General features: G+C 39.2%; 3 protein-coding genes across 6 annotated transcripts; all 3 read right to left on the minus strand.

Moving 5' to 3' along the window:
- Nucleotides 1-953: 953 nt before the first annotated feature.
- LOC110953120 (myosin-10-like) lies at nucleotides 954-89,647 on the minus strand. 4 transcript variants are annotated; one of them, XM_051941027.1, is made up of 43 exons: nucleotides 89,328-89,647; nucleotides 86,684-87,061; nucleotides 79,565-79,721; nucleotides 50,976-51,003; nucleotides 48,968-49,070; nucleotides 46,749-46,778; nucleotides 42,900-42,992; nucleotides 40,462-40,525; nucleotides 39,258-39,356; nucleotides 38,574-38,717; nucleotides 38,343-38,438; nucleotides 36,915-37,033; nucleotides 36,111-36,263; nucleotides 34,995-35,168; nucleotides 34,741-34,914; nucleotides 32,890-33,004; nucleotides 32,087-32,149; nucleotides 29,578-29,771; nucleotides 29,270-29,391; nucleotides 28,776-28,845; nucleotides 28,454-28,614; nucleotides 28,212-28,320; nucleotides 27,952-28,083; nucleotides 27,647-27,853; nucleotides 27,367-27,504; nucleotides 27,104-27,227; nucleotides 26,799-26,970; nucleotides 24,394-24,606; nucleotides 24,172-24,316; nucleotides 23,879-24,085; nucleotides 22,006-22,110; nucleotides 21,766-21,918; nucleotides 21,439-21,687; nucleotides 20,669-20,881; nucleotides 20,332-20,544; nucleotides 20,065-20,226; nucleotides 19,855-19,983; nucleotides 19,493-19,581; nucleotides 4,063-4,186; nucleotides 3,627-3,835; nucleotides 3,391-3,499; nucleotides 3,117-3,289; nucleotides 954-2,403 (listed from the first exon to the last, which is right to left on the minus strand). In XM_051941027.1, exons 2-43 carry the CDS (start codon nucleotides 87,026-87,028, stop codon nucleotides 2,247-2,249), a joined length of 6,036 nt encoding a protein of 2,011 aa, XP_051796987.1. In that variant the 5' UTR covers nucleotides 87,029-87,061; nucleotides 89,328-89,647; the 3' UTR covers nucleotides 954-2,246. The 4 variants fall into 4 exon arrangements, with proteins under 4 accessions (XP_051796987.1, XP_051796988.1, XP_051796989.1 ...); XM_051941028.1 differs by lacking the exon at nucleotides 46,749-46,778 and having other exon boundaries at nucleotides 89,328-89,646; XM_051941029.1 differs by lacking the exon at nucleotides 32,087-32,149 and having other exon boundaries at nucleotides 89,328-89,646.
- A 2,839-nt stretch (nucleotides 89,648-92,486) lies between these two features.
- ddx47 (DEAD (Asp-Glu-Ala-Asp) box polypeptide 47) lies at nucleotides 92,487-99,418 on the minus strand. The gene is made up of 12 exons (XM_022196970.2): nucleotides 99,254-99,418; nucleotides 98,951-99,044; nucleotides 98,628-98,816; nucleotides 98,468-98,539; nucleotides 97,519-97,637; nucleotides 97,297-97,368; nucleotides 96,966-97,082; nucleotides 95,647-95,793; nucleotides 94,694-94,831; nucleotides 94,523-94,593; nucleotides 93,918-94,047; nucleotides 92,487-92,854 (listed from the first exon to the last, which is right to left on the minus strand). The coding sequence occupies exons 1-12, from the start codon at nucleotides 99,377-99,379 to the stop codon at nucleotides 92,684-92,686; spliced, it is 1,446 nt and encodes a 481-aa protein (XP_022052662.1). The 5' UTR covers nucleotides 99,380-99,418; the 3' UTR covers nucleotides 92,487-92,683.
- Nucleotides 99,419-100,157: 739 nt separating this feature from the next.
- On the minus strand, nucleotides 100,158-106,699 carry LOC110953122 (WW domain-binding protein 11). Its single transcript, XM_022196971.2, has 12 exons — nucleotides 106,510-106,699; nucleotides 105,919-106,005; nucleotides 105,760-105,791; nucleotides 105,566-105,659; nucleotides 105,206-105,402; nucleotides 104,778-104,911; nucleotides 103,660-103,826; nucleotides 103,278-103,511; nucleotides 102,921-103,046; nucleotides 102,530-102,814; nucleotides 101,936-102,121; nucleotides 100,158-101,364 (listed from the first exon to the last, which is right to left on the minus strand). The coding sequence occupies exons 2-12, from the start codon at nucleotides 105,980-105,982 to the stop codon at nucleotides 100,676-100,678; spliced, it is 2,208 nt and encodes a 735-aa protein (XP_022052663.2). The 5' UTR covers nucleotides 105,983-106,005; nucleotides 106,510-106,699; the 3' UTR covers nucleotides 100,158-100,675.
- Between the last annotated feature and the right edge of the window lie 5,256 nt (nucleotides 106,700-111,955).

Raw genomic sequence — 111,955 nt, forward strand, 5'->3', positions numbered from 1 at the left:
TCATTTTCCATATGTTTTCCATGACTGGAAAATGGGGTCAATAACTTTCCTTTTTTTCCATGTTTTTCAGGACGCGTGGGAACCCCGATAGCGGCTCTGGACTCTGAGGGTAATTTGTCTTTCTATAACAAATCAGATGAAACGTTAATGCCATTATCAATTATATGAGTTATATCGCAAATCAAATCCCAGTTAGCTTTATCCCAGAGTCTTTCAGCCCTAAAATTAAAGACTATCAAACAATCTACTTATGCAACTGCTTTTAAGGGAATGTTGGAAGAAAATGAGGGGAAAGTTTAGCTCAAGAATTAAAGACCCATTTCCAGAGAAAACCTACCTGATCCATGCGTTTTCCTGATGGTACTGATGCTTTCATGAGACACATGAAACTGTAGAAACATTCCTGGTTTGACCTCTGTCAAAGGCCTTTGGCAAAAAGCCTAAAATATTAACCCTCATGTCGTCCTGTAGGTCAAAATTGATCCGTTTTAAAGTTTGAAAATGTGGGAAAAAAAGATGCCCACATTCTCAACATTTTTTGGTGGAAAAATAAGAAACATTAAAAATGTTTCTTCAGAACATTCACAAAAAATATTAGAAGTTTTACTGATATATATGTAATCACTCTGGATATTTTTAGGATTTTTTTTGAAGATTTTTACTCATTTTTTGAACATATTTACAAGAATTTTCTTGCCAAATTTGGGGGATTTTTTAAAAAACAAAACTTTTAAGGGAAACGTTTAAAGAAATATTGGAATTTTCTTCCTTGAAGGTTTTGCCAATTTTCAGAAATTTGGGGATTTTTTTTGCAGAATTTTTGGATTTTTTTCAGACAAGGAAACAATATATTTTTGGTGCCCGTAAATGAAGACAGGAGGGTTAAAATTTTAAGAAAATGAATGTGGTCTCTGTCAAAATCTGAAAAAAAAAATCAAAAGACATCACTAATATTACAGACAATTGGAGATAATTGGGCTCCATAGACTTTAATGCATTATATAACTCCTAATGACTCATAAACTGTTTATGTCACGACAATGAGCATAAGTACAGTTGACCAATGTGCAATACTGAGCATTTTTGAAATATGAATGAAGTTTGTATCGTATACAATAGCAGAGATATAAATACAGTTGATGTCTATTGGATTGTTTTTAAATCTTAATAACTCAAAAAGTATAAAAGTTATCCATAAGAAAAGTCATAGCACCCATCTACAAAGAGTCCCGCACGGTCGACATATCAATCATCGTGGCAACACAAAAGCCGCAGGAAGACGTACATTTCAAAGAAAGTCAGATTTCTTGCTAATATTTCATTATATATGGAATTTTATGAAAATACTTTCATGAATGGTTCAATATATGAACAGTATATGTGGCGTAAATGGGTTTTTGAGTTTCAAGTGAGCGATAAAAGGCACAGAAGAAGAAGAAGAAGAAAGCAACAGAACATGAGTGTGATCGCTGCTTTTAGCGCTCACACTAAATAATTACAAGTCAACAGAGACCTACTGTCAAAACATCTGAGAATCCAATACTGGTCAAAGAGCAACGCTTAGTAGCAACAAGGCAGCTTACAGTCACATTTCTATACTCAAATGCAAGCAAACAGTCCCGTCATTGGACTGGAAAAATACTATTCAGTTACAGTTCAACTAACATAACTAAACTGATTCATACGACGGACATATTTTAGATTGAAGATAAAATAAAGTCAGAGGGTTGCTTGCTTTCGTCACGATCTGCTCCGTTCAGATATTGCAGTGCTATCGGTTTTCGCATTTGGAAGCATTTTGAAGAGCTAAATACTGGTCCAGCAGAAGAGATTGTTATCATCCAGACACATGTGCACCCACTGAATAATGAGCAGATCTCAATCAGAAATGGGTTACTGATTTCTAATGTGTGCAGGGGTTAGAGGGAGAGTCCAAACTCATGTCACTTTTATACAGCCCTGCAGCTCGATGTGGAGGGGTAAGGCAGAGTAGTGCTTCTTATAACCTTAAGGAGGGAGAGGGGAGGTAAAGAGAGGGTCCAACTGCTGGTGTCTGCTAAGGTGGAGGGGTATGGGGGTTCCTTGTTTTAATCATGCTGCATGTGAATTATAGAGAACGGTCTACTCAAACAGGAAGTTGTTGGGACATAATTTAAGTGCTGAAGTGGCCAAAGGGAGTCTGGATGTGTCTGTTGTGGCTGAGTGATGTGAAGATGGGAGAGCAAAGGGTTAAGGCTTCTTCTCTTCTACTCGGGCTGGGGAGCTGGCGTCTCATTGGCATTGTTGTCGGTGATCTTGTTTTCCAGCTCGTCGTCAGACAGCAGGTCCAAGGAAGTCGTTCCCTCCACCTGCAGCGGACGTCTGCCGGAGCGACTGGAGGAGAAGCTGATGGGGCCGCCACGCCTGCAGGGGGAAGAGGAGGAAGAGGAGGGAAGGTAAAGGAGGGTACTGACACCAGAGGGAGAGTAAACCTGCTCATTCGTCTAGCATACATACACTAGTATACTACGGTATTCAAGTAGTTCAAGTCCAATGAAGAGGTTGAAATGGTACAAAGATAAGTGATGAACTGCCAGAGGTTAAAAAAGAGGTAAGGTTACCCAAAACTGCAAAAATAATGTGCATTTCAGAATTATACAAGAAAGTGTTTTTTAGGGAATAAGAAATGGGTTAACAACTTAACCCTCGTGTCGTCCTGCGGGCCAAAATTGACCCGTTTTAAAGTTTGAAAATGTGGAAAAAAAATGTGGAAATGTGGAAAAAATCAACCAAAATCCAGCAAAATTCATTTATGTGAATGTTCTTAAAGAAAATATTAGAAGTTTTACTGATAGATATGTAATTACTTTAGATATTTTTAGGATTTTTTGGGGGAAGATTTTTACTCATTTTTTAGAAAAATATTTCTTGCTAAATTTGGGAGATTTTCTAAAAATAAAACTTTTAAGAGAAACTTTTCAGGAATTATTGGAATTTTCTTCCTGAAGATTTAGCAAATTTTCCAAAATTTTGGGAATTTTTTGCAGAATTTTTGGATTTTTTTTTAGACAAAATAGAGAAATCTTGCAATTTCATAAATCAAAATGGTGAATGTCTGCCAGTGGATGCTTCTGTACCTGAGGCGATTCTTGAGTGTGTGGACCTCACGGCTGAGACCCTCGCTGGCCTCGGTGGCATCGTCCAGCTCCCTCTGGAGTTTCCTGCGAGATGCGTTAGCCCTCGTCGCCTCCTCCTCAGCCTCCTCCAGCTGACGCTTCAGCTGCTTCATACGAGAGTTGCCTTTTTCCACCTTCAAACATCACAAATAATGTTGTTTAGGTAATGAAGCTCATAACAGCTCGTTTGTGAGAATGTCTGATCACTTATTAATGCCAGAAGTGACACACATACTTGCTCTTTGAACTGGTCGGCGTGGCGACGCTCGTCCTCCACCTGCATGCAGATTTCTTTTAGCTTCTTCTCGGTCCTCCTCACGATCTTGTTGGCTGCACCTCGCTCTCTTTAGATTAGAACATTTGAGGTTTGATCAAAATTTTATAATGAAAACTTTCTAAACTGGTCTTAAATGTGATCTTCTAGGAACATTTATTAGTTTAGGTGAAGAGAACTGTGCCATGGATTCTTACTTGGCCTCCTGCTCCAGCTGTTCCTCCAGCTGTGCTATCTTGGCCTCCAGGGCAGTGATGGAGGCCTTGAATCTGCTCTTCACAGAACCCTCCAGCTCACCCAGCTTGGCCCGGAGCTCCTTGTTTTGACGCTCCAATTGCTGACGAGCGTTTTCGCTTTTCTGGCCCGTGCTGCGCTCTGCACTCAGTTCTGTAGTCAGAGTGTCCACCTAATGGAGAGAGGAGAGAGAAAGTGGAGGACGTAACCGAAGGAGGGGATGGTGGGACTTAAACTCGAGATAACTGCATTTATTTTGTATAAGAAGAAAATCTAGTTGTGCAGGACCAGTACTATGTAGCAAATCACATGTTAATTAAAAATTCTGCACATACAGACACTACTAGAGATATTTTTAGTCCAATGGAAATAGAGAAGAATAAAAATGATCCGCCATACCTGCATGGTTGACTTTCTGAAGCGGTCATTGAGCAGCTCCATGTTGCCCTGCTCCTCCTCCAGCTCCTCCTCCAGCTGGGCAATACGAGCCTCCAGCCTCCTCTTCTCATCCATCAGAGCAGACCTGACACAAAAAGAAAAACAATTTTACACATAAACTAATACTGAAGTCGAAATGGAATCTGGGGTGCCAATGAAATCACAATTTGAGGATAACCTCCTCAAACAGTGTTCATTTTTGACAGTTTGGTCAATATTTGTCTCTCACTGAAATAGGAAATGCTCTTCTAAGATGCATTTAACATTTCATTTGGCACAAAGTTACTTTTCTAATGTTGAATATAATCTTTATAAATTTTCCCCTTATGGTTATTGTCTTGTATTTGCTGACAAAGATGCAGAAAACTGTTAGCCTCACTGCCTGTCAGAACAATGTCTAACTAGGACAGCACTCAGACGACTGCAGTTGATTCTTGTCTGTTTGTGGTCATTGACTCTCTCGTTGTCGTTTTGTGTCTGATTGTTGTTATTTTGTGCCACTTTGTAGGTGGTGTGGGTCTATTTTTTGTAATTGTGCTTGAAATTGCAGTCATATTGTGTCTGATTTTAGTTGCTTTGAATTTCATTGTAGTTGTTTTGTGTCTATTTTTGGACGACATACTAAACTATGACTTTTTTGTCCATTTTCGGACGAAAAATTACTTTTTCGTTTTTTGTCCAAAAATGGACAACAAAAGTCATTTTTTGTCCGACAATGGACGAAATAGTCATTCTTGTCCAAAAAAGTCATAATTGTTGTCCAAAAATGGACAAAAAAGTCATTTTCGTCTGACAATGGACAACAAAAGTAATTTTTTGTCTGAAAATGGCCAAATAAGTCATTTGCAGTCCAAAAACGGACAAGAAAATAATTTTTGTACAAAATAGATGAAATAGTCATTTTTGTACGAAAATGGAAAAAGCAAGTGATTTGCTGTCCGAAAATTTAACTTTTTTTGACTTTTTGGTCCATTTTCGGACAAAAAATTACTTTTTTTGTCCATTTTTGGACAACATTCTGAACTATGACTGTTTTTGTCCATTGTCAGATGAAAAATGACTTTTTTCCCATTTTCGGATGACATAATAAACTATGATGTTTGTTGACCATTTTTGGACGACATGCTAAACTATGACGGTTTTGTCCATTTTGGGAGCAAAAATGAGGTTTTTTGACCATTTTCGGACGACATCCTAAACTATGACGTTATTGTCCATTTTCGGAAGACATCCTAAACTATGACGTTATTGTCCATTTTTGGACCAAAAATGATGTGTTTTTTTTTTTACCATTTTCGGATGACATACTAAATTCTGATATTTTTTGACCATTTTCGGACGACATTCTACAATTCTACAATTTCATTTAGCAGACGCTTTTGTCCAAAGCGACGTACAACACAAGCAAGAATTCAGACATAAGGAAAAACCTGTAGTAAGTGCAAAAAGTGCTTCAAGTGCGATTGGTCAAAGGTGTTGCCATCAAGTTGCAGAAGAATTGCCAACCACCCCCCCCCCTTTTTTTTTTGTTTTTTTTGCTTTTAAAACTAAACTATGACGTTATTTTGTCCATTTTCAGACCATATACTAAACTATGACATTTTTGCCCATTTTCGAACCAAAAATGATGGTTTATGACCATTTTCGGACGACATACTAACCTATGATGTTTTTTGTCCATTTTCGGACGACATACTAACCTATGACATTTATGTCATATTTTGGAAGACATGCTAAACTATGACGTTTTTGTCATATTTTGTTCGACATACTAAACTATGACGTTTTTGTGATATTTTGGACGACATATGAAACAATGACGTTTTTGTCACATTTTCGGACGACATACTAAACTATGACGTTTTTGGTCATATTTTGTTCGACATACTAAACTATGACGTTTTTCTCATATTTTGGACGACATATGAAACAATGACATTTTTTGTCGTTTTTGTCACATTTTGTACGACTTCCGAAACTAAGATGGTTTTGTTATATTTTGGACAACATACGAAACTATGACGTTTTTGTGAAATTTTGGACGGCATACTAAACTTTAATGGTTTTTGTCATATTTTGGACGACATATTAAACTAAAACGTTTTTGGTCATATTTTGTTCGACATACTAAACTATGACTTTATGAAGGAAATACTCGTCCTTAAAGTTTCAGGGAAGTACCCTGAGGTGGAGTCAAACCACTGTCTCTCACAGAGTCCTAATTAGAAATCACCCTCTCAGCCAGTTGAGCTATAGAGGAACCTTGTTGACATTGATGGACGACATACTAAACTATGACGTTTTTGGTCATATTTTGTTCGACATACTAAACTATGACGTTTTTGTCATATTTTGGACGACATACGAAACAATGACGTTTTTGTCCATTTTCGGACGACATACTAAACTATGACGTTTTTGTCATATTTTGTTCGACATACTAAACTATGACGTTTTTGTCACATTTTGTACGACTTCCGTAACTAAGACGTTTTTCTTATATTTTGGACGACATACTAAACTATGACGTTTTTGTGAAATTTTGGACGGCATACTAAACTTTGACGGTTTTTGTCATATTTTGGACAACATACTAAACTATGACGTTTTTGGTCATATTTTGTTCGACATACTAAACTATGACGTTTTTGTCACATTTTGTACGACTTCCGAAACTAAGACGTTTTTGTTATATTTTGGACAACATACGAAACTATGACGTTTTTGTGATATTTTGGACGACATACGAAACAATGACGTTTTTGTCCATTTTTGGACGACATACTAAACTATGACGTTTTTGTCATATTTTGGACCACATATTAAACTATGACGTTTTTGGTCATATTTTGTTCGACATACTAAAATATGACGTTTTTGGTCATATTTTGGATGACATACTAAACTATGACGTTTTTGTGATATTTTGGACGACATACTAAACGATGACGTTTTTGGTCATATTTTGGACAACACATTAAACTGTAACGTTTTTGGTCGACATACTAAACTATGACTTCATGAAGGACATACTCATCTTTAAAGTTTCAGGGAAGTACCCTGAGGTGGAATCAAACCGCTGTCTCTCACAGAGTCCTAATTCAGAATCACCTTCTCAGCCAGTTGAGCTATAGAGGAACTTTGGTGACCGTTGAGGACGACATACGAAACTATGACGTTTTTGTGAAATTTTGGACGACATACTAAACTATGACGTTTTTGGTCATATTTTGGACGACATATGAAACAATGACATTTTTTGTCCATTTTCGGACGACATACTAAACTCAGACGTTTTTGTCACATTTTGTACGACTTCCGAAACTAAGCCGTTTTTGTTATATTTTGGACAACATACGAAACTATGACGTTTTAGTGATATTTTGGACGACATACTAAACTATGACGTTTTTGTCATATTTTGGACCACATATTAAACTATGACGTTTTTGGTCATATTTTGTTCGACATACTAAACTATGACGTTTTTGTCATATTTTGGACGACATACGAAACAATGACGTTTTTGTCCATTTTCGGACGACATACTAAACTATGACGTTTCTGTCCATTTTCGGACGACAAACTAAACTATGACATTTTTTTCACATTTTGGACGACATATGAAACAATGACGTTTTTTATTCCATTTTCGGAAGACATTTGACTTCATGAAGAAAATACTCATCTTTAAAGTTTCAGGGAAGGACCCTGAGGTGGAATCAAACCGCTGTCTCTCACAGAGTCCTAATTAAGAAACACCCTCTCAGCCAGTTGAGCTATGGAGGAACCTTGCTGATCATTGATGGACGACATACGAAACTATGACGTTTTTGTGAAATTTTGGATGACATACTAAACTATGACGTTTTTGTGATATTTTGGACCACATACGAAACAATGACGTTTTTGTCCATTTTCGGACGACATACTAAACTATGACGTTTTTGTCCATTTTCAGACGACATACTAAACTATGACATTTTTTTCATATTTTCGACGACATATGAAACAATGACATTTTTGTCCATTTTTGGACGACATACAAAGCTATGACATTTTTGTCACATTTTGGACGGCATACTAAACTATGACATTGTTGTCACATTTTGGACGGCATACTAAACTATGACATTGTTGTCATATTTTGGACCACATATTAAACTATGACGTTTTTGGTCATATTTTGTTCGACATACTGAAATATGACGTTTTTGTCATATTTTGGACGACATATTAAACGATGACGTCATTGTCATATTTTGGACGACATATGAAACAATGACATTTTTTGTCGTTTTTGTCATATTTTGGACGACATATGAAACAATGACATTTTTTGTCCATTTTCGGACGACATACTAAACAATGACGTTTTTGTCACATTTTGTACGACTTCCGAAACTTAAGACGTTTTTGTTATATTTTGGACGACATACTAAACTATGACGTTTTTGTGAAATTTTGGACGACATACGAAACAATGACGTTTTTGTCCATTTTCGGACGACATACTAAACTATGACGTTTTTGTGAAATTTTGGACGGCATACTAAACAATGACGTTTTGGTCCATTTTCGGACGACATATTAAACTTTAAGGTTTTTGTCATATTTTGGACAACATACTAAACTATGACGTTTTTGTCATATTTTGGACGACATATGAAACAATGACATTTTTTGTCCATTTTCGGACGACATACTAAACTATGATGTTTTTGTCACATTTTGTACGACTTCCGAAACTAAGACGTTTTTGTGAAATTTTGGACCACACACTAAACTATGACGTTTTTTGTCATATTTTGGACCACATATTAAACTATGACGTTTTTGGTCATATTTTGTTCGACATACTAAACTCAGACGTTTTAGTCACATTTTGTACGACTTCCGAAACTAAGACGTTTTTGTTATATTTTGGACAACATACGAAACGATGACGTTTTTGTGATATTTTGGACGACAGACTAAACTATGACGTTTTTGTCCATTTTCGGACGACATACTAAACGATGACGTTTTTGGTCATATTTTGGTCGACATACTAAACTATGACGTTTTTGTCACATTTTGTACGACTTCCGAAACTAGGACGTTTTTGTTATATATTCTGGACGACATACTAAACTTTGACGGTTTTTGTCATAGTTTGGACGACATATTAAACTGTAACGTTTTTGGTTGACATACTAAACTATGACTTCATGAAGGACATACTCGTCTTTAAAGTTTCAGGGAAGTACCCTGAGGTGGAATCGAACAGCTGTCTCTCACAGAGTCCTAATTCAGAATCACCCTCTCAGCCAGTTGAGCTATAGATGAACCTTGTTGACCGTTGATGGACGACATACGAAACTATGATGTTTTTGTGATATTTTGGACCACATATTAAACTATGACGTTTTTGGTCATATTTTGTTCAACATACTAAAATATGACGTTTTTGGTCATATTTTGGACGACATACTAAACTATGACGTTTTTGTGATATTTTGGACGACATATTAAACTATGATGTTTTTGGTCATATTTTGTTCGACATACTAAAATATGACGTTTTTGGTCATATTTTGTTCGACATACTAAAATATGACGGTTTTGTCATATTTTGGACGACATATGAAACAATGACGTTTTTGTCCATTTTCGGACGACATGCTAAACTATGACGTTTTTGTCATATTTTGGACCACATATTAAACTATGACGTTTTTGGTCATATTTTGTTCGACATACTAAAATATGACGTTTTTGGTCATATTTTGGACGACATACTAAACTATGACGTTTTTGTGATATTTTGGACGACATACTAAACTATGACGTTTTTGTCATATTTTGGACGACATACGAAACAATGACGTTTTTGTCCATTTTCGGACGACATACTAAACTATGACGTTTTTGTCATATTTTGGACCACATATTAAACTATGACGTTTTTGGTCATATTTTGTTTGACATACTAAAATATGACGTTTTTGGTCATATTTTGGACGACATACTAAACTATGACGTTTTTGTGATATTTTGGACGACATACGAAACAATGACGTTTTTGTCCATTTTCGGACGACAAACTGAACTATGACATTTTTTCATATTTTGGACGACATTTAAAACAAAGACGTTTTTTTTTCCATTTTCGGACGACATACTAAACTATGACTTTTTTTTGTCATATTTTGAACCACATATTAAACTATGACGTTTTTGGTCATATTTTGTTCGACATACTAAACTATGACGTTTTTGTCATATTTTCGACGACATACGAAACAATGACGTTTTTGTCCATTTTCGGACGACAAACTAAACTATGACATTTTTTTCATATTTTGGACGACATATGAAACAATGACGTTTTTTTCCATTTTTGGAAGACATATGACTTAATGAAGAAAATACTCATCTTTAAAGTTTCAGGGAAGGACCCTGAGGTGGAATCGAACGGCCGTCTCTCACAGAGTCCTAATTAGGAATCACCCTCTCAGCCAGTTGAGCTATCGAGGAACCTTGTTGAGTATTGATGGATGACATACTAAACTATGACGTTTTTGGTCATATTTTGGACGGCATACAAAACAATGACGTTTTTGTCCATTTTCGGACGACATACTAAACTATGACGTTTTTGGTCATATTTTGTTCGACATACTAAAATATGACGTTTTTGGTCATATTTTGGACGACATACTAAACTATGACGTTTTTGGTCATATTTTGTTCGACATACTAAAATATGACGTTTTTGTCACATTTTGGACGACATATGAAACAATGACGTTTTGGTCCATTTTCGGACGACATATTAAACTATGATGTTTTTGGTCATATTTTGTTCGACATACTAAAATATGACGTTTTTGTCACATTTTGGACGACATACGAAACAATGACGTTTTTGTCCATTTTCGGACGACAACCTGAACTATGACATTTTTTTCATATTTTGGACGACATATGAAACAATGACATTTTTTTTCCATTTTCAGACGACATACTAAACTATGACTTCATGAAGGACATACTCATCTTTAAAGTTTCAGGGAAGGACCCTGAGGTGGAATCGAACCACTGTCTCTCACAGAGTCCTAATTAAGAATCACCCTCTCAGCCAGTTGAGCTATAGAGGAACCTTGTTGACCGTTGATGGACGACATACGAAACTATGACGTTTCTTTGAAATTTTGGACGACATACTAAACTATGACGTTTTTGGTCATATTTTGGACGACATATGAAACAATGACTTTTTTTGTCCATTTTCGGACGACATACTAAACTATGACATTGTTGTCATATTTTGGACGGCATACTAAACTATGACATTTTTTGTCATATTTTGGACCACATATTAAACTATGACGTTTTTGTCATTTTCGGACGACAAACTAAACTATGACATTTTTTTCATATTTTGGATGACATATGAAACAATGACGTTTTTTTCCATTTTTGGAAGACATATGACTCCATGAAGAAAATACTCATCTTTAAAGTTTCAGGGAAGGACCCTGAGGTGGAATTGAACCGCCGTCTCTCACAGAGTCCTAATGAGGAATCACCCTCTCAGCCAGTTGAGCTATGGAGGAACCTTGTTGAGCATTGATGGACGACATACTAAACTTTGACGGTTTTTGTCATATTTTGGACTACATATTAAACTAAAACGTTTTTGGTCATATTTTCTTCGACATACTAAACTATGACTTCATGAAGGAAATACTCGTCCTTAAAGTTTCAGGGAAGTACCCTGAGGTGGAGTCAAACCACTGTCTCTCACAGAGTCCGAATTTGAAATCACCCTCTCAGCCAGTTGAGCGACAGAGGAACCTTGTTGACCATTGATGGACGACATACTAAACTATGCCGTTTTTGGTCATATTTTTTTCGACATACTAAACTATGACGTTTTTGTCATATTTTGGACGACATACGAAACAATGACGTTTTTGTCCATTTTCGGACGACATACTAAACTATGACGTTTTTGTCACATTTTGTACGACTTCCGAAACTAAGACGTTTTTGTTATATTTTGGACAACATTCGAAACTATGACGTTTTTGTGAAATTTTGGACGACATACTAAACTATGACGTTTTTGGTCATATTTTGGACCACATATTAAACTATGACGTTTTTGGTCATATTTTGTTCGACATACTAAACTATGACGTTTTTGTCATATTTTGGACGACATACGAAACAATGACGTTTTTGTCCATTTTTGGAAGACATATGACTTCATTAAGGAAATACTCGTCCTTAAAGTTTCAGGGAAGTACCCTGAGGTGGAGTCAAACCACTGTCTCTCACAGAGTCCAAATTTGAAATCACCCTCTCAGCCAGTTGAGCTACAGAGGAACCTTGTTGACCATTGATGGACGACATACTAAACTATGCCGTTTTTGGTCATATTTTTTTCGACATACTAAACTATGACGTTTTTGTCATATTTTGGACGACATACGAAACAATGACGTTTTTGTCCATTTTCGGACGACATACTAAACTATGACGTTTTTGTCACATTTTGTACGACTTCCGAAACTAAGACGTTTTTGTTATATTTTGGACAACATTCGAAACTATGACGTTTTTGTGAAATTTTGGACGACATACTAAACTATGACGTTTTTGGTCATATTTTGGACCACATATTAAACTATGACGTTTTTGGTCATATTTTGTTCGACATACTAAACTATGACGTTTTTGTCATATTTTGGACGACATACGAAACAATGACGTTTTTGTCCATTTTTGGAAGACATATGACTTCATGAAGAAAATACTCATCTTTAAAGTTTCAGGGAAGGACCCTGAGGTGGAATCAAACCGCCGTCTCTCACAGAGTCCTAATTAGGAATCACCCTCTCAGCCAGTTGAGCTATCGAGGAACCTTGTTGAGCATTGATGGACGACATACTAAACTATGACGTTTTTGGTCATATTTTGGACGGCATACAAAACTTTGACGGTTTTTGTCATATTTTGGACGACATACGAAACAATGACGTTTTTGTCCATTTTCGGACGACATACTAAACTATGACGTTTTTGGTCATATTTTGTTCGACATACTAAAATATGACGTTTTTGGTCATATTTTGGACGACATACTAAACTATGACGTTTTTGGTCATATTTTGTTCGACATACTAAAATATGACGTTTTTGTCATATTTTGGACGACATACTAAACTATGACGTTTTTGTCATATTTTGGACGACATACGAAACAATGACGTTTTGGTCCATTTTCGGACGACATATTAAACTATGATGTTTTTGGTCATATTTTGTTCGACATACTAAAATATGACGGTTTTGTCATATTTTGGACGACATACTAAACTATGACGTTTTTGTCATATTTTGGACGACATACGAAACAATGACGTTTTTGTCCATTTTCGGACGACAACCTGAACTATGACATTTTTTTCATATTTTGGACGACATATGAAACAATGACGTTTTTTTTCCATTTTCAGACGACATACTAAACTGTGACTTCATGAAGGAAATACTCATCTTTAAAGTTTCAGGGAAGGACCCTGAGGTGGAATCGAACCACTGTCTCTCACAGAGTCCTAATTAAGAATCACCCTCTCAGCCAGTTGAGCTATAGAGGAACCTTGTTGACCGTTGATGGACGACATACGAAACCATGACGTTTCTTTGAAATTTTGGACGACATACTAAACGATGACGTTTTTGGTCATATTTTGTTCGACATACTAAACTCAGACGTTTTAGTCACATTTTGTACGACTTCCGAAACTAAGACGTTTTTGTTATATTTTGGACAACATACGAAACGATGACGTTTTTGTGATATTTTGGACGACAGACTAAACTATGACGTTTTTGTCCATTTTCGGACGACATACTAAACGATGACGTTTTTGGTCATATTTTGGTCGACATACTAAACTATGACGTTTTTGTCACATTTTGTACGACTTCCGAAACTAGGACGTTTTTGTTATATTCTGGACGACATACTAAACTTTGACGGTTTTTGTCATAGTTTGGACGACATATTAAACTGTAACGTTTTTGGTTGACATACTAAACTATGACTTCATGAAGGACATACTCGTCTTTAAAGTTTCAGGGAAGTACCCTGAGGTGGAATCGAACAGCTGTCTCTCACAGAGTCCTAATTCAGAATCACCCTCTCAGCCAGTTGAGCTATAGATGAACCTTGTTGACCGTTGATGGACGACATACGAAACTATGATGTTTTTGTGATATTTTGGACCACATATTAAACTATGACGTTTTTGGTCATATTTTGTTCAACATACTAAAATATGACGTTTTTGGTCATATTTTGGACGACATACTAAACTATGACGTTTTTGTGATATTTTGGACGACATATTAAACTATGATGTTTTTGGTCATATTTTGTTCGACATACTAAAATATGACGTTTTTGGTCATATTTTGTTCGACATACTAAAATATGACGGTTTTGTCATATTTTGGACGACATATGAAACAATGACGTTTTTGTCCATTTTCGGACGACATGCTAAACTATGACGTTTTTGTCATATTTTGGACCACATATTAAACTATGACGTTTTTGGTCATATTTTGTTCGACATACTAAAATATGACGTTTTTGTCATATTTTGGACCACATATTAAACTATGACGTTTTTGGTCATATTTTGTTTGACATACTAAAATATGACGTTTTTGGTCATATTTGGACGACATACTAAACTATGACGTTTTTGTGATATTTTGGACGACATACAAAACAATGACGTTTTTGTCCATTTTCGGACGACAAACTGAACTATGACATTTTTTTCATATTTTGGACGACATTTAAAACAAAGACGTTTTTTTTTCCATTTTCGGACGACATACTAAACTATGACTTTTTTTTGTCATATTTTGAACCACATATTAAACTATGACGTTTTTGGTCATATTTTGTTCGACATACTAAACTATGACGTTTTTGGTCATATTTTGGACCACATATTAAACTATGACGTTTTTGGTCATATTTTGTTCGACATACTAAACTATGACGTTTTTGTCATATTTTGGACGACATACGAAACAATGACGTTTTTGTCCATTTTTGGAAGACATATGACTTCATGAAGAAAATACTCATCTTTAAAGTTTCAGGGAAGGACCCTGAGGTGGAATCAAACCGCCGTCTCTCACAGAGTCCTAATTAGGAATCACCCTCTCAGCCAGTTGAGCTATCGAGGAACCTTGTTGAGCATTGATGGACGACATACTAAACTATGACGTTTTTGGTCATATTTTGGACGGCATACAAAACTTTGACGGTTTTTGTCATATTTTGGACGACATACGAAACAATGATGTTTTTGTCCATTTTCGGACGACATACTAAACTATGACGTTTTTGGTCATATTTTGTTCGACATACTAAAATATGACGTTTTTGGTCATATTTTGGACGGCATACTAAACTATGACGTTTTTGTGATATTTTGGACGACATACTAAACTATGACGTTTTTGGTCATATTTTGTTCGACATACTAAAATATGACGGTTTTGTCATATTTTGGACGACATACTAAACTATGACGTTTTTGTCATATTTTGGACGACATACGAAACAATGACGTTTTTGTCCATTTTCGGATGACAAACTGAACTATGACATTTTTTCATATTTTGGACGACATTTGAAACAATGACGTTTTTTTTCCATTTTCGGACGACATACTAAACTGTGACTTTTTTTTGTCATATTTTGAACCACATATTAAACTATGACGTTTTTGGTCATATTTTGTTCGACATACTAAACTATGACGTTTTTGTCATATTTTGGACGACATACGAAACAATGACGTTTTTGTCCATTTTCGGACGACATACTAAACTATGACGTTTTTGTCCATTTTCGGACGACAAACTAAACTATGACATTTTTTTCATATTTTGGACGACATATGAAACAATGACGTTTTATTCCATTTTTGGAAGACATATGACTTCATGAAGAAAATACTCATCTTTAAAGTTTCAGGGAAGGACCCTGAGGTGGAATCGAACCGCCGTCTCTCACAGAGTCCTAATTAGGAATCACCCTCTCAGCCAGTTGAGCTATCGAGGAACCTTGTTAAGCATTGATGGACGACATACTAAACTATGACGTTTTTGGTCATATTTTGGACGGCATACAAAACTTTGACGGTTTTTGTCATATTTTGGACAACATACGAAACAATGACGTTTTTGTCCATTTTCGGACGACATACTAAACTATGACGTTTTTGGTCATATTTTGTTCGACATACTAAAATATGACTTTTTTGTGAAATTTTGGACGACATACTAAACTATGACGTTTTTGTCATATTTTGGACGACATACGAAACAATGACGTTTTTGTCCATTTTCGGACGACATACTAAACTATGACGTTTTTGTCATATTTTGGACCACATATTAAACTATGACGTTTTTGGTCATATTTTGTTCGACATACTAAAATATGACGTTTTTGGTCATATTTTGGACGACATACTAAACTATGACATTTTTGTGATATTTTGGACGACATACTAAAATATGACGTTTTTGTCACATTTTGGACGACATATGAAACAATGACGTTTTGGTCCATTTTCGGACGACATATTAAACTATGATGTTTTTGGTCATATTTTGTTCGACATACTAAGATATGACGGTTTTGTCATATTTTGGACGACATACTAAACTATGACGTTTTTGTCATATTTTGGACGACATACGAAACAATGACGTTTTTGTCCATTTTCGGACAACAACCTGAACTATGACATTTTTTCATATTTTGGACGACATATGAAACAATTACGTTTTTTTTCCATTTTCAGACGACATACTGAACTATGACTTCATGAAGGAAATACTCATCTTTAAAGTTTCAGGGAAAGACCCTGAGGTGGAATCGAACCACTGTCTCTCACAGTGTCCTAATTAAGAATCACCCTCTCAGGCAGTTGAGCTATAGAGGAACCTTGTTGACCGTTGATGGACGACATACGAAAGTATGACGTTTTTGTGAAATTTTGGACGACATACTAAACTATGACGTTTTTGGTCATATTTTGGACGACATATGAAACAATGACTTTTTTTGTCCATTTTCGGACGACATACTAAACTATTACATTTTTTTCATATTTTGGACGACATATGAAACAATGACATTTTTTGTCACATTTTGGACGGCATACTAAACTATGACATTGTTGTCATATTTTGGACGGCATACTAAACTATGACATTTTTTGTCATAGTTTGTACGACATACTAAACTATGACTTTTTTTGTCATATTTTGGACCACATATTAAACTATGACGTTTTTGGTCATATTTTGTTCGACATACTAAACTATGACGTTTTTGTCATATTTTCGACGACATACGAAACATTGACGTTTTTTTCCATTTTCGGACGACATACTAAACTATGACGTTTTTGTCCATTTTCGGACGACAAACTGAACTATGACATTTTTTTCATATTTTGGATGACATATGAAACAATGACGTTTTTTTCCATTTTTGGAAGACATATGACTTCATGAAGAAAATACTCATCTTTAAAGTTTCAGGGAAGGACCCTGAGGTGGAATCGAACCGCCGTCTCTCACAGAGTCCTAATGAGGAATCACCCTCTCAGCCAGTTGAGCTATAGAGGAACCTTGTTGAGCATTGATGGACGACATACTAAACTATGACGTTTTTGGTCATATTTTGGACGGCATACTAAACTTTGACGGTTTTTGTCATATTTTGGACGACATATTAAACTAAAACATTTTTGGTCATATTTTGTTCGACATACTAAACTATGACTTCATGAAGGAAATACTCGTCCTTACAGTTTCAGGGAAGTATCCTGAGGTGGAGTCAAACCAATGTCTCTCACAGAGTCCTAATTGGAAATCACCCTCTCAGCCAGTTGAGCTGTAGAGGAACCTTGTTGACCATTCATGGACGACATACTAAACTATGCCGTTTTTGGTCATATTTTTTTCAACATACTAAACTATGACGTTTTTGTCATATTTTGGACGACATACGAAACAATGATGTTTTTGTCCATTTTCGGACGACATACTAAACTATGACGTTTTGGTCATATTTTGTTCGACATACTAAACTATGACATTTTTGTCACATTTTGTACGACTTCCGAAACTCAGACGTTTTTGTGAAATTTTGGACGACATACGAAACTATGACGTTTTTGTCATATTTTGGATGACATATTAAACTATGACATTATTGTCATATTTTGGACGATATATGAAACAATGATCTTTTTGTGATATTTTGGACGACATACTAAACAGACTTTTTGTCATATTTTGGACCACATATTAAACTATGACGTTTTTGGTCATATTTTGTTCGACATACTAAACTATGACGTTTTTGACCATTTTCGGACGACATACAAACTATGATGTTTTTGACATATTTTGAACGACATACTATAAGAGTGGACAGAAGCATTTTAGGTTCTGTTCCTTAGCATTTGTCTTGTCCTTTAACAAGGAAACATACAAGTCACAATCTCCCATGTATTGATACTCTGCAATTTGTCGTACCTAAAGTACGATCTGAACTGGGCAAGAAACTTTTAGGTTTTCTGCACCTAACACTTGGAATAAACGACAATCTCAACTTCAAGTCTTTGTTACGCTGAATGAGTTTAATCACTAGTCTACCTTTTCTGTGTGCAAGTGTTGTATATGAGTAAGTTTTGACGTTGTTGTAAAGAAGCCCTCTAATCTCAATGGGGTTAACCTGGTTAAATAAATGCTGAAAAAGAAGTACTTTACACTGTTGCTTTTTATTTTCCAGTCGGACCAAAATATTTTTGACTGCAGTTGTTATTATCACGCTTTTATATTCTTTTTCTCTGGAACTTCAAGGATCCACACTCAGAGACATTATCTACAAGTGGAGAAGACTTGGAACAACAGTGAATCTTCCCTGAACCTTCCAAAATTTCTCTATTGATTACTCATCCAGGAATTCACAAAACATCCAAAGAAAAAACAAAAACTGAAGAAATAAGACACAGGTTGAATGCTTTTTCACGACACTGTGCTGCAGTTTTATCCATTTTATTGGATTGCTTGTGTCTTTCGGCCTACTGATCATGGCACTAAAGATATGTTCAAAAATCCTGCTTTAAAACCAAATAGTTAAAATTTGCAGCAAAATGTAAAACAAGAGAAGAATGTTTAGCTCAAGAAATGTGTCCTGTAAATATTAATCTCCATCTATCTGGTGTTTAAAACAATTACTTCCCAGTGAGACGCCTCTGTAGGCAGGTGTCTGAGGTTAACTTACTTTCCAGAGGTGCTGTTTGAGATTTCATCCTGCAGCTCGTCCCGTTCCTGCTCCGCGTGGCGTCGACCTCTCTCAGATGCTGCTAAGTCCTGCATAGCACAAAAAAGATATCAGCACTTTCTATCGTATTATCTAATTATGAGAGGGATCATTCAATGCCTTATCGCAGTCATAAAAAACATATAATTAACTATAAATAATAATCAACTTCATTCATACAGCAAGTGCATAACAAAAAAAAATCCTTTGAAAACATCACTTAAAACAAAAGCAAACCAGAGATCATACAGCAGAGGGGAATAGAATAAATCAACATACTACAACCCAGCAATTATCACAAAATGTCAATATCAGGTCCTGACCTCATGCAGCTGTACGATCTCAGCTTCCAGACTCTTGAGTTTCTTCTCATTTTCCTTAGAAATGGCAAAAATATCATCTCTGGAGGCTCGGGCATCTTCCAGCTCCCTCTGATAGTCTTTCATTTGGGCCTGAGGAAGGAAACAGAAAAGTAATAATGGAGAATAATGTATCAAGTGTCACTGATACAAACATAAGACTGAGATCTTTACCTGTAACTTGCGCAGCTGCTTGATGGCTTCGTCTCGGGCCTTGTTGGCTCCTTCTATGTGACCCTCTACGTCCTTCAAGTCCATCTCCAGCTTCTTTTTAGCAGCTACAGCCAAAGCTCTCTGCTTCCTCTCGTCCTCCAACTCTGCCTCCATTTCTCGTACCTGGAAGGAGGAGTGTGGAAATTAGGGAAAGTACTGATGAGATATACATTAGAGGACAGTTGATATTTGATTAAATTAAATTGAATGTTAAGTTTCATTTCACACCTGCTTGACCAGCGCTCTCTTCTTCTCATCGTTCTGATCGTCACGGCCCTGGAGGTCTCTCTCATACTGGGCCTTCATGGCCTGCATGTTGACCTCCAGACGCAGCTTGGCGTCCTCCGTGGCCTGCAGCTCGTCCTCCAGCTCCTCCAGCTGAGTCTTCATCTCCTCCAGCTGCTGCTCCAGAGTACGTTTGGACTTCTCCAGCTCGTGGACCTGACAGATTAGAGTTATTGAAACATAGGGAGAGGGGATGAATGAATGGAAAAAAGAAGAAACAAGTCAGTGAAAGGTTAAAAGAAACCAAGGGAAAAGTTTGTTGTGGAATCGTGACACTCACATTCTTGCCCACATCGTCCTTTGAGCTCATCAGATCTTCCATTTCAGCACGGAGCTGCTTGTTGACCCTCTCCAGCTCCTCTTTGGCCTCCAGTGCCTCGTCCAGAGCTCTGGTCATGGACAGAGCTTTGGTCTCCTTCTCTCTGGCCTCAGCTTCAGCACGGTCACGCTCCTCAGCATAACGAGCTGAGATGCTCTTCTCCTCAGCCAACATCTATGGAGGAGATTATGGATTTCGGAAATTTAAATGTGCAAACTGTGACTTCTAAAATCTCTTAAAGGTCTAAAGTGTAGGATTCAGAGAAATCTATGTGCATAAATGGAAAACAGTGATGTTTTCATTAGAGTGCAGTTGCCTAAAAATAAGAATATCTGGGTTTTGTTAAGCTTTGGATGAACTCTTTATATCTACAGAGGGGGGTTGGGTTCTCTTTTATGGAGTCTGTCATGATGCATCGCCATGTTTCTATAGTTGCCCAAAAGAGACAAACCAAATACTGCCTGTAGAGAGGCTTCTGCATTTATTGTTTTTCTACATGCTTGAAAGGTTAGAAGGAGGTGAGATATTGAGCTGGTTGTAATCTACAACCTTCCCGCAAGATGTCACTGAATCCCACATATTGCACCTCTAACTGTAAAAGTAGAGATTTAATGTGCCATATCTAAAAATATATCCATGATTAACTCACAAAATCACTCCATCTAAAGTCAACTTCTGGAGAAAATATCTGTCAAATGCAACAGAACATCGACAGTAAAGTGTGTTCTCACCTGGTCAAACTTCTTCTGTTTCTTCTCCAGGTTGGAGACGATCTGTCTCTGGTGATCCAAGTCTACGGTGAGATCATCCAGCTCCTGCTGCAGACGGGTCTTTGTCTTCTCCATCTTCTCAAACGCGATGGTCTTCTCTTCCAGACGCTGGCCGGTCAGCTCCAGGTCCTTCTGCAGCTTCTTCTTCACCTCCTCCAGGCCTTCTATTGTTCCAACATCATCCTCAAGCTTCTTCTTGCTCTCTGACAGCTACAAACACACGCAGCACAATCCTCAGAATAAAATTAAACCAAATATAAATTAAACATTGTTTTCTACGTGTCCTACCTGAGCCTGTAGGGTCAACATCTGCTTCTCTAGATTCTTGCGTGCCTCCTCATCCTCCTCCTGCTGCTCCTGCAGAGCGTTTTTCTCCTCTTCCAGCTGACGAATACGACTGCTGAGGTTTAACTTTTGGCGTGTTTCCTCCTGGAGCAGCTCCTAAATAAAAAAAAATGTGTCCAGTTAGTTAAAAAGCCTGGATTCTGTAAATTTGTCTGAATGATTAATGAGATATTGAAACGTTACCTGCGTGTCTTGTAGCTGACTCTCGAGTCCAGCGACGTCTTTGGCCATCTTTATCCCCTTCCTCTCTGCATCTTCCAGCATGGTGGACACATTGTCCAACTCAGTCTGTACGGAGAAGTTAAAAACAGGTTATTTATTTGGGTCAAATCTATCAAAAAACATTTCAAATCAGAAATGACAAACAATCACGCTTTTCTGAAATTTTTCTGAATTAAATCAAATCAACAGAATGCAAACATGGTGAACCTTAAATGTCAATAAACAGTTTAAAAAAATTAAATAACTAGTATTGAAAAATGTTTTACAATCCACGATAATTTATGCTACTTTCTGTTAAAACAACAAAATAAAGAAGAACATGCATTTGTCTAGAAATTTTTGACACAGAGACCAAAGTAGTTAGAAAAAATATGTAGTGTATGTCTTCGCAGACATTAACACAACATTTCTCACAATATTAACACCTTCAAACTGGTGCAGCACAAGAGAGCCTTATTTAATGGAAATTAATGTTTCTGCATATTCTCTGTGATAAATACCAGTAGACTGATCAATTTACAAATCTGTGTTCTTTTAGCTGCAGTACAGGCAGACTGTTCAACAGATTAGGACACACAGAAAAACACTGAATGCATGTACACAAAAAAACGGCTACAAATAATGGATAAATGTCAAGATAATTAGCTGAAAGTAATGGATACCCTAAATGTTAGGATAACTATGCTGACTGAAGGTATAAATGGATGAAATAGTGAGTTAAAGGTAATGTTAATGTAAATGTTAAGACAGCTAAAAGCAATGCAGAAGTGGATAAAACTGCAAAACACACACAAAAAAGGGATGAAGGCAAAAATGTTTAGCTAAAAGTCATGGACAAGTTGTTGAATAAATATCTAAAAATAATTGACATATGTGAAAATAATTCACTAAAAGTCATGGATAAATGGTTGAAACAGTTAGCTTAAAGTTGTGGATAAATGTTTAGCTAGCTAAAATGGATGAAATGCTTACTGGATGAAATTACTTAAAAGTGATTGATTAATGCTAAAACGGCTCAGCTTAATAGAGCTAAGTAATAATAATAGTGGACAAATGTAAAAAAATATGTATGTATATATATATATATATATATATATATATATATATATATATATATATATATATATATTTAAAAAGTTAGCTAAAATCAATGGATAAATGGATGAGATAGCTAAAAATGATTGATACATTTAACAGTCGCTAGAAAGGAATGTATTAATGGCTAAATTGTTCAACTTCTGCCATGAATACATATTTAACCAAACACAGCTCAACACTGCCAGGTCAACTGCTTAATACATAATTAATACTTCTAGAAACTTAATAGTGTTAAAAAAAACATGTTCAGTTCAAATGAATGTTCATGTCAGGTAACATCAATGAAGAGATACACCGCAATCGAAAAGTTTGGGGTCACTTATATAAATTAATCAGAAATGCAGTGTAGACATTGTTAATGTGATAAATGACTATTCTAGGTGGAAACGGCTGATTTTTAATGGAATATCTCCATTGGGGTACAGAGGAACATTTCCATCACTCCTGTGTTCTAATGCTACATTGTGTTAGCTAATGGTGTTGAAAGGCTAACTGATGATTAGAAAAGCAATGTGCAATTATGTTAGCACATGAATAAAAGTGTGAGTTTTCATGGAAGACATGAAATTGTAGTGTAGGCTCCAGTAAGAATGCATTCTACTACTGTAAATGCACAGCTGCCTTCAACTGCAATACTAAAATATGGCTCAACAGGTGATCTAGCCTCTGTGACAGTGACTAACAAAATAAAGTCATTCTATAGTACAGCCCTGTAGTTTACACCTGCACCCCTCACCTGCAGTTTGTGTGAGCGGTCAGCCAGTTCTCCCTTGGTCCTCTCTCCCTCGGTGACCCTGGCCATGAACTCCTGCAGCTGAGCCTCCAGCTTCTTCCTCTTGTGCTCGGACTCCGTCTTTGCCTGCTGCAGACTCTTGACTTCGCTGGCCAGCTCCTTGTTTGCAGTCTCCTGGCTCTGTTTGGTCTTTTCCAGGTTAGCCTTGAACTAAACATAATCAACACAAACATTAGTCTCCTCCTGCCATGCTCTAATTGGTGGATTCGATACGGCTGTGACATTAGGACAGTTACCCTCTTGGCCTGTTCAAGCTGTTCAGACAGCTCCTCCAAGGCAGTACCATGCCTCTGTCGCATCTCCTGGATCTGAGCCTCGTGGTTTTTAGTCTCCTCCTCAATGGCTTTCTTCAGCTCTGCGACCTCCTGTTCACGCTTGGTCCTACAGAGAAGAGGGACAAGGTTTGCAAAAAGCCCCATTATCTATGCTAAGGATGAATAAAATGTAAGGTGCAGTACCTAAGCTCCTGCTGGGCTGCAGTTGTGTCGAGAGTGTCTTCCAGTTCAGTCTTGAGGGCTTCAAGCTCTTCACTCAAGTCCCTCTTGAGTTTCTCCGCCTTGTTCCTGGCCTGTTTCTCCGACTCGAGGTCCTCCTGCAGCTCAGAAAGCTGGGCCTGCAGCTCCCTGACCTGCTTCAGAGCATTGTTCTTGTGGCTGACCTCTTCTTCACCCCTGGTACACATCGAGAACATTGAACAACATGAAAGGACATCTTTAAAGGAGAGCGATCACACCATTGTGGTTATATCATCAAAACATCAGAATATATGAATGCCTTTGGAAAAATATGACCAAGTATGGTCATACTGGGTCATAAAATAAAATATGACCATCGAGTGTGAAACATCCGTTTACTCGTACTTCAGTTCATTTTCTGTTAATCTTTCTTGTTATTAGCATTCGTATATAGTTTATATCTTGTACTTGAGCTGTTATTCTATTTTTCTCATTTATTTTTTTAATTTTTTTTCTAGAGAAAAAAAAATTTTTTCCTCACACACTTTTAGAAATGTGCATTTTGTACTTTGCATTCTTTATTATTTCTATTCTAGGACTAACCTCTGTGTAATTGTGTATATTCCACTCACCGTTGTTCAAAAATATGCTGAGGATAATAGATTATTCTAAATTTGCCCAAAGGTGTGAGTGCGAGTGTGATTGTTTGTCCTGTTTTAAGTTACTGTGTTTTTTAAGTTATTTTCTTGTTTTTTTACTGTGAAGCACGTTGGTCACCCTTTGGGCTGTTGTAAAGGGCTATATAAATAAACTCTGATTGATTGATTGATTGATTGTTTATTGTATTGTACTCTTGAAAAAATAATTTCCTCCAGGACGAATAAAGTAGATCTTATCTTAAGTTCTATTAAAAGGGAGATGTAGCCTGAATTATTTCAAAAACACTAGAAAAAAAACATTATTTATTCATTTTATATAAAACGTATGTAAAAAGTCCTCATGAAATATGTTTCTTAATGTTTATTCACAGCTGCTGCTACATCATAGTGCTGCCACAATGCTGTTATTGTTCTGAAGTTAGTGCTTAATAGGCAAACAAAAGCTGCTGTGTAAAGACTCCACTGGGTGGCAGCAGAGGCAAAATCACAGTTTTCATAAAGCTGTTGATTCCTTCCACTTTTCTCTTGATGGAGGTGCTTATGCTGGGGCATGATCTCACATTTAGGCCATTAATACCACACAAATAATACGTTCACCAATCACGCAGTCACACACTGTAAACGCATTCCGATGCAGTGAGAATTGGCGAGTAAATAGCAGCCAGCACCAGGTTACAAAGCAGCCCAACAACAAGAGAATTATCACAGCTATTTTTTACAAGATAATAAGATCACTGCCGTACTCATGTCTGGGCTGTTGTCAGTCCAATAAAATGTTCTGTATCTTGCAGCAGTGTCAAAGGTTAGGACTGTTCCGTGATGTCATGCAGCACTTATCTCATACTGACAAACATCAAGAGGCAGAATCTCAATGACTTAATGCTAAATCCCTGCGAACTGGTGCATTTTTGCTTACTGTGCGCTCATTTTTCACCGCAATATAATTTCTACGGAAACATCCCAACCATGGCTACAAGCAGAGAGAACTTTGGTGAACTAGAAAATGACTTTTGTGAACTATAACAAAGTCATAATGTCATAAAGCATGAAAAAAAGGAAAGAATTTCTTTGATTGTTCAAGACAAGATAAAATTGCAGTGATACAAGAGCAAAGATAAAGTAAGTAAAGTAAAAATAAACCAAAACAGACATAAGTACTAGTTCATAAAATATCATTACTGCACAAATCAGTGGTACTGCATGTATTTTTTGATGAATAGAAACATTAAGAGCGTATCAATGTTGCACAAATTGTCTATATTGCACAGGTTGTATGTAAGTGAAGAATTAACAAAATAGCCTCTGTTCTAGTATATGTACTATATGTTGTATGTTTATTTATTATTATTTATTTTTCCAATGTAACTTATGATTGTATCCAGTTTTTGTCCAAGATCTGGCTTATTTTTTGGCAAATTCTAAGGAAGAAAGCGATATTAAGCTGAGATTTGGATAATTCTCCTTATAGAATCTGCATTTTACAGATTATTTGTTCAAGGATAGTCAAAAGTCCACAAATTCTTTCTGTTTTTGCCCTCTCTGGCAGCGCTAGATAACATAACACTGGTGATGTTTGAAAAGACAACATGCATTTCAAATCATTTCATCAGTGCACTGTGGGGTTTAGAAGGTTAAAACTGTAAATACAATATTTACCTCCCACAGTTATGTTACATTTTTGTTGAAGTGCTTTCCCAAGTGCTGATATGTGGTGTTCCATTCTCTGCTGTGTGCCTCAGTTTCTCTTACCTAACTTGCATCATCTGCTGCTCCTCTTCTTTCTTGCCCAGCTGACCTTTAAGCTCCTCTATCTGGGACTGTAGCTCGCCTATCTGGTCCTGGAAATCGGATGTCTCTCCATCCAGTTTCCTCTTAGCCTTCTCCAGCTCTTGGCGGGTCTTCTCCTCTTTCTTCAGTCTCTCTAGATAAGAACAGAGAGGATACGATGGTATAATAAAAGTCCAAAACATGTCTGTTTATTTAAGCGTGCTAGATATTACTACCTATTCTCTTCTATTGTTTTAAGAATGCTGTATTTTCGTTCACTCTGTTACCCTCCAAATCGACCATCATCATCTCCTGCTTGTTCTTGGTCTTGCCCAGGTTCTTCGCCTTCTCTTCCTCTTCAGCTAGCATGGAGGTCACCTCATTGATTCTGTCCTCAAACAGCTTCTTCTCCTAATGAGTGAAGAAAGATACAGGACAGTTAACACACAGCTAGCCTTGCAGCTAAAAGTCAGAAATTTCCACTTCACAATTCTACACTTTCAGTTCAGCACCCTTATTATGCAGACTTTCAGAGCCTTCTCCATCTCACCTTGTGAAACTTAGAGTTCTGGTCCTCCAGTAGCAAAATGTCCTCTTCATACTTCTTCATTTTAGCTTCAGCTGTCACTTTCTCCAGCTGCAGCTTCTGTCTGGCAGCCTCTTCTTCATCCAGCTGTTCTTCCAGATCCTACACACACAAGCATTTTATCACAGAAGCATAATTAACAAACATATTTTAGTACCGTGTAAGTTCATTTGTATTTTTGAAGATGTTTCAGCAATAGTTTTTTAGCATCCGGTACTTAGATGCTACATGAGTATCCACATACCTGGATATGGGACTGCATCTTTTTCTTCTCCGTCTGCAGGCCTTGGGTCCTCTCCTCTTCCTCTTCCAGCCTGGACTCCAGGTCATGCAGGATCTCCTCCAGCTCTTGCTTTTTGGAAGCCAGGCGAGCTCTCATCTCCTCAGCCTCTGCAAACAGTTCTGTCTCCGCCTGCAGCTGCTCTGCTAGGATGTTCTTCTCTTCCATTAACTAAACATAAATAATGTTAACACCTCAGTTACGCATTCAATATAATGTGGAACTTTTTGATACTTATGCTGCAGAGCGTTGCGGTGGTTGTAACCAACCTGCTGATGTTTCCTCTCCATCTCCACCAGCTCCCCCTCCACCTTCATCTGCTTCTCCTTCACTTTGACCAGCTCCTCGTCTTTAGCCTGCATCTCCTCCTCCTGCCTGGTCACCTGCAGCAGGGGCTTCACCTGTAAAGAGACACAGGGTCTCAGCAACAGCAAATACACACTATACTCCAGATTTAGAAACTATCATTTGTCCTCTTGGACCTCCGTTCTGGAAGACAGTGACAGATTCAACAGAAACAACAACACACCTTAGTGAAGAGTCTCCACCACTGCCAGTGACGCAGCTTCAAGTAGGCAGCACAGTTTCTCTGAAGAACCTTTAGTGCACTGAGCTGCTGCTGCTTCTTAGCAAAGGCCCTAAACATTACACACAGAGAAGAAGAGAACAAAGACTGAGTGGGACAACGCTAACATCTACATTTTGTGATCTAAACTATAGAAATGTCTCTAGTGGGGGTTCAGCAGGTCTTAGATGCACGTAAAAGCTTACTTGCGTGCCAGATATCCTCGACAGACGGCCTGGAAGTAAATGATGATGTCGGTGATCTTCAGGTCCCTCTCTTCTTCTAAGTGAGCCAGGACTCCAGCCCTGAAGAAGATCTTACTCTGGCCGATACGGAAGAGATTTCCGTCCAACTCCAATGCTTTAATCTACCAAAGAAAAGGGGAGACACAGGTAAGACGTGGCTGAAACGGGAGCAGATCATTTCCAAAATCTATTTTCTATGTCGATGTTTCAAAAGCAAAGTGACTCTTAATTCTCAGTGTCATGCTTGCAAAGATAAACTTTCTGAATTTGAGTTGGTGTTTACCATTCTCTCGCAGGCCTGCTTGCCGTCCATGAAACCCTTGGGAATAGCGTTTGGAGTGAGGATCTCATACCTAGACACAGAAGTGCATTGTCAGGACAGAGAGTCATGGGAACACTGTGAAACTATACTGGCAGAAAATATAAGAAGCACAAAGAGAGAGAAAGAAGTGTCTGAGGTCTTTCATGAATGACATGAAGAAACTACAGAGAGCAAACAACTTCACAAAGAGGACAGAGAGTAAAAGACATCAGACCAACTGTTGATACAAAAGAACACAAGCAAGAGCCATATATCATGTCAAACAGATTAAAAAACACTTTTACACCCCATGTCTGTAAGCTTTATCTATGCATGACAATGATGAACATGTATTTAAGGCAAATTAGTTTAACAAAATGTGTATTGTGGTGTTTTATATCAAACTAGGAAAGTTATGGATTTCCAAATCACAGGAAACATGATGATGAAAATCTCAATCAGAGGTAACACAATACCTCTGTCTGAACTCCTGGAAGACGATGCGGTTGGGGAAGCCCTGTCTGCAGATACGGATCCCCTCCAGCACACCATTACACCTCAACTGGTCCAGAACCAGGTGGGGATCCAGTTTGCCAGCCTGGGTGAGGAGGGAGAAGTACACTGTATAAGCAAGTACACTTATCTTGAACTTCAATAGGCTCTATTTTAATTTGGGTTCAAGTGACATCATTTGTGGTAACGACATCCAATCCAAGTGCAGCTCATCCAACAAAACTCTGCTTGTTTGATCAACAGATGTTGTGGATCAGATCTTGAGACTCACCCTTTTTTCATGGTTGGGGATGATACAGCGGACAAAGTTGGGATTGGTGTTCCTCAGCGTGGCCATCAGTTTGGATAACTGCTCCTTGTACAGCTGCCCCACGGTGCGGAACATGCCCTTCTTGGTCTTGTAGGCAGCACCAAACGCTGTCTCGTTCATGCCCGCGACCTGGTCCAGACCCACGATCCGGTCAACTGGGAGAGAAAAACGGAGGGTTACGTGAATTACTGAACTGATTTCTTCAATGCTGGTTGTACTATTAGAGCGCATAAAATGTTCTTTCATGAAGGTAGAAAAGAGAAAATCCAAGAAAGTGAGCCTTTTATTGGTGTTTAATCAAATGTGAAAACTGCCAATAAAGCTTGATCAGCTGAGCAGGGTTTGCTCTTTTCTGCTTTTGTGATAAAGCATGAAGACAGACAACAGTGTAACCAGCTGTGACTGATCTGATTTTACTGGCAGCATTAAAGGTAGAGTCTGTTATTCTGGATAGAAACTGTTGATATCCAGCTAGTTAGGAAGTTAGCACGTGGCAGATTCACTGTCCCCCTGCAGCCACTGCCCTTCTTCCTCCTGTCTTGTGCATGAGCATGAATGCATTTTTAAATTGTTGTTATGTTTTATACTGTTTTTTGCAATATGTATTTACCATGACATGTGTTGCTGACCTCTTGGCCAGGTCACCCTTGTGAAAGAGATCTTGATCTCAATGGGTTTTTTACCTGGTTAAATAAAGGTTAAATAAAATAAAATAAATAAATACAGGACACATTGGAATAATGTTGGATCAGACTGAGTCAGGCTGTGTTTGAACACTGATTTCTTTTCAGCCCACACACAGTGTGGTCAGCTGGTGAACCACGAAGAGATATCCAAGTGAACTGGATTAGAAATACTGACTCTACCTTTAACGGAGGCTAACGTTTTGTCAACAGCTGGTTTCTCTTAGTTAATCCACTGCTTTGAAGTCAGGATTTACCTGATGTGAGTCCAAAAATCAGCAGTAGTACACTTTATACAACCAGGACACTAAATAAATGCTTAAATATGTAACATACTGTACATTTGCATGTGGTTAAGACAGGGGCAATTTATTATCAATTATTTGATCAAATCTAACAGACTAGACAACATGCAGCATACCTAATGAATAGTAACTGACATAATTATTCTATGATGTCTTTTTCTGTCTTGGTAGGTCTATACATTAATCTTAAACATTTGCTGATAATTTGAATTAACATCTACAAATTTCTATATTTAGGAGCATCTGGGAGACCCAGTAGCCCTTTATTACATTCACATTGAGCTTAAATGTCTTGCCACTCCACTATCAACTATCTAAGAAAGATAAATGCAAAAGAAAAATAAACCCAAATAAGCCCAGTTATGTTCAGATGTCCAACATACTGTATCATTTGTGTCCTTGACCTCAAACAAATGTCTCAATTGAACACTGCCTACCTCATAAAACGTCCACAGAGCAGATTTTTACATCCATGTTTACCTGCTAAAAGTCTGCTTTACATACACTATACTTTGTAAGTCCATAGAGTGAAACCAGCCAGACATGACCCGAGGTAAAAATGACACAGCAGACTAAACAGTTCAATGACAATGCATAATACAGCTAAAAGAACTATTTGCTGATGTAACAAAATCCCCTTTCTATTCTTAAGTTTAAGAAACAAAGTTTTTCACTTATTTCTGATTAACTAGATGAGAAATTTAGGCAGTTAAGACCATGGCCTTATTATTTTCTGTTAGACCTCAGTTTGAATGACAGTTCATCTTCTAATGAAAATGATTAATTGGATGAGATATCTGGCCTGCGGGTTTCCCAGATAGTCCGTTCTGTCTGCACAAAGTAATCAGGAATTTAAATCAACTCTGAGTTCAGTGATCATCCTCAAATTCGTTTGGACGCTGCTGTTTGGTTCCATCGCTTGTTAGTTCTGATACGGTCTGCTGAATACAAAAATTATCACACAGCAACTGACATATTCTTTGCAGAAATGTTTCTGTGGGCTGTTAATAGCTTCAGTAATATGGACTAAGTGGCCTGAGGGTATTTGCCCTTTTGATGTGGAGATGTCACTAAATGAATCCTCAAAGTAGCTTTACAATGCATCTAATTGACCAGGTAATGTTCAATGATAATATCTACTGTCAAAGATTTTCAGCTTTTTAACAATACCTGTACCAACCTGTTTTTCATTGTGTGATTTCACTTCACAATTACAAAAAGACAGGCCTTACCTGGCTTGACATTCAAGCAACAGCTGTCAGAATAACTCTAGCGGCAGTAGGCCACCAGCATTAACAGAAAACGGAACATTTTTAGTATCAGAGGTATTAAATACAACTGGAGCTGAGCCATGCAAAGCCACAGGGGAGCTTTTAGACGGGTGCACAGTGCAGCCATGACAGTACAGGGAACCAATGAGCCCTCCAGTGCAGAGGATGAGAGGCAGCCAGTAGTGGTACACAGAGTGTTACTATCGTTCACCTGGAGCTTCATGGAGCCCAGACACATTGTCATAGAAAGAGGCTCTCTGAAACGTCTGAATGTCTACAGCAACAGAGACACAGACAGAGAAAGAAGACAGGAGAGTAAGAGAGAAAAAGAAAGTAGGCATGCAAACACACTCACACCTCCACCGTTCATCCATTCATCCTCCCACAAACAGACATTTTTACAGCACAGATTAGAGTTAAAAAGGACTGCAGAGCAAATGTGAGTTCATCCACTGCAGTGCTACAGTTCATGCTATCACTTAAAAATTATGCTGTGTTATCATAGCTTCTCAGGCTTCTCAGCTTCCGTATTAGCTTTTTGATAAGGTCAAAGTGTTACACAACCATTTCCCTTTCTATATGACCGGTTGATGACTTCTGGAGAATGTCAAATCCAAATAATGATTACGAGGGCCACGGCTACCATTTGACTGAAATATTAAAAAGGGCATTCACCGGAGGCATTAATAATAAATTCATCATTCAGCTCCTGGGTTTCACCTCACTTCTACTCCGTGTTTTCACTGGCAAAACTCATTCCACATTAGATAAGCCATAAAGCAGCAGCTCTGACAGACTGTGTGAGAGGATAGAAACTGTATTTGCCTTCATCAAATATGAGACTCACTGCTGTAAACTCTGCTGTGTGAGATAAAAACTCATAGTATGACGTGCAACATCTATCTAGATTGATACAGAGAACTGCAAGATGTTTACACAACATTTAGAGTTATGTATCTCAATACATTTAAGTACATTTGAAGGCTTGATGAGCCTCTACAATATAAGACTCACCATCTTTCCAAAGCTCGGCCACGAACTTGTCGGTGGACTGGTGCAGCAGCGTGGCGACATTGTCATTCAGAGGATCCATGTTCTTCATAAGCCATTCATCAGCTTTGTAGTCAACCTAAAGAAACACAAGGATTCACCTGTATTATTTCAGCTGTCGCGCAGCAAAGTGTTCTACCGTGTTGCCGTTCCTCTTAAAAATCTGCATTTTTGTGAATGAAAAAATACCAACAAATGGCAAAAAAATGGTAACACTGTCAGGTCAGTGATCCAAATGTGTAAAAACACCTCTTATAATTTTGTTACAGAAGGTTTGGCAGCTCAACAGAAGAAAAGCAAAAGAATTCAGGCAGACCATAAACAATCAGGATATGTTCTGGCAATGGAAATATCATCAACAGCGATGTAAAAATTATTCAGTAGAATGTTTAATAGCTTCACTTCAACACATTAAATGCAAACCTCAATGAAAGACTAATGAAAATACTAAATTTGCTCGTATGAACAAAACCCAAGCATTCTCCCAGCGTATCATCATCTTTATTTAATGAGCAACAAGGTTAGATCATTACTTTATTCTAATTTATTATCATGTATGCGTGTAAATATATTTGTGTGTGAAATATCAGACGGTGTATGTGCCTTTATAAAAGAAAAAAAAGGTTTCATTTGAAATAAGGGGGTTAAATTTAATCTAAACCTTTTATTCTGCTGGTCTTCCATAAAGATAAGATAAGATAAGATAAGATAAGATAAGATAAGATACGCCTTTATTACTCCCTGTGTCTGGGGAAACTTCCCATGTTACAGCAGCACAATAAACAACCATAAACAACAATATAATTATAAGCATGGTAATATTCACAGTAAGTTCAAGCGTGTAGGATGGAAAAGTGGCTTGAGGAGTGATGTAAAGTACAGAAACATTCAAATAGTGCAGGAACTGTGCAGATTATGTGGTGAAAGATGATGTGATAGAGTCCAGTTTTATGTTAACATCAGCCAGTATGTGTTTTTCAAACATCTGACAGACTATGAAGAGTATTGGATTAGAGCAGAACATAATAAGTAAATGACACGGTCAGCAACCTGAGACAAGAATGTAGGATCTGCATATGGGTTTGATCAGAATCCTGGAGAAGCAAATTCACTTCTTATTTCCCTCTTCGGTATGCCTGTGTCATGCAGGATTTACTTAGTGAAGTTCAATCTTAATTCTGGATCCAGTATTGAATGCTGGATGTTAATATCTTGCTGAGTCTGAGGTTTCCACCTGTTTGTCATGTAAGGATCAGGCCTAGGACTGATGTTTATACATGGCTGACTGATGCTCTTCACCGTGGTCATAAACACATGTGCATTAGAGGAAAACGAGGCAGGTAAACCATAATCAAACTATCACTCTGGTCATGATATCAGATTTCAAGCTCCTTCTGTGGAATGTTGTGAGGATCACTTTCTCTTTACAAACGGCAGACCGCCACTCAGAGGTGAAAGTTGAAAACCACCGTTACGTAACAAGCAGGCATCAAAGATTCAATGTCACGCCGATGTGAACCAGATGTGGGTTTCCTGCAGCCGCAGTAAGACAACTGGGCTATTGTTTTCACGCGCTGACCTTGGTAACTGTGCCTTCAGTGGAGCAAAGTTTGTGTCTCAGAGAAGCACAAGCCAGGAACAGAGTTGTTGCATAAAGAAAACACAGAACATGGAAAAATCCCAGGCTTTGAAGGGGATTCCAAGTGCATACTGCATTTTTAACGATTGCTTTCATTTTAATTTTTGACATTAGAATACATTTTTAACCCCAACTCCGCATAATGCAGGACATTTTAATGGCTCTGATATACTTACTCTCCCTGCGTAGTGGATGATGCAGAAGTCAGCTTTGTCCTTCAGCTGACGTGGCTTCTGAAACTTGGTGTGTGTGCCCTGCTCCTGCAGCACTTTGTCTACAAATGTCTTGTCTGTGGCCTTGGGAAACCAGCACTCCTCATCCAGCAGAGCCAGAATACCAGGGGGATTAGTCTGAGAAGACATACGTCGTTAAGTACAGTATATTCATGAGCAGAAATGCATACAAAGCCTCATATGAAGCGTGCACTAACTGGTCTCTCGATGAGGTCGATGCAGGGCTGCAGGTCGAGGCCGAAGTCGATGAAGCTCCACTCGATGCCCTCCCTCTGATACTCCTCCTGCTCCAGGATGAACATGGTGTGGTTGAAGAGCTGCTGCAGCTTCTCGTTGGTGTAGTTGATGCACAGCTGCTCAAATGAGTTCAGCTGAAAGGAAAGTAAAAAGCAGAATTCAGGTTAGTTTTAGTGAAATGTTTTCTTGAAAATCGTTGTTTAAACAGGACTGATTTCTCAGACAGATAAAGTATGTGGTTCAATCCTCTGGAAATCACGTTATTGTTTAAAAAAACATGCAAAAATGGAATAATTTATCAGAGCAAGAAACTGTAAACAAAGAACGATTCATCATTTAAACTATATTCTATATGTCTCATTGAAAAATTTGCCAAAAAATAGTTTAAACCAGATTCTATGAAAAACTAAAAAATGATGCGTTCCTTGGCGTAACAGTGACTTCATTAGTGACTCAGCTGTGACCAATAGTCACATGACAAAAATTCAGGGACTATCTTCCTGGATTGCAGGCTGTGTTTACAAACAGCAGTAAGGAGAAAAGTATGGAAGTAAATCAGAAATGTATGCAGTAAAATATCTACACCATGTAGAGTCATCATTTTTTCCCAGCAGTGGTAACACATGTGGGCACTTCTTGCTTTATGATTTACACCCCCTGTCAAAAGTTTTGAGACAGGTTCTAATACATTTGAATGAGAAAGTGTCTCAAAACTTTTGACAGGGTGTGTATGTCATTATATTTATGTTGTGTTGCACAGAACACAGTCCTGAGTTGACTTTGTTTCTAGCCATGGTTGTGCTGTTTCCATCCAGAAGCAGGAAATTTACAGTCAATTATTGTGATTACAGTGAAAAACGAGTCCAGCGTGTCCACAAAACGTGAGCAGAGCAATCACAGCCACAAACTGCTTTGGGTTGAGACGGTTGGTTGACATGAATTGATTAAATTGCCTAAGAAAATTAAAATTTTCAGTCAGGCTTAACCACTGGTTTGTTTATACGCACATAAGAAGGAAAAAACAGCAACAGTTGTTCTTAATTTGTGTAAAAGTAACGTTAGCATTGAATCAGCACCTCAAAGATCTCAAAGCCAGCGATATCCAGGATGCCAATGAAAGACGCCCCCTGTCGTTTGGTCCTGTCCAGGGCCTTGTTGATGCGGTGAACCAGCCAGCGGAACAGGCGCTCATATGTAGCCTTGGCCAGAGCTTCAACAGCAAAGTCAGCCTGAGGTAAAACAAAGAGCGCAGTACCGCAGAGAGTAAGATGAAAGACGTTATTAATAATACATGTGAGACATGGCTGCAATACAGGAATTTAAAACTCTGTGTTTCTGTTTGAGTCTGGAATGTGGATTTATCTCAGTATGACATCAGACAATGGACCACAATTAGGACAATGCATCAGCCAGATGGTGCAGATGACGTGTCCAAACACATGTTCTGAATTTGCAAAACAAAGTATAGTCTAAACAGGATGATGTCACAGCAACTGTGAATTTTTTAGGTTCGAAGCACATGGAATGCAAACATAATTATGACGAAACAATTAGTTAAGGGATTATTTGAATCACTTCGACACACAATTCAACTAAACTGAGAACTGAATTGGGGGATTTTCAATCAAAAACACAAAACAGCTCCAGGTTCCAGTTGAAAGGGTTTGGCTGGTTTTCTTATTTTTGGGTTGTGGACTGCTTATCGTGCCTAAGTCAGCTGGGACAGACTCTGCGACCCTCTACAGGATAAATAGAAATTGGATGGATGGAAATTGACCACTCATTACACAAATAGGGAAATTTGAAGACTTCAACTTGGCTTTTAGAAAGGAATCTACATCTTAACTGAACCTAACTTATAGAGGCAGGTGGCATCTTACCTGTTCTTTGGTCTGTGCCTTCTGCACATAATCACGTCCCACTTTGATCCTCGGGGTGAGGATAGCTCGAGTGAACTCCATCACATTCATTCCAAGCAGGTGGCAAAGCTTCTGTGCCGCTGGGAGAATAAGGGAATATAAAGCATAATGAAAATGCTGATTTTACACCAGCACACACACTGAGTTGATAGCATCCGGTTTTATTAAATATCAGATCTTCACTTCCTTGTTTGTGGTTTGAAGATGCAGACACGTCAGATTCTAATGTCTCTCATTTACCAACAAAAATTACTGCTAAAGACCGTGCAAAACAATTTCCTGATGTTCTCCACGGAAGCGGAGGTCTGTTTTGCAGCCCGTGCAATATTGTGGTGGAACAAAAATGAAAACCATCGATTGACAAACACTATTCTACGGCAAAACATATCAGGAGAATGGCTGAAAGGAGTGGAACAGACAAATCACCGTGACGGAAGCTGTTGCATCCAGATGTGTGGCAAACATTGAAAGAATGAAGGTAAGTTAGATTCATTAATGAGCTGCGTCTGTGAACACGTGTGTGCCAGCATGAGAAATTAACCTTTTAAGCCATTGGCATATACATCCAAATATGATTCATTCAATAGTTAATTATCATTTTGTGCCTTAAATCTACCAACAGCTTCATGTTCAACCAGAATCTGGCTGCTGCTAATTTCCCACCATGGTGTGCCAGCGTGTGTAAATGGGTTGGAGTGTCTTAAAGAATTAGTTTAGGAATAAATACCGTCAATAAAATGTTGAAAGATGTTCTAAAAGCTGAAAAAATGCAACTTGTTTAGCAATTGTCACTGTTTCCCGCAATTTCATCACAACAAATACACTCAAAACATCACTTACATCACAATTTTTTTCAGAAAAGCTGCTGCAAATTCAGGCATTTTAGGGCGCAACAAATTTGAAAAAAGCAGAAGAAATCCTGGAGGGACTGAGTAACTGAAATGCCAAACTTCTAGGACTAGTGGCAACATGTTTAATCAATTTGTCCTTGATGCAGCTAATTACATAATAGAAGCTATAGGTGAAGTTTATGTATATGAGTAAAAATCAGCTGACTTTTACTCATATATATTATCTGATTTCTGTCTTATACTGAGAGCTTTATGAGGAGAAAAGTGTACTCTGACTGTGCTGACCTGATCCAGACATTACAAGCCTTCCTATATAAAGAGACACATCATGAAGCTTCAGTGTCATCATGTTTCTTATAAAGCATGTGCTCACGGTGAATGAGTAAATAGTGTGAGCATGTAATATGTGGACTTGAGCAGACGGCTTTCCACCACCTGTTTCGGTGGAAGCTGAAGGGTCACAGTCATCTAACATTCTGGATTAATGAGTCCTGACTGGCACGGAGGAGGGTTGTTTACTTTGACTGCGAGTGCTTACCTGTGTTCTCAGGCATGGAGGCTTGGTCGGTGTTCCTCTCCTTTTTGAACACGATGTTGCCGAACTGTAGCACTGCAGAGACCACCTTCAACATGCCTTTCATTTCAAGGACAAGACAAGAGAACATTTTATTAATCACCGGTGGGAATTAGATAACATCAGAGTAACAGAGGAGGGGGAAAAAGGCATGAGTGTGCTTTGTTTCGGGGCACATCTGGAACTACTACTCACAGACAATCTCATCATGGGAGAAGCTCATGATGTGCATGGCATCCATTGTCTCCTGGAAATTGTCCTTGTCCTGCTGGCCCGGGATGGGAATGTTACCATTCGATAGGAAACGGTAGTTGTTAAAGCCTTCGAGGAGCAGATCCGCTGAAGAAGAAAAGCAAATACCGATGCTTTGGTCGTTTTCATCATCTTCTTCTTAGTGGTTGCCTTTTATTTTTTAGTTTATATATGCATACTCTCCATTCGTAAAACAGACATATCCTTCTTTCTTCCTGAAAAAGCAAGAATTTTAATTGAAACTGTACTGTTTGATGCTCAGATTACAGTGAGGCATGTGTCAGTAACTATTTTTAGTAAAGACAATTCAGCCACCGCAGAGTAATTACGTAAGTGATGGAGGGATTGCGTGGCCTTTTAAATCCTCTCTTTCATAGGAAAACTATGTTGTAAAGAGCTGACTCTTTATTGCCTAAATATGCATCACCATGAAACAATGTGCTAACGAGGAAAATTAAAAGTTAACAAGAGAGAAAATTTTGTTTTTGCTGGCTCTAATTCAACCAGTTCCCTTAAGCTCTGTTCCCTGACTGAAGCAAATTAAAACACGCATTAAAATCATTCTGTCACTGCTTTGATGCTGATGTTCATCCTGATTGCTCCGTATAGCAGAGGGCAGACACTCACTTCGAAGATGCTCTCCAGCCCCTGCCAGCAGGCGGTAGAAAATGTGAAAGGTCCTCTCATCTTTGGCCTGTCTGATGGCCCTCGACTTTTCCAGAAGGTCTGAGAGTAAAATGTTAAGGACTGACAAAAAATTGCAACATGAAAAAAACAATAAACTGTCATCTGCCAAAAAAAAAACTTCTACTGATGAGGACGGATAAATTACTTGGACTGGAAAAGTTTTAATAAAGCTTTTTCTGGTAATTGACGACATAAACTTTAGCAACTACCCACTTCAATCAAGAATTATTTGAAATTATGTGACAAGTTAATCTACTCTGAAATCCTAAACACAGATGAATCACTACATATTCGTGAAAAACCGAATCGTCACTCGCACTGTCAGGAGTCTTATCAATTTTGTCCACAAATAACAAACTTGAACCCTCTTGTTGTCTTGCGGATCAAAATTGACCTGTTTTAAAGTTTGAAAATGTGGAAAAAGTATATATTTTTACAGTGAAACTTCTGATGTCCACATTTTCAACATTTTTGGGAAATCTTTGAACATTTTTTGGTGGAAAAAAGAAATGTTGAAAATGTTTCTTAAGAACATTCACATAAAAATCAACAAAAAATCCAGCGAAATTCGCTAGATTTTTTGTTGATTTTTATGTGAATGTTCTTAAAGAAAATATTAGAACTTTTACTGATATATATATGTAGCCATTTTAGATATTTTTAGGATTTTTCGGACGATTTTTACTCATTTTTGGAAAATATCTGCAAGAATTTTTGCCAAATTTTGGAGGATTTTTTAAATTAAAACATTAAAGGGAAATTTTTAAGGAATTACTGGAATTTTCTTCCTGAAGGTTTTGCAAATTTTCAGAAATTTGGGGATTTTTTGCATAATTTTTAGATTTTTTTCATACAGGGAAACAATATGTTTTGGTGCCCATAAATGAGGACAACAGGAGGGTTAATAAACAAAAAGCTACAACACTGAAAAGTTCATTTCCTTACACCTCACCGCGCTCTAGATTTACCAGGGAACATGCTGAATGGGAAATGCATTCTTGTGGTTCAGCATAAGCTGTGGTGAGCCGCTTAACCTTAACATTGCTCTTTAAACTCTATGAGTACCCCATCTTTGAGCTCCGTTTCTGTTTTACGCACGTATTCATCCCTCTGTTGGCTCAGTTTGTCCCAGAAATAAGGATACAGGTTTCAATATTGGCCCCAACAATGTAGCCAGTGACATCGAAGTTGATTCTGATAAACTTCCCCTGTAGGAAACAATAAAGAAAGTTATTGAACTTGGCAGGACAGCTAAAAAGCCTATGATGCTAGCGTGTTCGTATGTGTTTGCAGCTGTCATCCATCTATTTTTTTCTCCCTCCCAGCACAGCTGCGTTTTAAATATCACCTTGTGGATTCTGCAGATGACAGAATTGCAACGAAGAACAAAATGCCTATATTAGGAAATGCCAGGTTAACAGGTCAGAAAGAATCTCAGGCATGTCTGTGGTTTCCTGACAGAGAATGTGACTTAGTGTGTGCGAATATGTGTGCCCATCTGTCGACTGGTATTCATTGCTTCTCATCGGAGACAGCCGGTGATTCGTGTGGAACTCGGCACCGTGGTGCTTAGTCCAGACCACAGTGATCAGTGAGTCATAAAAAATGTGTGAGGAGTTTTCACAATATGATCTGAGATAACATAATATCGGCATTAGTCCAGTTTATAATAAGGACTGATTATAAAAATATTGTTTCTATTAAACACTCTAATTTTACATACTACTACTACATACTTTAAAATGTTAAATACCTCCCAATACAAGCATTCAAGAAATTAGGTTATTTTCTCCCTTGTGAAGTTAATTAGATCTCATCTCAGTAGGGTAAATATGAATAACCAGTAGACTGGTTGTGTCCAAATGTAACAAAACCCACCTATCGACCCCTGAACAGCTCACAAATTGACACGCTATGTTAAAAGCCTCCATCAGACCAACACACTGTGGCGTACAGGGGTCGTCTGCCAGACTATTTCTTGGCAGAGAGCAGTAGCTCCCTGTTGGTTTCCTACCAAAGAATTGAGCTAGAATGTATTAACTGGCGAGCTTAAGGAGTTCTAGTAGATGGTAGGGGTTTTTTCAGTCTTTATGCTAAACTAAGCTAAATGGGAAGTAGCTTTACCTTCATATTTGCCGTGCAGATATAAAAATGCTGTTTATCTTGTCATTTCGTGAGGGAAATTAACAAATAATAGTTTTTCGTGATGGAGCACATTTTCTTCTACTTTTTTTTATCTTTAAAACAAATTGACATGACCGCTACATGGGTTCCAACCAGGCGTAAACTAACCGTGACATCACCCGTTGGTTTCAACGCCGAGAAAATGAAACCCGGATTTTGCTACTTCCTGGTCGCCGTTTTGGATTTTTTGGAGCCAGTGACGTAAAAAGCGTCATCAAACAGACTGGACCGGAGAGCAACTAGGGGCAGGATTGGCTGAGGACTCTCTTATCCCACCCACATTTTACCGCAGAGGCTTCTGTTGCTGTCCATCAAGTATAGCCACGCCCCCTGGCTCTGCCAACTTTAACGATTTATTTAAAATTCAGTATTGATTTATTTTAAGATCGGCCACCTGATCTCTCATTTCGACCATGAAAACTAACGGGAAAAAAATCCTGAGCTGTAGAACATCAGTCTATCAAATTTTATTTTCTCCAAAAATGAATTGGGGTCTATGGAGAAAAAGCTTTTTGGAGCCAACCCTAGCGGACGGCGTGATATTGCAAGTTTTTGACACTTCCGGGTTGGCTTCAATTCTGGAGCCAGATGCTACGTCCACTATATTTACAGTCTATGGTTCCAACCTCTAATGTTGCATCAGATTCTCACTTTTACAAATTTATGGATGAAAACTTTTGAGAAAGCTCCAAACTAAATATATTTCCTCATTAAAGTTAAAACAAACATTGCCCACTACAGAGGTTAAGCACAAACAAATACCGTTTTTAAGTTCTTCATAGTAGATCACGTGTGTGTTTTAGGACTGCAACTAAAGGTTTGTTCGCTGTCATTTAATCTGCCAATAAGTTTCTCAATTAAACGTTTGGTCTTTAAAATGTCAAAAATGTCAATTGGCATTTGAAAAAGCTCAAGATAACATCCTTAAATGTCTTGTTTTGTCCACATTCCAAGGATATTCAGGGAGAAAATTTAAGTTCTTTTAATATATTCTATAGATCCCATTAAGGTTTTTTTTGACATATTCTCAGCTACATCTATTGTACCTGGAGCAGACAGGGTTAACCCTTTGTCCACTATACTAACGAGGACTGGATGCACCAATTTCACAGAGGACGAAAGAAACTAGATAATATTCACATCTAAATTATCACCACACTTACAGGATTTAAACCATTTTGAAAAACAATTACTGAAAATAAATAATTGCTAATAAAGCTAGCAGTCTAATCGCTGGCTTAGGTTTGGGATTCTAAACATTTCTTTTTGCACATCTGTTACAGTGAATGTAAACTGCACTGATGCAGAATGTGGACTTGACATAAATCAGTTCTCCTTCGGGATGCTATCTGTACATATGTTTACATCCAGAGAGTGATTATGGAAGCAGTAACTCACAAAGCGGGATGAGTTGTCATTTTTCACTGTCTTGGCATTGCCAAAAGATTCGAGGATGGGGTTGGCTTGCAGGAGCTGCCGTTCCAACTCACCCTGTGGAGAAAGACAGAGAGATAAGAAGCCAAATAGCTGTCAGACGTTTCTAATGCCTGGTACTGCGCAAATTAATCTTTTTTATTATTACTATTAATCATGTTTTCTGTGTCTGGAAGAACTTAAACAAGCTGGCAAGGCAAAATCAATTGTTCAAAACAGAAATGTAGCCAAATCAATACGCTACGCAAATCTTTCAGACAGACAGCAATTCATCATGGCTCTGCTGGCTTTACTTTAGTCGGCTGCAGCACAATGCGATTTTTGTTGAGGGAACTCGACGGGGCCAAGACAACCAAACACTTCGACGGAGTCCGTGAAACCACAAAAGCACTACAGCGAGTGTGTTTTTCCACATGCCCTATAGTGAGCGGTCAGTTTATGTTGATGAGTGAGAGGCTTCTTCCGGCCTGAGCATTCCTCTGGTTGCAATCATATACCTTACATATCCAAAAAGTGTACCACCATGATGGTAATGATGGCTTCCTCCCAAATCTCAGTTGGCGGTTGACAGGCGGTTGGGACATTCCCTGCAGCCCTTGAAACCTTCAATTCCCCAACACATGACACAGTCTGCTTTATCCAGGGCACTGGCAGCATTAAAATAGCCCCCACTGCAAATCAGACCCTGCCTTGACTGAGGATACTCCTCTGGACTCTGACTGCTCAGGGGGAACAGACTAAGTTTTGCCTGAACTCTGATTTGCTGTCAGGCTGGCAAATGCTAAATGAATATATGACAATTCTCCTTAAAGCTGTTGTTAAATAGAGCGCCGATAAAATAAGAAAAAGCAACAACTGGTGCTCAGTAACCTAATGGTTAAGGCGCATACCACGTAAATGCTACAGCATGGTTTGACTCCTGGTCATCTCCATCTTTGTGGCATATCTCTCCTCATTTCCTGTCTGGTTTTCTTCAATAAAGACACAAAACTAATACACCAAAGAATATGAGACAATACTAATGCTTTAGCATTTATAGCAGAGACAGAGCAAATAAAGAGCGCAACAGAGAGAACCAATAACATGAACAAGTATTGCTCTGAATGCAAACATCTTAGGGTTAGTGAGGTATGTTGAGCCTAGAGCCAGAGCTTTTAATGTCATGAACCTGGCTCTGTTTTAACCTGTTAAATCATCATGGTAATTGATGCTGCACAGCTAACCTGTTCTGGGGGAGATGTTAGATAGAAATAAGCAGCTGCAGAGTGCACAGAATTGGAAAATAAATATGTTAACTTGCATGATTAACAGTTCTCTAAAAGCATTTCTCTTCTTGCCTTATTTGCAGGTACAGTGCTTCTTTATGCACAATTTTAAAATATTCTTCATAGTTTTCCATTACGACAACCTGTTAATTTTGAGTGAAGTACGCAGCACGTAATACATTTTGTGACGATGAAGAATCAAATGATATGTTTGGGAGGGTCCACAGAGCCTGGTAAAGAGAACTGAAAAAGCTGATAACCTCTGTTGTGATGCACATTATCTGTGATTGTATGGAATCACAGGAGTGCCATAATAAAAAACAAACCTGTTAAAAAATAAGGAAACAAATGTGTAAATATACAGAGGAATAAACAAAAATATAAATAAAAAATAATTCAGTTAAAAAAATACGGAAATCAATGTGTAAATATACAGTGGAATAAGTAAAATAATAAATAAATAAATTTGTTTAAAAAATAAGGAAATAAGTGTGTAAATATAAAGACGAAGCAATAAAAGAATACATTTTAAAAATCTGTTAGAAAATGAGGAAATAAATGTGTTAATATAAAGAGCAATAAATAAAAAATAATTAATGAATTCAAAAATATGGAAATATGAAGGTAAATGTTGTCTTTGCTTTTCCCTTTTCTCTTTTCTCCTTTTGTTTTTCTATTTTGTCATTTTTTTCCTTTTGTCATTTTTTTTCCATTTTGCCTTTGCTTTTACTTGATGGACTGAGCTGTCAATGATATGGATTTTTTCAAAATTTATTCCTCATTATATTTAGACATTTATTTCCTTATTTTGTAAAAACAGATTTATCTTTTATTACGGCACTCCTGTGATTCCATATGATTGGGCTTTTAAATTTTGTAAAACCAGCTAACAGAACGAGTGTCTGGTTATGTTGTACTTGCTTTTGTAGTATAACCCTCAGTTACAGTATCAAGGAAACGAGTTTGCTGACTAACAATGTCGAGCTCTGGTAGTATTCTAAATACAAAGTTCATTGTTTCTGGCCAGACATATGGGCCACATATGGAAATACAATATGCAGCAACCTCATCCTGAAATATAAGTATTATGAACATAAAAATCCCTCATGGAACATTTCAGTTTTTTCTCTACAGTCTGCTGTGTCTATCTAAATGTGCTGACACTTAAATACAGACATGGATGACAGAAGGAGGGAGTAATCATTTTCCACCGTAATTTTTTTCCCTGCTATCTTTCAAATTCCAAATAACATAGAAAAACAGAGAAAGTAGTGCACAAATCCCCGTAGAAACGGCAATCCCATTCATCTCCCCCTCTGACAGAATTGTGAAACCCTGTTCCCTTCTGGTCTGCTTTACCTCTTCTCCACTACTTCTTCTTCCCCCTTCCTCACCCCTTTCCAATCTCCTTTCCTGTACCATATCTTTGCTCTCACTCAATCCGGAGCTCTGCATTCCTCTGGCCTGTGCTCAGAGGCAGCTGTAATGCAATGCAGAGCAGAATTAGGGAGCTCAGTGTGGACGGCCTACTCTGGCAGGAGGGCACCTAGGCACTGAGTTACAGCTACTCACTCACAGCTACTGAAACACAGCATATTAAACAGGCATTTACCCAGACTGTGTGCGCTCAAAGCTGTGGGTTATAGAGCTCATGTAGTAAGACTCCCTCTGCTTCTATAGTTATTAGATTTACAGAGGGCAGGGAAACATCAGGTATTGGTTTAGGGCAATAAGAAAAAAAAGCTACCGGATAAATCAAACTGAGGTGAGCCAGAAAATATCAAGTTTGTAGGGAGCTTGAGAAACAGAAGACGGAATTGGTTTGAATTCACAACTGTGTCAGCAGAAGCTCAGTCATGCTACCTAAGCTTATCTGGGACGAAACAGTGTGAATTATTATCTGAAAATCCCCATTAGGCTACATAACATTCAACTATATCATTAAAATAAATCTATTCAAACTACAAACATGCATCTAAAGTACAACATGCAGAAATAAAGTATGTCGATGATTTGAATGCCTTCATTTTGTCTTTTATATCTTCATTTCACACCTTGACTTGTAATGGAAACATTCGCTTCGCTACATTATCAAACATAAAGCTTGAGGAGAGATGTTTAGTGCGGCTGTGGTCTGACTGTAACACTGCTTTTACTGAATATTAATACAACATAATAAAACTGCACACTTAATGCTCCACTAGCACTCAATGACGAGTTTTTATAGCAGGTATTTGACTGACATGTGTTTCCAATAACACATCTCAATTTCCAACTGTTCTAATAAACCTGGACCAACTGATAAAACAAAGCGTTTTATTATCATGAGCCTGCTGGTTTAATGGCAGATTCACTGGGTTTCAAATAATCATGTGAGAAGACTGAGCCAGCACAAACAAATACCTCATGCAGAAAGAAGCTTAGATTAGTCTGTCAACATCATTACGGAAGCGGCAGAGATTTAGAGAGGAGGGCATGCAAACACACACACACAGACGTTAAAAAATGGACCACACACTTCTTTGGAGAAAGCAGGAGATACACTTGCCTGTAGCTTGAATGCTTTGGGAGATTCGGGCTGTTTGTTATGGATAAACAAATGCAAATGTTAAAACCTGAAGCGTTTACGTCAGAAACAAGCCACAGGAAACCGGACACCAGTACACACTTAGTCCAGCGTTGGCTACATTCTCGCAGAATGGCATTGAATGGCATTAAGCATGAGCAGTGATCAGTCAGCCTATGTTAACATCTATTAGGTTAGCTGTAAATTAACTTTTTCACTGCCGATTATCAAAAATGAGCTCAGCATGATACATTTAAGTAGAACACCGAACCATTAAAATGCATAAAATGAATATTTTGACATTTTGGGTAAAGCAGGTGTTTGCTTTTTGCAGAAAGTTAGATGACAAGACTTATACCACTCTATTGTCTCTATGCTAAATACAAAGCTACAGTGAACAGCCATTAGCGTAGCTTTACAAGATGACTACAAAAAGCTAGCCTGAGTTAATGTAAAAGCAACATAATCCATATATAGCACCTTTAAAGCTCACTAGAGCTCCTTTCAGACATACACTCCTTTCCATTTACTATCCAAAAATGTCAACTTCCTGACTGAATGTGTACTTTGTTTGCTTTTCCATGAAAAGTAAAATTTCTGTACAACTTTTATTACAGCACAAGTCTGAGCTGCATGAAGTCGCATTAAAGAATAGGCAAAAACACAAGCTACATATAAGCACAAAAGTCACTGCTTGTGTGCCAAAATTACAGAACACCTGGCTCGACCTCTTTAAAACACGAACAGGAGCTGAAGTTTAGTTTGTTGCTTCCAGTGGTTTGTAGCAATCTTTCCTCTGAGTTCATTAAATCCCTGCAGCATCAAACAGCAGCAGGATCCTTATAAGTAACTTCATTAATTATTTTTAATGATAAATAATCACCAACATGGAGACAGGATCAGTCAGGATCTAACAGCAACTCACACGGTGTAGTAGGGCTGGGCGATAAATCGAATTAATTCGATTAATTCGCTTTTTTCAAACCTGACGATTTGAAAATTTGCCAAATCATAAAATCGAGGCGAGCTTAAATATATAACAATACAGATTCTTCTTCTGTCTTTCACGACTTGAGCCCTGGTGTTTGCTTCCGCCTCTCATCTCCTTCTGCCAAAACACTCACACCCCCGTCATGGCGGACAGAACAGCAGACGAAGAGTTGGTCGCGAGAAAAGGGCCTCATGTTACATCGATTATATGGAAGTGGTTCGGCTTTGACAAGACTGACACAGAGCAAACTACAGTCATGTGCAAGGTTTGCAAAAGTACTGTGAAAACCTCCGGCAGAGGAATCCTAAAGAATGGGAAGAGTGCCCGTGGCTACGGGAGTGTGGCATGGCTAGCACTAGCCATAGCAAACAGACCGCAAAGAAACAACAAAAATCAATTAAAATCGTAATCGTCCAAGATGACTAAAAAAAAATCGAGATTTTATTTTTTGGCCATATCGCCCAGCCCTACTGTGTAGTGTTTATCATCTAAGACAGGGAAGCTGTCACACACACAGTCACATTTTAGGAGATATCTAACGTATGGCATATTTCATGCACATACAGTTTCTTTCTTTATAACTGTGATAGGTATGTCTGAATGAATCAGAACGGTGTATGCCTGAATGACAGAATGCTGCCACTTATTCAGATTGATGAAGCAACAACATTACAGATCCTACATCTGAAAATTACTCAAATAACTTTTCAAATCATGTTTCTTTAATCCATGTGAAAAGTGTGGTCCATTTTATGGAGGATCATATGCTTGAATATTTCTTAACTCCGAACAGTTGCCAGGCAACCAGTGCCCCATCCAAGCACAGGTCTTGCACATAAACACTTTTGCTACACTTCAGTTTTGTATGGCTTGAACAAATATGTCAGGCCAGCAGTTTTCAGTCCTTGTGCTAAGTTGTTGGCTGTAGGCTTGTATTTAACACACAGGAATGAGAGTGGTGTCAGTCTTCTCCTGCTCTTTGGCATTTCTCTAAATTACTGTACAACAATAATATTGAGAGATTGTTCTCAAATAGTAATAAGGCCACTTTGTTTTCATTTCAGGTGAGAAGATGGACTATTGAGCAGAGACAGTTGAAATGGTATGATTTTTAGAGCGAAGAGGACAAGAGGGGAGAGGTGAGGAAAAACTGGAGGCCCAGGCCTGGCCAAGGATAGAGAAGGAGAAAAGTAGGCAGTGGGGCTCTCACAGGAATGTTGTGGTCTTTGCGTCCTTTGTGTGAGGAGGCAACGTGGGCCAGGTACTGGATGACCTTCTTCGTGTTCTCGGTCTTGCCAGCACCAGATTCACCTCTAAAAACAAAGGATAGAGAGAGCATGGTTAAACACAGGAATAGAAAGAGTGTAAAAATGTGAGCCAACAAAGGATGACTGAGAGAAAACAGAAAGGTTTTGCTTCTGACATGATTTACAAGGTTTTAGTTGTGAGGCGTAGCCACATTACAGAAACAAATCTGTTTAGGTTGTCTACAGTTTAGCAAGGTGCTGACAAAAAGCTGTAAAACCCTGACCAATATAACTCTTACTCATCATTATAGTGGTTAAGAGTGAATGGCGAGTGAGTAACCATCATCCGAGCTGTTGTTTTTTGAATCCATCTATTTGTTTGTCTGTTTCGCTGGAGAACGCTGTGGTTTAAGCGAGCCAGTCTCCAAAGTTTCCATTCCCTGCTTTTGGCTTGTCTCTAATGATAGCTGTGCTCAGGCAGGGCCATCCACAGTTCCCGCAGTCAGGTCCCAGAGCCCAGAAAACCAGGGCCAACAGCAAAACCAGGCCAGCGACACTACATCTAGCTACATACCGGTGGCTTTAGTCTAGCTGGCTATTACTGTAGCTCTACGGCACATTGCAGGTTTAGCTGCCACTCCAGAATTTGTTGGGCGAGTCCTCGAGTGCAGGACTGGAAAGAGCCATGTATGACAAGAATATAGGTCAGATTATGCAGATACACATCCCACTGTGGACTGATGTCTTCATAGTTTCACAGAAGGGAAACATCTCACATCTTTTCTCTTGCAGAGAAAATGCAAACGTGGTTTTCAGGGAACATGTGAGGCAAAACCTCTCACTTTCCACCGCCTCACATCCTGACACCATTCTCATTTGTCAGGGGGTCAAACAATATTCTTAACTCTTAAGTGAGAGATTCCTCAATTCCTTGACGCTCCCTGTTCTGTTATTTGGGATTTGACAAATGAGCATGATACAACTCAACAGCTACTCCTTAATTGTGTTTTTCTGTTTAGTGGTATCACTGTCCAGGCAACTGAACGGCATCATAAGATTCAAAACCTTTAAAAGTTTCTTTCTGTAGTTTGTTCTACCGGTGATCGAGTTAGACTTTATTATATAGTAGACTGCTCTGACTGTAATACCTCCTTTGCAGGTTGCAATTCCAGATCTTCACAGTTCAAATACAGATCTGGTTCTTTATGTTACATACAGCCTTCTATGATTCTATGCCAGCTGGTGGCTTAGGTAAAGTGAAACCTGCTCAAATATAGGCAATAATCTGGCATGCAACTGATGATTTTTCTCATCTGTCTTTCTCCAGGTATTACTATACTGCTAAAACGTCTGCCCACCAACAGGGGGTGTAGTTTTTCAGAATTTAGGACAGATTATGCAACTAGTCCACTCCATTCACTGGCAGCATCAAACCCAAGCCATGCTGAAAGAGAGTGGCACTTAATTACTCTCTGCCATAGAAGATGAAGGCAGGCCACCAAACCACACTCATAACTCCCTCCGTGCTGGGTAGAGCCGCTGTGTAGCCCAGCATCCGCAAAATGCTATTTGAAACCAGTCTTTAAATAAAACACAGCAGGATAATGAAAGCTGGCTAACTGAGTCAGGATGAGAGAGACATGAAGGGAGATGGTAAAAGCGCAAGTTTACAGAGACAAAACAACTAGGAAAGTTAGAACCCTTATGAAGTACTCTCATTACAGCTCCAAGAGTACATATACAAGCTCTTCAAGGACGAGAAGTGAGGCTGTGCCCGTATATAAGACAGCCCTATTAAGGTGAGGCCATACAATCTCCAACTCCGGACAGTTTCATTTTCCAGTCGATTAAGCTGCTTTATCACAAGAATCACCTTAAAGAACACATCGGTCATGTGTCCTAACAGAGAAATCACCTCAAGAGCAGAGGAGAGGAGAGGAATTAGAGAGAGTTAAGGGTTGCAATACTCACGTGCAAAGGATTGATTGGTCCTCACGATCTGTTCGGATAAAACAGAAAAACACAGTCAGCATCATTTTCCTGTTTCCTGATTATGCCCATCATTACAGCTAGAATTAGTTGGTCTCTAAGGGGTCAAGCTGCTCTAACTTAACCCACTGAAATGAAATGCAACTTAACCATTTTTTATACCATCATATGTAGATATGTTAGACAACACTGTAAATATCATTGCTACATGAACACATGATGGGACACAATGAAATATGGCTCCATTGTTATCAAAGTCACATTAACTGAGCGTGTCAATAGAACAAGTTACAGCCATTCCTCAGCCTCCAGCATCCAGTCTAGCCTGCAAAGTCATGCTGTGCAATGGCCATAAACTGAATCCCAGACTAGTAGCCAAAGCTCTTCCACCTTTCATCACAGAGGAATTCAGACCAAAGTCCAGATGACGGGTTTAGCTATGCTCAATGAAGTAGGTGACCTCTCAACTTCTGAAGGTCCTCCAGCTCACTACAGAGAGCTACAAAGATCCGAACCAGCAGGGAACTGACACGTTTGTCGTCTAACAGAAACCGTTTCTCTCTGTGCCACAATCGGAGTATGACCTAATTCAGCGGTTTAAAAAAAATGGTTTGTTACATGTTCGAAGACAGCAAGTTATAATCTAAATGTGTTCTCCAAGACTTGACGCTAGTTAACACAATTAGTCATATATGTTAATGTTGTGAAAAGTATTTATTATATTCAGGGTGCTTTGTTGTTCAGTGGGATTTCAAGTTTTCTGTGACATGGAGGTCCAAAAGCTCAACATTTCTCCCATTGATCCATGAGCCTAATTTAGTTTACCATGTCAATAGCTTGTAAATATCTTTTATTTAACAAATTCAACAATGTATACATTACTTTTACAGATATTGACTGTTAATTACTTTAAATAATTTATTTTTAAAAATGTATCCACTTTGCTATTAAAAGCATTTTAATTTATTTAAGTGTCTTAGGTAAGATCTGAATTTAGTCAGTTAAATCTGGGGTATGGAAACTTACTTGACGGAAGGCAAACAAGCATAATTTATGAAAAACAACAGATGAAAATGTAATCTACCACAAAACCTACACCGATCCACCATGATTTTCAAATTACTGACAGGTGAAGTAAATGACATTGATTACATTGTTAGAGTACAATGTTCGGCTTGGAAAACGTGGTTTCTGGCATTCACACACTACCTACCAAAACCTGCGTGTCTGAACAATCATGATCAACAGCGGCCTCACTCTTCAACCCACAGGACCCAAAAGAAACACTGCCAATGTCCTGATGTCAGACACCCCAGGACACCCCCAGAGGTCCATGTCCATGACCAAACCTTATTGGGCAGGTGGCTTAAATGTTGTGGATGCATAGCTTTCTGCTAACACTAACTGTTTTGTTCATTTCAACTCCTCAAAACTTTAGGTCCAACTATAAACACACAAAGCTGCTCACTAAACCAAACATCCCCATATATCCACTTCAAGCATTCAGTTTTACATTCACCATTTCATATGGAAGGAGTAGCCTTGGAGTAGCTGTTTACTGTAACTGAAGCCTACAGTCTTATTTACCTCCACCAGGAGGTTATGTAATCATCAGAGTTTGTTTGTCTGTTTGTCTGTTTGTCTGTTAACAGCATAACTCAAAAATTACGGACGGATTTTCACCAAATTTTTACAGAATGTCCGGAAGAGCAAAAGTAACAATCAATTAGATTTTTGGAGGTGATCCGGATCACCTCCAAAATCTAATCGATTGTTACTTGTGCTCTTCCGGACATTCTGTAAAAACTTGGTGAAAATCCGTCCATAACTTTTTGAGTTATGCTGTTAACAGACAAACAGACAGACAGATGGCCTGGCGGAGGTCTGCGCTCTCCAAGTGCTTTTCTAGTTTAAAACTGTAAACCTCTCTTTTTCTGCACTATGTGAAGAATGAAGCCTGACATCACCACATTGTTCTTCAGTAGACAGGAGACATGGATGAAATGATGTCATCACATGTGCCAGCAACAAAGGCCAGAGGCTACAAACATGTGGAAAGAGAAGAGGAGCAGCTGCAGTGCATGACATGAATGCTTTACAGGTAACACACTGTGTATCAGAGCACTTTATGCCATTACTGTCTTTTGACTGCACGTAAAACTTCACTGAGGAAGTTCTCATTATACTTAAATGAACAACAGACGATAGGTTTAATTAGGATTTTATAGTAATTTTTTTTGTTCCAGTCATGTGAATCCTTATGCAGTCCTTCAGTAGTTCCTGACATTCCTGTGGCAGGAAGTGAGGAGATTTTTCATTTCCTGTAAAAGACAAATTCGGAAACATGTCCTAAACTTATAAAACTAAATGGCCACACAAATCCTATTCAACTACAGCGATTCACTACTAAGGGAATAAGAGCAGATTTTGGTGCAAGATCGTCATACAGTAACTATTTTGTTCTAAGGACATTAGAGACTTGCTAAAAGATCACAGATAAAGTCATGTTTGGAGAAAGACACTTTGTTAATAGAAGTTCACTTCTCGTTGAGTACTTCTTCCTTTATGTCAGAAAAAAGTCAGTTCAGAAATAAGATAATGATTAGCTAGAAGCACAGTGGATAATAATAGTAGTCTCCCTGATAGTCATCCACTCTGGAGAGATGAAGAGTTCAGCTTAGGGGCTTGCCACAAAGACGTTCTTACACCTTGTTGATATGGGTCAACTTTCCCGGATATCACAAAGTCTTTAAGGTACAAAGAACTGACTGTAAGACTATGATTCGAGTTGAAAGGAATACCTGAAAGTTTGTAGGATAGATGGCTCTCATTTCTAGAAATACACACGTGGACAAAATTGTTGGTACCCCTCAGTTAAAGAAGGAAAAACCCACAATTCTCACTGAAATCACTTGAAACTCACAAAAGTAACAATAAATAAAAATTTATTGAAAATTAAATAATCAAAAACAGCCATTACTTTTGAATTGTTGATTAACATAATTATTTAAAAAAACAAACTAATGAAACAGGCCTGGACAAAAATGATGGTACCTCTATAAAAGATTGAAAACTATTTGACCAGAGTGACATGATTAACTCAGGTGTGTCATTTAATTGACATCACAGGTGTTTCCAAACTCATAATCAGTCAGTCTGCCTATTTAAAGGGAGACAAGTAGTCACCCTGCTGTTTGGTGAAAAGGTGTGTACCACACTGAACATGGACAACAGAAAGCGAAGGAGAGAATTGTCCCAGGACATCCGAAAAAAACATTATAGACAAACATCTTAAAGGTAAAGGCTATAAGACCATCTCTAAACAGCTTGAAGTTCCTGTGACAACAGTGGCTCATATTATTCAGAAGTTCAAGACCCACGGAACAGTAGCCAACCTCCCTGGACGTGGCCGCAAGAGGAAAATTGATGACAAATTGAAGAGACGGATCGTTGGAATTGTATCCAAAGAGCCCAGAGCAACCTCCAAAGAAATTAAAGGTGAACTCCAAGGCCAAGGTACATCAGTGTCAGATCGCACCATTCGTCGTTGTTTGAGCCAAAGTGGACTTCATGGGAGACGACCAAGGAGGACACCACTGCTGAAAAAAACTCATAAAAAAGCGAGACGGGAATTTGCAAAAATGAATGTTGACAAACCACAAAGCTTCTGGGAGAATGTCCTTTGGACAGATGAGACCAAACTGGAGCTTTTTGGTAAGGCACATCAACTCTATGTTCATAGACTCAAAAACCAAGCATATGAAGAAAAGAACACTGTCCCTACGGTGAAACATGGAGGAGGCTCAGTAATGTTTTGGGGCTGCTTTGCTGCATCTGGCACAGGGTGTCTTGAAAGTGTGCAAGGTACGATGAAATCTGAAGACTATCAAGGCATTCTGGAGAGAAATGTGCTGCCTAGTGTCAGAAAGCTTGGTCTCAGTCGCAGGTCATGGGTCTTCCAACAGGACAACGATCCAAAACACACAGCCAAAAACACCTAAGAATGGCTGAGAGAAAAGCGTTGGACTATTCTAAAGTGGCCTTCTATGAGCCCAGATCTGAATCCCATTGAACATATGTGGAAGGAGCTGAAACATGCCATTTGGAGAAGACACCCATCAAACCTGAGACAACTGGAGCTGTTTGCTCATGAGGAGTGGGCCAAAATACCTGTTGACAGCTGCAGAACGCTCATTGACAAATACAGAAATCGTTTAATTGCAGTGATTGCCTCAAAAGGTTGTGCAACAAAATATTAAGTTATGGGTACCATCATTTTTGTCCAGCCCTATTTCATTAGTTTGTTTTTTTAAATAATTATGTTAATCAACAATTCAAAAGTGATGGCTGATTTTGATTATTTAATTTTCAACAAATTTTTATTTATTGTTACTTTTGTGAGTTTCAAGTGATTTCAGTGAGAATTGTGGGTTTTTCCTTCTTTAACTGAGGGGTACCAACAATTTTGTCCACGTGTGTATGTCTGAGTTTATTTGAAATGCTAAAATATGATAATCAAAGGACTGAGATCAGAAAACAGGGTGGCAGTTGAACATTGTCAACGTCCCAAAACTCTTACTGCTCCATAGAAACTGTGTCTGCTCTCAATCCAATACATTTACAAATGAACACTCGGCAACTCATTCATAAGAACCTAATAAAAATTGAGATTATTACATCAACAGAACAAACAAACTGGATGATGAAACATGGATTATTAAAGGTGGCATTGGAATAATTTACAAGCCTGGAAAGATATCTAATACCATATATAAAAAAAGTGATTCAGAAGGCTGAGGAGCAAAGAGTCACGGCTCACTGGAGATGTTTCTGATTCTATGCTTAACGACCTCACCACCTTGCCCGGTGTTTATTTTGTTGTTGTTTATCACTCCCTGTCTTTCCCTTTTCGCTCTCGCCTCACCCCAACCAGTTGAGGTTAATGGTCGTTCTCCCTGAGTCTGGTTCTGTTGGAGGTTTGTTTCTAAAAATAGGGAGATTTTCCTCAATGGCAATGTCTAGACCATAGTATGCACAGTGCCCTGAGATAATCTTTGTTTCGATTTGGCACCATATCAATAAAACTGAATACAATTGAATTGTTATTTGCAGTAACAAAGCTGGTGACATGACTTTGCCTTGATATGTGTATCTGGAGATTCTGTGCCATTTTAAAAAGTGATGTATTCAAATGTAAGGCAGTGTAGATCAAAGATATAATGCACAAACTATCAAATAACAAAAGTATGCACACTTGCATTGAACAGCAGTTACTTTAACAGTGTGAATGATGAATGACCTGCTCATAACTCGCGTCATTTCTCTTGATAATGATCCTTTAAAACTTGGGTCAAAGTTTGATTGCTCTTCCTGGCTATGCTTACAGCCAGCTCCACACAGACCTGATGCTTATCAGACGTACCTAATGTAGTGTTTTTAACACCAGAAGTCACACTGGACCAAGGCACGCAACATTGTGTAACCTATCATGAATATCAAAACCAAACAATCAGCCCAGTTTTACATGACTGTACACAGAGACAGAGTTTGCATGTGTGACCTCATGCCTCTGAAATTAGCACCTGATTGCAATCTGCAAAGGATGAGAAAACCAACCTGTTACCAATTTTAACCTTGTATTTGAATTGAAAAGATGCACACGAACAGCTACATTCAGCTCGAGTCATCCCAAATATTTAAAACAGACTGGTCTCTTAATAAATACAATGTGACAGATGAGCCTTTGCTGGGAAAAATACACCTAGGTACGCAGAAACTATGTTTTGTCCCTCTGGCAGCAGCTGTGTAATTTACTTCTGGGTCAAAAAATGGATCTTTAAAATTTTGCAAAGATATTCCTGGAAGTATGCGTAATTCAGCGTGCATGGATAAAAAACACTCTAGTATTTTACATTTTTAAACAATTTTTAACTGTCATTTTGAAAACAATTTATTGTTATTTATGACAGAAAAAAAATGAATTAACATGTTACCCTAAAAATCAGACCAAAGCTGTGAAAAATTTCTACTTTAAATTTCAACTTTATATTTAAACTGTTTGTTTTTTTACAACATCACATCTTTTGCTGTATTTAAATCAGCATAAAAAGTCATTTGCTGGTATTTAGAAGAAAAAAATATGTATAAATGAGTGTATAAGTTTTTAAAAAACAGTGAAACATTTGACTGTTATTTTACACGTTTTCCTTCTTATGTTACAGAAAATAACTGTAATTTACAGAAAAATTATTGATGATTTAGATGCTGAATGTAAGAATAAAACTGTAAATAATCTCCCCATCAACAATCTGTACTTTCAGAAATAGTGATTTGTTCTTTTACAGTGGGTGACCATAAATTTTTTTTAATTTTAACAATCCAATAAAACCAAGAGTGATGGAAGAAAATATTTTATTCATAGTAATTGAAACCTTAAAATATGCAATTTAAGAAACAATGATGGAATTTTCTTTTTTTTTTTTTATTACTTCCTGTAGATGGCGTCCTCCTGTATGAATGCATTCTTGAAATCTGCTGTTGAGATTCCTCATTGACCACTGCAACATCTCAGCTGGGATACTGTGAATTTCATCCTGAATTCTCTGTTTTAACTCATCCAGAGTTCCACCAGTCAACTCTGCATCGCCTTCACTATACTTGTTATGCTAACTTACATACTGCTTGAATTTTACTGCTAGCTATATATGGAGTATGTTTAATGTCAGAGCCGTACATCATAAGAGTAAACTATGAGTCAGTTTTCAATGTTAGCTTATACTTTGTTTGTGTCACATATCTTGTCATGCATGTATCCAAATGTGTGTTGTGTTTTCCTTGCTTTCCCACCCCTCCCTCTTCTCCCATCCCTCCCCCTTGCCCTCCTCTGTCCTTCTCAACCCGCCCGGCCAGCAGGCAGATGGGTCCCCCCTACATAGAGCCGGGTTCTGCTCGAGGTTTTTTCCCTGTTAAAAGGGTGTTTTCCTTGCCACTGTCGCCTTTGGGCTTGCTCTGGGGGTCAGGCATATGGGTTCTGTAAAGCGTCTTGAGACAATTTGACTGTAATTGACACTATATAAATAAAATTGAATTGAAAATTGAATTGGTCGAGTCGTATACACTTTACTCTTGAGATAGCCCCAGGTAGATTTCAAGAATGCATTTGTACAGGAGGACGCCATCTACGGGAAGTAATTTTTAAAAAAAAAAAGAAAATTCCATCATTGTTTCTTAAATAGCATATTTTAAGGTTTCAATTATTACTATGAATGAAATATTTCTCTTCCATCACTCTTGGTTTTATTGGATTGTTAAAAAGTTCCTGTTTTTTGTGTCACCCTGAATAATTATTTAGCAGGTATTATATTATTTATATATTATATTTTTGCAGTTTTGTAATGTTACAGTATTTTTATATAAGAAGTGACCGACCAGTGAAACCAGAGTTGAGATGTGTGAGTGTGTTTGTGGATAAAGGAACATGTACAAAAGCTTCCCATCAGTCCCGGCTGATGGGAAAGGAATGGCAAAAAAAAAATCTCATTCTACAAGAAAGTAAAAGGGTCAGCAGGCACATAAACACAGATGATAGATAGACCCCTTGACTTGATTTTCAGTCACTTCATTCTCTGCTCATCAGACATCTATTTACCCGTCTTAGCTCTGCTGGTCCCTTCCTAGTACCTTTCATTTCACCATATATTCTCCAGTGGATATCCAACACCTCTCAGTTTTTTTTTTCTGTTTGGCAATCATTTCTTTAATCTAGCAACCCATTTACAATTTCTGTAAGGTTAGACAAAAAAAAAGCAGAAATGCCTTTAGTTGCCAGGAAAAGTTTTGTAAAAAATAAAAAATCTTCTCTACAATCAAACTGATCCATCAAATAGAGAGCAATCAGCATAGAGTCCACACAGAAAAACACTGTTCTTCTTTATTCTTCTGTTTAGCACCATGCTAGCATCTTGCATTCAAGTACTTGTGTAGGATTAACCAACACCAGGAATATGGACCATATTACACCGGTCCTCAGATCACTACACTGGCTTCCTGTTAGTCAAAGGACAGAGTTCAAAATCTGACTCCTGGTCTACAAAGCACTGACTAGTCTTGGACCAAAATACATCCTGGATTTACTAGCACCATATGAAGCATCCAGAGCCATCAGCTCATCAGGGACAGCTTTACTGTGTGTTCCCTGAAGCAGAACCAAAAATAGTGAAGCATCATTCAGCTTTTATGCTCCTCACCTGTGGAACAAACTTCCTGAACGCATGAGGTCTGCTCAAACTGTCGGCTCTTTTAAATCAGGCCTGAAAACCATGTTGTTAACTGCAGCTTTCTCTTAGATGCTCAATCTATTTTCTTGACTTTTAATGCATTTTTATGTTTTATTTCTTTGATTTTAATGTCTTAATGTCTACTTTTACATCATGTTTACAATGTTTTACACTTTGGCAACAATGCTCTTTGTTCAAATTATAATTTTAAAGAAAAATTTGTATTGTCTTGCTCGTCAGGCAAACTTTTTGTGGTAGATTTGTTTAGTAAGATTCACCTTAGACTGTATAATGTGATCTGTGCTGCATCTATCTGGCCCATGCTGCCACAGTGGGCCTCTTGGCAGCTGCTGCTTCCTATATCACCACAGCAACTAACTGCTGGGTCATATTTACCCAGGATGCCATGCTGGCTAGGAGAAGGTGGACCAATCAAACTGAACGTGCTCTTCCCTTCCAGTAGCTCATTACTGCCTCACTAAATCTTCACCCCCCTTTGTGTTTCCCCTTTCCCTCGGTTGCTCTCATTTCCCCTTTTCCCCACATGAATAGCGCAAAGCCAGATTACTCACACCGCTAAAGAGTGGGTCCTTACTGGAGACAAAATCACTTTTTTACAGCAACATATGTTTTTAATTTGATCACCTCATCAGCATGGCTTTTAGCTGCTTCGCTTATTTCCTCCACAACAGCTCACAGCCAATCATTTAGGCAATGTTAATGTGAAATGGAAATAAGTTAGGTCATTCATGCATCAACTTTTAGGTTAGACCACAGCTCAGTCTCTGCTCGGATACGAGGCCAATCAGTACCACTGCAGTGACAAAGCGCAGTTCAGTGAGTGGTGAAATACTTCACTTTCACTCCAGTGAAACACTAGAAGTTGGAGAGCAGACAGTTACAAAAACAACATTGTCAAACAATGTAGCTGCCATTTCCAGATACAGAATGGCATGCATTTCTTGAAGTTGTTGTAAACTTTACTTAGTATGTCAAATAAAATCAAAAAGCTTTCAGTCTTTTTTGTCACACAAGTTAGGACACTTTTAATTGTGATAATTCTGCACTGCAGTTTAAAATAAATCAGTTTAAATAACTGCACATCATCTGTCCCATGGGTGTACAACGTACGAATGTCACCTAAGGCTCCGGTGGTAGGAGATAGGCCTGTCCTGCACAGCAGGGTTCCTTTTGCTGCTAATAATTTATCCCCCATTCGGATTAAACAAACCCTCATTCTTCACATTCCAGAGCATTCCCCCTCCTCTCCCTACGTCTCCACAAAAGCCCCAATCATTACCATAACCCCCGATAATCAACCTTGTTTATCCTCGTACAGCCTCAGCGTACAGTTCAGTTTTCATACATTTAATCCACTGCAAACTAATACTTTGTGCCTCTGCTCTTAGTAAATACGTTGATTTTGATTAAGAGGAGGTATCGTGATTCAATCTACTGTTTCCTCAAAAGTGTGCAGTAAAATAAATGGTCTGCAGCCTAAAACATCAGTAGTCAAACATCAGTAATGCAAACTGTATTTGATGTGTAGCTAATGCGATAAAACGCAGAAAAACAATGGCACTTGTATTTAGGCTCCAAGTCAAACAAAATTGGTTACCTCAGGATTCTGGGCAGCCGTGAGCCACAGTCCGAGGGTAGACGAAAAATTTTCATTTGAACTGTAGGTCGAAAAGGTCTGAGGTCTCGTAACCACAGCCACCAAAAACATTTTCCACATCCCTCGCTGAAACCAGACCTTAGTGTACAAAAACATTCTTAGCGCTAGGATCGTAATTACGTCCATTTATTGTCAATGGTCCTCAGCGATATGGCTCCAGTTCAGTGCAGCTCAAGCCAAAATCTAACCCCCAGACTGTACTCCTAATTGTTGCAAACTGTTGCTTTAACTCTGTGAATGAGCCAGCTATCAAGCAATCCCCAGTTACAATCTCATACTTGAAGTCACACACACCTCCTTGACCCTCCTCTCAACACAAAGGTACACATTAAAGAAGCAAAAATGCAACTTTCTGATCTGGAACATACAGCTACAAAACCTCTATTAAACGGAAGCTGGCTTTAAAAAGTGAATATTAACCTTTTGGAATCTCTGTAACTACATGCAACACGTCTTTTCCACACTGAAGCTCAAGCTCTCACAACTCGGTTCATAAAAGAAGTCATAAAACGCAACTGCACACAGTGAAAACTCGAGCGCCATGGCAACCACTTAACACGCAAAAGAAATCCTGAGAGATAGCCAGTTAGCAGCTCTCTCATAAACTGTTGTACGTTAGGGAGGATTACACACAGCTATGCACAGACTCACACATTCACCCCTTAATCACAGCAGAATATGATTATTGTATCAGTGCAAAGGTAATACAAAAATAATGGTGGCCTGATTACACATAAAGGCCAAGACAGGACAGAATCCAGAGCTACTTAAAACTGGAGGAACAAAGCTGTGAGTGTGTGTGTGTGTGTGTGTGTGTGTGTGTGTGTGTGTGTGTGTGTGTGTGTGTGTGTGTGCGTGCGCACATATATGTGTGTGTGAGCGAGACAGAGCTCAGTCACATTCCCAGACAGTGGAAGTAGCAAACAGTCAGCATGATCTGGGAAGTGCTGTGGTCTGTGGGTACCTGCAGAGTATAACTGCCACTTTGAAGCTTTCCAACAATCATGAGACGCAAATTAAACACACTTAAGTTGAGTAATACGCCACATCCGTAACAGCAGCTCGGAGAAGATAAATAATCTCGGACACTCTGAATCCTCCAGCAGTGATTAAGGTGATGCAAACCGTCACTTCACATAATGGATTGTGTGGAATAGGGTAGAGAGGAAACCCAACTTGTGTTAAAAAAAAAACAAAAAACATTTAGGCCTTAACCCCAAGCAAAGGAAACACTGATGACATCATCGGTGTTATCAAATTCTGGAAAGCTCCATCTAAATGTCACCTGGACAGAGAATAAGGTGAATATTTGTCTTAGGAAACCTGTGAGAAAAGAGCCTTAGAAATAACTTTGAAAAATACATTTAAAAAGTAATCTTTGCAATGGAGAACAACATTAGGTAAGAAGTGAAGTAAATATTTAGTAATTAATATTTACTTTTTGAATATTATTTGTCTCAATATTTTCGTTTTTGCCTCAGAAAAGCATCAAACACGACTCATAACAGCTGATATGACAGAATAATTACAACTTTTTTGATTAAAAACAATTCCTAAAAGACCATTTGTCTCTCATAGATGTCATAGAAGTTTTTTTCTTCTTTTTGTGCATTATTTTTAGCCAGGATGCAAACACTTTGTTCAGTTTCTGTCTTCTTCTGGTCTGTTTATTCCAACCATGTAGCCTTTAGCATCACCTTCAGATGCCGAGTTTGTTTGCTCCAAAGCAACTTTTCAAACATTTGATTCTAATTTGCTCGAGGATTTTCTGGAAATGCTAATTTTTCACTGCAAGTTTTTCATACCATTCATGCAAAAATCCAGAAAACAGCACTTGAAATGTTGGGACTTATTGGTTTTGAGTGTGCCTTCTGTTTGATTTAAGCTTTACTCTCAAAACACATCAGAGACAGAAGAAAAGGTTTGTCTGGATTTAGTGTAAATATGAAGACTTTGTGAAAAGTTTCTCTGCTTAAAGAGCTTCAGGAAATAAAAGAACATTAGTTTTGCTGCTGGTGTGTTGAGTCACACTGACTTAAAATCATTAACTGAAATAATAATAATGTGGCTAAAAGAATATTTATATATGTCCTGATGCTGATCAAGGGTCAATCAAGGTGACTTCTGACTCATTGAGCATTAGCTTAATCCTTTGTTTACATCCACTGTCACGCTGTCAGGACACATTTTAAATAACAAACTGATCACACTGGATTCTATCCTGTGCTAATATTACTGTCTGACACAGGATAACACCTGGCCACAGGTCATAAATCATTACAGAACACTTTGTCATGGAGCCCCTTTATGAGTAAAACGCCCATAATGCACTCTGCTGGCCAACACAGAACCGCCTGCCGTCTCTGGTCCCAACTAGGGATGTGCGCGACTAGTCGTTCAATCGTTTAACCGCCTACTCATTTATTAAACGTTTAGTATTTTACTAGTCGGTTAAACGCCAGTGCCCCCCATCCCGACCGGGCGCCGCCATGCAGCTCTACGCTCGGCCGTGCGCTGCACGCTCGTCCCGTCTGGGCTACCTGGTTGATCCTGACAGTAGCATATGCTTGTCTCTTTTTTCAACCCCCGCTATCCCCCTCATCATTAGCGGTGTTTTGACCACTCCAGCTACACCCACCACGTCCCTTCCTGCCACCCCGAAGCAAAGCATCGGCTCCAGTATGTGCTGCTTGGACTGTCATGGCGCACCGACCCGCTGCCGTTACGCACAGACGCAGCGGCACTTTCTGTCTCAGTGGACGACTGAACATCTTCATCAGAGGGTGAATATTCCTCTTCAGAATATGAGTAAGCCATTACTTGACAAAGTACTTTGTCAGCGTTGAGCAGACCTCTCGGTACGGTGAGTTTTCTCACTCTAAAATGTGCCGTCTTGCGCTCTGATACGCTACGACGGCGAGTCTCGTCTCCTCAGTTTTCAAACTCTGTAAACTCCAAAACTTTGAATGAAAACACGCCCACAACTGATGCTCAGATTGAAGTTCCAGATGTCCGCCATCTCCTGGTGTACAGTACATGAGGCACATGAGGCAGTATATTTGAAGCTATGGCTTGTTATGTTCAGCAATGGTGCTTGTCGCAATTTTGAGACTTTGGCGCTTAAAGGGTTAAATTGCAAGTTTTCCGAACCGACTAGTCGCCAATAAAATTAGCGAATAGTCGGTTCGGAAATTAGTCGAAATTCCTATCCCTAGTCCCAACAGTATTGTAACTAATCTACAATACCAGAAGTGTGCACAATCTAAGAAAATGGGATCTGGCATTGGCAGATATTAAACATAAATTGACTTGGATCAGACTGGGGACAAAAAAACATCCTCAGTCATGACATCCTCAAGAAATTCTTAATGAAATAAATGATCTAATTGACAGTGTTGTTCTTCATGAGGTTGTTCCAGAGCAGAGAAAGCAGAGCTAAAAAATCTAAAATGAAGAGGAATCAATCAAAAAGATATTACTAAAACTAAAGTATAGCAGTGGCAATGTAAAAAAAAACTGCGTATCAGTTTTTAATTAGTGCAAAATTTGCAGTTTATACCAAAGCTGCTGAGGCCTAATGACTAGAAATTGTTAAAATACCACCTGAGGAAAAAATACAATCATAAAACTACTCTGGTTCACCTTTATTAGTTATAACCATTTATGTTTTTTCACATACGGCCATTTGCAAGCAGTGACTGACTAAACAGCTCAATGGCATTACTCACTGTAAAAAACTGTTGAACCAGCTGCCAGTTCACGAGCCTGCGAACAGAAGGACAAACAGCCAAACAGCCCCACAGAGCTGCCTGTCGCTTTACGTGTACCAGTGTGTGTGTGTGTGTGTGTGTGTGTGTCTGAATTCGGATGCCCCTGGATTCCCTCGCTTCCAGTTGGGTGTGGCTGTTTTCAACAGCTGGTGAGCCAACAGAGGTGACATCAAAGCAAAACTGCGTGGTTATTTCTGATTTTACAGTTATCAGCGTATATGCTTCATCATCAAACACAAATAATAGTCTCCTTAAGTGCCAATCACGAACAAAATATGAAGAGTGCCCCTGTACGACATGTAGGTAGCAGATGTCATTTTCACACCAACGCTAAATGAACAAATGGGTGGAGACTGTAATAAACCCCACTGACAGTCACAGGATGCTCCCTTGTGCGTCTGGCACAAGTGAATACTTCCCAACAGAGTGAAGAGTGTGGTAAAGGAGAGGGTGGTGTGGTGGGAAAGGAACTGATACCAGAATGCAGAGGGGAAAATGGAGACAGCAGAGAGGAAGAGCTCGGGGTAGCACATCGAAGAGGTGATGTAAAGAGGGGGAAAAACGGGACCAAAATAGGAACTTTCCAGCTATAAATATTGTCATGTCACCCGTTGACATGCTAGCAAGATGAAATCCTAGGGATGTTTCACTACTTCTGATTCAGCGAAGACAGTTGGCAGCTGAGATCACAGACAGAAATAGACTCTCATAATGACTTATGGAATGTCCCCACCCTGTCGGAAGCAGCAGCAGCAGTGTGTGAGGGACCACCTGGGAGAGTGTGTGAGGGCAGTGACAGATCCAACACACACTCACACAAAGGAAGAGACGGAGCTTTTATCACCATTTACACCTTAAGCTTCCTCTTTCAAACCATTAGTGCATGCTGGTTTAAAGCGTGCTTTCTCAGTATCATTGACCAGCTACTCATCCAAACTACTTCCCATTGGACATTGACTGCATTAGATTATTAATATGTTAACATTAAAAGTCCAGAGAGGGAGAGTTTTAACACTAACCCTCTCTCAAAATGGGTCTGAGTTGTCTGGGGAGATTTTTTTTTCTTTTACTTGATTAATATAAAATGAATCTATTAAAATGTCTCATTAATATTTCAACATTTTATTAAATCTTCTGAACATTATCATCTAATTTTAATGTAACTGCTGTGTTATGATGTTGACAATAATAAAAAAACAGCCTATTTGTCAGCAAAAATAGCTCAGTGTAATCAGTGTTATGCTAACTTTCCCTGAACTACAGAATACTGAAGTACTTGATCTAAAACTGAAAATGGTTCTGACATGCATTCATCACTGTGGTAATATGCAGTTAAAATAGTCACTGGAAAATGTATTTTCGTATCAGTGTGGAGAAAGAAACGAAAAAAAAACACCTGAGACGATTTACAGACAGTAAAAACAGACTGTAACTACAGTCTGTAATGTTAGTTTAGGCTATTTTCTTACTGATATAGGGCTGTAAAAGTAGACAGAGAATATAAAACCACAGAATAACAATGTGGGATGGTGCATGGTGTAACGGCACCATAAGACAACAGCAGTGGTGAGGAAACAAATTTGTATGTGCAGAAACTTTTAGAATAAAACTATTTTAAGTCATACTACTAGCAAGATATATTCTGTGTGTTAGAAATCATAACAGCCTGTATTGAAAAACAAACAGGATGGTGCTGTCTGTCAGTGAGGCTTCAACAAAGTGCTTGTTGTGAATGTATCGACTGCCAAATCTGACCAGTTCAGAATCAGAGTCTTTCATAAAAAACATTCATAAAGCCGTCCAATAAAACCCATTAAACACTAGAATTAATTAATGTGTCCTGAGTTTAGTGCATAAATGGCATTTGCATAGAAACTATTTCTGAGTCTGTTTGTTTTTTTGTTTTCAGTTCACCAGTTTTTCTCACTGCTTCTGGCATTTTTGTAACCTAGCCACGTTAGACCCATGTTCTGAAGGCACAAGGGTCTAGGACCGCTCGACAGGGAGGGAGGCAGGCTAAAAGGTTGTCTATCAAATCATTCTGCAGCAATTGGGTAGGTATACAACCAATCAGCGCAACGAATAGGCTGACGGAGTTCCTAGAGCGCCGGCAGATTGTGGCTAAGTCCCATTAGCTTCCCAACCAGCGGAGCCAACTGGTATATTAAGGATTTGCCATAATCCCGTCGGCATAAGTCCAAATACGTCTTTCTTCTCAATGAAACACTTCAGTGCCGTCCTTTGTTTATCTTTCAAGTTGAATTTTAGCTTCAAATCTTTAAGGGCTGTGGCCAAAGCCGAGTCGAAAGATAACTGTTTATTGTGCGCCGGTTGTTTCTGTCAGAATCGTCACGCCTCTGTCGTCACTTCGTTACGCCCGCCTTCTGACTCTACACTTCATGGTGATTGGTCCGGCCAGTTTTAGGAGAATCCAGCCTCGAGCCTTATGGAGGGTAACTAGACCCACCCTGGCAGAGAATTAAATTCATTGCCGTGGGTTGCCGTGGGTTCTAGCGCGGATAGGCTAGCATTTTTGCCCTTATTGAACAGAATGAGACGGCACAGTGTATCGGTGGTTAGCACACCTTGGATCTAGAAGATCCCCGGGATCTTTCTGCTTCCTCCCACAGTCCAAAAACATGCTCAGGTTAATCGGTAACTTTAAATTGTCCATAGGTGTGAATGCGAGTGTGTTTGCCTTTATATGTAGCCTGTGATAGGCCGGTGACCTGTCCACGGTGTCCTCGACCTTCACCCTAAGTCAGCTGGGACAGACTCCAGCCCCCTTACAACCTTAATGAGGATTAAGCGGTGTATCAATAGTGAATGGATGGATTAACAGAATGACAGCAGAGAGTCTGATAGGGAGAAAACTATGATGCACAGCCAGAGTCAGACTGTGGTTATAAAGCATAACCAGCAGGATGCCTCCTGATCTGATCTTACATTGCAAATAACAAGCAACGTTTATCAATCAACCTACTGACTATATTTTTCATTAATTGATGAATTTTGGAGAAATAAATTAGAGACTACACTTGTAAAATATGGCCCACAGCTGCAGTGGCAAGAAGGGAACAGGAAAAAAAAGGACTTCATACAATCTTGAGGCAGTTGTTGTTAAGATGTTTGGCAACTATTCCCACTTAATGTAACCCAGAAGAACTCTGCCTTCATTCCAATAAAATTCTACAAGACTTATCATTTACAGTAGATTTAAAATGTTAAAACAGGCCCATCAAATTTGACATACGTAAAGCGTTTTAGATTATAAGAGCAGGCAGAAACGCAGTGTGATTTCATACCAAGAGCCAAGAAAAACAGACTCAGTCCAATGAAAATGTGACATTCTGTCTTCAACTGTGCTAATACTGGCTTTGAACTTTTATGAAATAGGAGCAATGCACAGGTTAAACATGAGATTTTAGAAAAGTATTGCCCACATACGGAAGGTAGTTGCGTGCTAAATTAATTTTCTCAGCTTTATGGGCCGTCGGCTTGGGTTTGGCTTGTAAGGCTCGTGTTATACTGTCTGAGCTGTACTCTACAGAGAGCATTCAGACAGGATTTTTGGAGTCTTTCCCTTTTCAAGTCCCACAAAGCACATTTTTCAAATGCTTCTGATGCAGGGGTGAAATGAGAAAAGTCTGGGAGGGAAAAAGAGGGGTTCTCCAGACAGACAGAGCTATAGATAGAGTGTGAGAGAGAGGCAACGAGAACAAGGTCCCACATGTTTCTCAAGAAGGGGTGCTGGACTGGTGTGGTAAACATCCTTGGACTAATTAGAAGACTCTTTGAAATCTAATATGTCCATTCCATTGCATTAAGTGTGCTTCACGTCTGTTGCCCTGAAGATACGTACCAACTACATGGCTGTACAGCAAAGAGACAACATATGTGTGCTGACAGTGGAATGGAAATTTGTGGCTTAACTTTCCAGTCAGGAATCAGTAGGTGGGACCATAACATCTGGTGACAGTGGGGGTGAGCTGGGTAATGCTAGGAATAGATGGACCGACCTGGAGATTATGTAGGAAGAAGAGAAGAGCAATACACAGAAAAGCCGTGGGGTAAAAGAGAGTAAGCTACTGAAAAGAGTTCAGTTACTGGTTATTATTCACACAAAGACTACGTATAAACAGATAGAATACTGCACGAGGAAGAGAGAAACATGGCAGCAATGAAGCATAATTATTTTTTTTTTATTCACTAAGCAGAATGACCATGCTGTGACAAGATAGCAGAAACACTCCTGTTCTCATTTGCCACAATAGTGAAAGAGGGTGGGGTCCATTTGTAGTCTCTGATACCACTATTCACACCATTATTTATTAGCCTGGCTAAACATGTTAATGGCTGTTTTGGAAACTTCAGAGTTTAATCAATATGTATGTTGGCCGATATTATTGGCTGATACTGGCTGATCAAATATATTGGAATGTGTTTGTTGCCCACATTGGACAAAGAGCAAACTTCTTACAGAGCACAATGCAACAAAAAGGGTGTGGGGCAACTTAGAAATGGTATCATCACAGTTTGTCCAGCACGTAGCTAAAACACCTATCACAGGTGAGCCAACTGTGGTGCAGAGTCACGGTCAGCTGCTCCCAAGTTTGTAAAATACTTTGCTAGGAAGTTAATAAACAATGACCCCATCGTCTTCCCTATTTAATATACCTATAGAATGTCAGCCAACATGTCCATGTCACAGTTTTATACATTCCATGCACTGGCTCCAAAAATTCAACAGTGGTCAGGCTGTAAGAAAAAGTTTCCTCCCTTTTTACATACAAGCCAACACAAACAAACCTGCATCATACATATCTATCGGGGGAAAAAAAGCAAAAAAAACCAACTTGAATTTCCCTCAGGATTAATAAAGTATCTATCTATCTATCTATCTATCTATCTATCTATCTATCTATCTATCTATCTAGTAGTGCATATAAATCTTAGACATTTGCGGTTCCTGCATTAGGATCTCATCATCTCTGGAGATTATCCAACAGTTAACAAAAAGATAGAAATAAAGTGGCAGAAAGGAGAAGAACCCCACTCTGTCATTTGAAATTGAGACAACTCCAGTGAAGCATCATGTCCATCTGCACTCCTTTCCTTTCTGCTGTCAAAAAGGACTACAAGTCAATGGTGCTATAGAAATAAAACACATACTGTCGTCATCGATGCTCAAGGGTTGCTGATAGGATAGACTTAACACATATCTCTGCCTCGGGGTTGTTTCCTAAACACATGTAAGGCAGTCGACATTTTGAGTTGGCGTTTGAACTGCAGGTCTGACACGTGCGCAGCTTTGTTTACGCTAACAGAGTCTAAGTGCTGCAAAACAGTGTGCCTACAGAGAGTGTAAAATTAGCCTTGTGCTGCTGGGTGTTGCCTTTGCGCCAATGAAAGGGGAGAGAAAGCAGTTGCGGGAGATACGGCAGAAAGAATTTGGCAATGTAATCGATTGCAGATGGCAGGCGTCGGGCGGCTTGTATGGTCCACAGTGGTTCTTTGTGATGGTTAGGCCTGCCATAATCCAACAGGACAAGGCAGTTTTCGTGTGTGTGTGTGTGTGTGTGTGTGTGTGTGTGTGTGTGTGTGTGTGTGTGTGTGTGTGTGTGTGTGTTTATGCTGGCACCTCTAATATCACAGTGCTAAGCTCTGCAGCTCCACAGGAATTCCAGACACACAAGGGGGAACAGGGGTTCAGTCACAGGGAGGAAACTGTATCAGTGTGATACTATGTGACACGATACGACTGAAAATGATGAAACTGGTGGCAAAATATAAAATAGCTCGCTAAATCTGAAAAACGCAAAAGGGACTAATACAAGTCATTGCAGCAGCAACAATTCCAGGTGAAACAATTACTAAAAAAGCTCATTAAACAGAGGGCGGATCATTCCTGTTCTCCCTGGCCTTCAGCGGGTGTCACAGAGAGGGCAGTCACAGCATCAGACAGGTAACTCAATCTGCTGTGCCGTGGGTTCTGGCATCACTGCTATGTGTCTCTCATGACAACACCATCCAAGAACGAGGGCAGTACTTGACAGTGGCTCCACTTTAAATCATCTCTCAAGCAAACAGATGTAACCTGCAACCTGCATGGCCAACTAACTCATAAATGTGGCCTTTGTGTCTTAAAATAAATAAAAATAGTGTAAAAATATTATGCACCAGAGTCAAATAGGTGCATTAAAATTTGCTGTCCGAATTTTTAAGTATTATGTGACTTCTACCAGGCTCCTAAAATCCATCTAACTGCACAGGAAAACAAGGATAAAAAGTCAGGATTCAGGTTTCTTTCCATTCAGTCTCTTACATATGCATGACATACATCTTTCCTGAATATCAGTCTGTCTAGGTCAGGTAGGAAAAAAGTTGAAGTATGTATATGTGGGGGGAACTGCAGCCATAAATCAAAACTGGTGTATGACCCCCAAACAGAAATACGATTTCATCCTGTATGAACTCCACAGCTGCCTGTCATTAAAGATGCATCTCCTCATGTGGATTGTATGTGCGTGTATGAGACAGACTGTGTTTGCAGCACACTGTTTAACCCTTGTGTTGTCCTGCGGGTCAAATTTGACTCGTTTTAAAGTTTGAAAAGACTTGTGTGGGGGAAAAAAATCTATTTTCACAGTGAAACTTCTGATGTCCACATTTTCAACATTTGTGAACATTTTTTGGTGGGGAAAAAAAAAGAAATGTTAAAAATGTTTTTTAAGAACATTGACCAAGAAAAATCAACATTTTTTAAATTTTTAATCAATCTTTTTTTTTTTGTCAATGTTCTTAAAAAATATTAGAAGTTTTACTGATACATGTGTAATCACTTCACATATTTTTAGGATTTTTTTGGAAGATTTTTACTCATTTTTAAAAAATATTTACAAGAATTTTCTTGCCATATTTGCGGGATTTTTTAAATACAATTTTTAAAGGAAACTTTTAAGGAATTATTGGAATTTTCTTCCTGAAGGTTTAGCAAACTTTCAGAAATTTGGGAATTTCTTTTGCTGAATTTCTGGATTTTTTTTCAGACAAGGAAACAAAATGTTTTGGTGCCCATAAATGAGGACAACAGGAGGGTTAAAAAGGCTTCTCCCTTTGTCTGAATGATATATCTTAAACTGTATTGAGTACAGACAGCCCTTTTGAAGACCAGGAAATAGTCCCTCCCACACACACACACACACACACACACACACACACCGGTCTTGTCACTCAGGCCCTGGGTGTGCCCTTCACCAGCCCTCTTCTCTAGCCCTCTCTGCCCCAACAAGCGGCCTCATTTCCCAGGGAAGAACTCTGCAGCTCCAGGCATCCCTGCCTGCACCTACACACACAGCACCCTGGTCCCAGCCCCCTTCAGACCGCACAAAGCCCCTATTGTGAGGCACAATGCTGGCCGCCCCCTCTGCCTTTCCCCTGTACCCTCTACTCTGTTTCCCCCATAAACTCTGTCCTGTCTGCCCCCTCTGGCTTCGCCTCACTCCTTCGTTTTTCGGCTATGCAGTCTTTGCCTTCTTTCCACTCTACACTCAGCTCCTCATTGTTAAATCTTCACAACCAATCCTGGTGATCGTATCCGTGGGGGTGTTGCGTCTGCCCTTGCTTATCCCTGTACAACCTTTTCCCAGTATCCCCTTTGATATTGAAGTCTTCAGCAATGCCTCTTCTTCCACCCGTCTCCCCCTGCACAGCCCTCCCTCTCACCTCCGTGTTCCAACACATTTCCCACTCCGACTGTTGTGCTACCTCCTATATTCCCTTCTCGGCTCTGCAGGATAGATGTTTCATATCTTGCAGTATCTGTGGTTCACGACGCAAGGCAGAAACTAAACAGAGAATACAACTCTCTCAGCAGCACATCTTCTGTTATTTGGGAATCTGTTACTGAAATTATATTAAGTGTGTGATTTGTCTATGAATAATTATTTGGATGATGACATCTGATTCATTAGTCTCTGCATTATTTAGCAAGGAAGACTTTCCAGCTAGCTACATGAAGTTCCTTTGGGCTTGCTGAAGCAGAAGGGAGTAAGCAAAGTTTATTAACTTATTTTTAAGTTTTAAGAATGTGGACAGTTTCTATAGAGTGCATTTACACCTCGTCGAGATCTGGTCAAAACGCAAGCAAGACCCTTTCTGTATGCATGTGCACATGCGTTAAGATCTGATTTTCCTTATCCAGATGGGACACATAGATACAGATCACACCTCTAAAAGATGAACAAAACTGTAGGCATACCACCTGTACACCTTACTATTCATCCTTCTTTCATTTCAAACAACCGCATACCTTAAAACAGCAGTACTTCAGCAGCAATGTTGGAAAATAAAAACACTACAAACAGGCAGTGGATTTGTTCCTGTTTGTTCAGTCATTTCTGAACATGTTGTGCCTACAGTGCCATCTGTGTTGCTCCAGATTTGAGGAGCTGCACAATTCTGCAAGTAATTCCATTCAGGGTTAAGGCCCTTAAGCAAGCTGAGCTGCAGTAACCGTAATGTACAGGGCAGGTTTCACCTGAGTGTGACTCTGCGTAATTTGTCGCCCTGGAAAACAGCACGGGTCCGAAACAAACAAGTAACTGATAAGATGACGCGAAAAAATAAAATGAAATAGAAACAAGCAAGCAAACTTTATTTATATAGCACCTTTCACAGAAAGGAAATTCACAAAGTGCTTCACAATAAAATCAGGAGGAAAAAATTTAAATCAGCAGCAAACAACAGGGAGTGACACAACCATGTGCACAAACACAATAATGGCAAACAAGTTGTCAAAACACCACCACCTAAATAAAAGCCTGACTGAAAAGCCAGGTCTTTAGCTGCCTTTTAAAGGACTCCACAGAGACTAAAGTGCGCAGAGACGGTGGCAAAGCAGTCCAAAGCCGAGGAGCCACTACTTGAAAGGCTCGATCCCCTCTACTCCTAAAATGGGTCTGGGGAATGACCAGCAAACCTTGGCCTGAGGATCTCAAAGAACGTTAGGATAGTAGCGTTTTAAAATATCGGAAATATAAACTGGAGCTTGACCATTTAAAGCTCTAAAAGTGACAACTAAAATTTTAAAATGAATCCTAAAATAAACTGGGAGCCAATGCGGGGGTGATGTGGTCTCTTTTCCTAGTGCAGGTTAAGAGTCTTGCGGCAGAGTTTTGAACAGCCTGTAGACGGTGGAGTTCTTTCTGGCTCAAACAAGTAAAAAGACTGTTACAATAGTCTAAGCGTGAAGAAATGAATGCATGAATAATCATTTCAAGCTCTGCTTTAGACACCAGAGCTCTCAGCTTAGAAATATTCCTTCGCTGAAAGAAGCAGTTTCTAATGAAGTTTTTTGTATGCAGCTCCAGGGACAGAGCAGAGTCAAAGACAACACCAAGGTTTCTAAGACTTGACTGGATGGACGAGCTTAAGGTGCCTAAGTGATGCTTAATCAAGGGGACCATATTTTCTGGAGCAACAATAGAAGTGCTGCACAAAGTCATACATGCTGTCAAAGGGAACGTGGCATTAGCTGAGCCCTGTGGTCTGACTAGAAGTGAAATAAGAGAAAATGGGAACACAATGTTGTTACTTAAATAGAGGCCTAACCATGGCAACCCTGGCTGTATCCTGACATGAAGGAGTGACGAGAAGGTGTACATTCAACACACTTCTCTTCATGTGTTTCCTGATCAAAGAACTAGAAGAAAGAGAAAAAACTAAGCTGCCACAGAGCTTCCAGCCGAGCTGTGGTTTGTATTTTTCATGTAAAGTGAAAGGCGACCAAAATGCCTTGAAGGATGCGGGGAATTTTCTTTGGTGTCTTCCGAGCCGGGACATTCTCGTTGAAAGAAAGAAAAGAACTGAAGAAACCCGGCAAAGCGGTGGAAAATGAAAGACGCCAGCTGCTCTACTCACTGACAGAAGAAAGAAAGCAATTAGAAAACAGTAGGAGATCCCAAATAGTTCTCAATGGCTAAAAACACAACCTGAACAAGCAGCTGTATTAAACAGAAAGAAGGAGACTCGGTCAATAACTCAAGTCCCTCACTGCAGCCTGCAAAAATACTGTCACTCCTCAAGTGACACCTCTATTCGAGATCCCCGGGGAAGGTTATTTTGGTTGCATACACTGACATGCACATAGGTATCCATGGTGATGCATCCCTCAGCTCATAGAAACCCAGCACTAGGTAATCGGCTGCTCGGACGACTATGACAACTCGACGATGACTCAGCTTGTAGAATTTAGCACAGCATGGTATGAAGGGCTGGAACAGCGGTGACCTCATTCCATTGGCTGCTTTGCCCTGCCCGTTGTGAGGGGTCCGAAAGAATGAACAAGGAAAAGGGGGTCAGAGAAAAGAATGGTGGCACAAGAGAGGTGTCCTATATCCAGACAAACATCTCGCATAGTTAGAACAGGATGGTGCAAGTGTGGGTGTGTGCGATGCTTTGTGTGTTTGTGGTTCTATGTAGAGCGATAGTTGTGTCAAACACACAGTAAGTAGAACAATAAGGGTAAAAACAGAAGGAAATAAATGATCCAGGTGGTAATGAATGAAGGCCCTTCAGTAGGTGCAACATTAACCTCATGAACAAATGTCAGTACATCCCTGTGCAATATCACTTTGATGTATTTTCTCTTCTGAACACAAAGGCTACTTTAGAAGGACTACATCGAAAACATGGGTCCCAATGTAGAAGTTCAGTGCAACAAAACACAAGTTACAAAAACCTGTGATCACTAAAGCAAAAGTGAGATTTACAGTTAGCTTAACTGCATAAATATGGTTTTAAAATGAGCTGTGAAAAGCAGAAAGTTCTTAGTTTTGTAGCCATGAGCTGTGTCTATTTGCATGTCTCCATCATGGCTCCACATGGAAAAGAAGTACCAGAAGAACTGACAAGCCAGATTGAGAGACAGGAAGGTTGGTAAGCAACTAAAACAAATCAGTGAAAACACAGCTACAGCAGTGATCAGAAGGTAAAAAACAAGTCATAGTACCACCAATCAGAGCACCTTTTATAATTGTGGACCAATAACATATTGAACAAGACGACATGGTCATCAATATCCCCCGCCACATGTGATGTCTATGAGTCTATATCCAAAATAGTGATCAAGGGCCATAACTCTGTTAAATATTATCGCACAGGTCTCATTTTCAAACTTGATCAAGGTGTCCATTGTGTGAAGCTACACACTAAATTTCGTAATCCTAGCTGTAATAGTTTCCGAGAAAAGCTGTCCCCTTCATCTCGGACGGACGGAAGCACGGAAGCACGGACGGACGGAGGCCAAACCTATATCTCCCTTTCCACTTCGTGGTGGCGGGGGATAATAACACAAGATTTGAATCTCAATAATCCTTTGCATTGTTTTGTTGCTACTGTGGGACTTTGTGTTTTTAAAACAATACACCTAAACTGTCAATTTTTACTTTTACATAAGAGCAAATTCCATATTATTCAACTTAGAAATAAAGTGTTATATTCATTTAATAATTTATACTTATCTCTGTTTTGTACTCTATCATAAATACAGCCTTCAAGAGCGTCTTTTATGTTCTAATCTCTACAAGAGACACCTTAAAAGGTTCTGAGCCAAACACTGAAAAACGTTGGCTACGCTCTAACCCTGCTAAGCCAAGGGTTTGGGGTCCAACCTGTGTGGAGACCCAGCCTGCTGAGAGCAGAGGCGAGAAAACAGCCCGAGGGCATGTAATGATAGGGGGACTGCAGCACATCAGTCAGAAACCCAAACCCTGGAGCAAACAGCTGCAGCCGTGGAGGTCTGCCATACAATCAGGGACAGAGTCACCTCAAGGCTGAAGTACATCCGGATAAATAAACCAAACACTGGCTAAATGCTATTTAAAGAATTAAATCGCTTAGATGTGAACGACAATTCAAGAGAAACAAAAGGGAGAAACTATCGCTGTTGTTCCACAGTTGACAGTGACGACACACAGCAAAGGCAGAAGCTGTCTAAACACTGATAGAGTCTGGTAAAGGTTCTGCTTATCACAGCGGTTCTTCTACATCACAGATTCGAAAGCAATTAGTCAGTGCCCAAAGTGGGTCATAGTCCTGTACCACATGGGTCATTACCTTGTAATTGTGTTCATATTTTTAGATATTACACACAGCAGGCTAGTGAAAACTTCAATAAAAGTCCAACAAAACAAGTTGCACAACTCTTCACCAACATAATACGCTCCATGAACACTATGGTACTTTTATCAGGATGGATGGATTTTGATTGGATCCTGGTTCATCATAAATTGCTACAGGTTTTGAGTATACAACAGCTGTAGTTCAAGGCATAAACCACCTATGCGGTACATGTGCAGGATGAAAACACATCTACAGCCTCGACAGGTCTGCATAATGACGACATGAAGAGTGATGTTGGTTGAACCTGTTCTCTCTGCCTCCATCTCTGTTTCTGTTTCTCTTTTACTTTCCTATAAATCCCTCTGTCACAGAGCATCAGCTCTGGCAGGCAAGCCTCTCACCACCCACACTATTAGGAGCTTAGAGATCACACTCTGGCCACTGGCAGCACATTACTCTCAGCTGAAACACAGAAAGAGGCTGCTGTGCCTCTCTGCTGGTACAATATGTCCATTTACCGCAGAAACAAAACTACAACAAATGTACATGTATCCAAGAAGATATGTACCAAATGATACATGTACCTAATAGTATAGCTGATAAACAATTCAGAGCCAGTTTGTTTTTCAAACTGAGAGTAAAGTCTGTAAATAAGAGTATCTCAGTGTTACAGGATTTTGTTAAAATCTGAGTGACACAAAACAGAAACATACTGCTACACAAATTTACCCTTCATAACCCTATCAGCGCTAGGCTACTTTCAGAGTAATTTCACTACAAATTTCACACTTTTATTCATGTGCTAACATAACTGCACAAGGGTTTTCTAATCATCAATTACACCATTAGCTAACACAATGTGGCATTAGAACACAGGAGTGATGGTTGCTGGAAATGTTCCTCTGTACCCCTATGGAGATATTCCATTAAAAATCAGCTGTTTCCAGCTAGAATAGTCATTTATCACATTAACAATGTCTAGACTGTATATCTGATTCATTTAATGTTATCTTCATTGAAAAAAAACGCTTTTCTTTCAAAAATAAGGACATTTCTAAGTGACTCCAAACTGTTGAACACGAGTCTATCTATCTATTGATCTATCTATTGATCTATCTATCTATCTAGTTTTTTTTTAGAACAGTCTAGGATATCCAGATCTTCCATCATTCGATATGATAGTTTTCATATCAAAGGAGAGAAATTAAGAAATTGTTGTTTTTCATGTGTAATTTCACATTTCATAATGCTGTAGGGAAGATTGCCTGAAATCTGGTAATATCAGACTGATGATGGTGGAATACTGTATGACTTAAAAAAAAACATACATTTGGTGCCAAATGGGAAACAATCCTTGCAATGAAAAACAAATCCATGATTCTGTATTTATTTTTCATTCAAAGTGGGATGTAATATCAGATTTATGTTGAGAAACAACAGCGTCATCGGATAGGGAAAGTTCTGCTTTGGTGTCTTGATTTGTGGTAGGGCTGTTATGAAACAAAAGACTTCATGACTTATTTAACCGAGGAAACAGGAATGTGAAAATGGGTGAGAAAAATAGAAGAAGACATTACTTTGCAGAAGTTAGATCTGTTTTCATAACATTATGACTTTGGTATGTACAAGCCTAATTAGAAAGCTCTGGATGTGATCTTTCTTGTGATGTGGTCGTAACACATCACTGCATAGATATTGATGAGTCTAGGTGTTTGCATATTGATGCAATGATGAGTTCATGAGTAATTCAAATAGAGTGGGTGTGGAGATGAATGTAAAACTTAATCCAGGTTGGAAATATGATTATTTTTTTAGAAACCCAACCATTCTTCCTTGCTAATATTTTGTTGCATAGATAAGTGAAGGCATGTTTGTGCATTTTAATTTGATACGTGCTCCACCTTACTGCAAAAAATACTGAAATGAAGAGAAGGGATGTGGATTTGAATGCCTCTACTGGGCTCTAAGGGTTAAACAATGACATCAATATGACTTCAAACCCTGTTTTAAGTTGAAATTGTGTGCTTGGAAAAAAGTTGCAGGGGTTTAAAAACAAATCAGTTTGTGGTTTGGAGAAGTAACGGCACACAGCGCCAAAAAGTTACATAAGCTTACCAATGGCTAATAATATTGAGAACAAGCTTAGTATGAACAGTGCAACTTAACGCTTCAATCCTAAAGCCTTTGCCCAGTGTTTACAGTCTTAAAGATTGTGTTGAACAGCCTCATATTACTATGCACTGATCAAATAACCACATGTCACCAGTGATACAGCTGGAAAACCTGCCACATAGTTAATCTGCTACTTGACCCTCCATGACAGCAGACATAATCAGTGATGCCACCTCCTCGTCGACCTTACGACCTTTCACACACTTTACACACCGTCTTCACACGCTAATCTCCTGTACTATGCAGCCAAACCCCATGGTTCCTGCTAGTGAGCTAAACCCCTTTGAGGACTGACCAAAATGCAAATACACCTGTGTAAGAAACAACACGCCTCAGTTTCCAGGTTAAGTGAAGAAAACCTGATGAAGTAAGTCTAAGTCTGTATTTGTAATGACAACTGACTAATTATGACGCTTTTTAATTCAATTAATCCTTTAAACAACGTTGCAAAGACCTATAATTCTCACTGATGACAAACGTACTGTGTGAAGCATCTCATAAAATCAAGTTAAAAGGTCAGTTTAAGGTCAGCAGGTGTTTGCTGTGTCGTACCTTGAAGCATGCAGCGGTATGCAGACTCAGAGATGGCATAAATGTGTGGCGGCATCTCATGCCTCTTCTTCCCTCTGTACATCTCTATGATGTTCTCTGAATAGATGGGCAGGTTCTTGTAGGGGTTGATGACCACGCAGAAAAGGCCAGAGTATGTCTGTAATTCAAGATACGAAACAGGAAACAAAAAGTGAAATACATGCTGCAGCTCAAAGGTAAAATCACAACATATTTATACAGGACGAACACACATATGCCATTAATATTCCAACAATTCTGCCTAAAATGGAAAAATAAGCTCTCAGTTAAACTGTAATTGGATACAAACACAACATGTAAAACATCAGTGTTTTTTAGATTAAAAGGAGTGTGCACATTTCAAGCTTTATAAATCATCTGGCCTGCATTGTATCACTGCAGCAAGACTTTTCATTACCAACTTTTTAGGGGCTTACATCATCACAGTGGGCACGCAACTCAGTGATAGACACAGAGCAGACTGTTAAGAGTGTCAGACACATCTGAGGGAATGGCGACTAAATGAAACATAGAACAGGCACTGCTTTGTGAAGCAACAAAACACCCCAAGAGTCCTAATGAGAGCTTTTAAATATAAAACAGCACATGATGGGAATAAAAGCATTTATGCATATTATAAAGACTCATGTTGCAGCAAATAGCATGCGGTGCAAACATTTAGCCTAGTTTCTGACTTGTGGTGTTGCATTTGGCTGTGCAATTAGCCTGACAATCTCTCCCTAGAGAGAGTGTGCAGTATGAAGGCTTCTCAGCTATGCTGTAGGCAGCCGGGAACGAGAGAGAGGCCCTGGTGGGGCAATGGCTCTCATTCTGCAGATGCTATAGAGGCTTTGCATTCCCCCTATAGATGATAAAGAGAAAGAGGTGCTTACCAGGAGTATGACCTTCATCACTGGTATGTTAGGCTTTTTCTAGGGACCTCACCTCTGTGTATCTCACAGAGATGAGCATACAGCACATACCTACAGAATGTAAAGCTTATCCACAGTTGCATGCATGTGTATACAAATAAATAGAGGTACATAATGTAGAATAAAAACAGCAACAACTTACAAAAATAGGATTTCGGAAAAAAAAATTAGAAGCAAAATCTGGGAAAAGTTCTGTTATAAAGCTGAAATTCTTTGCAGGAGTAGGCGCCTCTTTTAGCTGCCAACATGGCAATTGGAGTTAAATAAAAAAAACACATGTTGTCTACAAACTGCCATCTGTAATAAATAACTAAGCCTCCGTTTTAAACAGCTTTAATTATTTAAAGAGCTATTTATTCTATCACTACTGCTGCCAGTACATGGCAACACACTACGATATAGTACATCCAATAACCAATATTTAGAAAAACTGCGTCCTACAGTGAACTTCAAACAAACATCAAGACATCTGCTTCATAATTAAAACTGCATTCAAAGCTGAGTGAGGCAGTGAGACATGAGTGACTCAGCAGTCATAGGTTTACAAAGGGGCCCCAGAGAGCAGACGGCATACTGTAGCCGTTACGTAACGGTTCAGTTAGGGCCCTCAGTCAGCACTGAGCAACTGATGCTGTACTGCTGATACAGAGAAAAGGCCCAGAAAAAGGAAGGTGGTGATGGAGAGACAGAGGCAGACAGAAATGAAGAGTGGAGCAATGATCCAGCTGACAGAGCTCCCTGAGGTCCAATCCAAGCGAGAAGGCGAGGCGTAACAAACACTGAACCGTGTTCTCAGCCTTTCTGCAAATTGCTCCCTACCTGAGGGGAGGAGAGCTCAGAAAGAGAGGGCCTCCTGAAACTCTAACTCTCCACTCTCCTTTTCGAGGCTAATGAAAAATTAATTCCCCCGTATCTGAAAACTGGAGCTGCTATAAATAGGGAGTCTGTTCTGTTGTCTCAGTTTGGCTCTGTCAGATGCAGCAGCAGCATGCAGAGATACCTGAACTGTATGTTCAAGTGTCAAAAGTGGTCGAGCTGGAATTGCATTTTGCTGAATCATGTCAGTGTATGCAGGTTTTATTGGGTTAAAGCTGAGTTTCAGGTTTAATGTCTCTTAATTGCTTGTGAAACACATTATAATCCCCTAAAACGAAAACTAAGGTTGCATTCAGATGACTTTTATTCAGGACAAAGTTCGAAGTCTCGTAATAATCCCCGACAACCAACCGAAAAAAATCCTCGAAATCAAAACGAAACAAGCACTTTGCATGCTTGCTACATCAAATCCATTGCTTCCGCACCAGTAATTATGGTGAAAAATCCTGCAGGATCAATGCTGTATAAAGAACATTTACTCCCACTGTTGCCAGCAAGCAGAGCGTACAACTAACTCGACGCCGCCTGCCAAACACCCCTGCCTGGCCCAGACCAGGAAAGAGAAGGTGATATTTCCACTGTGAAATCAGATCCAGGGGAGGGGATGCCGTGGCCTAGTAACAGCTGAGCAACACACGGGCAACAGCAGACACAACAGCCGACCCCATCTGCCACCTCTGATCAGTCAGGCGGCAGGCCTGCGTTGACGTACCGTTCTCCACTCCACAGGCCGGATGGGGCATTCTGGGTGCAGAGGGTGCCTCGCTGTCATTGATCTGTGTGGAGTACAGGAGACTTTGACCATTCCCCTGACAGCGCTCCGTTCCAGTGATTTCATAACGAAGCTAACAAATACCTCAGACTTGGCTTTTGAAATGTGGCTGAGATGGAGGGAATCAAAACACTCCAACAGCAGCAGAGCAACTGAGTGAATTTTGATTTCATTTTAGAGCTGGGTAACCGATTATATGGCTTTAAACCTACACTTCGGGCCATTAACCCTCGTGTCTTCCTGCGGGTCAAAACTGACCCGTTTTAAAGTTTGAAAATGTGGGGAAAAAAAATAGATTTTCAACATTTTTGGGAAATTTTTGAGCATTTCTTGGTTGAAAAAAGAAAAATGCTTCTTAAGAACATTCAAAAAAATCAACCAAAATCCAGCGAATTTTTTTGTGAATGTTCTTAAGGAAAATAATAGAAGTTTTACTGATATTTATGAAATCATTTTACATATTTTTAGTGTTTTTTGGGTGATTTTTACTCATTTTTTGAACATATTTACAAGAATTTTCTTGCAAATTCGGAGGATTTTTTTTAAATAAAACTTTCAAGGGAAACTTTGAAGGAATTATTGGAATTTTCTTCCTGAAGGTTTTGCAAATTTTCATAAATTTGGGGATTTTTTTGCTGAATTTTTGGATTTTTTCAGACGAGGAAACAATAGTTTTTGGTGCCCGTAAATGAGGACAACAGGAGGGTTAACAATGCAGTATGAATCAGTGGCAATACATGTTCAGCAAAGAGTACTTTTGTAAAAAGCATGGAAACATAAAAAGCCAACAGGTTACATTAAAGCCCAACATCCTGCAGGAGTTCATAACTGAGTCTGTTTGTCTTAATGCTGCTTTACCTGTTGCTCTGCTGCAGACTTAGCATTAGAAAAAACCCATTCTGAGTAAGGAAATTAGACAAGTTTGGCTGCACACATCTAACACAGAAAGCGGTTAACATGCATGCAAGACAAGAAAGAAAGAAAGTCCTCCATGTCAGGACAAGCGAGTCAGGAAAGAGGGAAGAATTAGAGGGAGTGTGGGAAAAGGAATAGAGCTGCTGAAGACAGGACAGACAGTGAGCAGCAGCAGAGCTGAAGTGGGCGGCAGGAGACAGACAGACGGACGGTCTTTTTGCCATGGAAGAATGCTGAGGCTTTCTGACAGCTGAGGCTTATCTAACAACACAAAGGCCCGCTTGTAGCCCCGCTAGTGTGGCGATGCCTGGTGTGGAAGCACTGCAGCTAGCCTGTGACTCACCAACTTACAGATAGAAAGCTGCTACAATAAATGAGTCGGCCCTAAAGGCTGCCTGACTTCACATGGATGGGAAAAGAGACGCACAATGAGGCAGCACAGGGTAGAAAAATCGCACACGGACCAGGGGTTTAACGACCAGTAAAAGGTGGGCGATTGCAATTAACAGAAAAGCTACGAGTACAGCAAAAGCATGATCAAACCTTTGCAAACATGACTAAACATATTGGATGTTGAAGTTTCAATAAGTAGGATTTTTTTGTTCCTATGGGTTTATCACAAATGATGCGAGTTCGGCAGGTGCTTAGTCTACTCCTCCAGATTAAAATGCATTTTCAACGGTTCCACAGTTCAATTCAGCTGTCTGAGTCTGTTGTTAAGTGGTTGTCAACCATTACGGCTTTGCTAGGGCCGATATTGATTCCAATCATAAGTAACCAAGGAGACTGATAACCAATGTTTGCGATTGCCGTAAATGTGCAGTAAAAATTCTAATCTTGGAGTCAAATTTAAGAGCAGCGCAACCTCCAGTCCAAGAATTCATTGATTTTTCTTTGGTAATTTATGCCTTACATGTGCTCAAACAAAGGAGAGCATTTCAATATTTATCTCTCAGTGCTGTTAGGGTATTACTCATGATGTGCAACTAATCAGATAGAGCCAGTGTAGTATGTTTTTAACCCTCCTGTCGTCCTCATTTACGGGCACCAAAAAATGTTGCTTCCTTGTCTGAAAAAAATCCAAAAATTCTGCAATAAAATTCCCCAAATTTCTGCAAAACCTTCAGGAAGAAAATTCCAATAATTCCTTCCGTTTAATTTTTTTTTTAATCACCCAAATTTGGCAAGAAAATTCTTGTAAATATTTTCAAAAAATTAGTAAACATCTTACAAAAAAATCTAAAAACATCCAAAGTGATTTCATATATATATCAGTAAATCTTTTCTTTAAGGACATTCACAAAAAAAAAACAATTGTCTAGTTAAAATCCAGCGAAATTTGTTGGATTTTGGTTGATTTTTTTGGCCTATGTTCTTAAGAAACATTTTTAACATTTCTTTTTTTCCACCAAAAAATGTTCCAAGATTTCCCAAAAATGTTGAAAATGTGGACATCAGAAGTTTCACTGGGAAAATATGTATTTTTTTCACATTTTCAAACTAAAACGGGTCAATTTTGACCCGCAGGACAACACGAAGGTTAAATTATATTTTCTTCAAGAAGTGACACTAAAAATAACAATAATAAAAGTCGTAAACATACTACAGTTGCAGAAGACAGTTGGAATATGGATGCCATGTAAAGCCAAGCCCATAAAGAGATTTTATAGGTTTACAGAAAGAATTGCAATGGACCAGCCTCAACTTTTGCCTTGAAGATCTACACGATCACGATATGATTCCGTTAAAGAAGTCTTCCTAATAAGCTCACTTAAGAGCACAGCCTGAGGGAGGCTTTATATTATGTCTGCAGCAGATGTAGCACAGCTCTGGGGGGTTACTCAAATAAACTGGAAAAGGTTTAGAACTTAGGGGGTTTCTTCTTCTGAGAGCGAGCTGAACGGGGAAAATTCTCTTCCTGATAGAAAACCAACACGGCCAGACACATGTTTTCAATTTCTCTCAGGCAAGGAGACAATTAACAAACTCCAAAGCCAACCCTTAACCAGAAAAAGAAAAAGCAGAAACCATGACACTGTGGTATTAGAGAGAAATCGAAGAGGAACATAGTAGGGAGCCGGTGGAATGGCAAATAAATATAAGCCATATGACAAATCACAAAGACGTTTGCCTCCATTTTAGCATTCACAAATTATAATCCTACCATCACATGCTTGAAATGTGCTGCATTAACAAACAGTGACTTCATCAGAGAGTATTTGGTGAGCTTCTGTCATGTCCAGTGAGAAGGATAAGCGCAACGACTCGCCCTGCAGTCTCCGAACCAGAGTCTCTCAGGTGATAACTAACCCATATTCTATTCCTGGAAAACATGTCACTAAATGGGTCGAGATCACAAAAAGAACATCGCAGAGCAGCTCCATCCGTAGTGAAATTAGATTATGGGGACAGAAGTGATGCAGCAGCAGATCACTACGAACTTTGGCCATGAGAAAGTCAGATGTGCAGAATAAATATTAGGAGATTAGACTAAAATCTTACTGTCCCTAATGACAAAGTAAAAGTTAACGAACCAATCCTGTCTCTTGCAGGACGAGGCTTCCTTGATCACTGTTCTCCTTCAGAATCAGTTCCTGGTTCAAACCGGTATGGCTGAATTACTCTAGTAGTTACTAACATTGGTAGCTAGAGTAGTTTTACAGAGATTGAGCTGAGTCATAGGTGAGCTGGTGTGCTAGAGCTGCAGAGAGTGGGAAGGAGTGAGTGGTGAGAGGCGGGGACTTCATAGATTTGCACATTCAAGACGTGTAAAGTTACATCTAAGCAATTTTATGCAATGAAAGAATTATATCCAGAGAAAAAAACTCTAAAAATCTACCTTGGATGAACAGAGATGAGTTTTTATGACTTTAATTAATGAAAAGAAGGGGACTTTAAACAATCAGTGGATTAAACAAGAAGACAAGCGACAGATTATTCAGTGTTAGTAGCAGTCCGAGTGTATGTGTCATCAGGAGTGTAAAGCAAAAAACAAAAGGTGACAAAATGACTCCCTGTTCGCTTCCATTTTGTGCCAAATGTATTTAGTCTTACACAGTAGGACTGACACAGATGAGGGAGAGGGGTCAGGCCATCTCTGTGATCAAACAACGCCCACCAGTAGGAGAACGGAACAAGACAAACAAACTGAAAGCAGCAGTGTTTATGGAAGAGGTCTGCCTTTTGCGGAGGTAAGAGAGAAGCCATGGGGGAGGTAACAATCTGTAACCCAGAGGCATTAAGGAGAGGAGATCTGGAACTGGTTAAATGACTCCAGAGATCTGTCAGTCATTCTGTGTGCATATATGTGTGTGTGCTTCTGCGGTCAGGAGTCATTTAGGATTCCAAAAAGTCCATTCAATTCGTCTTCCCCAAACAAAGCCTGACAAATATCAGATCTCACTTTCACAGAAAAGTGCAAAAGACAGATGGCTAAAAATTAAACGACATGCATGCAAGTGAAATACGAGCCGTGATTTTGTAATTAACCCGGGACACTGTTCAAACCAGGGGATCTCTGAGCTTAAAGGTTAATCATTCTCCACTGTGGAGAAGTGTAACTGTTCTGAAAGCAGGTTTGGAAGCTTCCATGTCTAGGTCACTCACATATATGAGTCCAGAGTAGTAGCGGTCCTTCAGGTTGTGCAGCACGGACGCCTCATTCAGGCAGGTGAGCTCCGCCATGTCCTCCACCTTGCTGAACTTGGGCGGGTTCATCTTCTGGATGTCATCCTTGTTGATGACCACCTTCTTCCCGTTCTCTGCCAGTTCCACCAACACCTCCTCGCCACGCTCCTCCCGGATGCTGGCCGCCTCAAAGCCATGGCGCTCAGAGGGGACCCACACCAGCTTCTTGGCCGTCCAGTCAGCCTGTGTGGCCGGGTTGTAAACCACAGCCCGGTCCACAAACAGGTACCGCTCTGGGTCCTCTTGCCCACTCCGATGAGACATCTTATCTAGGTTTTACCAGAGCAACGTGGCCACCTAGAACAGACAGTGTGTAATTAGTTAACGAGATAATAAACGAGGGCTACAAATCGTCAAGGCAAGGACGCACATCTAAGGTATTCTTTGTTAGACCTTCTGTGATCAATGGAGACTTAGTCAGAGATAATAGGTTTTGTCTTTATTTCACCATAATTACAGTATTTATATGGCATTTTAGCATTCAAGCCAAGGGGTGACCACTGCCACCACAGACTGAAATCTGACCTCCTCCACAATCAATAGTAAAGCCAATTTTTGGAATAATTGTTTTGCTGAAACTTTTCTCTACAGCTGTTGTTCTCATCCACTGCTCATCCAACCACATACAACCCAGCAGTTCTGACCAGAAAATGTTGATTTTGACCAACTTTGTAGCAGCTCAAAAAGTCCCTATTATCAGACAGTAATAAAATGCATTCGTTTCACACAAAGAATGTGTTTGTACACGTTTTTATGATGTCAGTTTAGCTGTGGATTTAGCTGAAGCTCTTGTATAAACTTTTCAAGATTGTAGGGATGAAACCTACTTTGAAGAGATCAGGAATCAAAGTGCTGAACAAAGAAGACTGACCCAGAATCTGCAGCCAAAAGAAAGAAACTAATGGCTGGATGGACACAGTGTGATGTCTCAACTAGTTGGGTGTCCTGAGACATGTTGGACACACTGACAGAAGTGTCTGTAGTTTAACCCTCATGTCGTCCTGCGGGTCAAAACTGATCCCTTTTAAAGTTTGAAAATGTGGAAAGTAAATATATTTTCATAGAGACACTTGTGACATTTTCAACATTTTTGGGAAATCTTTGAACGTTTTTTGGTGGGAAAAAAGAGATGTTAAAAATGTTTTGAACATTCACAAAAAAAATTGACCAAAATCCAGCGGATTTAGCTGGATTTTGGTTGATTTTTTATGAATGTTCTTAAAGAAAATATTAGAAGTTTTACTGATATATATGTAATCATTTTGGATATTTTAAGGATTTTTAAAAAAAGATTTTTATTCATTTTTTTTTATATTTACAAGAACTTTCTTGCCAAATTTGGGGGATGTTTTTTTAATAATATTTTCAAGGAAAACCTTTAAGGAATTATTGGAACTTTCTTCCTGAAGGTTTTGCAAATTTTCTGAAATTTGGGGATTTTTTTGCTGAATTTTTGGATATTTTTTAAGACAAGGAAATAAAAATTTTTGGTGCCTGTAAATGAGGACAACTGGAGGGTTAAATGGTAATTATTTTATGAGCAGATGCAGGTTTTAATCAGCTGAATTTCACATAATAAAGCAGAGATATACTGCATATGAATCCTCATGATCCTCAACATAGCCTCCAAAAGCAAGTAGTAAGAGTGAGTGATTGCAAAAATTATAATAGTTGGCCTACAGTTTTGATGAAAAAATAATTAACAGACATTTGTGCCACCCCACTGTGGATAATGGTTTCACCCATATAATGTCTGCCTGACTATACATCTTTAATAACTATATGACAAGTCACATTTTGAATAGCCGAAATAGAAAACATTACAGCATGCCACCAGCTCAGAGCCTGGGAATAAAATAAAACTTACAATGACATCTTTTTAAGCCAGTACACCTGATATTCTGCATGACTTTTCATTGAACTGGTCTGCATGACAATAATACGCATACTGCGCAGCTACAGCGCACATCAAACGGGACGGAGCGACGTCGAGATGATGGCACATTTATCAAGTCCCTGTCGTGTCTCTAGAGAAAATAACCCACTTTAACGCCTCATTTACATACTATGACTGTTTTAAAAACTTCCCACTGGAGTCCTGCTTATGAATACCGGGCTAATATCCATGGTAATAAAGCTGCGCAACTGGCAGAGCTAGCTAATGTAAAGTAGGTGCGCTATAATATGGTAAACACTAGCTAAAAAGTCCAGTTAGCATCCGGAGAGCGACATACAGGAGAACAAACAGCTTCAGACAGACAATATTTTACATGTTTTTTTCCACTAACTAAATAAAATTGTACTCAAAAAGCCAGCACAACACAGAAATATTACATTCATCGTTGTCAAATGAGTTTAAATGTTACGTTATTAACATTAAAATAGGTGCAAAACGTCAGCAGAGGCACGCGCTGCGGGGAATATGACATCAATATTTAAGTTGTGAACTCAGAGCCTGCGAAACGACTGTGGGCAAAGTTAAGTCCTCTATCCTCTACCCTGCATTCATCATTCATCTCCATCCCTATCTCTCTGTCTCTCTGTGCATTAGTAATAAGCTCACCTGGTGTCGTGAGCGAAGCAGCAGTCAGATCCCTGTTCAACCAAACACTCCGAGCTCCCCCTCGAGCGAACCCTGTATGCAACGAGCTGCCACACACAATTGAAATGCAGGCATGTATTTGGGCTTCGGTATGCACCACCACATCCACTGTGCTGCCTCTACACTGGGGCCCCTCCTAAAGCCAGCACACTGGACCGCTGCTGCTGCTGCTCCCGCCTACGACGCACGTAGAAGCGGATCGTGCAGATCAATGCGCACCATCACACCATCAGACGACCCACCTGAGGAGGTAAATCTGAGGGTGTTTGCGATGATGCTTGTAGAATGTTTTCTGCTTCACGAATAAGAACAATGACGATTTTTTTTATATCAGGACGCTGTGCTGTGTTGGACCCCTCTTTACATCTATCCCACAAATATCTAGGCATTGCACACTCCCACTAGATGCAGCCTACAGACAATTGGGCTCTCACTTTGCGGTCTTTCTCTCCCCCTCTCCATCATTGGCTGGAACAAACCAACCCCCCAGTTTGCTGCAAACCAATAAAAATAATTGTTCTTACAACTGTTGCACAAAACATCCAAAATAACTTGCATTATCACCTCTGTTGCATGAAGTCAAACTATTCAAAATGGTATCACCTCTCAAAAACTGCACTATTTCTGAGATGATAAATAGTTTCTTTTGGGCAATCAGGTAGTCTATAGTGAAACTACATCTCCGTCATTACCAAAAACTTGAGAACACTTGTCATTTCCAATCAGCCTAAATGCATTACTGTGGTTTATACACTGCCTGTCCATAAAAAAGTTGCCACCTGGACTGAACTAAGCAAACAGGTAAGAGCCTTCCATTGGATAATTACTGCAGTGATGAATATGTTTCAGTTGCAACGACTTGTTTAACCCTAGCTGATGCAGTGAGGAGCTTCTCATTTCTTGAACAACCATGTTGGAAGACATATCCTGTGGTCATGGAAAGGATGTTAATCTGTCTCAGAAGGATCAAATTGTTGGCCTGCATCAAGAATTCGGGATAAGAACCATCCAACGCATCAGTAAAACCTTAAGGATAGTGGTGAACCATCGTCTTTGAGGAACAAACTCTTAGATGATCATAGGAAATCAACAGCAGAACTCACGGATGTGTTTAATAGTGAAAGTAAGAGTATTTCCACATGTGCAAAATGAAGGGAACTCCAGGGATTGAGACTGAACAGCTGTGTAGCTCAAAGAAAAACACTGATCAGTGAAGCTAATCAGAAACAAAATGTTTCAATTTGCTAGGTAGCATAAAGATTGGACTCTGGAGCAATGGAAGGTCATGTGGTCTGATGAGTCCAGATTTATCTTGTTCCAAAGTGATGAGGGCATCAGGGTAAGAAGAGAGGCAGATGAAGCGACGCACTCAGCATGGCTAGTGCCTACAAGCCTGTGAGGGTTAGGGTTATGATCTGGGGTTGGTCAGGTTCAGCAACATTATGTTCCCAAAGAATGAGGTCAGCTAACTACCTGATGATACTGAATGACCAGGTCTTTACATCAGTGGAGTTTTTATTCCCTGATGGCATGGACATGTTCAAAGATGACGAAGTCATGATTCATGGGGCTCACATTGAGAATGAGTGGTTCAGGGAGCATGAGACGTCATTTTCACACATGGATTGTCCTCCACAAAGTCCAGACCTCAGCCCCACTGAGAATCTTTGGGATTTACTGGAGAGGACTTTGTGCAGCGGTCCAACTCTCCCATCATCAATATAAGATCTTGGTAGAAAATGAATGTAACTGGACACAAATAAGTGCTGTGACATTTTGACATTTACTGAAACGATGCCACAGCGACCATGTGCTGTTTTCAAAGCTAAAGGTGGTCTAAGGAAACATTAGAGTATGCGACCAGGTTTGGACCTATGGGCTGTTCCTATCTGCATCATCCCTCCGCACGCAAAAGAATTGCCAGAAGAACTGAAGAATACTGAGGGAGACTTGACACTGATGGAAAGGGATACAGGAAGACAGATGATCAACTTAAAAACAATTGAAACACAACTACAGGCGTAATCAGAAGGTATAGTACAAACGATAGTACCACTAACCAGAGTTAGTGATCTAAAATGAAACCAAGAAGAGTGCACCATTGGCACAGCAAAGCTCTGAAAAAAGAAAGGCAAGTGCTTCAGACTTTGCAAAGTGGTTCTCAATGGAAATCAAAGCTTCAGCGACAGCTCAGATCTTGAGGAAAACAATGTATAACAATAGCCTCTATGGATGAACTCCAACAAGAAAAAGCTGCTGGCTGTTTGGCACAACACTGCAAAAGTAAACTTGAACATGAAAAGAAACCTGAAAAATATTGGGAGCACATTCTTTGACCAGATGAGACCAAGATAAGTTTGTTGGGCTGAGATGGAGTCCATGTTTGGTGTGAACCTAGGCAGGACTATCACACTGGATGCATAGTCCCGGTACTGAAGCACAGAGGTGGGAGTGTAAACATATGGAGCTCATATTTATGGACGGCACCACAAACGTGCGTGAATATACCAAAATACTGTCTGACAAGATGCCTCCCAGTCTGCAGAAGCTTGGCAGGAGAGGAATATTCCAGCATGACAAAGATCCAAAGCATACTGCCAGAATCACACAAGAGTTTCCAAAGAAAAACAGTGAAAACTATGACTTGGACAAGAGTGTTGCTGGACTTAAATCCAATATAACACCTCTGAGGCCTTGTAAAGAGAAAGGTAGAGCAAAACAACCACTCTACGCAGCTACGAAAAAGTTTCTTTGAAGAATGTAAGAAGATTGAATTTGAGACTTGAATCTCATTCATTACTGAGAAGCTTATACTGCCTTTTGTTGCACTGAGTTCCTACGGAGGCCTGTATTTTTAATTTAGTAAGCCTAAACGGTTGTTTTAAGCAGACATCCTACTGTTCAATTTAGAAGAATACAATTATTAAGGGGATGCACTTTAGAATCAGTTTAAACTTAGATGGTATTGCTCCATTCTGTTGTATACTAAATTAAGCCATAACTTCAGTACCTCTGCTATCAACTGAAACATCGCCCCCTTGTGTCTGAAAGCAACAACAACAGCATTTTTAACTCCACATAACTCACACAATCATACATCACCCTGCCACAAACATAAGCTTTGGGTTTTACAGTTGTGTTTTATTACAAATGGGAAAAAAAAATCTCATACAGAAGCAGGGAAAGCATGTTTTCTGTAATTAAATAGTCATTTGCGTCCATACTAAAGAGTGGAAAGTGTGCTGCCATAATCCTGTTTCTACATCAAAAACAGGAAAAGGCATTGTATGCTGGAGTTATGTACAATCTATTAGAGTTCAGCGTCCTCCTCTCCAGGCTGCGCCGCCTCTCTTCTTCCCTCCTCCTCCTTTTCCTCCACCCGGTCCTCCTTTAACCTTCTTCCTCACTCCGCTTGCTTGTTCTGTGTCATCGTCATCTCCGTCTCCTCCTCTGGGCCTTTTCCTTTTCTCCCCTTGTTCCTTCATTTCCTAAGGAGGAAAATCATTATTTGTTAGTGTACAGTACATCTAGATATCGCGTCAGTCTTTCTTTAGAACAGTGCTTTACAACCTTTTAATCCAAACATTCATGTTAACTAAAAAAAAAAAACATGTAAAAGTAAATAATTTTACTTTGGATATTGGCTTTTTTGCCAATAACCGATGCGCCGATATTGTCCAACTCTCAATTTCCAATTCCAATATCAACCAATACCGAGATATGTGGTCTATTTAACTAATCTTGGGTATCATCAGATATTTTATGCCTAATTTTATTGTGATACTCCACTGGATGCATGTTTGATGACATAATCATTGCGTGCTAGTAAATGCAGGCGAAATCCAGGTATTATTTTATCGGTTTTCATGATAGCAAAAAAACAGTGATAACGATATTGACTGATATTACATATTTATATTGGGCCGATAATATCAGTGGGCCGATATCATCAGACATCCCTGCTTTCTTTTTCATTTTTCTTTTTACAATTAAACTCTCAGTTTAGTAAAGATGCAATCACTTATCTATTATTTTTAATATGCTACTGCAGCATTTTCCCTGCTATGCGCATACATATCTCAACAGTGAAATATAGGTATTTTCTCACAATTTATACTTTACTTTTAGATATTTTCATTACTCTGCCAAGGAGGCCAAGCATCAGTGAGTTATGTGACGATCAATGTTGGTTTGTTAGTCCGTCTGATTTTGTGCAACATTGCTCAAAAACAGACTAACGGATTTGGATGAAATTTTCAGTCAAGGTCAGAAATGATACCAGGACCAACTGATTAAATTTTTGCAGTGATGCGGCTTATAGTCTGGATCCACAGATTTGTTAAAGATTTCTGTATCATTGGGAGATAGTGTCACTGTAACCATGACAACAAGTGAACACTACGTCAGCTGTCTGCTGTCGATCACATGATTGCGATCCTACTAAAAATCGACCGTTGCGGACTTATCAGGACTTTTTCGTCCGAAATGCAAAAAAGTTTGTTTAGGGTTGCAAAACACAGAGAAAAGTGATCATACAGCAAAGTGACTTACCAGTCTGGCAAACCTTTGTGCTTCGCTCACTCTCTCCACCAGCATCATCACTTCTTCCTCTTGGGTCGGGAAGGCAGGAAGTTTCTTCCCAATTAAGGTTTCAATTCGCTGGAAAAGCTCCACATCATACCTGAGATGAATGAAAGTAAGTTGTAAGGATATGAATAACTATATTTATACAGAACCTTAAGAACAGCGTTCACAAGGTGCTTTGACGGTTAAAATATGCAACACACAGACAATCAAGCAAGATAAAGAGACAAGGCAGAGCAGTTACTTAAATAAATAGTAAAAATGATAAGTCAAATGAATAATTAGCCAGATTAGCATGCATATCAAACAAAGGAAGTAGGCAGTTTAAAAATTGAAGAAGATTGAAGGTTAAAAGTTAGTATCTAAAAATTTTTAAAAAATTGAGAATATCTTTAAAAAAAGAAAAAATTCTCTGTTATCTACTTGGAGCAAAAACACCACATGAGGAGAAAAAAAATCAAACAAGCACTTAAGGGAGTTTGACATTGAGAAAAAAAAATGAGACAAAAATGAAGTGAGGATGATCCAGTAAAAAGCTACGCGATTAGGGAAAATAAACAGGCCTTTCTTACTGGGTGACAAAAGTGATGGATTTCCCAGATCTCCCCGCTCTGGCTGTTCGGCCAACTCTGTGGATGTAGTCCTGTGAGGGAAGCCAGATCCAGAGATGAGTACAAATCACATCAGTGAGGCAAATGAAATCATCAAACACAGCAGCAACGTGAACGTCTGCACCTCAGTACCTTGGAATGAGTGGGGATGTCATAATTGATTACGCAGTCGACGTGAGGAATGTCCAGTCCTCTGGAGGCCACATCTGTTGCCAGCAGCACAGAGCGAGACTTGGACTTGAACTTGTTCAGAGCTCCAAGACGTTTGTTCTGAGCAACAGAGGGAAGAAGATCCCGACAGTAAATACAGAATTACACAGACAGCAGAAAGACCCCCTTAAAAATCTTTCAGCAGTGAAGGAAATGCTGCCTCAAAAGCTTGATATACACTACTGTTTAAATGTGTTGGGTCACTTAGAAATGTCGTCGATGGCTTATTTTTTTTGCTCATGTTGTTTTCCAGGGTTGGCCCGAATCTCGGATTTGGTTTTTATTTTCCCTACAATCAATTAATTGGTTCAACAGAACTGTAGGGACAATCAATAATTTCTTTGGTTGACTACATCCTTCAAGAAAAGATCTTATTCTGACCATATATTCTGACAGAAATTGGGAAACAGATTACAAACTGCTTGAAATTGAGACTTATCTGCATATGGTAAACTAAAAACTGCGATGGTGACTTACAATCACTGCCTAATGTCTCTAATTTAATTTTAATTACATAAATGTACATGAAAATTACAAACGATTTTTTAAATCTTAGCCTGCGCCACAGAATGCTGTTAATAACGCTGCAATAACAGAAAGTCTTTTGAATGAAAACCAGCAGAGATGACTAAGCATCATCAACACTTTTATCTGTTTTATCAAAAACATGTGAACAAGGAAAAACACAGTATGTAAATATGTGTTTGTGCAACAGAGAACCATTGCAGATCATTTTAGAACATGATATTAAACGCTGCTGACTAACACTAAGAGCTCAGAGGACAGATGTTTACACGACAGACGGTGAGTGTGTGTGAAAGAATTCTGTGAAAACGGAGTGTGTCTTCAACATGTTTGATACTCCAAAGCTCTACCTGACTCATCTGTCCATGGAGAGGGATGGCGGTGATGCCGAGATTCCTCAACAACAGCGCCACCCGCTGGGCGTTGTTACACGTGCTGCAGAAAATGATAAAGGAGTTCCCGGCCAGCTCGTTCAGGATGGACACCAGGTAACAGTCCTGTAGAAAAGAGACAAACACAAGCACAAAACTGGGACTGAAATTTCCGAATACTTCAACAGGTAGTGCTTAAAAACGTTTTCTGAGCTGTGAACTAAATGACATGTTTCTACTGTGATAAAAGGTATCAACACTGCTTTAACGCCATTATAGTCATGGAAAAAATGATCAGACCGCCCATGTTTTGTTATTCATTTTGTTCATTTTAATGCCTGGTACAACTAAAGGTATATTTGTTTGGACAAATATAATAACAACAAAAACAGCTCATGAGAGTTTAATTTAAGAGCTGATATCGAGACATTTTCTGTGGTTTTCTTGATAATAACCAAAATCACTTCAGTTCTTCCATCAATAGCTATGGCATTGTACTGACAAAAACAGCTGTTAGGAATCCATGTTTGCTTTTCTGTCAGTTTTAGTCACATGATCCACACAGGAGTTAGTACTTGATTGCATAACCATTGTTTTGATGACAAAGGTGTACTAATATTCTTTCATGACTGTAGATATGATCAATATTTAGTGCAGAGCAGCAGTTAAGTGACAGCAGGCTAACATGTCATCTTAAAAGGCATTTCAGTCACTGTGTTATAAATGTTCCATTGCAGAAACAGCAGAAACAAAAGAATATGTAAATATGTATCCAGTGTTATTGGGTATTTGGTTGCAATATAATACAGTATATGTGATCATAGAGAGCAGGAGAGAAACAAAACTGTTTGTGCTGCTCTATTGCACAAAAGGCAACATAAAAAACACAGTTACCCAAAACTGCACTCATTTTCAAACATATGCTGAATGTGACACATCAGTCATAAGTGCTCCAGCTTCTGGGGGTCGTGTTTGCAGCCAATGACTGGAAATGATACTTCACAGCCGTCCACCACACGATATTCAAATTCTGTCTTACTCTCCATTTTTCTCTGGCCTGTTGAAGTCACCGAGCAACTCCTGCCTCAAACGCATCCACATCCTGCTCTTCCTCAGCTTCTTAGACTTTTAATGGCATTTTCAAAGTTATGCAGCAGGTGGAAATATGCTCAGGGCTGGAGGTAAAGTTACACTTCAATAATAATTGGCATTATAAGGCGGTGTAGTACGCACACACAGAGGAAAGACAGCCTGCAGCTCAGATATTCCACCGCTTTAAGTGTCTGTGTGTCTCCTACCTTGTACTTGGACGGTATGAAGACGTAGTACTGCTGCAGTTTGTCTACTGTGGAGTATTTGGTAGATACTGCACACTTCACAGGATCTTTCAGAGCTGCTCTCTGTAGTTTCTGGACCTGGAAACAAAAAAAACCAAAATGTCAGTGCAACTCAACGACAGATCAGCTGCAACGCTGTAGTCCAACTCTCAAACTTAAATAAAATGACTTTTAAGTTTTCCTATTAGCCTGAGGCAGTACAGCAAAACAAAGAAGGACTACAAACACCAGGACCAGCATGCTCTATCAGCTAGGATTGACTGAAAGCATTCTCTGATGAGTGTTTGTTTACCTTTTTGGTCATGGTGGCGGAGAACAAGAAGGTTCGTCTGTCTCTGGGAATCACCTTTAAGATTTTATCCACCTGGTAAAACAAAGAAAATCTTCTCAGAGAGAAACAGAACATGCAAGTAATAAGCTTGTCTGTTTTAGTTAGCAGTGTCTGTTGCAGTGACTGATGGTAAGATGAAGACTTAACACCAGTTTGATTTCCTGACAGTCTCTGGCTACAAACCTCAGTCTCAAAGTCCATGTTGAGGATTCTGTCGGCTTCGTCCATCACCAGGAACTTCAGAGCTCGTAGGGAGAAGCCCTTCGTGTTCTCCAGGTGATCAATCAACCGACCAGGTGTGGCTGGAAACACATTTGATTAATTATATTATATTAATGCTTAATATGACCAATTAAGTGAGAGAAGCTACCAGTCAGAGACAGAAAAGTCCCCCAGAATACAATAAAACCAATTCAATCCAGCGCCTAACAAGCAATGAGCGGGGGTAAAACACCCAAACAAGGCAGGAGAAAAGATAAGAAAAATATGACATGGAGACAAATTCTGAGCGAGAGGAAAACGGAGGCAGAGAAGCAAGGCCACAAGAGATGCTAACGCTGTACAAAGCTTTGTCTGACATTACCAAGGAAACAAGAGAAGAAAAACAACCTCATGTTATTCAAATATGAGCTCAATGCAAACTTCAGACAGGAATTTAACATTTTTAGGGATGAATAATAAACTCAAGGCAAACAGTGATGAACTACAGGAGCAGAGGAAAGTATCAATGAGGCTCAAACATGCATATGGAAGTCAACAAAGCCCTGCTAACAAAAAAGCAATAATTTTTCCATTACGTGTTGATCAGATTAACACTGATGCACAACATGGGTGACCCAAATGCAATGGAAAATGCGTATCTCCTGACCTACACTGTGCATGAAAAGGTTAAAAAGGCTCTTATGGTACATATAAATGTACTACTGGACACCACTTGTAGACCAAAAAATAAACAAATAAAGAATGAAAATATACTAACTAAATACATCATTTACAAAGAATACAATTATCACAACATGGGGTCACCACAAGAGAAACACATGATGCATTCAGTGATTGTTAATGTCCCACTGATTATGACTCCCGTTTTGTTAAAAAAAATACAAAATTGAAGATTCAACAACTGCCTTACCAATGACAACGTGTGGTTTCTTCGCCAACACCAGAGACTGGGACATCATATCGATTCCACCGACTACTACAGCTGCAACCAAAGGGAGACGAGTTATTAGTAGAGAGTCCCTGGAAGTCTGCATCACTGCAAAACAGCTAACTTTTTAATTGATACGTACCACATTTCACACCGATGCTAGAGCCCAGGGCCTCAAACTGCTCTGAGATCTGAAACGCTAACTCCCTGGTGGGGGTGAGGACCAGGGTATGAAGCCTCTGGGGCGAGGCCAGCAGTGACTGGAGGATAGGCAGAGCAAAAGCACCAGTCTTCCCAGAACCAGTCTCTGCCAGGCCAATGACATCCTTTCCTGCAGTTCAAGGAGAAAGAACAAACAAAGACACTGACAAGCTGGTTTGTAGTACGAAATGCACAGAAATCAACATTGCTCACAAAGCAACTGCACTGAGGTCAGCTGAAACATGTAGTTAAAGGTAATCTCACCTTGCAGAGCGACCGGTATCGCTTCTACCTGGATCTTTGTTGGACTCTTCCATCCCAGCTGATCACAAGCCTCACAGAGGACCTCAGTGACACCCTGTTGGAGGGAGTCACAACATCAGGAGAACGGCGCATAATGTTGTGCTACCAAACTGACAACGTAAAACATCCTTTAGATGTTGACAGAGTAGTAGAATGTTGTTTACATAAGATACTAGCTTAGTTTAGCGAACTCTAGCAGCTCTGTTGCTTCGTGTTCATTTCGCTAAAACAGTTTCTCTACTTCGCTGTGTGAGATAAACCTACCAGCTCCTTGAAGGTCTTCACTGCCTCATCGTTTTCAGCGCCATTAATGTGACTGTTATCATCACCACTACTCGAACCTTCGAGTGTTTCATCTGTGTTTGGCTTCACGCTTCCCTCGTCCGCCATGCTTTTCTCCCCAACGTGTCGTCAGAACCGCACTGCGCAGATGCGGAAACGGGGACAAAGTAACGCTGCAATGGATACTGGGAGTTGTAGTTATTTTAATGATATAGACGTTACTCAATAGTTAGAAGGACATGCCTACTGCCAAGCTAAAATTAATGAAAAAGTAGATTTGAAGACGAACATAGCGGATACTTCTCTCTGGATATTTGCCACCCTCTCCAAAAAATATGAAAGAACATGTACTGTTTAAGTTACTTGCCTACTTCTAACATAAATAAAAAATAATAACAGTGCAAGTATTGGTGCAAAATTAATACTTTGTCAATATTTCTATTCATGAAAGAATGTATGCAATGTCACTATCATGTGCAATACTGTTATTTTTTTATAATTAGTACTTATTTATATTTTGGTTTATCTTTATTTCCGTACTACATTTCCTAAATGTTTGCACTTACTTTGCTGCTGTAACACTGCAAATTTCCCCACAATGAGATTAATAAAGGTTTATCTTACCTTATAAAGACATTTTCAGCATAAAGTGATGCAGGAAAAGCACAAACTGGTGCACAAGAATTCATCATTGTGCATGAAAATTAAGTGTTTGACTCAATTTCCTGCAGGAGGCGCTCAGACCTCATGACCCCCAGACGTTAAAAACAAATCTAAACCCATGATGTAACAACCCTTAAAATGCTGTTTTCCAGACAGAAACAATGCATTTGTGTATACTGTTAATGTAGCCTATTACACGTCACACAGAAACAGGAGGAACAAACCTTTTTGAAGTATTTATTCAGCCGCAGGTCAAACATTTTCAGACATGTATTTCGTCATCGGTTGACAAACCTTCTACAACTTTGTTTTGATGTTTAGATCACCAATAAAATAAACAAAAAAGTCAATCATACAAAATTGCTAGAAGAAAAACACAACTGAAGGGTAAAAAGCACAATATACTAGATGACAATGAGCAGTTCTGTGCAGAGCATAGTGTTCTTTTAATCGCAAGTTCCCTCAAGGAAGTAACAACCAATCTAAATGTTTCAGTTTAACATATATAATCAAATTCACATTCTCTTTGACAGAACAAACAGTAGTCCAGATGAAATGTAGATGAGCCTGCTGAGACCAGTGCTAAAGATGGATCTGCTTTTTGTCAACTTGCTAAAAAGAAACTGATCTAGCTGAGTGCCTTGAAGACGGCGAGCTCTACAACTCTGCACAGAAAACACACAAACAACTACACTCCTGTTGTTCAGAGTGCCCCACCAAACAGTTCTGCCCTCCTGAGTCTCAGAGGAGTCCCTCCATTTCCCTCATAAAGGCTTCATACACCTGGTCTTTAGTCTTCATGTTGGGCTGAGACACTGCACCCATCTGGGCCGGGTTGACCAGGCCCATCGAGGCAGCTGCTGCCTGCTGTTTCTGCCACTGGCCTCCACCCACACCTTCATCTCCCCTCCTTCCTCCAGCACCGCCCACTGCTTTCTCCATGGGCCCGGGTGCTGCCCCTGGCATTGCTCCAGCCTTGTCCCTTCGCACCCTCAGTGTTGTGGGCACAAAGCGGGTGACCTCCGCCTTTGGGTTGATAATCTGAGGTTTGGCGGAGATGGTGGCCCCGCCGGAGCCGGCACCTGCTGCCAGGCCGCCTCCAGCGGCTGCGACAGAAGTGATGTTGGCGCGTTTTTCGATGGTGGCTGCGTGGTGGTGGCCGGGGGGGTTGCTGCCGGGATTTGCACCAGAGGAGGCAGCAGCTGTCCCAGGAGGAGGGGGCATCTGCATGACACCAGGCCGCATGGGCATGGCCGGGGGTGGCAGGTTGGTCTGTGGACCGTCCTGGCTGGATCCCGAGCCTTTTTGCCGCTGGACAATGCTGGGGGGAGCACTGAGTACGTTGGAGTTGAGAGGCGGGGGGAAGAGAGTGAGTGGTGGGGCAAGGGGCCGTGGGGGGCCTCCTGCTCTGGGGGGAGGAGGTGGGATACCTGGAAGATAAGATAAGATGAGATGAGACTTATTGATCCCACAGCGGGGAAAGTTTATCGTGACAGCAGCTCAAAAAGAGAAAGTATAAAGGCAGTACACGAATAAATTAAAAAACAGCGCAAAAACTGCACAGAACATTATAAACAGATGATTTTTTATTATTTTCTGTAAAAGACTATATACAAGAGGATGAAGTATCAATTATTGCACATAAGTACGTGGAATGCGAGTGTAAATTGGAGGAAAAACATACAATCTGAAATCTACTCAACATTCGTCCACACCACTACACATTATGTACACAAGGTACGTTTATATATACTTAATGATATATAAATATTTATTTTCACTCCCTTAGTTTGATTTCAGTTGCAACTGAGCACTAAAGACATTTAAAATAAACATTCAGTTTCCAGGAATGTGGTTTGACAAAAGCACTCTGTCATCTTCCCAGCACATGTTCATGTGTCCACCATAACATGCAGTGAAAATTACTGCATATGAACACATACAGGGACACACATGAAACACAGATGTGTGCCTTCACATTGTTCATGTACATGTGTCTACCTGGTGGTGCTGGGGGAGGTAATCGGGGAGGTGGTCCTCGTGGCGGTGGGCCTGGTGGAAGGCCAGGTGGGGGGCCTGGTGGAGGACCGGGAGGTCGACCTGGTGGGGGGCCAGGAGGCAGGAGACGAGGCATTGGACCCCTCATTCCTCCAGGCATACCAGGAGGTCTCAAGAATGGAGGAGCACCTAAAGACCATGGAACATATCATCTTAATGATGCGTATTTACATGAGTACAACCAACTAATCCTATGAAGACTACGCTTTTTGGACTTTTCTCGTCCCATCAGGGTGTAAAATAGCTGCGAATTTCGTTGGATTTTGGTTGATTTTTTGTGAATGTTCTTAAGAAACATTTTCAGCATTTGTTTTTTTCCCACCAAAAAATGTTCAAAGATTTCCCAAAAATGTTGAAAATGTGGACATCAGAAGTTTAACTGTGAAAATATATTTTTTTCTCTCCACATTTTCAAACTTCAAAATGGTTCAATTTTGACCCGCAGGACGACACGATCGTTAAACAGGTACAAGCAATCATTGGATCCCAGTTTGGAGATGAAGCATCGCATTCGCGCTGATAAATGTTGTAACCAACCTGGTGGGGGGCCAGGAGGCGGGCCAGAGGGTGGACCAGGAGGCCTCATTGGAGGAGCTGGGGGCGGACCCAGCGGTGGCGGGCCGGTCATCGGTGGACCTTGCATGTGTGGCGGACCTTGTTGTCCAACAGCCCCAGCAGGAGGAGGAGGAAGACGCTGATTGGCCATAATGTGGGGCTGGCTGTCCCCTGGCGGTCCCCTGTCCTCGATGTCAGAGCTGTCCGATTCATCTGTGTATTCCTCCTCTACTTCTTCTTCTTCCTCCTCTTCAGGAATTGACTGACCTGAATGAAAAAAATATTAATAGTGCTGTTACACACTGTTATCATTAACAGAACAGAAAATAAGGTGCACTCGCTTTAGTGTGGTGACACTGCTACAGTACAATACCTGCCATCCTCAACATCATGGCCTGCAGAGGGGTGATGGCCTTGGTCTTCTTCACCAACCTCTTTTTCTTCCTCTTTCCTTCACGAGGTCCCTCTGAGGGTATATCTGCAAAACGTACACTGCGACCTAAAGTAGAAAGAAGATGACAAATTACAATTCTGGTGCTTTATTATCAGAAATATTCAACCCTCTTTATTTTATTATACAATTCTTTTAATTTCTACAGATCAAAGTCCACCTGAATACAACAATTAAAACCATATAACTAAAAACATAAGCCAATAGCGCATAAAATTATGGGAATTTCAAGTTGAGAAGTTGTGCTAAAATATGCTTGAGCATTTCTGAAACACTCACTAGCATGTCTGTCGTTTCTGTCTCTGTCCTCCTCTCTTTCTCTGTCATCATCCTGTCTGTCCACACGCATCCTCTGGTCATCTCCCCCTTCATCTCTCTCCTCTTCACTGTCCTCCTCAGAGTCGCTGTCGTCGTCGTCCACATCATCCCGATCTCTGTCGCTGTCACTGCCGCTTTCCCGATCTCTTCCCAAATCCATGGCAGACTCTTTGTCTAAACCAGGAATGGAGGGCTCTGTTGAAGCAAAAAAAAACAACAACACAAGAATAAGAGCAACAGTCAGACACATACTTACATAAATACGAAAGAGGGCTGACGCCTTAATTCTCAAAAGAATATCAGCATTCAGAAATTGTCATTAAAGAAACAGTCAGCACAGCACCTGCATCCGTGCCATAAGGTCTTCGAGAAGGGATTCCATACAGTGCCAGGACCTGTGGAGGTGGAGGACCAGGTGGAGGTCCAGGGGGCTTCTTCCCTGGAGGTAGACGTGGAACACCTGGCACTGTTGCCAACACTGGCCCAGAGGATGCTGACAGAGGTCCTTTACTAAGGGATACAAAAACAAAATGACCTCAGTGGAACAGTAGCATTCTGGAGCAGAGCTGTCAAACATGCTGCCAACGGCCAAAAGCAGCCCTCATGAGGGTCCAATTCAGCCAGCAGGATGAGCTTGTAAAGTGTAAAAATTACAGAGAAGATACTAACTGCAGATTGTAAGTTTGTAAAATTAGAAATTAGAAATAATTCCTCGACCATGACAAGTTTTGATCATAAAACAAAATACCAGATTGTTCTTTTGTCATTTTGTGTCTCACTTTTGTAATACTTTGTTTTGTTTTTGCTGTTTTTCGTCTTTTTCTGTCTGACTTTTTTCATTTGTCTCATGTTTTGTGCTTCATTTTTGTCCAGCTAGTGTTTTTTGTCTCATTTTCTTGATTTTCTTCATTTTGTGTTTTGATCTATCCATTGTTTTGGGTATCATTTTAGTCATTTTGTTTCCCGCTTTTGTCATTTTCTTCTTGTTTTTTTGTCATTTTGTTTCTTGCTTTTGCCGCTATGTGTCTCATTTTTGTAATATTTTGTCTTGTTTAAAGTAAAATACTGTAGCATTCAGTTCCAAAAACCTGTGACTAAACGTTTTGTTCCTTTGTAGACACTCTGATCTGGAAGTTGTAATGTGTAAATTATAAACTGAGGCATAACGTTGATGAAATTTAATTTGTTTTTCCTAACAAATTTCAGTTTGTTCATATGTTTTGTAAAAAGGTGGTTCCTTAAATGTGAACATTTTCAGAATGTACTTTTATGCACTAAAACAAAGGAAAATTTAAGAGTTGTGGTTATTTATAGATTATTATGCTGTGATTTTACAGGTCTGGCCCACTTGAAATCAAACTGGGCTGAATATGGCCCTGAACTAAGATGAGCCTCTGCTATAGAGCATCATATACAAAGTTAACCTGCAGAAACATTTAATGTTTGTTGGATGATGCCTACCCAAAAGTGGAGTTTTTCTTTAGAATAGAGGGAGGTTGAGCCCCTGGTAACGGGATATCCTGGATGTGGATGTTGGACGGGGCGTGAGGCATATCTGGTAAAGGGATACTGTCGACCTCCACTGACTCTGCATTCTGAAAAGAGGACATAGCACACCTAAGAGAGAGAGACACTACAAAGGCTGAAAAGCATAACATTTCTGAAGCTCAAAATACTGTACAGACTTCCATTGAAACAAAAGACAATTTGGTGCTTCAGAGTAACTCTTTTTCAGACTTTCATTATAATATTTCAGTCTTAGTGGATCAAGATTAAAAGAAACATTTGTATTAAAAACAAACTGACCTCTACAAGATGCATACAGGCAAACAAATTTTTAGGAAATTAAAAAAAAAAAAAAAGGAAATGGAATCTAAAAACAAACACACCTTGACTGAATCAAAATAAAGAGCGAGCTGCCCTCGTTTGGTCTCATAGTCCAATTCCAGTTTCCGTAGCTCCTTGTAGGTGTCCGGATTCTCTCTCTCATACAGACGGACAATGCGTTCAAATGTCTCGCGTAACTTCTTCCTCTTGTCCCTCAACACCTTCTCATTCAGTAAGGGCTGCTGCACTGGGTTGAACTCTGTTAAGTAAGTCAATAAAAAATATTATTTCTCTTGAAAATGCAGCAAATTACTGGAAAATTCTAAACACTACGGACTTTTATTTTAAGTAAATGAGTAGTTCTGAAAATAATATGCATTTTGAAACATAGTGTCTTCAGCACATAAACTCGGCCCCCTCACCCATCTCATCCAGCTTCTCCATGTCTCTGATGATCTGTCTGGGGTCCTTCATCTTTAGCACCGCTGCTCTCACCATCATTCTCTGTTTCTTGTTCTAGACGATGTATACCCAAATGTACAATAATGTTAGAAAAAATTAAAAATATGTTGCAATGCCAACAAAAGAGCAAATTAAAAGTCAATCTCATTCCTACCTTTTTCAACTCCCTTTTCCTGGCCTCTTTTCCTGTGAAGTGGAAAAAGAACAAGAATGCAATTGTTATAGATCAACACACTGGTAGATTGATCATTCCTCTGTCGTTATACAGCCTCAGTGGTAGAGAAATAAACTCTTTGATGGGGTCTGTACTTACTGGCCTGGTCGGTGGGGTTCATAAACTTCCCACTCTTGGTGGAGGAGGTTGAACGTCGCCCCATTGTTGCAGTGAGTCTCCTTCACCCTGTCAAAATATTGTAATCCCAGCAATGACAGGGGTGACACAAATCAAATTAGTCATCTAATTCTGAGCACATCAGATAACTTCCTGGATAACTAAGTCATTGGTACATCCAGTTAATGTGTTGGTCGCGTTATTGGTTAAGCTGTGGCAAAAAAAAAGAGGCTAAGCTGAGGCAAATTGGAGATATAAAACTATGGCAACGAGCGGAGTGAATGAGGAGCGTCCAAGTTAGGGATTTCTAGCTAACACGGTAACAAAGTTGCATGATTCTAAAGCAAATAAAGTCAAACTAACATCTCTATCTGATACATATAGAGCAGTCAAACTCTGCGGATGCTTTCAGCAGCTAGCAAACATTACAAGCCGCTAAATTCGACCCTCTAAGTAACATCATGCAGGTCGTGAAGCATTTCTTTGGCAAGTTAGCTGCTAACGTTAGCCTGCACTTGTAGATAGGCCCGCGTTAGCACCAACAGCAGCTCAGAAAGGCAAAGTCCACTTTACCTTTTATTTGAGAAAACCTCGCAGAGCACAGCGCCCTGCAGACGCACCTCTGGGTGCCAAAAAGCAAAGCAAAGGGTATCGTTTAGGTCCTGTAATGGACAATCCAAAGCCTTCAGGACTGAATGCACATCGACTCCGTTAGCTGTTCGCCATGTTTACTGCCGCGAGTAGGAGCGGAAAGGCGAATTTGACGTCATCAAAACATGTAACCAGTGATCCGCCTGAAACGATTCACTAAATAAGAATAAGAATAAGAATAAGAATAAGAATAATTTTTTAGCGCTTTTCAAAACATTCAAACACACTTTACATAGTTACATATAAAATCAGCAAACATCAAAAAAGAGGAACATCATAAAACACATCATAGGGAAGAGAATGTTTGATTTTTTTTCTTTTTTGTATTTCATATATGTATATATACATACACTTCATTATGTCTCTATACTATCAATCAATCAATCAGTCAATCAAAAAATTATTTGTGGAGCACTTTACAACAACACAATAAAAGACCAAAGTGCTTTCCAGACAGAAAAATAAACAAGACAACATATATTATGATGGTGCAGTGGTTTGCCTGGCTGTTTAGTTAGTTACATAGGCTCATAGGCCGACTATAAGCTATCACAAACGACCAGCAAGTGGCAGCATTCAAGTTAAAAACAAAGAAAGAGAAGGCAATGAAAAAATGCAATAAAAGAAATAAAAACGCAAAATTAAATTTAACCAAGAAAGTAAGAGTAATTAACACAAACAGAAGAAAACATATATAAATAAATGGATAGGAAAATAAGTCTAAAAAAGACAGAGGAAAATTTTTTTTTAAATACAAATGGAAATTTGTAAAAATAAAATAAAAACCAAAATAATTAATCACACCATTTGATAAACATGCATAAAAAACACGAAACATGAAAATAAATGAGTGAAAGGAGAACAGATAAAGATCAAACCAGAAAATTGTAAAACTAAAAACGAAAATAATAATAAAAAACAAGATTTAAAAAAATCCATAAAGAAGACAACAAACAAATTTCTTTTAAAAATGGAAAATAAGATAAAAAATTTTTTTGGATACTTTGTAAAAAAAAAAAAAAATGGGAAAAATACCCAGGAAGAAGATAATATAAAAAATCTATAAATCCATAGAGGCTTACAAAAATTTCAGTTCCAAAGAGAAGTATTTACTGAGAAGTTGGAAGCAAGGAGCTCACATTAAAAAGTTGTTTTAAAATATTTAATATTTTATAATGATTAAAAAGGTCATTGTTATGTTGTCAGTTCTGAGTAATTTCTCCTTTAATTGCTTTATACAATGTTGTTTTTGTTAAATAAATGTCATAGAGAATTTCTTTTGTACGTTTTTTTTTACCATTCATTTAACCAGAAACAGTGTGACTAAGATTAAAAGTCTTTTATAAAAGTCTGCTAACTATCCATGTTTACATAATTCTATATCTGACACGTTCCAGATTGCTGTGTGCTTCACGTGTTAATAACTGAGGCAGATTAAAATAATTACAATCATATGTGATCTACAAGCCTCCTTTAGTAATTAAATAATGAAATTATAGTAAAGCCTGAACTTCAATCTAAAGAGGTTTGCATCATTATAGAAACAACTGTGAGGGAAATTCAGAGCTCAAACACAAGATTATGGGTTAAAAATTAACACTTACAGTTAGATAGTTAAAGCAAATCCCTTTAGACTAAGGTGGAGTCATCATTATCTCAATATGAGGAGAAAAGAAGAAAATAAATGAGGCTTAAAGAAAGATGGATTGTCCAAATCAACAGTCGTGTTCATTCTGGGGAAATAAAGGAAAATGTAAAACAGTAAATATCCAGAAACGAGTTCTGTGAACTGATGGAACAAAAATCCTTGTCCATCTACACAATAGAGGGAGGAAAGTGTGAAGAAAAACAGGTTTAAATGTCAGTGAAACTGACATTTATCTGTGATTTCACTGCTGACACACATACAGAAGTCTTCTGGGATTAACAGTTTTTCATACAGCAGGACAAAGATCCAAAACACATGACCAAAACCAAAGAGCCTCCCTGCCAATTTATGAGTCTGTGAAGAATTTGTCCTAAATATTAAATAAACATCCAGATACTTTTGAAGTGCATGAAGATGTAGCTGCTGGTTGAAACCACGCCCTGGCAGAAGTGAAGAACTGCATCACCACACCTTGTCTGCAGTTTACCGCTGTAAAAGTACTACACTACAATAGTACTAAAGCATAATAATGCACAACTGTAGTAACATTACACTTTAAAGTTTGAGTGCAGCAGTTTAATTCATTACAGCTGCATAAGTATTCATAATGAATATAATTTAAATATCAGAAGTAAAAGTGTGACTGAACCCCAAAGAGTTACAGAGTCTGTGTCTAGAGCCTCTGTTTAAAGAGATGGTTCATATTTCTGGTTGGCAAATAATCTAAACAACCTCAAATAGATGTAAAACTGCAATAAAGAGACAAAATGACCACAAAAAGATACAAAACAAACACAAAAAGGCACCTGCAGGTACAAAGCCACCACAAAGAGGCAAAATGACCACACAGAGACAAAAAATGAACACAGATATACAAAATAGAAACATCAACAAATGCTCAAAAAGATCACAAAGAGTAAAAAGAAGACAAAATGGCACAATCACACATGCAAACAGGAACAAAACTGATCACACAGACAGAAACAATCACAAAGAAGCATGAAATGACGACAAAGAGAGACAAAATGACCACAGAAGAAATAGTTGACATTAATCTGCAGTCAACCATTTGCGCATTCACATTCATGAAAGTGTTTTATATAAAAACAAAGTCCTCAAAAATCTTGTCAACTATTATTAACTAACGTTAGCTTTTGCAACGAATCCATGCATTATTATGGTAGCTTAAACAGCTAACAATAACACAACCTGTCAGTGCAAGTAACAAATGCTAGTTTCGGCAGCTAATGTTAGCCTTTTCTCACTGGCTTCTCATTAGCTTGTGAGACTCAAATTTTAGCTCATATAGCTAACAGCAGGTTATCCTGTCAGTACAAGAAATAAATGTTAGTTTCAGAAGCAAAGCCTTTAAAAGACAAATTTTCCTTCACACAGTCAAAAAACAGCTTGTCTTGTCATTCAAAGAAAGTAATGATGGTTTCAGCAGCTGATATTAGCCTTTTAGCTTTAATTAGCTGCTGCTCAAACAGTCACACTGTTTAACATGCTACCATTAACGTCTCCTGTCAAATTCATGTAAGCTCAAGTACAGCACAGCATAACAGTAGATTTGCATGTCTGAGTTAAAATATTAAAAGTATTTTTATACGCTTACTGCAGTGGAAATTTTTAATAAGACAAACCGTGTGACTGTCGCTGTGTGGCATACAGGAACCAAGTGAGAACGAGATGACCTTATTTGTTCAACTTAAGAAATGCATACCAGAATAAGTAGTGGTATGTAATTTGCTTTTTAAATTTAATGTCTTGTAGGTATTGTACTTGGCAAAGGTGATGTTTAATTCACTCTGATTTGTACTTGCATTTGTTTGGACGGTGTCATAAATCACTGCTTTGGCAGGTGAATTATGAGTTGGAAACAAGTTCAGACCCAGTTTAAGTCTGCAGAAAGGCCAGTTTGGTCTGCAGGGCGTTTAAAAGATGACAGATCCCCAGGTGAGTGATGGGTAAGTTTTCTGCAGCTTTGCTGTCACGCAACAGTGAATGTCACTAATCACCAAAACCTTACAATGATCAGAGGTCAAGTTCAGGGGATAAAAAACAGGTTTGTTTCCATTCACTAATTGCAGCAAACTGAGTACACAGTTTCAGGGTAACTTTACTCAACCAAACTCACTGTGAAGGTTTGCAATGCTGATCACCCTAAGAATCGGCCATGAAAGATGGGACAGACAGAAACATAAAGGTGCTGACAGGAACCTAAAATGGTTCTTTGAAGGGATTAGTAAAAGAACCCTTTTTAGAAAAAAGAAAATGAAAATAAGAATGTTGATAACCTTTTCCATTTCCTCCGAAGATTCTTCATAGATCCCCAACAGTGCCTTGAAAAGCCACGGAGTCATGTTAGACAAAGTTTGAATAATTTTGCATAACTTTTGTTATTTCAGATAATTTTGTCAGCCCCAATTGGTTCGTTTTTTAAATACCAAGACAGGATAAAGGTTAAGTTTATCTCAAAAATTTGCAACATATCTCAATTTCTTCCATTAGAACACATTTAATATTTTGGGTTCTGGAGCTGGTCAGACAGAACATGTTCTAAGATGCCAGCTTGGGACTTTGGAAACTGTGATAGACATTTCTCACTGTTTTTGTCTGCGTTATAAACCAAACAATATATCAACAATAAAACATAATCTTTAGCTGCAACTCTAATTTTATGCTACTATCTGCCAGCAAACATAATAGGTCCAATCAAAAAAAAAAAAAAAACATACGCTAAATAAAGAGGTGCTGTAAATGGTTATGGCACTTCGAAGAATGAATGCAGAATGCAAATTTAAAAGGTGAACTTTGAAGAAAAAAGCACAAAAGTAAAGCAGCTTGACATAGAGCTGTGCAAAATGGCCAAAATATGCATCTTTTCATATTGGTTGATATTGATAACAGTCACAATATACACTTAATGCAGCAGTAATCATGTCTGTAGGAGGTCAACTGCACAGAGAAGCAGGATTTAATGCTTTATAAACCAACAAAAGGTGTGGTTTTGTTCTAAGCTGTCATGAATTGATTCTTTCTGCTCCCAACACAGTCGAACGGTAAAGAAAACTTTCAAATAATGTTATGCATATTGCCATGCTGCCTGTTATGTCTGCTGCTGCATGTTGTAAGTCACAAAATATAAAATCCAAGCATAGAACTGACTCCAAAATTTGCACCAACGAAAAAGTTTCTTTCTTGCACTTTTAATTTAATGCAAAAAATATGAGCTGAATAATCTCAGAGACAAATCAGTGAAAAACATCCATGAATGTCAGAGTGTCTCTGTATCTATTTGCCTCCTTTTACATTTGCATTGTTCAGCGATGATGAGATATGTCATTCCAGTGCAATGTTCCCAACAACTTCTTGTCGTGTCATGAAGGGTGTGTAGTTTTCAAGTGGCCCGTAAAGGTTGAATAATTATTCTAGACTGAGCATGTTTAACTGTAATGACCTTTAAATGTTAAATTGCTGATGATTAGGTTTCTGAATTTGTCCTGACAGGACTCCAGTAGGCCTGCTGTTATACCTGTAAAGACTTGCACAAGGAGATTAACACAGTTACCATTCAAAACCACAGTTCCAGTCATAATTAAACAAACATCTGTAGCCACACACAGGAAGCATTGTGATCCTTCAGTGGAGCAAAGAATGTGATTAATTGCCGAGTCAGTTTTCGCACATGAGAAAATTTACTCAGGGTTTTGCAGCACA

Source organism: Acanthochromis polyacanthus, chromosome 21 (genome assembly GCF_021347895.1).
Source record: "Acanthochromis polyacanthus isolate Apoly-LR-REF ecotype Palm Island chromosome 21, KAUST_Apoly_ChrSc, whole genome shotgun sequence".
NCBI lineage: Eukaryota > Metazoa > Chordata > Actinopteri > Pomacentridae > Acanthochromis > Acanthochromis polyacanthus.

Coding starts and splice junctions, on each gene's coding strand:
- LOC110953120 (XM_051941027.1), bottom strand. CDS start 87,028: ATGTCTCATCGGAGTGGGCAAGAGGACCCAGAGCGGTACCTGTTTGTG. Junction 46,779..48,967: donor GCAAAGACCACAACATTCCT/GTGAGAGCCCCA, acceptor CATAACAAACAG/CCCGAATCTCCCAAAGCATT. Junction 42,993..46,748: donor CCAAAGCATTCAAGCTACAG/GCAAGTGTATCT, acceptor CTTTCTCCACAG/GGTGAGTTGGAACGGCAGCT.
- ddx47 (XM_022196970.2), bottom strand. CDS start 99,379: ATGGCGGACGAGGGAAGCGTGAAGCCAAACACAGATGAAACACTCGAA. Junction 97,083..97,296: donor CCGCCACCATGACCAAAAAG/GTAAACAAACAC, acceptor TTTTGTTTCCAG/GTCCAGAAACTACAGAGAGC. Junction 94,594..94,693: donor ACATCCCCACTCATTCCAAG/GTACTGAGGTGC, acceptor CTTCCCTCACAG/GACTACATCCACAGAGTTGG.
- LOC110953122 (XM_022196971.2), bottom strand. CDS start 105,982: ATGGGGCGACGTTCAACCTCCTCCACCAAGAGTGGGAAGTTTATGAAC. Junction 104,912..105,205: donor TTTATTTTGATTCAGTCAAG/GTGTGTTTGTTT, acceptor TCCTCTTTTCAG/AATGCAGAGTCAGTGGAGGT. Junction 102,122..102,529: donor GCCTCCTGGCCCCCCACCAG/GTTGGTTACAAC, acceptor CATGGTCTTTAG/GTGCTCCTCCATTCTTGAGA.